At 36.6% G+C, this 144179-nt stretch overlaps 8 protein-coding genes across 13 annotated transcripts in view; 5 read left to right on the top strand and 3 right to left on the bottom strand.

Annotated features, from left to right (window-relative positions):
• LOC120281859 (probable peroxygenase 5) overlaps positions 1-1362 on the top strand; it is a 3353-nt gene extending 1991 nt beyond the window's left edge. The window contains exons 4-6 of the mRNA XM_039288553.1: positions 216-310; positions 709-834; positions 945-1362. Of these exons, the coding sequence (XP_039144487.1) occupies positions 216-310; positions 709-834; positions 945-1122 (399 nt within the window). The 3' untranslated portion in view covers positions 1123-1362. The remainder of the gene's footprint in view (positions 1-215; positions 311-708; positions 835-944) is intronic.
• Positions 1363-6653: 5291 nt separating this feature from the next.
• Positions 6654-7195, top strand: LOC120282854. Its single transcript, XM_039289691.1, has 3 exons — positions 6654-6867; positions 6916-6975; positions 7044-7195. The coding sequence occupies exons 1-3, from the start codon at positions 6654-6656 to the stop codon at positions 7193-7195; spliced, it is 426 nt and encodes a 141-aa protein (XP_039145625.1).
• Positions 7196-17884: 10689 nt separating this feature from the next.
• Positions 17885-20687, bottom strand: LOC120281668 (plasmodesmata-located protein 6-like). Of its 6 annotated transcripts, none has more exons than XM_039288363.1 (3): positions 19678-20687; positions 18386-18487; positions 17885-18296 (listed from the first exon to the last, which is right to left on the bottom strand). In XM_039288363.1, the coding sequence occupies exons 1-3, from the start codon at positions 20504-20506 to the stop codon at positions 18286-18288; spliced, it is 942 nt and encodes a 313-aa protein (XP_039144297.1). In that variant the 5' UTR covers positions 20507-20687; the 3' UTR covers positions 17885-18285. The 6 variants fall into 6 exon arrangements, with proteins under 6 accessions (XP_039144297.1, XP_039144296.1, XP_039144299.1 ...); XM_039288362.1 differs by having other exon boundaries at positions 18383-18487; positions 19678-20678; XM_039288365.1 differs by having other exon boundaries at positions 18383-18487; positions 19711-20669.
• Positions 20688-44390: 23703 nt separating this feature from the next.
• Positions 44391-45577, bottom strand: LOC120282853 (uncharacterized mitochondrial protein AtMg00810-like). The gene is made up of 3 exons (XM_039289690.1): positions 45497-45577; positions 44844-45404; positions 44391-44525 (listed from the first exon to the last, which is right to left on the bottom strand). Exons 1-3 carry the CDS (start codon positions 45575-45577, stop codon positions 44391-44393), a joined length of 777 nt encoding a protein of 258 aa, XP_039145624.1.
• A 15031-nt stretch (positions 45578-60608) lies between these two features.
• Positions 60609-61766, top strand: LOC120282852 (putative disease resistance protein RGA3). Its single transcript, XM_039289689.1, has one exon. The coding sequence runs from the start codon at positions 60609-60611 to the stop codon at positions 61764-61766; it is 1158 nt and encodes a 385-aa protein (XP_039145623.1).
• Positions 61767-76369: 14603 nt separating this feature from the next.
• LOC120282851 (fatty-acid-binding protein 1-like) lies at positions 76370-88837 on the bottom strand. The gene is given in 4 exon segments (XM_039289687.1): positions 76370-76503; positions 87698-87789; positions 87958-88226; positions 88682-88837. Coding segments are annotated over 4 exon segments (651 nt in total).
• Positions 88838-91310: 2473 nt separating this feature from the next.
• On the top strand, positions 91311-92099 carry LOC120282439 (16.0 kDa heat shock protein, peroxisomal-like). The gene is made up of 2 exons (XM_039289254.1): positions 91311-91573; positions 91665-92099. Exons 1-2 carry the CDS (start codon positions 91432-91434, stop codon positions 91952-91954), a joined length of 432 nt encoding a protein of 143 aa, XP_039145188.1. The 5' UTR covers positions 91311-91431; the 3' UTR covers positions 91955-92099.
• A 36831-nt stretch (positions 92100-128930) lies between these two features.
• On the top strand, positions 128931-129593 carry LOC120281732. The gene has a single exon (XM_039288430.1). The coding sequence runs from the start codon at positions 129000-129002 to the stop codon at positions 129393-129395; it is 396 nt and encodes a 131-aa protein (XP_039144364.1). The 5' UTR covers positions 128931-128999; the 3' UTR covers positions 129396-129593.
• The last annotated feature ends 14586 nt before the right edge of the window (positions 129594-144179 follow it).

Here is a 144179-nt window from a genome sequence, read left to right as displayed (position 1 = left end):
TTTACATCCTCTTGCCACCAATTAGATGGTTTGCTTTCATGTCAACACTGGTTATAGTATAATGGTTTTTTATATCTTGTCATTTGTTCAGTATTTTTTGGCTTAAAATAAATACAGATTATTATTATTATTATTATTATTATTATTATTATTATTATTATTATTATTATTATTAACTATATGCCATCTTTTGAATACTTTCATATATCATGCAGGGAAAATTACTATCTCCAAGGTTTCCCATTTATGTAAAAAACATCCACAAGGGAAAACATGGAAGTGACTCTGGTGTCTATGATGCCGAGGGAAGGTAATAGCTAAATTTTAACTTTTCTGTGATAATTATGTAGCAGAATAACCTCTACTATCATTTATCTTTCAATTACATTAGATTATTTTGTTTTTCCGGTCTCTTATTTATTAGCTTCAAATTATGTTACCTTATTTTGTTGTTCCAACTTTACAGTAATTGTGTTACACGACTCTACACAAGAGAGAGAGTCATTATATTAGTTTAATTCCAACTTTATTTAATTTAGCTCCAGCAGTATTCATATAATATAAAGTCTAGGTGGAATTTAAGTAACGTGAAAGTACACTTTTGATTCACTAGCTATACTTCAAAAGCCATTTTGGTTTCGAATTTAAGAATGATACATTTTGGTTTGTCAACTACACTCACGTATCCACTTTTTATGACAATCACAGGTTTGTTTCTTCAAAATTTGAAGAGATATTTCAGAAACATGCACATACCAATCCTAATGCATTAACAGCGAACGAGCTGATGGAAATGCTGAAAGCAAATCGAGCTCCCAAAGATCGTAATGGAGCGTAAGTCTTGAGAATTTATCAAATCTCTAAAGTTCATTGCCTGAAGTCATATTCTCATTTAAACTTCAAAATTGCAAGCAAGTTTGTTAATGTGAGAAATTGTTGTGTAGTTTTGCAAGCTGGACAGAGTGGAAGATCTTGTACAGCCTCTGCAAAGACAAAGATGGACTGCTTCACAAGGGTACTGTAAGAGCAGTTTATGATGGAAGCCTGTTCTTGCAAATGGAGAAGGAAAGGGCATCATCATCATCATCATCATCATCATCATCATCTGGGAAAAAGGCCTGATGACAAAACAATTGACAAAATGAATTTCATGAGCAGGAATATGTGTGTTGTTTTAATTGTGCATAAAATAAACCAAAGATACATTTTCATGTTTGTGATGAAAGCTGGCTTTCAACTGCAGATGTCTTTTGTAGTTCGGATTTATTGTGTGGGTGAACAAGTATAGGAAAAATAATTATCTGACATAGTGTTTTGTACAATCGGTATTTGTTCAATTTTTTTATTTTTGTTTTTTATTTATTATTTTTTTTAATGGACATATCAGAGTTATTTAAAACAAAAAAAGTACAAAAGACAACAAGACAATAATAGCAAGAGAAAATCAAAAAGAGCCCTACATGCTCCCAACTGGATCTCTATGCTAATTAAGCTCACGCCATGATCGCCTGCATCTGTGTGGTGCCCACGGAACATCAAGCTAAGCTTAGCTGTCACAATTAAGTCTTCAAATCTAACCTCTTGGCTTCTGGCGCTGTAGAAATCCATGATATCAGCATGTAAAAAACTTTCATAATAATGAAAGAATATTCAAAGAAATTATTATGGAAAATATGAGTATTTTTTCTGGCCAAATATTCCAAGTTATTGCCCTGGTTAGAAGATCCCCGATTTCTCTCACTAGAGAAGGGAATTGGGTCTCCAAATACCCCAAAGTTCACTCAAGGTGTTAGGAGAGAAAGGAACTTTAAACAAAAAGGAAAAAATATCAAAAATAAACAATAAAAAGACAAAACAGGAGTAAATGGTCAACAAACTCTGATGCCGCATAGCAGAGTACACACAAAGTATCTACTCAATTACCTACACCGGTTTTTTTTATTTTAAGAAAGTAAATAAAGTGTTTAAAATGTATTAGAAAAAAATAATTACAAGTACAAGTACAATGACAAAAACATGTAAAACAAATATATATATATATATAAAGAGTTAGAGTACATGGATAAATACATAATATAGTAAAAAAAAAATTGACTAACAGAAGCGAGATGAGCCTTCTTCGGGATCTCTGGGGTACTGCTGGTGGCGATGACGATGACAATGAAGGTTGTGGGCGTGATGCTTCCAATGATGGTGGTGGCGACAACGGTGGGCAGTTAGATGGTGGGCCAGCTTCTCAGATGTCTCGGAAGTTGTCTACCTATAATCTCAAAGTTTAGGAGAAGTCATTCGCTCAGGCGGTCAGCTCGACTTCATCTAGGAAGCGTCCGTCTTTGAGGCCGAGGACTAGTAAAAGCTCTAATGGCACGTCTTCTGATCTTCAGCGTAGTGGACGAAGCTTACATGCTCTAAGCGTCCTTGATCTCCTAAGGATCAAACGTGTGGGTGCTACTTCCGAGCTTCTCATAAGAAGGCAAAGTGTAGACTCCAGGTGGTGTGTCTCCACTATTCATATGTTGGCCATGTTGCTGCAAGATGCACGGTTGTTATGAGAAGCAGTCCACGAAGGAGGAAACTACACGATCGATCCAAACAGATGAGCTCGAATAAGGGATGATGGCAGAGCTGAAGTCCAGGAATCCAGTTGCGGTACCTGCACCTTCTAAGCAAGAGCATCCTTACAGGGTTGCTATCTCTCTCCTACTTTCACCGGTAATTACTGCAATGCAGAAGGAGTTGGAGAAGGCGGCAATCCTTTCCCTGATCGAGGGTTTTGTCAACAAGACAAGTGTTCTCAAGGTTGCACCCTTAGTCATTAACAAACTGCTCGCCGGTCCAATTATAACCTTGAATGAATGCACTTTCCTAGTGCCTTTGACAAGTAGAACGAACGTTATGGATGTCTACAAGCTTAGATCCTTTAAAGTAGCTAAAAAAGATGGGTCGTGCACGCTAAAGCTGTCTCCCTAGTTAGCTGAGCTTGGAGCGGAGAGGAGAGCATCCGGCAAGGGAAAATGGGTTCTTATTTGGAATCTGCCCTTACACGAGTGGTGCTATAGCATTATCACTGAGGATCTGCGACCGGTGGGAGAGCTGGTGGCTCTTTTTCAAGCGACTGCCTCAGAAACGCTTTATCTCAGCATTGGTTTATCGGCATTTCAGAGTGTCTCTTCCATTAGAATTGGACTTTAGTTTGGGGATGCAGAAATATCTGGTGCTTCTCACTGAGGACTGAGGTGTTTACCCGAGTTACAGACGAGAATGGGGATGTTATGTGCTGCTAAACATGGGGAATGAGGTGGCAGAAGTACCTTCGATGGAGTGTCGTTTCACCCATGAATTCTCGTCGGAGGAGAAAGGTAAGAAGCAACTAAATGATGTTGTGGAGAGCCGGAAAGATAAGGGGGTGGTGGAGCTCTGCTCTCGCCCCAGCGACAGAAGTGATAGGCTGGTGTGTTTTGCCGAGGACATGCATCCAACAGGTGGCGTCGCTGAGATGGTGAGACTGGCGGTGGTTGAGCTTGCCTCTCGCCCCAGCGACAAAAGTGATCGGCCGGTACGTTTTGCTGAGGGCGTGCATCGAGCTGGTAGCGTCGCTGAGGTGGTGAGATTGCCGGTGGTTGAGCTTGGCTCCCACGCTAACAAAGTGGCAGAGCCACGCCCTCGGACGGCGGTGCGCCAGACCGGTGGACACACCAATAATTTGCGTGGATCCGATGGTAGAATGGTGGCTCGGTCCTCCGAACGGGATTGTGATGTTTTGATGTCGCATGTTACGAGGAAATGACATGTTGATCATTGGCGCATTAGGCAACCGAGTGACCAAAAGTCAAAAACTGGCCCGTGTGGCAAGCTTTCATCGTCCAAAGTTCTTGTGTCTGAGGTCGACGCTGTCGGTGTTGCATCTGGGCACGTGGCAACCATGCGGATGTTTGTAACTTCGGAGGCACGTGAGGGGAAGACAAGGATGGCTAGTTCAGTTGCGGCTCCGGTGGATTTGGAAGCTGGGATGAGCTTAAGACTAGTTCAAGATAGGCCAAACCTTAATCAAGACTAAAAAATTGGTGACCCATTGCTGATTTGTGAGGTAGGCCAAGTTCCAATCCCGAAACAGGGTCCATCATCTCTTCCAGGTTCGGTGGAGCATGCTCCTGGGCCTGTTTTAGGAGCCATGATTGAAGTACATATTGGGCCTGCACATGTCTTGGGGCCTATTTATGGGCCAACTTTGTGATCAAGTAAGTGCTTGAGAAGCAACCTGCCCCTTTACCTGCTTTGTACCCAGATTTAGCGATGCCTCTACTATTCTTGGTGTGGTGCCCCCTATGGGTTTTAAATGGTAGTTTATTTCAGGAGTTTGGGCCTTGATCTGGGTGACTGTTCCCTCTCTCCTTGGGATTGATTCCAATACTTTGGAACCAAAGGAGTCTAAGAACACTGACACCCAATCAATGGGAGCCGATGCCAGACTTGTATGGCGACAGTGATTCAACGTCTTCTAAGCAGCAAAAGGGTACTAGAATGACTGAGCGACCCAAGAAACCTCCCTTGAGGTTCAATGTAGATGCGGGATTCCTAGTCGAACCGCCAAAGTCTATAAAAAAGAACATAGGATGAGGGGAACATTTGGAAGGTACGCCCTCCAAACCACTTTTGATTTCTGATTGGTCCAATGCTCAATTTTCTTACTACTGTAATGCATGTGGTATTGACTTTGGTGATTCTGCAAATGAATGTTTTAATCATATTCCTATGCTTGAAGAGACACTATCTGCCTCTGCTAAGGGGCTAGTGAAGGCCTTTTCGAGGTCTGCGAGGACTAGTTGTGCTTTATGAATATTATATCTTGGAATATTAGAGACCTAGGGAGACTTGGCAAACGATTTCTGGTTAAAGACTTTTTGCATTTACATTGTGCTAAAGTTTGTTGTTTACAAGAATCTAAGCTAGATGAGATTTCTTTGTCAACTTGGCGTAAAATTGGTGGTAATCGTCTGGACCAATTCGAATTTGTACCTGCGAGAGGGTCAGTTGGCGGTATAATTTTGGGTTGGAATAGCATACTTCTGTCCAGTAAGTTAGAAATGGTTGGTGCGTTTAGGTTGACGGTGAACTTTTGCTGCAGATAGGACAATTTTAAATGGTGATGCACTACGGTGTATGGTCCAAATACGAGGGCTCTTAAACACACTTTTTGGACGAAACTTCGAGATTGTGTGGCAGTCCCAGTGTTCTATGGGTTGTTTGTGTGACTTTAATGCAATATTTACATTGGAGGACAAAATCTCTGGCACTCCCAACCTTAAGGGCATTCATAGTATCAATGCTTTCTTGAGTGACCTTGGACTTTTTGAGCCAACTTCACTTGGTAGGCGTTTCACTTGGACAAATGGACAAGAGGATCCAATTTGGGTTAAGTTAGACTACTTTGTGGTTAATAACACCTGGGTAGCCCATTTAAATAAATTAATTCAGAACAGCCTGCCTAGACTTGGGTCTGATCATGTGCCGATTTGTATGGAAGTTGGTAATCATGGCTCCACTCCAAGACCTTTCCACTTTGAGTTAGCGTAGTCTACTTGTGAGGGATTTCAGGATCTGGTCAACCAATGGTGGATGGCCATTTCACTGGTTAGTTGCGGCACTTATGTGTTGGCCAAAAAAGTGACTAGTTTAAGGGAATATTTGCGGCGATGGGCCAAACTCAACTTCGGCTCCATCAAACTTAAGAAGCTGGCTTTGCTTCATGAGATTGAAGTGTTAGACATTGTGAAGGAGACTCGAGCCTTATCTATGTCGGAGTTGCAACAGGAACAGTCTTTATTGGAGAATTTAGTGATGATCTGCAAGCAAGAAGAGATATACTAGAGACAAAGATCAAGAATACAATGGTTAAAGGAGGATGACGAAAACACAAGGTTTTTTCATGTAGTAGTGAACTGATGAAAAATTCAGAATTTTATTCCAAATTTTCTACCTAATGGTATCCGCATTGAGGATCCTAGACATATCAGCAAAGTGTTCACGGAGCAGTTCCAGCAGCGATTTGGCCACAAGCGCAATTCAAGATTCTAGGTTGACTTTACGGAGGCTATTGGATCACAAGCACACCTCAACCTGGCACATCTAGAAAAGTCGTTATCGCTACATGAGATTAGGTCTGCGGTCTTCGACCTGGGTGGCAACAAAGCCCCAGGCCGGATGGCTTCCCTATTGAATTTTTTAAACAATTTTGGGACAAGATCAAACCTGATCTCTTGCAACTTTATGAAGATTTTTATCACAGGAGAGCCAACTTAGAAAGAATTAACAGGGCTAGCATCGCTCTCATCCCCAAAGTTGAATCTCTTCAGCCTCCAGGGGATTATTGTCCTATCAGCCTTATCAATTCCTCTTTGAAAATACTTTCGAAAATGCTTACTGACAGGCTGCACAAGGTCATGAACTCTCTTGTAGACTCGGACCAATATACTTTTTTGAAAGGAAGATGTATCCTTGATAACATAGCCATTGCTGAAGAATTGATCTTTAGATTGCATAAGCACAGAATGCCGGGACATATTCTGAAAGTTGACTTCGCAAAAGCCTTCGATTTGGTGGACTGAGATTTTCTCTTTGATCTTCTGAGGGCTAGGGGATTCGGAGAACGATTGATGGGGCGGATCCAGAACATCCTGTTCTCTTCTAAGGCTAATGTCCTTATTAATGGGTCTCTGAATGGCTACATTCGTTACCGTAGGGGACTGAGACAATGCAATCCACTATCGTCTTTATTGTTCGTCCTTATTACAGAAGTTATAAGCACAATGTTCTCACATGCTCTTAGGTCCAAAATTTTGGTTGGTGTTCGTCTTGGAGAATTTGGAAGTAAGTGCAACCTTCATTATACCGATGATCTGTTGGTTTTGACAACAGGTGGACTGGAGGTTCTTAGCATCATAAAGTTAATACTTTATCTGTTTAAAGGCATGACAGGTCTTAAAACCAATTTTGTAAAAACTTGCCTCTATTGAGTAGTATGGGGGAACATCCTTTGGCTGCAGCTGTGGAAACTTTAAACTGTGTAATCGGCCTTCTTCCTGTTACCTACCTTGGCGTTCCACTCTCTGGAAGACTTCCCCGAAGACAAGATTGGGAGGGGATGATTCTGAAAATCAAAAGGCGTCTTTCTACTTCAAAAATGCAGCACATCTAGTTAGACAGTTACCTTACCCTAGTTAATTCAGTTTTATCTGCATTACCAACGTACTGGATGTCCATTTTTAGACTGCCTTGCTAGGTCATAAAGAAAATCAACTGTATCAGGAAAGATTTTTTATAGTCAGGTCTGGATATCGATCACCCGGGTTGTCGATTGGTATGTTGGAAGAACCTTTGTCGGTCCTGTGATCAGTGGGGTTGGGGCATTTTGGAATTGCAAAGCTTTAATATGGCGCTGCTAGGAAAATGGTGGTGGAAGTTTACGAGAGATCCCAATTGGTGTGGTGTGACGGTGGTTCAATTTCATTATGGTCTCTCCCGTTCAAACGTGTTTCCTAGACTAACGGGCCGGGTCTCCTTCTTCTAGAAAGGTGATAACGGACGTATAGATGAATTAGCATATGTGTACATGGAGAAGTTAGATGCAAGAGTATTTCGGTAATTTGGTGGGCGACAGGATTTTACGATTCTACCGGGTCTATTTCATGGGAAACAGGTCAAAAAACAAAAGTCACCAATTTATGTCCCATAAACTCGTGAGTCATACCAAAATTTGGCCAAATTCCATCGTTTAGGCCTCGAAAATCCTAATTTTGCCATTTTTCGTAATAATTGATTTCGTTATATCTTAGGATAGAAATCTTTGATTTGTGAGTCGTTTGTGGCAATAGTCTTTATTTTGTTAAATCTTTTATTTCTTGCTGATATTTGAGAATTTACTATTTTTGGTAAATTTTCAAATTATCTCCTTTCTTAGTGCTATTTTCGCCTATTTAATGTAAGCCTACATGCAAGAGAAAATCAGTTTTGTGATCATCATTTTCATTGAGTAATAAGATTTTACCCTTTCCCCAATTCCTGGCTATCTTTGATCAATGGATGTTGGAAGGCTTGTTATCGGGTATTCGTGCGCGAATCAACGGTCTCAAGTATACCGCTGCATCAGTTTGGTATCAGAGGCAGGTTCGATCATGCACCGCGAAGACGAGGTGCGGGTTACCCTACACAAAGGATGGAGGAGATCTATGAATGTGATGATGATGCTAGATTTAAGCAGCGAGTTGGCCACCTCTTAGACCGTCGGGTGGAGTGAATTATAGAGGAGTTGACTGACAGTTTACCCAAATGATGGGTAACGTCAATCAAGGGCGTGTGCCCGAAAGTGGAAGCGAAGGCACCATTGAGGAAGACAATGGTTACTTTGCTGACATTGCCATGGCAGGACGACAGGGATGGCAAGAGACTCGTGGGGGTGATACTCAAAACCATTGCAATGAAGATAGGCGTTGGGAATCTGGTATACTAGTCGATTTTCCAAATTCCATGGTGGACTATAAGCGGAGGAGTTCCTTGACTGGCTGACCACTGTCGAGGAGGTCTTGGAGTTCAAAGGGGTCCCATATGATAGAAGAGTGGCGCTAGTGGTGACGCGGTTGCGTGGGCGTGAAACCGCATGGTGGCAACAACTGAAGCTCAACCATAGCAGGTTAGGGAAGGACAAGATCAATTTTTGGGAGAAGATGAAGAAACACATGCGCTCTAATTTCTTACCCCACAATTACCAGCGCATGATTTTCTGTCGATTGCATAATCTATGCCAAGGGACTCACACCATGGAGGAGTACACCACGGAGTTCTATCAGTTGCTGGCCCGGAAAAAAGTTCAAGAATCAACAAATCAATTGGTGGCAAGGTACATTGGCGGTTTGCGTACCCAGATCCAGGAGATTGTCAACCTGTTTGACCCAGTCTCTATCTCGGTAGCCCATCAGCAAGCTTTGATTATTGAGCGGCAATAGCGGCGATTAGTCCCATTAAGTTCTGGGGGAACACCTGGAGGAAGCCGTCCGATTTCCTCTACTGCGGGTGGGCCGGCTCGAGAGGGAGTTACTGCTGAGCGTTCTACCGGAACTAGCATAACCAAGGGAACCAATAGCACCATTCAATGTTTCAGTTGTGGAGAAAAGGGGCATCACCAAGCGGATTGCAGGAAGGCAAGGAAGAGAATTATGCTTGCCGAGGAAGAAGAGAATATAGGAGACATTCTTCCGCCTGTATTTGATGAAGATGTCCTTGATGAGGACATTGTTGAGGGTGATGTTGGTACGGTATTGGTTGTACGAAGGTCCTACTTGACACCTAAGGCTACTAAAGACGATTGGTGGCGATCTAACATCTTCTAGTCCACCTGTACTATCCTTGGGAAAGTATGCAAGTTTGTGATTAATGAAGGTAGCTGTGAGAACATTATCTCTGATGAAGCAGTATAGAAGCTGAATATCACCACTGAGCGACATCTGACGCCGTACAAACTAGCTTGGCTCAAGCAGGGTGGCGAGCCTATGGTTATAGCAAGCATGCCTTGATCATCTTCTCGATTGGCCCGAAGTACAGAGATGAAGTGTGGTGTGACATTGTACCTATGGATGCCTGTCATTTATTGTTGGGCAAGCCTTGGCAATACGATCAGAAGGTGATACATGATGGCCGCACTAACTCTTATAGCTTTATCTATAGCGGCATAAAGATAGTGTTGGTACCCAACAAGCCCGTGGAAGCACCAACAGCCACCAACACCAACCTATTATCCTATGCGCCATTCGGGAGGGAGTTACAGGATTCTGGCACTGCTTTTATCATACTTAGAAAGACAATCACCGAAGACTTGGAGACTTCTGAAGTTCTGGAAATCGTTCTTCCTTTACTTGACGAGTTCCAAGAAGTCTTCCCTGAATATTTACCGTGGGGGCTTCCATCCCTGCGGGATATATAGCATCAGATAGAGCTCTAGCCTGGCTCTGTCTTACCACACCAACCACACTACTGGATGAGTCCGAGGGAGCATGAAGAACTAAGGCATCAAGTAGAAGAATTATCGGCGAAAGGTCATATCCACGAGAGCATGAGCCCATGTGCGGTCCACGCCTTGTTGACACCAAAGAAAGACGTTACTTGGCGCATGTGTATGGATAGCCTGGCCATCAACAAAATTACTATCAGGTATAGATTCCCTATTCCTCGATTGGAAGATCTTTGTGACCAGATTAGCGGAGCTACGGTATTCACACGCCTAGACTTGAAGAGCGGGTATCACAAGATTCGCTTGTGGTGACAAGTGGAAGACAGCATTCAAGACACGTGAAGGGTTGTACGAGTGGATGGTGATGCCTTTCGGGCTTTCTAATGTCTCTAGCACATTCATGAGGGTCATGAACCAACTCCTGTGCCCATTCATTGGCAAATCTGTGGTCATGTATTTCAATAACATTCTCATTTATAGCCCTGACGAGAAGACGCATCTTGTACATGTTCAGGATATCCTCACCACTCTTAAAGCCCAACAGTTCTATGCGGCAATGAAAAAGTGTGTTTTCTTCACACCCAAGGGATTGTTTTTGGGTTATGTTGTTTCAGGGGAAGGTATACAAACGGATTAGGCCAAGATTAAGACGATACAAGATTGGCCGACTCCAACAACTATCACTAAGGTGCGAAGCTTCCACAGCCTTGTATCCTTCTATTGGCAGTTCATCGCTCACTTTAGCAGCATCATGGCACCGTTGACTGAGTTCATGAAGTGTAGTAAAATTTACATGAACCGCTGAAGCCGAGACTGCTCTCCGGTTGATGAAGGAACGCTTGACCACCGCCCCTGTCTTGGCACTTCCTGATTTCACCTAAACCTTTGAGCTGCACACAGATGCGTCCAAGGTGGGCATTGGGGGAGTCTTGAGCCAACAAGGGTGGCCTGTTACATTTTTCAGTGAGAAGCTGTCGGGAGCACGATTAAACTAAAGCACCTATGACGTCGAATTCTATGTTGTGGTGCATGTCATCAAGTGATGGATGCATTATTTGATTCATCAGGAATTCATCATGTACACAGATCATGCCGCCCTACGGCATATATATCAATAAGATAAGATGTCATCCCGCCATGGACGATGGGTGGACTTTCTAGATGAGTTTACCTTTATCGTGAAGCACAAAGCAGGGGTTTCTAACCGTGTGGCGGACACACTTAGTAGGCGAAGTAACCTTCTAGTCACATTGCGAGTCGAGGTACCTGGTTTTGACTCTTTTCGTGATTTGTTTGTGATTGACCCATATTTCTCGGAGATCCTCCAAGATGTACAGGCTACATAACGGACGGATTTTGTACTTCACGATGATTTCTTGTTCCGGGGAAACCAACTCTGTGTTCCAGATTGTAGTTTAAGGGTACAAATTATCAGAGAGTTGCATGGTGAGGGCCATGTGGGGAGGGACAAAATGCTCCAGTTGATTCAGTCTTCCTACTTCTGGCCGGGTGTGCGTAAGGATATTGAAAAGTTTGTTCAACGATACCGAATATGCCAGATCTCCAAAGGAGGCGCAACTAATGCTGGCCTTTATATGCCATTGCCAGTACCTTCTAAGCCATGGACGGACATCAGTATGGATTTTGTGCTAGGCCTGCCGCGTACTCAACATGGTAACAACTCTATCTTTGTGGTGGTAAACTGTTTTTCCAAGATTGTGCACTTCATTCCCTGCAAGAAGACAATGGATGCTGTTAATGTGGCCTGGCTATTCTTCCGTGATGTCTACCGTCTCCACAGCCTACCATCCTCAATTGTCTCCGATCGAGATACGCGGTTTCTTAGCCACTTTTGGCGAAGTCTGTGGAAGATGGTGAACACCCAACTCAACCTTAGCAGTGCCCATCACCCACAGACAGATGGACAAACTGAAGTCGTTAACCGCTCACTAGGTAACTTGCTTCGTTTTCTTGCTGGGAATCATCCTAAAGGGGTGGGATGTGATATTGAGTCAGGCAGAATTTGCTCACAACCATGCTACAAATAGAAGTACGGGGTTCAGTCCATTTCAGGTGGTGTACTCAGTAATTCCTCGTGGAACCCTCGACTTGATTCCCCTACCGATGAAGACACAGATCCACGAGAAGCGCGGCTGACTTTGTAATGAGCTTACAGAACATTCACAAGACCATTCTCGACAACTTGAACGCCTCCAACACACGTTATAAGCAACATGCCGACCAGCGGCGCCGCCATGTTGAGTTTGAGGTTGGAGACTTTGTGTGGGCTGTGTTGTTCAAGGAGCGTTTTCCAGCTGGAGGGTATAACAAGCTTAAAGGCAAGAAAATTGGGCCCATCGAGGTCATTGACAAGATCAATCCCAATGCATACCGACTTCGGCTCCCGAGCCACATCCGAACGGCTGATGTCTTCAATGTCAAGCACTTGATACCCTATTATGGTGACTACTCAGACGAAGACAATTCGAGGGTGAATTCTCTCCATCCTGGGGAGAATGATAACGGGCGTATAGATGAATTAGCATGTGCGTATATGGAGAAGTTCAATGCAAGGGTATTTCGGTAATTTAGTGGGTGACGGGATTTTACTGTTCTATTGGGTCTATTTGATGGGAAACAGGTTAAGAAACAAAAGTCACCAATTTGTGTCCCATAAACTGGTGAGTCATACCAAAATTTGGCCAAATTCCATCGTTTAGGCCTCGAAAACCCTAATTTTGCCATTTTTCGTAATAATTGATTTCGTTATATCTTAGGATAGAAATCTTTGATTTGTGAGCCGTTTGTGGTAATAGTCTTTATTTTGTTAAATCTTTTATTTCTTACTGATATTTGAGAATTTACTATTTTTGGTAAATTTTCAAATTGTCTCCTTTCTTAGTGCTATTTTCGTCTATTTAATATAAGCTTACAAGCAAGAGAAAGTCAGTTTTGTGATCATCATTTTCATTAAGTAATAAGATTTTACTCTTCCCCAATTCTTGGCTATCTTTGATCAACAGGTGTTGCAAGGCTTGTTATCAGGTATTCGTGCGAATCAATGGTCTCAAGTATACCGCTGCATCAAAAAGGGTGTCTAGCTGTCTTCCAGGTCTCAGGGGTTGCATCTTGCATGACATCAACTTGGGCAATATGACCCACTTTTGGAAAGATCGTTGGCTAAATAGATTTGCCCTAATGTTCTTGTGGCCTGAAGAATACGATAGTGGTCAGTTTCCAAATGGCACGGTACAAGAGCTGTTTCATCTACTTGACGAGGAGCCTTTTGCGGTAAACGTAGATATTTTATCAGTCAGGATTCATCTGCACTCCTGTTGGGGAACCGGAGGATAAAAAAGGTGGATGCTAACGGGGAATGGGATCTTCTCAGTGAAATCCTTCTACAATTTTTTTAAATGATGGCAAAGTACGCTGCACAGTGGCGAGGTTCTTCTAACACAATAGTTGCCCTAGGAAGCTCAACCTCTTTAATTAGCTTGCGTGGAAGAACAAGGTGGTATTCTTGGAAAACCTTGAGAAAAGTAGATATAATAGACTTCCGACTGCAACTTGTGTCATGTGCCACTCAGGGATTGAGTTAGTGGATCATTTGTTCCCCCAATGCTTTTTTGCTAGACAGATTTAGGACTACTTTTCTATTCTATAGCATCTACCTAATCCGCCTCCATCAATGGGTGGCATCTGGGACTCTTGGAGGTCGCACATTTGACCTTCTTTGAGAGATCTGGGTGATCTTGTCGTCAGAGCACTTATGTGGAATATTTGGCTTGCTAAGAATGATCGTATTTTTAATGATAATATCTTGCTTGTGCATGCTATCATATTGAATATTGATCGAATGGTGTTATCTTGGTTCTCAGCTCTCGTAGCGGGACCTAAAGAGAAGCTAGAAGCATCCATGGCGACCATCCATCGCAGCCTGGAGAAACTTGGACCTCGCGTCGAGGAATCTAGTGAGGTTCCGACATCCAAGGAGGCACATGACTTGGGCACATGCTAGGCTTCAACGATTTTGGTTTGGGGAAGTCTTCTCGTCTCGCTCCTGCTTTGTTCAGTATCTTTATTTTGTTTCCAGGTGTTGTAGCACATCTAGTTATGTGATATGATGCTGTTCTCTTTTATTCCCACTCTGATTGTCTAGTGGGTTGTTTGTACTATTCTTTTAGTTTAATGGAAGTGATTTATCCATTTTTTTCAAAAATTGAGCCAATACAAAGGAATTGGAGTCAAGCACAACAGAGTCATATTGTCATATTATTATTTGTGTGGACATGTTATTATATCAAGTTGGCTTCATATGTAACTTGATGTAGCTCTTGTTCTCCGTCTAATTTGTCAGGTTTCTAGTTTTTTCTTTATTGAATTTAAATATTTTAACAAATAATACCATTATATATATGAACAAAAGTTTCTAAACCATTCATTCTCTTGTATAAAATCTTTTAAATCTTACATATAAAACTCTTATTTCTCTCCAAACTTAAAATTATTGTTATTAAGAGTTCAATAGAAACCATGATTGTCAGAATGGGATTGTATCAATATATTCAATCAATTGAATAGAGAACGATCACTTGTCCGGTTTATTTAATCCCATAGATTAAATAAGGGTTGGCCAAAATTAGATCCGTTGATACTAGGACCCAGGTGATCAAATAGCTAGGGGTTGGCCAAAATTAGACCCGTTGAATTAGGACCCAGGTGACCAAGGTAAATTTGTTGATCAGGCCAAAATATATAATTTTTTTAAGAAAAATAATTTTATGCATGTTGATAAAAGACTAAAACTAAGAGCATGCTTAACTTGGGTTGGGTCAATTTTGGCCAAACTCACATGTAACATATAAGCCAAGCCCACTAATTAATAACAAGTTTGAGCTTTAGAGATGCTTTATTTAGAACACAGCAATTTCTCCACTTTCACTCAATGGCAATGTGGGAGTTTTTCCCAGTGATGTGGGAAAACTCCCAAGTTGTTTTTTTAATGAAAGTATATGAAAATTTATCAATTATAAATAAATTGCTTTTCAACTAAAATCATTTAAACTCTGCCATTTAAATTTTATATATCATATTATTTAAAAAACTGTTTTCATTGAAAATTAAAACATAAATATTACTTAAGTACATTAATTGATTCTAATTTAACTCCGGTTCAACTGTGGTTGAATTTTTGGCTCCTAAACTCTGGTCTTATCTAATTCATAGGTTGGCCCGCATCAACAACATTGATAGAAACAAGGGCTAGTAATCATGGATCAATTTATGACCTAAACATTTGATAGTGCAATTTCAAAGGTTGCACGCGGGAGTCTCTTGGCTCATAAGAAGCTATGACAAACTGATGTCCGCTTCTTTGAGGCATAAATTGACCTTCGGTCATCCTCTCATTTTCTTGGTTTGAGGATTCCCATACATAATTCTCATAATCTTACATCAAATTAAATTAAAAAGTAATGAAGCTTCACATCAATAATTTTTTTTAAATATAAAATCTAATAATAGTGGTGTTATGAAAAAACAATTTTTTTTAATTTTAAAAAGAAGAAATCCTTAAATTTTGGTGTTTTTCTTCTATATCTATCCTCCAGGTTCTCTTCTTAACTAAGTGCCTTATCAGCATCCATGATTATATTTTTATTTTATTGATCTGAAATATAAAATTATTTTTTATTTTATTATTTTTAGTTTCTTTTATTTTCCAAAATAATTTATGAAATATTAAATATGATAAAATTTGATTAATTTTTTAGCCATTCACTTCCACCATAAATTTAAATTTCACATTAATTGGGGAAAAATAAAATTAAATAGTTATACCTTGTCAAATAACACTGAGCGAGTTGCTTAAAAAACAAAACAAAAAGAAATAAAATAGATAAATCATATTAAATATTAAAATAAAAAAAAATAAATGGAGTAAAATAACTTTATTAACTATAATAATATTTTTTTAATGTAAAATTTTAATTATTATCACATAAAAAATTTAATCAAAATATATTAAAAAATTCTAAATTTAGATAGAGAAATAAAATGAAGCAAGTTTTCCTTTTCCTAGATGTTGTGGTACTCTAGATTAGAGCTAACTGTGAAAGGGTCCAAACACTTTTGACCTCCGTTAAGGGAAACTTGAAAAACAAAATTGAATATAAATTTAAATTAAGCACTTTTTTAAAATCTAAATTGAGTCTTTTTTTTTTTAATTACATAAATTTTTCTAACTTTTTTAATGGAAATCACCATTTGAAGAATTTTCTTTATTTGCAATGTCTATTTTGGAGGATTGTATTTCATAAATCATTTCTAGACCACACGTTACATCATTTGCCCTCAAATTTGACTTTGCAAATTTTACTAAAATGTAATAGCCATAAAAGAGAAAAAATAATTTATTTCACTCATGAAATTTCAAAAATAGGGTACTCTCAAAAAAAAAAAAAATTTAACTTTCATGTTTTAACCATAACAGAATGAAAAATAAAATAATAACTAGCAATTTCTTATCCTATTGGTATTTGGATCCTTGTATATAGGTGTAATCATGAATTTAACTCTCTGCTTGTGTGGAGTAAGAGTGTGTGTTCTATAATTAAAAATCTCGCACACACCCACAATATGAGTCATCCACAATTTGCAAAAAAATTAATAAATAAAATAATTGGCTGTTTGAGCAGTCTTTACGAGTATAATCCCCTCAAACTCATGTATAAATATACACCTCCATGGACAGGGTTCCCAAGGTCATATTTGTAATTATATTAATCATATAAAAATATATGAGAAAAGACCAAACATTATCTATCAAATTAATTAATGAATTATATGACCACCAAAGCAAGGACACCAAAGCCGCTTTAAGAACATCACTGCAAGCTGGTTGCATACCTTGATGTTGTGTTGGCATCCATTGATTGGATGGATCTCACAAGCTCTATGTCTCTTCCCAGTCTTAAAAAGCAAAAGATATATATTAAAAAAAATTAAAGATACAAAGCAACCTAATACTTAGTGCTCTTCACATTTCTTCTTGATTGAGGTAAATGCATCATCATTCAAATGACTTACACTTTGGTTAATTGAATAAGTTTGATAATTACTACACTGCTTGAAAAGAAGGGAATCTTGGAGATTGACAAGGACTAGAATGATAAAAAGAAAGTTTAGCAAAGTTGCTCATCAAACAGTGTCAAGAACTAGATTATAATAGCCCCACTAATCATCCAACATAAGTCTTTCTTTTTTGGCATTTTGATTCTTTTTCTTATTATATGCATGTTATCACTTGGATCCAACTTTTAATTTGTTTCTAAACCTGTGGATTGAATATACCTGCATGCAATCATATAAGTTTCATTTTTTTTAAAGAGTTCTTAGACTATGTTTAGGTATTTATTTTATTTTGTTTTTTATTAAAAAAAGTATGAACAAATCTTATTTACACTCAATTTTTTGGTTTGAAGTAGAGTTTTCTGGAGGGAGATTGATGTTGACATATAAACAAACTACTTTTCTGATGTAGTGTATGCATAAAAAATAACATCAAATTTAGGTTCAATTTTTTGTTTTCATTTATTTTATTATTTTTTTTAAAAAAATTATTAAACTATAGAAAATTATTACATGATTGAGACGAAGTGATGTATAAATGTGGTGAGTTGTCCAACATTGTCTTTAAAATTCTATCATCTTTATTATAAGATTTTTTTTTATAAACCTTAAATTTTTAAAGATATTTTTGTATTTTTCTTTAAAAGTGAAGTTACCTTTGCTACCACTGCATCATTTTCAAGTTTTTATATGAAATTATTTAATTTGGCTACTGTACCATACCCACAAAAATTAAAAAGCGGTGCTCATGAATTGATAAAAGCCACCAACCATACCCTTACACCACCAAAACAAACAGGAGAAGGAACAAGAATGCTGATGAAAAGTTGTACAAATTAGAGATAAAATACAAAAAAAAAAATTAAAAAAAATAATTTGAGGCAACAATAATTTTTATTTTTTTTTATTTTATTATACATTAATCCTCCATTATTGTCATGGACAAGGGAATCTTCTCCTTTTAGCAACCTATCATGTATATCTTTGCCACCTTGCCCTACTCATCCACATCTTTCCAGCCTCTTCCTTCTTTTCACAGAGAAAGAGAAGAGAGATCTAAAAGAGCTAAAGAGAAAACAAAAGCTTAACAAAGTTCCCCCATTCAAGTTTCTTTTCCACCATTACCTTTTAAGCTAAGTAAACAAATAAGCTCTTCACTTTTTACCTGAAATTCAAAAAGGTTAACAATTCATTAATTAAAAAAAAAGAATGAATTAAAAAGCATATTAGAGTATATTTAAGTATATTCACCACCACTTGCAGACTTTCGGATGAAGGAGAGGAAAACAATTATGAGAATAACTCCGGCAACGATTCCGATCACAATCGCCCAGTTTTTACTAGCATCATCATTCGCTGTAAATATATAAAAAAAAAAAGTTATGTAATACGATCTTAGTAATAATTTTTTTGTGATAATATATATATAAAAAAATGCATCCTGTATTAATTTTATGTTATTATTGGAGAAGGAAAGAACTTTTTGGCATATACGTTGTGGGATGAGTTACTATAATTCAAGGAATGGTGTGAGGACCTCATTCAAAGAAAGTTAAGTGAATGAGGATGACCCCAAGTTGTCCACCAATTAGTGTCCTAGGTGCTTCCAAATAGTATTTAAGAGAACCTTGTCTTTATTAGCCTGTGGGATTAGGACTTTGAACCATGCTTCTTCTAACCCAAAGATTCACATTCACCATACTCAATGAGTGGAGAATCTTTGTCACCTACTGTGGCTAATTTTATATTAATAAAATAAAAAAAATAAAATAAAATATGATTTTCTATGGAACTAAATTATAGATGATAAGTTTTAAGTAAGATTAGTGTGTTGAATGAATATATTTTTGGGTCTTAATTGATATGGAAGACTAGCTTGTACTTCGACTTCAAAACTAGTTAGGCTTAACTTGGCCCACTTATAGTAGACTTGATTAATATGAAGTTTGGACTTGGTCACTTGGCAAGCATTCAAAGCATGCAAACCGACTCCAAACTCGCTATAAATTAGTGACTAATATAAAAAATAATCATAAAATTATTTTTTAATTTCTAACTAAATTTAAGAAAATCAAGATAGCAAAGCAGCATGTGCTTTTCTTTATGTTGGTTTAAATCAAGAAAACAAATAGACTAAATTTTCTTTTAGACTTTTACTTTAATTTCATCATATTGTCTCCTTAACCTCACTTTTCTTTCTCTATCCCCCAAAAATAAATAAATAAAACCCTTACTAATCATGCACTACCCCAACCAAAACCAAAAACTCTCCAAATAATCAATCACACGTCACCCCCCAAAAATATTAATAACAACAACAACAACATAACAAATACTTTGATCATCCAAAACCAAACCCAAGCCAAACCTAAACCTTAAACAATACCATTAATCAAATCACTCACACTAATATATATATATATATATATATATCTATCTATATATGGACCCCCAACCCCACACAAGCACACAAGCACACACACATCAAAGCAAGAACAAGAACAAGAACAAAGAAAAGAAGAAGAACAACAAGAATAAACCCGGACCACAGGCGGTGGCCGGAGAAATGCTCTTACCACCACCACCACCACCACCACCACCAATACCTCCACCACCACCACCGTTAGACATACGGCCATAATCACCAGAAGACCAGAACCTGGCATAGCACTTTCCCAAGTACACATCACCACTAACAGCAAAAGAACAGCTGCTCTTCAACTGCACTATGGCAGCAGAGACACAGTCACCACACTCCTTAGCATTAATATCCCCAACACACTGTGAGATAGCTTGGAAGTTCACAGCACCTCCAGTTCTATAACTAGAACTCACCGGAAAACCTCCACCTCCACCACCTTGTTGAAGCTGGCTCAAGGCGGCTTCTCTCATGCTAAGCATGTTAGGGTCATAAACCCCATTGATGGATAAGGCTTGGCCACACTTCTTGTAGACAAGGGTGGTGTCTAGAACGCCAAGAAAGGACTCGTTTCCATAGCGGAAATAACATCCTTGGAGTTGGAGGGCGGCGCCTACTGCGGAAGGACAGAGAGCGGAGAGTTGAGAGAGGGAGGAGTGGATGCAGGATTGGCAGTCTGAGAGGGAGAGGTCACCGCGGCACTGGTAGAGGCCGTAGGCAGGGGAAGAAGGGGAGGCGTTGGAGGCAGTGAAGTTGGAGAAGGAGGTGAGAGGAGAGGAGGTAGAGATGGAGGAGAGGATGGAGTCTACGTTGAACTCGTAGGGAGAGCCTGGTGTGTATTTGAGCTGAGAACAACCGGCGTAGACGAAGGCTGTTGGGTCGTCGGAGAGGGACGGTGGTGGAAGGGCGGTGAGGAGGAGGAGGAGAAGTAGAGGGTGAAGGTGGTTAGTGGCCATTGTGTGGTGATTGAAGAGAGGTTTGTGATGGTTGTGAGGGAGTTGAGGACTAGTGTTTTATGAGAGGAGAGAGTTTCATACGGAGAGTTTGGACCATTTGTGACTTGTGGAGTGTTTTATATAATGGGCTTATTTTTTATTTTTTATTTTTTGTTGGCTTGAGTGCCCTTGTAAACATGGTTAATTGCCTAATATTACTCTTGGGGAATATATATATATATATATTTGTTTATATATATTCCTTTGGCTGAAAATTGAGTAAAGGATGATATAAAAAGAGTAATTTTTTTTTTCTTTTTATAGATTTTAATACAGTTTGTAAATTGACTTTTAATAATAGAAGAGTATATAAGTTAATAAAAATATTTTATGAAAGTATATAGGTAAATATAATTTTTTTAAGAGGGTATTAGCAATGCGAATTTTATAGGAATTGAAGCAATTTTCCCCCTTATATAACACATCATTCTTTTGAGTTTTATGATATGTGAACTAAAATAAAAAATAAAAAATTGTTTAGATTAAATTTTAAAAAATTAGGGTTATGGTTTTTTAATAGCTTAGGGAGTATTCGTGAACTATTAGTTAAAAACAGAAATATGTTTTTGTAGTTTAGGAATGAAACAAGTTTAGAACTATTTTCAAAAATTTTCTCTTAATTAGAGGAGTTAAGTACTTTCCTTTTTGTTTTTATCAAAAATACTTTCCTTTTTGGGGGCAGTGAGAGAGAAAAAGAGAGAGAGAGAGAGAGAGTGAACAAAAGTAATCATAACTTAATAAATACTTTCAATTTTCATACATAAACTCTGGAGATTTTTAAATATATAAAAAAATTATTTTTAAAAATGTTTTTTTAGTGTTTTTAATTAATAGTATTTTTTTTTAGTATTTTTTTAAAAAAATTATTTTTTTAAATACATAAACTCTGGAGATAGTGTTTTTAATTAATAGTAGTTAGTAAAAAAATTATACTAATATAAATTTGTGGTTTATCCACTTTATTCAAAAACAACTATACTAATAATTTTTATAAGAGAGTTGATAATTTATTCATTTGTAGGAGTAATATGGGATATGTAGTCTACAAGACATAGTTCAACTCATTAGTGAAGACTCTTGGAACAACAAGAGTAAGAAGTCCCTCGAGAGGTGACTAATATAAACTATAAAAAATCTATTTTGATATTTCAGAAATAACTAATTGCCTATAAAATAATTAAGACTCTAGAAGGAAAATGATTGGTAGTTTTATAGAAGACTTGATCAAAAACTTATCCAATAATTATCAACAATAGAAAATTTATAATCAATAGAGAAGAGAATTCAAAGGAAGGAAAGATGATCAAGAGTTAGCTGATGATAAATGAGAATCTTTGTAATAGAAATTGGTTTACTTGGACAATCTTTATCATTTGAGGTCGTCAAAGACAGGCAACTTAAGAAAAGCTTGAGCAGGTATTCATACATGTCATCATCTTATGAAAGGTCTATACTAGTCTTATTCATTTGCTTGATAAACAGCAACTTGCAAAATGAGTGAGTCAATGCCCATTCAAGACCGCACTTTATAATTAAGTCTTCTTTCATGTGCAAAAGAAGAAGAAGAGGTGCGTGTTTCACTCTTTTTTGACTAGCTAGCTAGTCTAATTATATATGTACTCTTTATTGCATCTATTCATGTACTAGTTTTTATTTATTTTTTTTCAATGGACACATTAATGCAATTATTGATAGAATACTTGTTCAAAGATTTGAATGCGTCAAATTAAGCTTATAAATGAGAGACAAGATGGTCAAGAGAAGTTTTAGTTTGCTTGTTTAATTTTAGTGTTAAATAACTCGTCACCCATATGAAAATGAGGGGTAAATACTAATGGTAGGACAATCTTTGCATTACTGATTGTTTTTTTTTTCTTTTAAATTTGTCACACATTTGAAATTAAAGATCCGTTTTGTTACAATTGAATTAGTTTAGGATTTTTTTTAAGAAAATACATAAGTGTAACAATGGGGGATATGCGCACAGCCAAATATAAAACATCTTGTTGTGCATCCTCATCCGACATGGAAATTGGGTTTTCATTAATTTTGTTTTTGTAAAAAATATATATTAATGTGAAATAATTTATTTTTAATATATAAATTATTTGCACTGGAGGGAGATTGTGTGAAAACTAAAGATGTAAACATATTACGAAAATGCTAAAATATATTCAAATATTTGATAAGTTTATATATTTATGTATTGAATGATTATTATTTATAAAAAAATTATAAAGTGTATCACTTAATCATTAACACAGGGAGAATAAATTTTAAAAAAAATAAGTAGGTGAATAATAATAATAATAATAATAATAATTATTATTATTATTATTATTATTGTTTCTTTTTATAAAGTAACATAGATCCTCCATTTGCACATTAATGAACAATTTCAGCAACTTTTCCGGACAGCTGTGGTATCTTTTCTTGTATCTAATGTTAAGTCTAAGTTTGGAATGAATATTTCACTTTAATTCATAGTGTCATGAAAAATGGATTACTAAAGCAAGCAACTACACCAAGGTATATATATTCTCTATTTTTGTATTTTTTTTAATGAATCAGGGACCAACTGTGCCACATTTATTAACAATTCAATAAAAATCATATGGTCCGTTCTATATATATGAATATTTCTCAAACTTGTATTATTATTATTATTATTATTGCTACGGGGAATAGTAAAACAAAAAAACTTTGAAATTTGCTTGGTCTCAGGACGTTTGTCGCCTATTTGTAAAAAAAAAAAAAAAATTCTTGGTCCTTCAATCTAGCTTTGGATTAGGAAGCATGCTCCATAATATATGCAGAAGGAAACTAGTTGATATAATCAAATATCATTAAGAAAAAAAAACTTATTAGCATGTGAAAATTGCTTGTTGGAAATTAAAAATCATGTTGCATACTTGTGAATAATCTATAAACCATTTTTCAAAGAATAGCAGAGACAATTTGTGTCTAAAACGTTTGGTTGCTTTCTTTTTTATACTGTTGATGTTCATTATTTAATCAATTCAACTTGCCGATACTTCCCTTGTCCAACTCAATGTCGATAAGCTTTAGTTAATAATATATTTGATAAAATGATAAATATAATAGAATAGCACTATTGGTGATGTTTGATATGATGAATGGATTGATGGGGAATGCTCCCTTAGATGCTTTAGGAGTTGACATTTAATTTTATGTATTTTTCACACTAAATAAATATCCATATGGAAAAGTTCAAAATCAAAACCAAATAAAATTCTTAAATTAGAACTCCAGAAATTAGAATGGTTAGAAAATTGGAAGGTTTTTTATTTTTTATTTTTATTTTTTTTTAAAAGGTAAATAAACCACTTCAATTAAAAAGAAAACTGATATAGACACCCACAAAAAGCCACACCCAAACACGAAACAGACCCAGGACTACAGATCACACCACAAGAAGTGGAAACAAAAAGAAGAGGAACAGGGGAACAGACAAACAAGAAAAGAAACAACAACAAACAGGCCGCCACAACGAGTCTGGAGAAAGACAGAAAGACTACTCCGTGATCTAAATCAGAGTCTCCTCAGAAGGAACGGCTCCTCCTGACTCGTTAGAGGGAAAGACTCCTCCAACCTCCTCCACCTGGGGGCCAGCATAATCCAGACATCGGTGGATGGCGTCACAGGGTTCCCTCAATTTCTCTCTAGGACCCTCAAAAGCTGTAGAGAATCAAGATAATAGCATACGATCAATTTTCCTTGTTAGAACATGAGCAGACAAGCAAATAGCATTAAAGATGCAATCATTTCTAGTAATCCAAATATTCCACACAATTGCTTTGACCACTAAATCCCCCATGTCTCTACAAGTCGGTCTCACAGCGGACCTCCAGGAACCCCACACCAAAGACATAGAAACGGGCGGTTCAGGGATATGTAGGATCTCCACGTAATGTCTCCACACCCGTCTCGCAAAAGAGCAATGCAGGAAAAGATGGTCCACCGACTCCGTTCCGGCATGACACAAAACACATGTAGCAGTTGGGAGCTTATTGCATCTACGTTTTTTCTAAATTCTCAAGCGAGAGGATCCTATCTTGCCAGATAAGCCAGTTGAACACATTAATCTTTTTGGGACAGATATTGCACCAAAAAAATCACGCTATGGGACACCGACGCCCCCCCTCAATCAGAAAATTATAAAAGGATTTCACTGTAAATTTACCATTCCCTGCAAGTTTCCACCATTTTCAATCTCCGGAACTAACAAAGGATCCACGAAGCCGTGTCCTAATAGCCTGGATTTCAGGATCGTTCGAGAATGGGGCAAGATCCAAGAGACTCGAGAGCTCAGAAATTGTTTCGTTGGGTACCCTGGTCCTACTGAACTCAACCGGCCAAATGTACATAGGCGCACGACCATCAACCCACCGATCTTTCCAAAAAAAGGTCTCCGTCCCTGAATTGACACCTTGCAAAACACAACCTCTCAGGGCCGGGAGACAGCTTGGTTGAAGCAGTGTAAATCTAAAATACCCCATCCTCCTAACTCTCGGGGTTGACAAAGATTCTTCCAAGCAACCAACCTGCATTTAGGGTGCTCAATGTCCGGCCCAGTCCACAAAAAATCTCTACGAATCCGATCAATCTTCTTAATAACACAATAGGGGACCCTAAACAGAGACATCCAATAAGTAGGAATTGCTGAGAGGACCGAATTAACCAAAGTAAACCGTCCCCCAAACGACAGGTGTCGCACATTCCACGAAGCAAGACATTTTCTGACCTTTGAGACGAGCTCTTCCCAATCTTGCTTCCGTGGTCTTTTTACAGAGATCGGCATACCCAGATAAATAACTGGAAGCAAACCTATGGCGCAACTCAAGGTGTCTGCCGCAGCCGTCTCAGGTAGCTGATCCCGCGACGTTGAGTACAGACAAGTTTTAGCGAAATTCATAGCCAACCCTGTCAACCCCTCAAAGACATACAACAAGAGCTTAACCACATGCAAATCCTCGAGACCACCCGTGGTTAAAACCAGGAGATCATCAGCGTAGTGAAGATTGCATTTACCGCCCAACTCCCCTAAAGGCACTCCAACAAGCACCTTGGATCTCAGTGCATGGGAGAACATTGAGCAAATGGCATCCATTACCAACACAAACAACATGGGAGATAAAGGATCCCCCTGTCTTAAACCCCTTTGGTAGCGAACATATGCATTTGGAGCACCATTCATCAAAATAGTAGCCTTAGACGAGAAAAGAATGCTTTTAATCCAACCAATCCACCGATCACCGAACCCCCTGGCTTTCAATAAGTCAAACAGAAAATTCCAGTCTACCATATCAAATGCTTTAGAAAAATTCACTTTCAGAATGTGACCTGCAATCCTACGTTTGTGTAAGCTGAAAAGCAATTCTTCCGCAGTGGCGATATTATCAAGGATGCAGCGTCCTTGCATGAAAGCCAACTGCTCCGTCTCAACCAACTCATTAAGAATCTTACTAAGCCGAGAGGCCAACAGTTTAGATAAGATTTTTAGTGACGAGTTTATCAGACTGATGGGTCTGTAATCACCGGGGGTTTCCGGGGCAACCACCTTAGGAATCAAAACAATATTGGCCAAGTTGACCTTCTCCAGATTAGCACTATAAGAATAGAAATCTTCACAAAGCCGGAGCAGATCCGAACTAACAGCATCCCAATTTTGTTTAAAGAATTGTATGGGGAAACCATCCGGTCCCTGCAGCTTTGTCCCCCCAAAAATCAAATACTGCTCTTTTGACTTCCTCCATCGTGAAAGGCCTTTCCAATCCCTCAAGATCAACTAATCTCTTATGACCAAAAAGTTTTTGCATATCAATCCGAAGTCGAGCAGATCGACTACACCCAAACTGCGTTTTAAAGTGCTCCGCGAAAATTCTTCCAATTTCATGAGGAGTCTCAACACTATCGCCATTCAATCTCATCCGAGGTATGAAATTACGGTTCTTGCGGCAATTAGCAACTGTATGGAAGAATTTTGTGTTCTCGTCACCTTCTTTCAACCATTGCATCTTAGCTCTTTGATTCTAATACATTTCTTCCTGCTTACAAATATCACTCAGGTTCGCCAAAGTGCAGTTCTCTTTCCTCTCCTCCTCCGCAGTAAGCCTTCTTGATTCCTTCACTATATCCCAGGCCTCAACATCATTCAATAAAGCAAGTTTTTTGAGCTTAATCGACCCAAAGTTAAACTTTGCTCAATGCTGCAATTTCTTCCTAACTCCAACCACTTTTTTTGAAAGGATAAAAGCCCCACAGCCCACCGGTGCGATCCCAGACCACCAGCTATGAACAAGATCTTGAAAGCCCTCAGTGGTAGTCCAAGCCAATTCAAAACGAAAAGGCCTTGGAAAGAAAGAATGCGATCCTACCTCCAGTCTAATCGGCACATGATCAGATCCAATTCTGAGGAGACAGTTCTGAATCACCCTAGGGAAGCATGCTAACCACTCATTATTCACAAGAAATCTATCTAATTTGACTCAGATCGGCTCTTCTTGGCCATTAGTCCAAGTGAATCTTCTTCCCAGCGCGGGCGGCTCCTGCAATCCCAAATCGTGCATAAACAAATTTGCACAACGTATGTCCTCCAAATTGGGACTACCCGACGATTTGTCCCCCGTATCAAAGATAGCGTTAAAGTCCCCACAAATCACCCAAGGCCGCGGAGGGACCCCAAGTCTGTTTCTCAATTCAACCCAAAATTCCTGTTTGCGAGGTCGCTCATTGGGCCCATACACCACTGACATCTCCACTGAATATTAAAATTCTTCGAGGTAAAATCAACCGTTCGACTAAACTCCCCGTGCTAGACAATTAACCCCTGTAAAATCACGCTATTCCAACCTATCGCGATGCCACCTGCCGTTCCTCTGGCGGGTAAAAATGAAAATTGATCCAGATGGCGTCCACCAATCTCCCGCTAGGTAGCTTGATTGATCTCTTCCAATTTTGTTTCTTGAAGGCAACAAACATCGGCATGATGAATTGCCAAAAAGTCCTTAACTAAATATCTCTTCGATGGCCTACCTAGCCCCCTAACATTCCAATTTAGAATATTCATGGACAACCTATTAACACCCTCGACCCTCCATAGAGGTCGACTCGAGCCCCTCAGGGCTGCACACGTGAGACTTCTAGAGCTTTATCGCCATCACCATCCACCCCTTTTTTCTTTGCCAATTTGGGTATCTCAACCACGTAACCCGCTTCCTCAGTGAATCTTGAGGAGGGTTTCTTTTGCCGCTCACTCTTCCTTGTTCTAGTAGGATGCCCCATCTTGGACGTATTACTTTCCACATGCAAGTCTGGCAAAAGTTTTTAAGTTGCTTTCAAACTCTATCAACGAATCATCAGAATTGATGTCCATATCAGTCGACACAGAATCAGAGGACCGAGACTCAGAAATATCCCCTTCTAGTTTCAAATTCGTGCCACTGATATCTCCTTTAACTCCGGACGCCGATCCCGGGACCAGGGCCCAAACTCCTGCCAAGAATTTCCACACAAATCCCACCGGTGGAGCCACAGTAGAAGCAACTGATTTATCTCTGAAGTTAACCCCTGACAGCAGCTGTTCCAGTGCACTGTCACTCCCCACCTTAGAGGCCGCTACACCTGTAAAGGCCCCCATGTCTCTCTCCTTACATCCATCAGGCCCAACAACCCAGTCGGGCCCACTATCCCTTAATTTCCCACTGTCCCGGTCCATTTGATGCTCCACCTCACATAAAAGCACTGGATCCACCGATAATCGGCCCATATCTTCAGTGGGCCCAACCAAACAATCCAAAGGATCATCCAGAAGCATGTTATTAATAAAAGTGTCCTTATCCTGTCCCAGCACCAGATCAAGAGAGCAATTGGTCATGACGCCTGGCCCACAACCATGGTCCGGCAACACATCACAATCATTGTGAACCTTAACCAGTTCCTCTCCTTCCTTAAACTGATCCGCAGCTTCCTTAACGTGCCTCTCCACGTTCTGCTTCTGCCCATGCAGCGTACGAGGGCGCCAGATTTTGACATGACGCCCCTTTGTACCCTGCAGCACCCCTCTCCCCACTTCAACGATCAAACGACGCTCGGGAGACCGAGCCAACAAGCGAATGCCCCCTCGTTCAGGATCACTGGATTGCCCATCGGTCCGACGTTCTTGCACACGCGAAAGGTGAGAAACCTCGTCGGAACCGCCGTGGGAGCGAGGCTCGACCACTCGGTGGGAGCTAGGCTCCACCACCCCCTGTGTTTCTTTCAATCTCTGGACCTCAGTCCCTAACCGATCCCGGTGGGAGCAAGGCTCCACCTCCACCATGTTCACAGAACCCGCAGAAGCACCGGAAGACGACCTCTTTTCATTCTCCTTCGTCGTCCTATCCCCCACTGACGATCCTACACCAGCCATCGCATCCCCAGTGCCAATAACATATCGGCTCAGCTCCTTGCGATAGACCGGGAAACTCAATCTCTCATCAGTGAATATCACGTTATATCTCCTCATCCCAATACTGAAGTCCAGTTCCATCGGCAAAGAAACAACTGACTGTCGCCGTACCAACACCGAAACAAAGTTTTTATGTGGATGCATGGCCTGAGAGACCGCGACCAACTCTCCCACCTGTCGAATAACTTCAGCAATGATGTGCTCACACCAGGCATGGAGCGGAAAATTCCAAATAAGGACCCAATGGCCCTCACCCGACGCCCTCCCGACCGCACCAAGCTCGGCAGACCAAGGTGAAATCAAAACTTTGCAAGGACCATCCTTTGTCATCACCTTAAACTTCCCAAGCTTGCATAGATCCTTCACCTCATCACGGCTCTTCAGTGGGAGAAGGAAGTTACAATCGTTAACAGGCGTAATGGGCCCGGCCAACTCCTTGTTGATGATCGAAGGCATGACTGCTAACGGATTTGAATCGTTGACGTAAGCTTCTTCGAGTGACAACACCGCCACCTTTGCCAGTTCTTCACGTAGCTCTGCCGCCTCGGGGTAAAGGGGGATCGAGAGCGACGCTTGATGAATCTGCTGGGTTCGCAGGACCACCAGAGACGCGCCTTGTCCCTCGGCAACAGGCCGAGCCTGCGACACCACTTGCACCCCTTCACGCTTGGTCCTAACGTGCACTTTCTTCTGATGTGGGCTCCTCCTCGGCTCCACCGGGCATCGGGTAGCCATATGGCCCACACAAGAACATCGCAAACAAACGATCTGGTGGCGGCACTCTGCCGTTTTGTGGGTGGTCCTGAAATAGCGCCCACAGGGAGTCGACACCGGAGACCTGGGTCTCTTAGCACCGACGAGCGGAGGCTGCTTGAGGGCACGCGACCCACCGCCCCGGACCTCCACACGCTTAGAAGGAAGATCCTCCTCAGACCACAACGAACTGGCCGCCTGGGCATACGACATCTCCGTCTTTTTGTTCTGAGAATCCCCCGACAGGGCCGGTCCAGGAGAACTCGACGATCCTACCATAGCCTTACTCCCACCCCTGTCACCCCCACCGGAATTCCCCCAAAGGTTCTTCGGGAGACTCATCTTTTTGAAGGTTTTGGTTTTTGTTTTAAAAAACTAAATCTCCTTTGGATTAACATCTAATGATTGTAATCCATTGAATCAAATCCATGGACCCATTTGACACATCCAAAATAACCCTAATTCTCATATATATTTGTTTGTATTTATCTTCCCTTAGATGCTTTAAGAAGTACTTGTCCAAACACACATAAAATCAAAAAATAAAAACAAAAACAAAAACAAAACATGAGAATTGTCAATTACCCATTTTTACATGAGGTGCAACATCAATTTTATAATTCTTCTGGGTGAGATTATAGTTATGGGTTTGATTTAAGGTACTTGATGCTTATTTTGCATGTATTGCCATTGACAAATAATTTTTATCTCGAATTGTTTTCTAGAACCTGGAGCATGTTTTTTGTTTTGTAGTTATGATGTTGCCCACCTAATTAGATTTGGTGGTTAAGGTGATTTTTGTATCATTTTTTGTTTTATTCTTGTTACCATTTTTTTTATGTGATTTAATTTATAATCTATTTGTTTTTTAAAAAAAAAAACATATTAGACGACTTATGTGGTGTTCATTTGAAACCTATTTCGCTATTTTAATTTTTTTTTTTTTAAATTTTTTTGGTTGCATATGTTCACATTCAAATTCCAAATTTATAATGCCAGGGAGTTGGTGACTGAATACCAAAGAAGGCGTAGTCAAGGTCTATCATTTGTTTTCAAGTCCACATGCTGAGGCTTAAAAAAGGTGACTTGCTTTGGATGGCAAGAAAGGAGTTAGCTATCCATTAATTAAAGCAGGCCTAATACGTCTAATTCATCGTTGAGCCATATCCATACATTAAAGCAGGTTTAATACAACACACACACCGACACTCCAGGGAGGAAGGGTGGACATATGTGGTTTGGAATTTTTTTTTTTTTTAATAACGATCTAGAAGAGTTTGTTTGCAGCGGAAATGATCAGGCTTCTTTTATCTTATTATTAATAGTCTCTTTGTTTGAGATATTCTATCGAAAAGTTCTGCTAAAAAAAAAATATCTTGTAGGTTATATTTTGTACCTTCATTCTACTAAGTTTTTGGTGGTGTCATCGTGGTAAGGTTAAGAAAGAAAATACGTGAGGGAATGTAGCACCACCATAGCTTCATATAACAATTTCGTGTGCCAACCATCTTATCTTTGATGGTCATTATAACTATTAGGAGTGTTTCATATGTGGTAAAGCATTAAGGGACCGTTTAGTTCACGGTAATGTAGAAAGATTACCATATAACAATGTGAAAATATTACCATGTTTGGGATTGCACCGGTGGTAATCTGGATGGTAATATCACATTACCAACTTATAAATATTACCAAGAAAATTGGTAATCCTATATCCACCAAATTTGGTGTCTATCTTTGATTATCGTGGTAATTTTATAACTTTTTATATTTTAGCAAGTTAATTACCATAACAACCAAACACGGTAAAAAACAATTTCTAGTAATAATAGTTCCCAACCAAATATGGTTATATCAAATTACCGCTATATTCCCAACCATAAAACAATCCCACTTATATTATTATGGTAATCTCATTACGTGGTAATATATCATTACCACGAACCAAACGACCCCTAACTTTCTTTAAAATTTTAAATGGGGAAGGACTTACAAACTGTATTTGATTGAGCACTTTTTATAGAATCTTATATCGTTATGGGAGACTTATTCTATTAAATTGAGGGAAAGTGCGGTGGGAAAGTGACACTAACATGAGAATGAAATGTGAAGTATAGTGTTTTGACCAAAATAACCCCAGCCTAGGGTTGTTCTCGATTTAACATTGCTTCTCACACTACTTCCTATCAAGCATCCATTGCTGTCCTTGGCACTGCCTCTGGTGACATCTCCGTTAAAAAAAATCATGATTTTTGTTCATTCTCTCCCATTTTTTTGTTTAATAGGCAATTTTTGTCCCATCTATTCTGGTTTTTCTTTATCTAGTGTTTATTCTAATTTGATTATTGAGACTTCATTTATTTATTTATTATTTATTATTTATTTTTGAGACGTTTTTTATAAAGTTCTATATATACCCCTCATCCCCATATTATTTAGTTTTTACCAATTATTAATCTTTCCCAACTCTCTTACTCTCATGCTCTCTTAATCTCATTATTTCTCAACTCTCCTACTTTCATTCTCTCTTAATCTCACTCTCTCAAGGCATATTATTTGGATTCTTGGAGTTTAATTATTTCAAATGAACATTATCAAGGCTTAATATTACAAGTTGGAGTCTTTGAGATATGGAGTGAGTGCAAATTTGGGTTATCTCTTAATTTTTTTACATTTTGAAGTCCCCAATTAACAAGGTTGGTCATGATTTATTTATTTTTTTATGTTTAGTTATAGTTTTGTAGGCTTGTCTTATTTTAATCATGCAAATATTAGTTGTATTCTTGATATATTTATTTTAATTATTAGTTTAGACTTGTGGTTTTTTTAAAAAAAATGCATGAAATTATTATTTGTAGTTTTGGTAGACTTTTTTTTATAAATATTTGGATGAAATTATTATTGTAGACATGAATAAAAGTATTAGTTGAAATTCTTGATATTTATTTTAATTATTAGTTTAGACTTGTGGTTTTTCAAAAATGTATGAAATTATTATTTGTAGTTTTCATAGAGTTGTTTTCTTTTAAATAGTTGTATGAATTTATTTTTGTAAACTTGAACAAAATTATTAGTTGTATTCTTGATATTTATTTTTATTATTAGTTTAGACATGTAGTTTTTTTAAAAAAATGCATGAAATTATTATTTCTAGTTTTTGTAGACTTTATAATATTTGCATGAAATTATTTTTTTGTAGAGTTGAATGAAATTATTTTTTTGTATTTATGATATTTATTTTTTTATTATTAGTTTAGAGTTGTGGTTTTTTTGGAAAATGCATGAAATTAGTTTTTGTGGACTTGAATAAAATTATTTTTAACTTGTGGGTTTTTAAAAAGTACATGAAATTATTATTTGTAGTTTTCATATAGTTGTTTTTCTAAAATATTTTCATGAAATTATTTTTGTAGACTTGAACAAAATTATTAGTTGTATTCTTGATATTTATTTTAATTATTAGTTTGGTCTTGTGGGTTTTTTAAAAAATGCATGAAATTATTATTTGTAGTTTTTTGTAGACTTGGTTTTGTAAATATTTGCATGAAATTATTTGTTGTAGACTTGAATGAAATTATTTGTTGTATTGTTGATATTTATTTTTCATTATTAGTTTTAGACTTGTGGTTTTTAATATTTGCATGAAATTATTATTTGTAATTTTTTTGTAGACTTGTTTTTAAATATTTGCATGAATTTTTTGGAGAGTTGAATGAAATTATTAGTTGTATTCTTTATATTTATTTTAATTATTAGTTTAAACTTGTGGTTTTTTTAAAATGCATGAAATTATTTCTTGTAGACTTTAATGAAATTAGTTGTTGTATTGTTGATATTTATTTTTAATTATTAGTTTTAGACTTGTGTTTTTTAATATTTGCATGAAACTATTATTTGTAATTTTTTTGTAGACTTGTGGTACATATTTGCATGAAATTATTTGTTGTAGACTTGAGTGAAATTATTTGTTGTATTGTTGATATTTATTTTTCATTATTAGTTTTAGACTTGTGTGTGTTTTTAATATTTGCATAAAAATTATTATTTGTAATTTTTTGTAGACTTGGTTTTGTAAATATTTGCATGAAATTATTTGTTGTAGACTTGAATGAAATTAGTTGTTGTATTGTTGATATTTATTTTAATTATTAGTTTTAGACTTGTGTTTTTTTAATATTTGCATGAAACTATTATTTATTGTTTTTGTAGACTTGGTTTTTTTAAATATTTGCATGAGTTTTGGAGAGTTGAATGAAATTATTAGTTGTATTCTTGATGTTTATTTTTTATTATTAGTTTAGACTTGTGGTTTTTTAAAAAATGCATGAAATTATTATTTGTAGTTTTTTTGTAGATTTTTGTAAATATTTGCATGAGATTATTTGTTGTAGACTTGAATGAAATTAGTTGTTGTATTGTTGATATTTATTTTTAATTATTAGTTTTTAGATTTGTGTTTTTTTAAAAATATTTGCATGAAACTATTATTTGTAATTTTTTGTAGACTTGGTTTTGTAAATATTTGCATGAAATTATTTGTTGTAGACTTGAATGAAATTATTTGTTGTATTGTTGATATTTATTTTTAATTATTAGTTTTAGACTTGTGTTTTTTTAATATTTGCATGAAACTATATTATTTGTATTTTTTTGTAGACTTGTTTTGGGTACATATTTGCATGAAATTATTTGTTGTAGACTTGAGTGAAATTATTTGTTGTATTGTTGATATTTATTTTTCATTATTAGTTTTTAGACTTGTGTGTTTTTTTAATATTTGCATAAAATTATTATTTGTAATTTTTGTAGACTTGGTTTTTTTTTTTTGTAAATATTTGCATGAAATTATTTGTTGTAGACGTGAATGAAATTAGTTGTTGTATTGTTGATATTTATTTTAATTATTAGTTTTAGAGTTGTGTTTTTTTAATATTTTGCATGAAACTATTATTTGTAGTTTTTTTGTAGACTTGGTTTTTTTAAATATTTGCATGAGTTTTTGGAGAATTGAATGAAATTATTAGTTGTATTCTTGATGTTTATTTTTATTATTAGTTTAGACTTGTGGTTTTTTTTTTAAAAAAATGCATGAAATTATTATTTGTAGTTTTTTTGTAAATATTTGCATGAGATTATTTGTTGTAGACTTGAATGAAATTAGTTGTTGTATTGTTGATATTTATTTTAATTATTAGTTTTAGATTTGTGTTTTTTTTAAAATATTTGCATGAAACTATTATTTGTAATTTTTTTGTAGACTTGGTTTTTGTAAATATTTGCATGAAATTATTTGTTGTAGATTTGAATGAAATTATTTGTTGTATTGTTGATATTTATTTTAATTATTAGTTTTAGACTTGTGTTTTTTTTAATGTTTGCATGAAACTATTATTTGTAATTTTTGTAGACTTGGTTTTTTTTTTTTGTAAATATTTGCATGAAATTATTTATTGTAGACTTGAGTGAAATTATTTGTTGTATTGTTGATATTTATTTTCATCATTAGTTTTAGACTTGTGTTATTTTTTTAATATTTGCATGAAATTATTATTTGTAATTTTTGTAGACTTGGGTTTTTTTTTTGTAAATATTTGTATGAAATTATTTGTTATAGACTTGAATGAAATTAGTTGTTGTATTCTTAGATATTACAATATGGCTTCACGTGGTGGATGCTCTAGAGGAAAAAGCGTTGTTGGATCGGCTTCCACTCCCACACCACCTACTCAAGAAAGCAATCTATTTCAGGATTTTAAAAGCCCAATGGAACAATCGGTACCGGTTGATGTACCTTCACAATCCAGACAAACAAACAACTCTATGGAAATTGCCCTCAAATCTAACATTTTTAAAACTCATTTTACAAAATTGTACAATAATGATGGCATTATAACACATGGTAAATGTAATTATTGTGGTTCGGAATTTAAGCATTGTAAGGGTGGAGGATATGGCACATCTAACAGACATTTGGAGAAGAAGCACCCGGAGCTTGGACATGCTTGATAACAGTAACAAATTAGATTCACTGTGGATGAAGGTACAGGTTCTCGATCATCTCTATTTACATTTTCGCAAGCAAAATACAGGGATAAAATTGCGGAGACAATTTTCGTCGAGCACTTACTGTTCAACTTCGCTGAACGGTGTCAAGTGCAAGAATACATCAATGACACACTGCAACCGGCGTGCAAAAAGGTTTCATGGAAGACAATTCAAAGAACAATATTCAAACAATACAAGAATGGTAGGGAACAACTTTGTGAGTATTTTGGTACTTTTAACTCTTCAGTTTTTTTATGTTCCGATGTTTGGACCGATGTTTTTCATAAAAATTCATTTATGGGTATTACGACACATTGGGTTGATGACAAGTGGAATATCCAAAAGTGTGTTCTCGCTTTTAGGGTGTTCAACGAGTCTCCTACCGCCGATAATATTTATATACTTATTCGTGGAGTTATCGAAGGATTTAGTATAATGTTTAAAAAATTTTTGAATTCTTTTGATAATGTCTCTGCTAATACGGCCTCAATTAGACCTCTAGAAGATTTTTTGAGGCCTTCATGTGGTGGCAAATATTTTTATATAAGATGTGTTTGTCATGTTTTAAGCTTATGTGTGCAAAGTGGTTTGGAAGAGCTTAAAGAATTTGTAATCCCTGTTAGGGAGGTCATAGCTTATATGGGAAAAAGCATGACCCTCATGAAACAATGAGCTCGCTATTGTAAAGCACATAACATGAGGGTCAAAAAATTCCCTAAAGATGTCAAAACAAGATGGAACTCTACTTATCGGCTTCTTAGTGCAACATTTTCCTATAGGACATTGGTGACTAATTTTGTTTATGATTCGTTGGTTGGTTTTTGTTTATATGAGTATAACTGGGTAGGTATTGCTCGTATTATTGATTTGCTTTCGGTTTTTAACACATGTACTAATTTGTTTTCGCAAGTTTATTTTCCTACTTCCCATTTATTTTTATATGGTGCTATTAACGTGGCTGAACAATTTTGGAAGTTTAGATTAGATTTACAATTGTTTAGTGCGTTGATCACTACGAAAATTAAATGGTTGTTTTATTATAGAAATATACCTCTTATTGCTTTAGTTGCATTTGTTCTTTATCCAAGGAAGAAGCTAGAAGGTTTGCAAGAATATTTGGAAGCATATTACAAATTTTTAGGATTCAATGGAGGACAAGATTCCCATCCGGTTGCCATGAGCTTGCCCATGAGTGACGTGGATACTCAAGATTCTGAACTGGACTCCGATAGCATTGTGGATGTCAATGAAATTATTGCTGATACTAAGAGTCAACTTGTTGAATTATATGATAGTTATTGTATTAGATATAGCCATATAGTTCCACAAGTTGTACGTGAGGCAGTAGGACAATCTAGCAGTAGTGGAGGAGAATTATTCCGGCAGAGGCAAGCAAAGAAGAAATCAAGAGGATCACAATATACAGAGCTTGACTTGTATTTAAACACTACCTTCCGGTTCTCAGAAGAAATCAACACAGATATGACATTCAACATCCTCAACTGGTGGCAAGGTAGCTTGCGAGCAGACTTTTAGTGCAGGTGGGAACATGTTGGATACGACACGTTCGCAGTTGACCCCACAAAATATTGAAATTCAAGTTTGCATGGATGACTGGAAACGTGCTCAAGTTTGGCAACAAGAAGCAGAATAAGAAAGTCCAGATGCTAGTGATTTCTTCTACACAGATAACATGATGAGCACACCTGGCTCCACAACAACAGTCATTGAGTCTGAGCAAAACCTAGACGTTACCGATTAGGTAAGTGGGTGACCGGTTACACAAGGTAAGAGAACTATGTGGGCTTTGATTCCTCTCACACCCAAGAGGATACGTAGGCAACTTGATTCGACACGTAAACGAATTAAGTGCAAGCCATTTATTTTCAAATTTAGTGTAATTTAATTCTATATTTTCTGAATTTTTAGTAATTAATTATCATCCTTCCCCAACTCTTTATCTTAATCTCAATATTTCCCAAGTCCTACTCTTATTCTCTTTTAATTTCATTAATTCCCAACTTCAACTTGAGACATCTCTTATTATTTGGAAACTTGGGGTCTTAATTAATTTATTTTTTCTAGAATGATTTTTTTTCTATTTTTTTTCAGAATTTTCAGAAAATTTTTAGATTTTTTTCCTATTTTTTTTCCTAAATATTCAGAATTTTTTTAGAATTTTTAATTTTTTTTTATCGGGTGGGCCAACTCAGCCTGGCCCGTTGGGCCTAACCCACTGAGTTGACCCGCCGAGCCGGCTTGGCCGGCCGAGTCAACATGGAAGCCAGGGAGGTTCCGGGTCCAGCTTCCTGTGAACCGGATCCGCCGGGTTAGACGGGCTAACCCGGCCCGGCGGGTTCTACATCCAGCCAGACCGAGTCTGGGCCGGTGGGCCGGTTAACCGACCCGTGCCCACCACTACTCAATCCTTTGTATTGGTTTTGTTGTTTATTTCATCAAAACTTAAAATTTATCATAATGACATATGAATAGAAAAGTGGGCTCTATACCTTTCTATCAAAATCTATCAAACATATCAAAATTTAATTAAAGATAATTAAAAATGGGGATGAAATTCATGGAATAATTTTTTCTGGAAAGAGTGGATAAACCACATTTAGATTAAATTGGATAAAAAACAAAAAAAACAAGGTACAAAAAACAAAGAGCATAGTGCACTAGTGGTGGATATAAGACAGAAAACAGATACAAAACATCGAGAGAGAAGATAATTAAAATGAGTTCTTTAGGATGACGTTAAGGAGCAAGTCAACCCAAAGGTAGTTAGATCACACTTCTTCACTATCGCCTTTACCTTGGTTGGTCGTTTGTTCTTCAGGATTACTCGCTTCATTTGTGTGGGTCCCCAAAAACTCTAAGATCCTCTTGACGGTTAAAAAAACATTCTCTCTTTACTTGAGGAGCTCTAGATGGCCATAAAAAGAACATATAAATAATCTTTTATAAGAGGGGCAACTATTATGGGTAAAAATGTGAGTTCCTTTCGAGCCAAGGTGGCAGAGACTGATTCGAACTAAGAAGTCCCAAATAACTCTGCGTAGGGCTTGAAGCTTAAGTCACTCTTTTCCCAGTAAGTCACTCATAGAATAATAAAAAAAACTAAAATTCACTGCAAAACCAATAATTGATAATATAATCCAACAAAATCAAAGTATGTTTTTAGTGGATTTCATGTTTAAGTAGCATTTCCGCTTGCATACATCCAAACTAACAGGACAAATAGACAAATAATTAAATAAATATTAATCCAAACATGTAATTGACTTATTTTACCCAAACAACTACTAAAGCTAAATAAAAACATCCAAACAAATATAAATTAAATACTAATTTTAAAAATGTATCCAAATAGTTCTTTAATTAAGTCAAATTCAATAACTCCAAATAAAAATTTTCATTACAACTGAAACCAATCCTTCTTTAAAAAATTTTCAAAAATCAAATTGTTTAAATGAAAATATCTTATGAAATTTTATGTATTTTATATATAACCATAAGGAAGAAAGTGACAAATTTTTTCCTTATATTTTTTTAACAATTAAGGTGGACCAAATACCATGGGTCAGGGCGCTCGGCATTGGTGTGACAGAATTTAGTCACCTCAATGCTCACTCTGCTAGTCATACTAGTGGCACACCTACTTCATGTGTCCTCACCTTGGAAAGATGTAAAATTAAATTTTCATATGCATTTCTTACTAATCAATTTTAGGTTATCTCCCACACTAGGCAACCATTGACGCCCGGCCTATATGTATTATTATCTCCCTATTATAAAGTAGTTATTTCATTTCTTCTCTGACAAATGAATTAGTTTTTCAATTATTTAACTTAAAATTATAGACCAATGTGGCATTTTTATTTAACTTAAAAACATAGACCAACATGGCATCATGTGGAAGAGGTGTTGCGATCAACTAGATCTTTTGTATTCCTTCAAAAAAAAAAAAACTCCCCATCTCCTTAACACAATCCAAACTTAATCAATGCCTATAATTCAATTTATTTATTTTTGGTAGAATATCCTATTTAATTCCTGTATTATATTTGATATGCCCTTTTAGTCATTCTATTATAATATGCCTTCAAAAGATTCCTCTATCATCAGATGGGGTAAATTAAGTCGCTCATCTGGCGTCCGTCTCTTTTTCCGTCCATCTTTAATGACATGGAATTTTTATGATTAAAATATTATTAAAAATTATTTTTTTAATGAATCAATACTTTTTTTAATGATATTGGTTTGTATCCATGTTGGATCCAAACCCGATAACAAAATTCTTTGGGCCTTCTCTCCTACCTCCTCTTTGGCGATCATCGCTGGCTGTCCATCATCGGTCCTCTACTCCATCAACCCTCTCTCCCCGATATCTAACACTAACCCTAATCCTAATCCTTGCCCTCTCCATCTTCCTGTTTGCTGTGCTATTGCCGCATCCATCGCCATCTCCAGCCCGCCGCCCTTCTCCTCCCTAAAAAATACCCCTCCTTCTCACAATTCATATCTTCGTCCATATCTCCATCCCAAGCCCACTCCGCCTCTAAATTCCAATCCATCTCCCCCTCATCAGCCTTATCCTCCCCATTCCCTTCCCCATTTAACAACATGTTATATAGGTTATCTATTTTTAAGGCATTCATGCTCAATTCCCTTCATTATTTGCATACTCATACTTTGAATCCTTCTAGCGAGGAACCTAAACATTGACAAATATTTACTATTTAAATCTGATCCATATCTAACATTCAAGACCACTCTAGTTCTAATTTAATCCAAGAAAAAGGACAAGTAAAAGCATGTATAACCATCATCAGTTGATTAAAAAAATAAAAAAAAAAAAACACAAGTTATATGCATGATCGTGGAAAAATCAAAACAATAAGAAATCATCTCTAGGAAACACATTGAATGCCCTGATTATTTTCAGGAGAAAATAAGATGAAGAATATTAGCACCAGCAAGAAAATCCAAAACACGCATCAAAACCACAAAAAAGAGAATAATAGTCCCCAAATCTCCTAAAACAAACAAAAGAAACAACTCAAAACCTAGATAGATCTCCCCTAAAGAACCACTACCAATCTTGCGACCAAGTCTGAACTTATTCCCAATCCATGACTCTATATCCACGATCCAAGAAATGAAGCCCTAGTGCAAGATTCAACCCCCAAAAAAACAAAAAAAAGGACCAAAAAGTATAATTTAACAACCTAATTGGTCCCCGATCGAAGGGAATCGATGAAAACAATCAAAGATTGATGGAAAGGCAAGGGATTTCGAAGAACTCAAGCATCTAAAAGGCTTGGATTGTGGAGAGGTTGAAGAAGAGGAGAGGACCAACAGTGGTTGGAGTAGAGGTTCGATAGTGGACGGACGACAGTGATTGCCGGAGAAGATGTCTGGAGGAAGGGTTTATTAAGAATTTTGTTATCTGGTTAAGATCCGACACATGGATCCAAACCCGTATCATTAAAAAGAATTGATTCAATAAAAAAAATATATTTTTTAATAATATTTTAATCATAAAAATACCACATCAGCAGAGATGGATGGTAAAAAGGACGAATGTCTAGATGAGGGATTTAATTTACCCCCATCTTAGAGGGATCTTTTGAGAGTAAATTTTAATAGAGGAACAAAAGGAGAATATCAAATATAATACAAGGATTAAATAGGATTTGTGGGTTAACCCTTCGATTAACCCATAAATACGCAGGTCGAGAGAGGGTTGAACCAACCCATCACAACTTGGCATTGGGCAAGCCAATTGTGGTAAAATGATGAACCATTCTCGGACAAGTTAGGCTTGGCAAGTAAAGTTAACCAGCCCATTCCCACTTTTATAAGCTAACGGCCTTGCAACTCGCACAATCTCTGAACTAGGCATTAGAGCTCACTCGGGCATGGTTGAGTTCTGCCCAGTTAGGCGACCTCCAATGTATCACATTATACCATGGAACTACAAGGAGACGGCAGCATAGCAAATAAAATCAAAAGAAATTATTGCACACTAAGGTCTAGAAAGTCAAGAGTGGGCAAATAATGACACTAATCCACAATTACCAGCATAGACCGCCATAAATTTTAATCTAGTCTAATGTGATCATGCAAGTGAATTTCAATTAACAAATCCTGACCATACCGCCACATGTGTAATTTCTCACACTGGTGACACACCTGCTACATGTGTCCTCATCTAGTAGAAACATAGAATTAATTTCTCACATATGTTCATTAGTAGCCAATTTTAGATTTCCTCCCACACTAGCCAACCATTGACGCCAAACCAATAGGTATTACTATTATCGTAATATAAAGTAGTTATTTCATTTCTTCTATGACAAATGAATTAGTCTTTTTTTTTTCTTCTTAACTTAAAAACAAAGACCAAAGTGGCACCGCGTGGAAGAGGTGTGCAGTCAACAGGGTCCTTTTTTATTCATTAAAAGAAATAAAGATAAAAGCAGTACGTACTCCCTATCTCTTTAACACAATCCAAACTTAATCAACGCCTATAATTAAATTTATTTATTCTTTTGTCCTCATCTTAGCCTTTGCACGTGGCGCGGCATTTACCTTTCTCTAGCATCTCTATTAGAGATGGTAATATGTACTCTGCCCGATGGATATACTCATATCCGTACCCGGTGAAAGAGAGTATTACCCTCTTTGACCGGGTAAAGGTATTACCTGTTATTTAATGAGCGGGTATGGGTCAGGTAAGGGTATGTCCCCACCCTACCCTCACCCTTACCCTGTATTGTATAATTTTTTATTGAGCTAAACAATTACCCAAGATACATTTTCATGGTGATTAATTTGAAATTGATACTTTAAATTTTCTCTTAATATATTATTTTGAATTTTATTTAATTTCTATATTAATATTTGAGACAACATAATATTATCAAAGTTGAATTTTGGATTTATATTAAAAATCATGATTAAATTAAAAAAATTAAACATTATAAAACAAATATAAAAAAATAATGTCATAATAATGTAAGTGTGCAACTAATATTTTTCCTTGCATTTAATGATAATTTGATCATACCACTTAATATATTATTTTATGTTTTTGTAGATACTTGCTTTCTTCGGATAGTCAATCATATTAAAGACATTCTAATGTCATTTTTATTACTTTCTTATGATATGTTATGTAATTTTCGATTTATAGGTATGCGTTTAAACATTGTATTGTAATGGATTATGAATTTATTATTATTATTATTATTATTATTATTTAATTCGGTAATTTGAACAACGGTTAAGCAGGTACCTTGCGGGTATACCCATACCCTACGGGTAAGGGTAAGGATATGATTTTTTTCTCCTAAAAGGTATGGGCAAAGGTACAGATTTAGGGTAAGGGTTACAGGTAAGGGTTTTGCTATACTCTACACATACCCTACCCGTTATCATATCTAATCTCTCTCTTAAAATTTTGTTATTTATTTTCATAAAAAGTGCTTTGTAAAATAAGGTGGTAATTGCCGCGGATGAACATTAATAAAAATCTTATAACTGAGGCAAGAAAATCATGAAATTGTAAAATTTGATTGGTGGGGTTGCATTGAACCACCAACCGCAATGCTATTTCACATTGTGAACTATTTCTTCCATTTTCTCCATAATTTTTTATCGGTTAACATGCGGGACAATAACCATAATGGCAAATCTCTCTACTATATAATTTTGAGGGGTAACAAATATGTCTTTTCCAATAGAAAACTAGTGAAAAATGAATAAATAATATTGTATAATATTTTTAAGTACTTTACAGTATTTACACAATACCATACCAAAGGATTTCAATTTTTGAGTTGCCCATTCACTATTATAAAAAAAATAACACTGAATTATTATGTGGTTCTCGTTTATAATCATTTGGTAATATATTTGGTTTATTTAGATACTTTAACACTTATAAAGAAGAGGTTTTTTTTTTTCTGGTAGGGGAACTTAGGAACTTCTGATCATTACTATATTCTAAAATATTTGGTTTTCAAAAAACAACCATATGTTTAATTATTGTTTACTCTCAACCATCTCAATTATAATGAAAATTAATCAAATATTTCTTTCTTAGATATATTTGGTTCATTCACCACTAATCCAGTTAAATCTTAACGAAGCTCTTGCTTCCCATGATGGATGATCCATCTCGTGTAATCCTTTTTTTGGTAGCATATGTTCCTCTATTTTATTGGTCATTTCGTTGGACTCTAATTATATTGCTAGTGGACACTATGAAATTCAGAGATTGGTGGAAACTTCACACCTCCGTAGAGGCCGAGGTTACGTGTTAAATAATGCTGGGAACAGCCAACGGCGTGGCTTACAAGATGGAAGTTACTTGATAATCAAGCAATATCAAACACAATACAAGGAAATCACTATTTCTATCTTTAACAGTTATATTACTTGAGAATCAAGGAATATCTATAGGATCATGCTATCTCCTAATATGGTACAAATGATAACATAATTATAATTAATTACAACTAATTGATTAATTGATATAATCATGAATTCATTCCTTAATACTCCCCCTCAAGTTAGAGCATGAAGATCTCGAATGCCCAACTTGCGGAGAAGAAAGTGGAAACGATCACGACCCAATGCCTTCGTGAAGATATCAGCGAGCCGGAACTTGGTAGGCACATAGGAAGTAATAAGCTCACCAGACTGAATACGTTCCCGAACAAAATGACAGTCAATCTCAATGTGCTTAGTCCGTTCATGGAAGACCGGATTAGCAGAAATGTGTAAAGCAGATTGATTGTCACAATATAAGCGAATAGGGCCTGAGTTGCGCACGCTGAGAGATGAAAGTAAGCTGCGGAGTCAACCGAGTTCGCTAGTGGTGACGACCATGGAACAGTACTCGGCTTCTGCAGAAGAGCGAGAAACAGTGACTTGCTTCTTTGTGCGCCAAGATATCGGACATCCTCCGAGAGTGATGAAATAGCCGGTAGTAGATCAGCGAGTGGTCGAGCAGCTAACCCAATCAGAATTGCAGTAATCGATCAACTGAAGAGAGGTTGGGCGACTGAGGAAGATGCCTTGTCCTGGACTGTGCTTGAGGTAATGAAGAACATGAATAGCAGCGTCCCAATGACTCTCACGAGGCTTGTGCATGAATTGAGCCAGTAAATAAACTGAGTAGCACAGCTCAGGACGAGTGATGGTGAGATAGAGAAGACGACCTATAAGGCGGCGGTAACAAGCAGGATCGGACAGAACTGGAGTAGTTGAGGATGCGAGTCGATGATGTTGTTTAATAGGGAAAGCGGTAAGTTTAGCAGCAGATAAACCGCAGTCTTCTAATATCTCAAGAGTATACTTCCTTTGTGAAAGAAAGAGACCAATGCGAGTGTGTGTTATCTCGATGCCCAAGAAAAACTTTAAGGGACCCAAATCTTTGATCTTGAAGGAACTGTTAAGATAGGACTTGAAGGAAGTGCATCGACTGGTATTATTCCAAGCAATAACGAGATCATCAATGTAAACAAGGACCGCCAAAAAATCAGTACCCGAATAAAATGTGAATAAAGAATAATCTGCCTGAGATTGACGAAAACCATAAACTCGTAAAGCAGTAGCAAATTTAGCAAACCAATTACGAGAGGCTTGCCGTAAACCATATAGAGACTTACGTAACCCACAAATTGTCCCAGCAGTCTACACTGAATAACCCGGAGGCAAATGCATATAAACTTCCTCATCCAAGTCGCCATGAAGGAATGCGTTATTCACATCCATCTGATGCAATTCCCAATTATTGGCGATTGTGACTGTGAGAAGGCAAAGTACTGTGGTCATCTTTGTAACCGGGGAAAATGTTTTATGGAAATCGAGCCCTTCAACTTGAGTGAAGCCCTTTGCCACAAGGTGGGCCTTAAAGCGCTCAATGCTGCCATCAGCCCGGCGCTTGATCTTATACACCCATTTGCAGCCGATGGGCCGCTTGCCCAGCGGCAGTGATTCAATTGTCCATATGCCGTTGTCCTCGAGTGCCCGTATCTCAGCGGTTATGGCATCCCGCAACGTGCATCTTGAATAGCATCCTTATATAATCTGGGCTCCACTTCAGAGTTAAGAGCAGCTAGATAGGCAATGTGAGACCGAGAAAAATTATGGTATGTGATAAATTTCTGCATCGGATAAACCTTACCTGAGGAGCGAGATGAAGTGGGTGTGTGGTAAAGGGAAGGCATTGCAGCTGTGTAGCAGATATAGTCGTTGAAATGAGTGGGGGATCGACGAGGGTGACTAGACCGGTTTGAAGTAACATTGGAAACTGAGTCAGTGATAATGCCACTCGAAGGCTGGGCCGGATGAACTAGAGTAGGTGGGTCATTGTGTGGTGTAGGTAGTTGAGATGAATTAATGACAGGACTGGGAATAGATTGAGCCAAAGATGGGTTGGTGGTAGGTGGGTTCAGTAGGGAAGATTGATCAGACGAGCAATGAGGTTGGATGATTTGTGAATTTGGCGTTGAGCTCAAGGGTGATGAGGCTAGTGGAGAGGTGATGGGCTGGGTTGAAGTCGGAATAAGGCTCAAATTGTGTGGAAAGTCTAAGTTTGTGGAAGTAAGATCTGAGGAGCTTAAAGGAGGTGGAAAATGAGTTGGAGAAGTAGTTGAGTTTTCGAATGGAAAAATGTGTTCATGAAAAGTCACATCCCGAGAGACAAAAATTTCTTTTTATTCTAAATCATAAACCTTCCACCCTTTGGTAGCAGGAGGATAACCCAAGAAAATGCATCGACAAGCACGAGGTGCAAATTTATCGTTATTACATGGAAGAACCTTGGCATAACACAAACAACCAAAAACTCTAAGATGATCATAGGAGATGGACGTGTTGTAAAGAAGTTCAAGAGGGGATTTGCCAGACAACAATGGGGTGGGGGTATGATTAATCAAATGAGCAGCTGTTAAAATACATTCACCCCAAAACTTAATAGGGAGGTGTGCTTGGAAGCGAAGAGCCCGAGCTATATTAAGAATATGACCATGCTTTCGCTTAACACGACCATTTTGTTGAGGACTATAAACACATGTTGTTTGATGAATAATGCCATGATCATGAAAAAATTTTGAATTTGCCCCGATAAAAATTCTTTGCCATTATCAGTACGAATAAATTTAATAACATGCCCAAAGTGAGTTCGAACCATTGTGCAAAAGGAAGTTAAAAAACGGAAGACCTCAAATTTTTCTTTCATCAAATATATCCATGTGGCCTGAATAAAATCATCTAGAATGGTTAGGAAATAATGTGCCCCAGAAAGAGACTTAGTATGATAGGGATCCCAAATATCAAAATGTAATAATTCAAAAATAGATTGAGCTCGTTTATTGCTTAATAGAAAAGATGAGCGTGCTTGTTTTGCACGGTGACATGCATCACAAATATTTTCATGTTTCTTATTAAAGGAAATACTTATAATCATACTTATTACTTGAAAAGACGGATGACCTAGTCTTCTATGCCATGTATCGGCGATTATCACTGTCTCAGTCGAAGCACCCGCATAAACCCCCTCCGACCCGATGCAATAGACTCCCGTTTGTAACTCACCCACTCCAATCAACCTTCTCGAGGTTAGGTCCTGTAAAAAACATCGGGAAGAGAAATATGTCACATAATAATTTAAATCAGCCGTAAGCTTGCCAATCAAAATTAGGTTGCATGAGAAATTAGGAATGTATAACACGTCACGTAAAATTAGATTTGTCCCAATTTGTACATTTCCACGTATCGTAGAATGTGAGATGCTGCCATTTGCTATAATAATAGGACAAGGTCCGTGGATTCGTGTTCGGTTGGTTAAATATGCAAGTTGCCGTGTCATATGCTCAGAGATGCCCGAATCAAGAATCCACGTACCATAATTACAACTGATAGTACCTTCTAGAGGTTCAGCTGCTTGATTTGGCTTGAACGAGCCGAGAAGTCCAAGGAGTTGCTGAATTTCTGTCTCGGTCAGTTGACGTGAGGCACCGTTGATCTAAGCCGCATTAGTAACCCCGCCTTGCGCTGCATGAGCCACTGCTCCTCTACTGAAGCTGCCTTTTAGTTATTGCTTGCCATGTCCACTGCTGCCAACATTGGCATTTTTCTTGCTCAAGCCATCACGGCGTGGCTCCTGATGATCGGGATAGCCAATGAGCTCGTAACAACGGGTCTTTGTATGCCCTACCTTGCCACAATGATCACACCTTGGCTTTCCATCTCGACCAGCCCCTCGAGCAGCATGGAATCCTGAAATTAGAAAAATTTAATGCGCGAAGTTGCCATGAACCACTAATTGGCAATTGCATTGCTTTTTTACATTGTAAAGTCGCCCGGCAAGACTCAGTAGTCAGTCCGATGACTTGTTTTGGGACCAATAATGAACCTTTGAATGACTGACACGTCCGAATATAAGTGTATGTACCGCAAGTGCACGGGAGTCAAAGTAATAATTACCCCGGTGAGTGGGTAGTCGAATCCACAGGGAACAGGGCTACTAGTACTAACTTCTTCTCTGCTTTCTAACCTAATGATAAATGGAAAGGTGTGGTGATCTAATGTGCGAAGAAGTGAATACCGGAGACGAATATGCAAGGGTTAAATGGATGGAGATCTCAATCAGTAAAAGTGGGGTATTCGGGCAATGCTCCCCCTAGGATTAAGGTATTAGGTACCGAATAAGCAAAGTGTTTCTATGATGAGTAAGTTAAGTCGTGAAAATCCAAATATAATCGGATCCAGCCTCCCGATCACCGATACTAGTCCCCTACGAGGTCCCGGTGGAGAAATCACTCAATCTCAACACCTCACACCACATATGACTACAAAGTACTCTAGGGATTCCAAGAGGTGTATCCGATTCCTAAAGATTGATCCAACCCTAATTCCCGGCTAAGGATCCTAACCCCCTACAAGGTCCCGGCGGAGAAATCTCTCAATCTCACGCCTCACACCAAATATGGTTGCATAGAGCCTAAGGAACGGAGATAGAATACACTCAATCGGAAGGGAGAGGGGACACTCCACTATCTCATGACTCACCCTCTCAACCCTCTTCAATCTTGAAGTTCTAACTCTAATGGAGACTTCTCTCACATCAAAGTAACAAATCATGCAAATCCAATCAACCACAAGGATTAATTAAACAAGCAAGCAATGAGAATACAAGATTAAAACTTAATCAAACTCGGATTAAATAGAAACACTAAGCAAATCCACAAAAGATGAGAATCCTAGGGTTCACAAGCCCAAATACCCTCTAGGGTTTTAGTTCTCCATGGAGCAACATACAAAACACACCATCAATGAATGAAAGTACATTAAAACCATAGAAATAAACCCCCTTATATATGAACTGATGGCCTTGATGGAGAGCTTCGACGTCTTGAAGGACCCACTCCGAAGCTAGGTTCACCGGTGGCTTCCTTGATGCTATGACGGAGGAGGAATCGATCAAAGTTGGTGACGAAGCGCCTCCAAAGCCGCAAAGACCTCCTCTCCAAACCCTAGCCGTCTCACCCCTCAAGAGCCGCACAAAAGATGAGAAAGAATAGGGCAAAACGGCTATTTATAGGCCTTAGATCGCGCCTGTCACGTGCCCTCACGCGCCCGTGTGGATTTTCCATGCGGCCGCGTGGGCTGCAGAAATTTTCACGCGGGCGCGTGAACAGTAATTTTAGTGCAGTATTGCTACAATAATTTTGCTACAGTACTTTTCACAAAACGCGGTCCAATCACTCTTCTCTTGAGGCCACATGTCCGGGCACATGTCCATGTGGTAGGCTATAAAACTTTTCTTCATCGATGTATCTTTGAGAGGTCTTGCAATCTTCACAAAGAGAAGAAACATGAAGATGTGGCTGCCTTTGTTCCCTTCCAACTAGTGAATTGACTTGAATCTTCTTGGAAGTTAGCAAACATCTCCACGTTTATGAACTGCTCTCTTGTCTTGGTCCTTGAATTGAACAAGAACTCCCAACATTGTGTCTTTATAGCCTATCTTTGCTTCCTTTTTACCCTTCAAGGCATTCACAACCTATATGCATAAAAGAACACCAAATACACAATATGAGACATAAACCACAGTAAAAATGATGCTCAATGCATGTAAAACATATATAAAAATATGTCTACTCAAGCACTTATCAAACTCCCCCACACTTAAGTCTTTGCTTGTCCTCAAGCAAAATTAAACATTATACCTATGGAAAGAATAGAGAAGTGCTTGGCCTTAGGTTCACCAAAAGAGTACAAGAATAAAATTCTACAGTCATGGAGAGAATCAAACACTAGACAAAACAATCAATGCTCTAGCAAACAATCCAATCAAAAATGAATGTGATAAAATCCGAATGCGTGTGTGTGTGAAAAACTCAACTCATTTCAACACTATGTCCACTACCAAATTCTTATTAACATGGGACTTATTTATAAACAGAAAAAATAGGTAGTAGCTTCACACAACCTCTAAGGTAGCCCTTTCCCAAGATGCCTCTCGAGTGGCTTTCACACTTTCGAGGTGGTAGCTCTTTCTACCAAGGATGGTAGCTTTCACACATCCCATGAGATAGCTCTTTCTCTCATTAGGGCATAACAAGTATCCGACTTATGAAAGTAGCTACATACATCATGGGTGGTAGCTCTTTCCACACCCTATGTACAAACAACAAACAATTTCCATTTTTTTTTTCAAATTTTTCTGATTTTTTCCTGATTTACCTCTGATGATTTTTTTTTTCTTTTTTCAAATAAAAACTAGCACACTAAAGTCCCAACCATAATGAACTAGAGTCTTCATAGGTCTAATGAGCGAGAAAAAGTGCGAGAAAAGAGCAATCGGTCAAAAAAATATTCAATAAAAATTAGATGAAAAACTAGAGCATGATAAAAATCCATGTTTATAACCTCCAAAAAAACTAAGAATTAAACTCTTAACCCTAAGGTAAACCTTCATTGGCAACAAGAGCATGCTCATGAAAAACACAAGTAAAAAGTCATGTATAAGGTGAACCCTCCCCCACACTTAAGATGTACATTGTCCTCAATGTACGCATGCAAGCACAATAAAAATAATAACAATGGAAGCATAATGTGTGTGGGAATGCAATTAAAATAAGACTCCCCTGAACTCCTCATTCTTCATTTGGTGAAGCCTAACTCATGGGTGTATGTGTTCATCGGGTTGTGAAGCTCACACGACCATGTAACAATATCACATGATCATGTCTATGACTAAAACACCATCAACATCACTCTCAAGGCCATCTGCACATAGATAAGGAGTTCAGTGAAGCTCAACAAAATAGAAAAGATGTACGAGTTCTTATAAGTAAACACATGAAGCACAAACTCGCACAAACAAAAACAAAAACACAAAGTTAACTAAAGTCTAAAAAGATAAAATAAAGAAAAAAACTAATGAAAATAAAAAGTAAAAGAAAACTAAAAAGAATCATGAGTGGGACGCCTCAAGCATCGACGTCATCTTCTGGTGTTGCTGGTGTGTCAAAAGAATGTTCCCATCCAAGGTTAATCATATACGATCAAAGCTTTTCGGACCTTGGTGGCATACTTGCAAGAAAAGTGCCAAAGAAATGCAAATATACATGAAATGGCAAGCTGCAGAAATCCACACGGGCCGGGGAAAATCCACGCGCCCGTGTGGCCAATTTTTGGCCTGAAAGCAGCCCACGCGGGCGCGTGAAAAATCCACGCGCCCGCGTGGGTTTCCTGGGCATTTTTTTCAGCCCACGCGGTCGTGTGGGAACCCCACGCGACCGCGTGGGAGCCAGGCTATGGCCAAAAAGGCCATGCCGACCCTCAACGGCGCTCTAAAACTCTTATAAAAGCTTTCTCAAGCATATTAAGATGATTTCCATGAGGAACAATGCATAAGAACGAAGATATCCACATAAATTTCGAAAAATGGAGGCTTGGAGAAGGTTAGAAAAATGAGAGCTCACCGGTGTGAATTGAGTAATAAAGTATGATTAAATGGCCGGCAAAACCCTTCTAAACCTTTTAATGACCAAGGAAAAATGTTTGGGAGTGTGGGTGTGTGAGAAAGATGAAGGGATGTGTGAATGAAAATCATGAATAGTGGTCCTCTTCATCAATTTACCCCACGTGGGGGTGTGAAAACTCCACATGGGGGCCTGGGTACTGTACACGGGCGCGTGGAAATTCCATGCGCCCGTGTGGGCTGCAGAATTTCTGCAGAAACACATCCATAAAGATATTTACATGAAATTAAGTCCAAATTCCCAACTAAAAACATGAATATCATCCTAAACCACGACACACACATACATTTAAACTAAACAACCAAAAATCTTCATGAAGAACTCAACACCAATAAAAATTTAACAAAGCGCACACTCATGATTTTATTACTGCAGAAATAATAATCTAAGCTAGAAAACAATTAAAAACTTAGGTTGCCTCCAAAGAAGCGCTTGTTTTACGTCACTAAGCTTGACGTACCTCTTCTTTACCTTATGGAGGCTTGAAAAGAGTGTGTTCCTCCCGACTAGACATTGCATAGCTACTTCCTTTAAACCAAGAGTCAACTTGCCGGGATGAAGTATTTGTTGGAGAGTCCAACCATCTTACTTTTGGCCTCCAAGGAAACAATTTGGGTTGGGAATTGTCCAAGATTAGCATAGGTGGATCATTGGATGGTTTCAATCTCCTACCCATATCTTCTTCCCTTCCCAAAGTCTCTTTCTTGCATTGTAAGAGTTGATCAATCCCAAAGAGAAATGCTTGTTCCATTAACTTGGGGTTTGCTTCTTCTTGTGTATTTTCAACTTGAGAGGAACATGAGACTAGCAAATCCCCTTGAAAATTTCCTCGCTCACAAGCACAATCTTCATTCACACAATCCAAAAATCTCAAAATGATATTCAACTTCTTGCTTTTTCATTTCCTGCCTCTAATGTACTCAATTTGCCCAACTTCTTCAATTGTGCTCATGGCCTCATCATGTCCCGGAGACACTTGCCTTGCTTGTTCAAATTCTTCTTTTTCCTTAGCAAGCATGTCCAAGATCTCTCCTAATTGATGCTCAATGTTTTTTTTGATGGAGACATCGTGACAACTTAATGTGGCCTCAATATTTTTGGAAACGGGCATCGGTTGCTTCAATAAACCTCGGTAACACTCTTTTCCAACCGAAGTACATCTTCTTCAACTTTCTCATCCCATTGAAGTTCTTGTTGAGGTGCTTCCCATTGTTGTCCATCAATATCCCACAAGAGGTTTGGATAGCTCCTTTGATTTGGATGATAGTTGATGCGATATGGATTGTGTTGTTGATGAACATTGATAAATTGATCAATTTTTTTCTAGTGAGAGCATCAACCCTGAAAAATATAATTCTACAACTGGATTAATCATCATTCAAGTTCCATGCAAGGAAAAAGTAAATAAGACAAAAATAAAAACAAAAATAGAACAGTGGAAGAAGATAGAGTGAAATAGATAAAAAAACAAAATAAAAAAATCGATGAGAATGATGGAAGAAAAAGAAAGTATGGAATAGACAAAATAAAGAAAAAGATAAGTGGCTAGAGAAACAAAGTCCTAGCGTTCCTAATATCCTGTTCCCCGGCAACGGCGCCAAAAACTTGACACGCGTCCGAATATGCGTGTAAACCGCAAGTGCACGGGTGTCGAACTAATAATTACCCCGGTGAGTGGGTAGTCGAATCCACAGGGAACAGGGCTACAAGTACTAACTTCTTCTCTGCTTTCTAACCTAATGATAAATGGAAAAGTGTGGTGATCTAATATGCGAAGAAATGAATACCGGAGACAAATATGCAAGGGTAAAATGGATGGAGATCTCAATCAGTAAAAGTGGGGTATTCAGGCAATGCTCCCCCTAGGATTCAGGTATTAGGTACCGAATAAGCAAAGTGTTTCTATGATGAGTAAGTTAAGTCGTGGAAATCCAAATATAATCGGATCCGGCCTCCCGATCACCGATACTAGTCCCCTACGAGGTCCCGGTGGAGAAATCGCTCAATCTCAACACCTCACACCACATATGACTGCAAAGCACTCTAGGGATTCCAAGAGTTGTATCCGATTCCTAAAGATTGATCCAACCCTAATTCCCGGCGAAGGATCCTAACCCCCTACAAGGTCCCGGCGGAGAAATCTCTCAATCTCACCCCTCAAGGGCCGCACAAAAGATGAGAAAGAATAGGGCAAACCGGCTATTTATAGGCCTTAGATCGCGTCTGTCACGTGCTCTCACGCGCCCGTGTGGATTTTCCACGCGCCCGCGTGGGCTGCAAGAATTTCCACGCGGGCGCGCGGAATTTCCACGCGGCCGCGTGAACAGTAATTTCGCTACAGCGCTGCTACAGTCAAATTGCTACATTACTTTTCACAAACCGCGATCTGAACACTCTTCTCTTAAGCCCACATGTCCGGCACACGTCCATGTGGTAGGCTATAAAACTTTTCTTCATCGACGTATCTTTGAGAGGTCTTGCAATCTTCACAAAGAGAAGGAATATGAAGATGTGGCTGCCTTTGTGCCCTTCCAAATAGTGAATTGACTTGAATCTTCTTGGAAGTTGGCACACATCTCCACGTTTATGAACTGCTCTCGTGTCTTGGTCCTTGAATTGAACAAGAATTCCCAGCATTGTGTCTTTATAGCCTATCTTTACTTCCTTTTTACTCTTCAAGGCATTCACAACCTATATGCATAAAAGAACACCAAATACACAATATGAGACATAAACCACAGTAAAAATGATGCTCAATGCATGTAAAACATATATAAAAATATGTCTACTCAAGCACTTATCAATGACCATATTTTTAACTTTCTAAGAAGAGATCATCTCGCTTCTTAAACCCACAAATTAAGAAGCAGCAGCAGTGAAGAAGCTCCAATCATCCATCCATCCATCCATCTCTCTCTCTCGGCCATGGATCCAGCCACAATCGTCTCCACAGTTGGCATCTTCGCCTCCCCAGCTCTCCAAGTTGCCCTAGAACGCCTCGTCGCTTACCTCTCCAAAGATCAACCATCGCATTCCGCCTTCGACGATGACCTCGAGCGTCTCCGCCTCTCGATGTCCAACATCCCGACCACTAGCTGCGCTACCGAGCATACCCCTTCACCGGACGCCCGGCCTTCTCGACCTTCTCTGCCCAGGCATAAGGGCGCATCCGACTCCGCCAATGACCTACTTGAGCGATATCGAGTACCACTCGATCCACCTCCAAGCCCGGTCCCTACACCCCGTCTCTACCCCATCACCACCTTCGAGTCCCACTCGCCGCTCGATCGGCGCCCGGTGGGTGATGCCGTGGGCTCGCGATTTCGATCAAGAGTCCGTCATTGCGTCTGCGGATTTGCCGTTGTCGCTGGCTCTGGATGCGATTAGGGCCTTCGATTGGGGGAAGGCGTGCGAGTTCTCTCCGGAGGGAGCTCGGCCAAGATCCCGGCTGGAGTCTCTCCGAGTCGATTGCATCGCCGCCCGATCCTAGCTCAAGCAATAGCACCTCCACCTCTTCTTCTTCCTCTTCTTCTTCTCTTTCTTCTTCCCAGGTATTGAAGTTTTCTTTTTGTTTATGCTTTTTATGTTACTTTGTTAGAAGATTCTAGAAATAGTTTTATTTTGAGAAATTTTATTTTATTATTAAATAACCTAGTTTTGCTTATTTTTAAAAGAAAATAAAGTAGAATTATAGAATAAATTCCTCGCACACTTTAAAGTGATTAATAATTGCTAATATGTATTTATAAAATTTGCGTAAAAATATATGTATATATATATTTTATATATGTATTTTATTTATTTATTTTTTTAACAAAAATGATAAGGCACAAGAGCTTGAATGACTGACCGCCCCAGTTCTGTGTGTATAAATGTTTTATAATAAATATAGAATTTTTTTTGTCTAGTTTAACTCAAGTAGGTACAGCTGAGCGAAAAAGCACATTTTTTTTTATTTAAAACAATATAAATATATATACGGTTAAAATTATAAATATATATGCAGTTCAAAAAGTGAATTTTATAATTCTATTGGCATACATATTTATATTTATTCTTGATCTTTTACAGGATAATTTGATTTTTTTAATGAAAGCATTTAGTCAGTTTTTGGTAAGAGTTATAAAATATAAAATGGATTTATTGGAATACATAGACAAATACATTAAATTGAAAGAAAAAAAACATTTTTTTAGTGGTTCTATTTTGCCGAACTGGAGTGAAATTGAAATTGGTATTTCAAAATATTTCTTGTGTTACTGTTAGCAAAGTGGACTCAGAAGATATCTGGGTTGGGTTTTGAAGTTTCAATTTGACGTGAAAAGAAAATTTTAGCTTTATCACTACTAATTAAAATGAATATTTTATAATAAAAATATTTTTTAAAAATTAATTAAATTATATATATATATACACACATAATATTAATCTTAACTAATAGTACACAAATTTCTCTCATAATACCATTTGATACTTTCTAATTGGTTTTTTTTAATTTTTTTTTTAATTGAGTGGGTCCCACACCAACACACTATCCCCTTTCATGATATCAATAATATATATATATATATATAACATTATATTATATACTTATTTTTTTGTTTTTAATTTTGTTTTAATTGTTTCTTATTGTATTTCATACATATATAAATATAGGCATGATTTTGTCTATTTTAATTTTGTTTTTATTTTTTCCTATTATTTTTCATATATATATATATAGGTATCTACATGATTTTTTATTGTGTTTTTATTTTATTTTATTTTATTGTTTTTCATATATGAATATATGATTTTTTGTTTTTATTATTTGTATATTATATATTTGTTATTATTTGATTAAATTTACCTATAATATTAGTGTTTGGTTAGTTTTTTATATTTCTCTAAAAAATGATTTTATATTTTTACAATTTATTTTTGGTTTAATTATCGTACAGGTCCCTATAATTGTGTACTTTCTGTCTTTTTAATTCTTCTAATACTTTTAGGTACAATTAAATCCTCATATTTGATAAAGTTGGGTCGTTCTAGTCCATGGTAATATTTTTAGGTACAATTAAGTCTTCGCAATTTACACTTGCCCATCTACATCAGGGACTAGAATGACCCAACTCGACTAAATATGAAGATTTAATTGTACCTAAAAATATTGCAAGGACTAAAAGGGCAGAAAGTACACAACTATAGGGACTTGTACAACAATTAAACCTTTATTTTTTTATAATTTACATCATTAGTTGAAGCCTATACTGGTATACATAATATTATACTTAGTGTTTTTTTTAATTTGTTTGGTTTTAATTGGTTTTTTTTTAATAAGTTCCACACTAACTCTTTCCCTCTCTGAATACAAATAATAGTTTTTTTCTTTTTTTTTTATAAAATATTGCTTTTAAATAGTAAAATACATATATATATATATTGTTTAATTGTCTCTCTCTATATATAATTTTATTTTTATTTTTTAATTACTGTTGATTTTTTTAATTTTTATTTGGTTTTATTATTTCTATATATATACATATATGGTGTTTGTTTGTTTTTTTTTATTTATATACATACGCACATATATAAACACATATATTATCTAAATGCCTCTTATGCTGCCATTGGCTTGATTTTGATTGACATATATTTTATTTATTTATTTTAAGTTAAATAGATCACACACCACTCACCTTCCTTTTTCTCTCAATACATACATGATGTTAATATTATATATTAATATTAATATATATTATAGTATATTATATTATATGCTTACTAATAATAATATTTTTATTTGCTTTTATTTTTTCCTTAATTTTTATTTAAAATTTTTTATTGTTTTTCAGACATATATATAGACATAAACATGATTTTTTATATTATAATTTTCTTTTTGTAAGATATATTGTCTTTATTTTAATTTTAATTTTATTTTTTTCATCTATATATATGATTTCATTATTATTATTATTATTATTATTATTATTATTATTATTATTTGTATTTATTTTATGTAATTTATCTAATAATATTGCCATTTGTTTTTTTTCTTTTGTTTGTATTTTTTGTTAAGTGTTTTTTTAAATAATTTATATTATTAGATGAAGCCTATTGCGCAAGCACGGGCATCCGTACGAGTATATATTATATTCATCTCCCCATATTATTCAAATGCCCTCTTTTGATGCATAGGTTGGAATAAATAAGATAAATTACTAGACAAATTTCTCTAGTGATTGATATCATTCAAAGTTATGTTATGATGTTGGTGATTACTAAGGAGGTAGTTAATGGTCATCACTAAGTCTATTTTGTTAATCTATTGCCCAATAACATTATGGGTTCTTTGTAGGTATTTGGACCATGGATGGCAGGGCCCTCATAGTCCTGTATGTATATAGTTCAGGCTAGCATCACAGTAAGGCTTGTTATTGTTTCACAAAATGTACTCAAACTGAAACACACTGCCACTAGCATCTGGTTATAGTATGAAAAAAAAACTACATTAATTTGTTTCATGGTTTTCTTTTTTTTAATATAATTTTCTGATTACGTGCCGCTGCTGGCTTTCATGCTTAATTTGAAGGTGACGGTGGGACTGGCAATTTAATCAGATGAATCACATATCAAGAATTACTAGAAACAAACTAATGTTTATTGATTCAAAAGAAGGGAAGACAAGAAAATATACATATCTTTACTCATGGATTGTTGCAATCCCATTTCCATGTCTGACTGGTCATACTTCAGATTGTTGATAATCTCTGTTATTTACTAATTTCAAAATATTTATACTCATCACTCCATGAACTTTTTCAGGCCACTCAACCTCCAGTTCCTCCCCGAATTCTCTTACCCAGGGAATCTGAACATCCTTCAAGTTCTTCACAGTCCAAAACAGGATTGCTCCAGAAACAAGAGATCACTTACCAGCAGACCGTAGGTGCAAGGATCATCAAAACGGCGGAGAAGCTGGAACTGATTACTTCTCGGTTGGAGAAATCGATTATCCTGGGAAAACTAACTAGTGATCTGATAGGGTGGTCTGAAGGTCAAAACCTTCACTTAAGTTCCTCTGTTGAAGTTCCTCTGTTGTCATTCAACAACAAGTGTTTGGGCGGCATTTTGAAAGAGAGATATTGGTGAGTAAGCTTTTGGAGTCTGAACATCTTGAACGCTTGTCTATTTTGCCAGTGTTTGGGATTGGTGGTGTGGGAAAGACAACGCTGGTTCAGTATATGTTCAATGATGAGAGAATTGAGGAGCATTTTGAACTAAGAGTTTGGATTTGTGTGTCTTATCATTTTGACAGGTTGATGATCATGAGGGAGCTCGTGGCATATACTTCTCCTTCTGAGGAGAAATACTTTTTTGAAGGGATTGGGTTGGATGGACTTGAGAGAAAGCTTAAGGAGAATTTGGAGGGGAAGAGGTTTCTGTTGGTTCTTGATGATTTGTGGACCGATGAATGGGTTAAGCTCCTTCCTGCTTTGCGGTCCGGTGCCTTTGGATCTAAGATCGTGATTACTGCTCGTGAGGAGACGATAGTTGCCATGAAAGTCAGGGGAAACAAATTTGTCCTCAAGGGCTTACGATCTGATGATTATTTGGCTTTCTTCAAGAAATGTGCATTTAGTAATGATGTTGCTGAATAGGGGTGGTAATGGGGCGGGGAATCCCCGATCCCCGCGGGGACTCGACCCGACGGGGATGGGGATTACCCGAATACCTCCCCCATGGGGGCGGGGACGGGGGCCAATCCGTCCCCGTTTACTAAATGGGGATGGGAACGGGAATGCCCTCCCAGCCCCGTGGGGATCCCCGACCCGATTAAAATACATATATATATATATATTGTGTGTATATGTATGTATAATTTTTCCAACATAAAAAAATTCAATGGCCTAGGTAATAATATAAAAAACTCTAATTTTAATTTAATTGCGGTAATCACATAAACTATTTATTTTAAACTAATAACAATTAAAATTAGATATAAGAGCCCCATGTTAAGTAGTTTTGATCTTATTATAATTTTATGTATATTTATGTTGAGTTGTTTTTATGTTCCAATATGTAATAATATTTTTATAACTAGAGAATCCCCGTGGGGATCCCCGCGGGGATGGGGATGGGGAAGAGAATTCCCCCCGTCAGGGAATCGGGGATGGGGAATCCCCGTCCCCTCCATTGACGGGGACGGGGACGGGGAGGAGCATCCCCGCCCCTGCCCCGCCCTGTTACCACCCCTAATGCTGAAAAACAACATCCGAAGCTACTGAGCATTGGCAAACAGATAGCTGAGAAGCTGCAGGGATCTCCATTGGCAGCTAAGACAATGGGGAGATTGTTGAGTGAGAACCTGAATGTACAGCACTGGACAAGCATCCTGAAAAGCAATGTGTGGGAATTAGGTGAAGGTGCCGGTGATATTATTCCAGTTTTGAAGTTGAGTTACATGCATTTGCCTCCACAGTTGCAGCGTTGCTTTGCATATTGCTCCATTTTCCCAAAGGATTACAGGTATGATGTCGATAAACTAGTTCAGATTTGGATTGCTCAAGGCTTGCTTCTCATGTCTACACATAGTGGTAGGAAGAGACCTGAAGATATAGGAAGAGAATACTTCGATGATTTACTTTTGAGGTCTTTCTTTGAGCAACATAGCAGTGTTTACTAGTCTAGGAAGGGCACATACTATGTTATGCACAGCTTGTTGCATGATCTTGATTCCATGGGTGAGTGCTTTGTGTATAAAGGTCGTGAGTCTGGAATGATACCAAGAACAGTGCGTCACGTGTCTATGTGTGATATTCCTGACCTGCACTTGGTTTTTGCATGCAAGAACTTGCACAGCCTCCTGCTCTTCTTACTGATACTAAAAAGTTACTTCGATGTCATGAAGAGTTTGAGAGTGTTGGATTTATTTAATGTAGCCATAGATGTGCTGCCTGATGCTGTTGGTGAGATGAAGCATTTGAGATATTTAGATCTCTCGCGCACAAAACTAAAAGTCCTGCTAGAGTCTCTTTGTCTGCTTTACCATCTGCAAACATTGATGCTACCTTATGCTTGCATGTTGCCAAGAGGGACTGCTAATCTGATCAACTTGAGGCATCTCAGTGCATCCGGTGAAGCACTTGCTATTGTCACTAATGTTGGAAGACTCACATCCCTCCAGGAGTTGAAAGAATTCCATGTGAAATTGTCAAGAGGCCATGATATAGGTCAGCTCAAGAACATGAGGGAGCTCGGCGGCCAACTACGCTTACTAAATCTCGAGAATATTAGATCGAAGAAAGAAGCACTCAAAGCCAACTTGATCGATAAAGAGAGGCTTAACAAACTTCAGTTACAATGGATTGATTTGGAGGATGGGAACAACTGGTCTACCGTGCAGGAAAGAGTCCTTGGAGGCCTTGAGCCACACTCTAATCTCAAAGTACTTGAAATTAAAGGCTACATGGGTCGTCACTCCCCACATTGGCTTACAAAATCATCACTTGAGAATTTACAATCTATTTCTCTAATTGAAAGCAGCAGCTGGCAATGTCTTCCTCCTCTCGGCCATCTTCCTTTCCTTAAAGTCTTATACATGCAAGGAATGGATGCAACTCTCGGGGGAAGCACTGAAGCATTGGAGTTCTTTCCTTCATTGAAGGAGCTATGGCTAGAGAACACATCAATCATCTTTCAATGCATGAAAATCGACTCTTGTTTTCCAAAATTAAGAAAGCTTCATATCAGATCATGTGGAAGGGTCAGCTGTTTGCCACTTGGGATGCTGACTTCACTGCAAGAGTTAAACATAAGTGGGTGCTCTGATCTTGATAGAGAATTACCAAGCTATTTGAAGGGTCTTAAATCTCTAATCACACACCATTTATCTTAACAAGCGATTAAGTACCTTCCAATAGAGGTAATGTGCACTTTGACATCACTCCAAAAGCTGCATCTCAACCATTGTCCCAATTTATCCTCAGTGGGAGGATTGCAAGGTTTGGTATCTTTGAAGCACTTGGAGATTCTCTCATGTCCTAAACTGAGTTCTTGGATGCCTAACGGAGGAGACATAATCCTGCCTGAAAGGTTACATTCATTGCAAAATAATCATCGTGGCTGTCTCGCGTCTTCCATGAATATCACTAATTGTAGCAGTCTTGAACCTTGGGATACAAAGCCTGCATAATTTCCTCATCTTGGCCAGCTTCAGGAGATTGTTATGGTGGGTTGTCCTAAATTTTCTAGACAAGCAAAGGATGGTTTAATATCTAGGACGGGATGTTTGTCAAATATCTAAGAGGGGATAATACTGTGTACAATGGTATGAATGCCTTCTAACTTTGCATATTTTGAATTGATGAATGGTATTCATGCAAGTGAGCAATAAATGGGTCCATGTTTGTGATGTTTGAAGCAACATGAAGGCAATGCTCTCTGCTAAGTACGGTCAATTTTTTTTCTTTTGCCTTTGTTTTACTGGCTGTATCTACGTAACTGCACTTTTGCAATGGTTACCTTATAACAGTTATGAAACTTCTACAATAGACTATCTATTGCAGAGGTTCTGTTGTGTTTTCATATTGTTGTAGGCAATTTTCCAAATAAATATTACAATTGACTCAATCCACTATAAAAACCGCTGCATATTAAGATATATATGCAGCGTTTTATACAATTGTTGGAAATGTTAAAAAAGCAGCAGTTATGTAAAGCAGCGGTTCGTAACTGCTATGTATGTATTGTAATCCAGTGGTTCTTAATAACCGCTGCTTATAGGCTATGATATGCAGCGGTTTTTTATAACTGCTATGTATGTGTTATGATATGCAACGGAAAACCGCTGCATATGTGAAAACAATGCATAAGTCTCATAAAATTTATACTTACAGATGACAAAATCAATAAATCTAATGAATAAGAAAAAATATCATTTGTTTAAAATAAATGATATAAATAAATAAATTAGAAAGAGTATCTTTACTTGTGCGAGTATATTCTTGAAAGTAATTTGTATTCATGTTTTGTACACGTATAATTACATAGATGTTTTTTACACTGGGGCACCTGACCAATCCCAAAGATAATAGCATCTGTGTGGCAACTCCACGTCTGTCCATTTTTTGGAGTGAGTAAAGTCAAGTGTTTTGATCTAAGATTTCAATTCTTCCATGTTTCAGCAGTAGCATATTGTTCCATAGAGCTAAGGTCCTCACAGAGAGAATCAACCCTAGTCCTCCCCACTAGAAAGACAACGGATCCTTAGCCATTTGCTAAGCGCATCTATCCAAAAGAATGCGAGTGGGTGCAGATTGCCACTCGGATGACTAGTCCTTCATCATGAGTCATTGAAAGGATTTAGCGCATTATCTTATGGCTAGGGATTTTGTAACTCAATCCTACTAGGCTTAGTAGGTATCTCCCTCTATAAAGATCCATATCCATATCTTATTAATCACCCAATCTGTTAGGTGAATATAAATGGGTTGGTATTTTAGGTGTAGTGGGGATTTTAGTATGTTGGATTGTTTTTATAATCATTGAATTGTTCCTAGTCCAAATAGATCAAAGTGGGACCATGAGTTGTTGGGAGCTTTTAGTTTTGTTTATATTTTATAGGATATGTGTCCCTCTCTCTCTCTCTCTATATATATATATATGTTAGCAACGGGACGAGCACGATTGCTGAAGCAATTGTCTTGGAATCAAACGAAAGAGAAATAAAATGCAAGAAAAGAACACACTGATTTTAACGTGGGAACCCCAAGTACCGAGAGAAAAACCCACAATGGAGAAGGCCAAGAAATTCACTAAGAAAATAAGAAAGAGTACAACAACCCTCTTAAAGAGGTATGAAAGAAGAATACTCTCTCTACAACTTTTTTGTGGAAATAGGATGGATGGATGATTTACAAATACCATGAAAGAGACTATTTATAGGAAGTGCCTTGGAGGATTGTTAACCATGAAGTTTGCTTAACAATGAAGAAATCTTCTAGACAAGGTTTGGCAAACCAATCGAGACATGCCTTAGTGATGAAGAATTCCAATTGAATGAGGATATGAGGCAACTTCAACAAACTTCGCCTTGCAACAATATCTGAATAAAGAACCTTCGCCGCATATAAGTCCTAAAGGGCAATCAGTGTTGAAGAACACCAACCAACTCCAAACAGTTGTTGAACTTGGGAATGGGAAGTGGTTTTGTCAACATATTTGCAGGATTATCATCTGTATGAATCTTCTTCACAGCAATGTTCCCAATAGATACAATATATCGAACAAAATGGTGCCTAATGGAAATGTGCTTGGTCCTATTGTGGCGACCACTATTCTTGGTCAGATGAATTGCACTCTGATTATCATAGAACACAGTGAGAATGTCCTGAGACAAACTTAGCTTATTGAACAACCCATGAAGCCATATTGCTTCGTTAACTCCTTCCGTGGCTGTAATGCACTCATCTTCAGTGCTTGATAAGGCTGTAACTGATTGAAGAGAATCACACTAACTAATGGAAGACCCGCAGAAAGAGAAAAATATAACCAAAGATAGATTTTCTTCTGTCCAAATCACCACCATAATTGGCATCAATATAACCAGCAATATAAGCTGCATTAGACATCTTCCTATCATAGATGAAACCAATATCAACAGTACTTTTCAAATAGCGAAGTATCCACTTCACCGCATTCTAGTTCTCTTTTACAGGATTGTGCATGTACTTGCTGACTAAGCTCATGGCGTATGCCAAATCAGTTCTGGTGCAAGCCTTGGCGTACATAAGAATTCCAACTGTACATGCATACGGAACATTTGCCATGCGTTCCTTGTCCTCCTCAGATTTTGGGTATTTATCAGATGACAACTTAAAATGCATAGCAATAGGAGTACTCACAGGCTTAGCATTTTTCAAATTGAATTTGTCAAGCACCTTCTGAATATAATTCTTTTGTCTGAACATCAGCTTTCCTGCTTGATGATTGACACGCCCTTTTGCGTGTGTACCGCAAGTGCACGGGTTTGTAGAAGTAATAATACCCAGGTGAGTGTGTAGTCGAATCCACAGGGAATAGTGATTAGAAACACAAAGATTGCTATTTAACTAGAACGAAAAAAAATGAATTAATAGTGATGTGAATAAGAATCAATGCAAATAGAAATAAGAAAAGTAGAAGGAGGCGCAAATAAAAGATAGGAGAGGCAATCGACGATAAATGGGGCACCCTGACATTGCTCACCCTAAGACTATTGTTTCAAGTGCAATACCAATCATTATGTTTCCTAACTAATGTATAATGAGTCGTGGAGGAGCTTAAACACACGGTCCCAAAACTTAAGGTCGACCGTGACTAACCCTATACTATGCCCCGGTGGAGAAATCTCTCAGTCTCGACACCTCACACTGTGCTAGGTTGCTTTAGGCTCTAGGGATTCCAAGTAATTAACCCTAAAATAGATCTAACCCTCTGGTCCAGGCGAAAGACCCCTAGTCATAATTAAGCCCCGAAAACTAAGGATTACTTTAACGCTTCACTCTCTTGCTTGTGCAGCTAAGCCCCAGTGGAGTTCGTCTCTTATCACTTCACTCTATTGTGACCGCAAAGAACTCTTGGAACGTGGAGGTAGGATAAATCACACCAGAGGGGAAAGGGGACGTTCCGCTACCTTTCGACTCACCCTCTCAACCCTCACCAATCTAGCATTGTCTAACCCTCATGGTGTGTCACTCATCCACAAGGATTACCAAAATGGATTCTCAACCCTAGTGTCACTCAAAGGCAAAATCAACTCAATAAGCATTCAAGATTAGAACTCAATTAAAACATCAATTAATGAAAGCATAATAAGAGGTCAAAGAAACAATATCATCCTAGGGTTTACAAGTGCAAGTACCCACTTGGGGGTTTAGCTCTCCATGGAGTAAGATACAATCAATAATAAAATCGAAAGTAAAAACATATAATCCATAAGAAAACTGTCTCGGTATTCATGTTGATGGTCTTGTGGAGTAGCCTCATCCTCTCCAAAGGTCCCATTGCCAAGCCTAGGGCACACCTCGCCGGATCAGTGCCGACGAAAGCTCACTTCATAACTATCTTCCAAGAGAAACGCGGTGTCGAAGCCGTAGAACCACTCCAAAAGCCTTGCCAAAGCCATTCTAAACCCTGGCCGCAAGTCTCTCTAAAGATGGAGAAAAGATGGAAAGAAGGATGCTGAAATCGGGCTGAATCGTGGCTTAAATAGGGCTGGAATCGGGCATCCATAGGGGCGTGGGTAATTTCCACACGCCTGTGTGGATTCTCTGGAATTCTGATTTTTCGCGGGCTATGAACAGTAATTACTACATTAAATTGTTATAAAGATTTGCTACAGTAACCTGCTACATCACTCCGTCAAAAACACTCCTGAATCTACACTTTTCATTGAGACAACATAAACGGCTACATGTCTATGCCATAGATCGCGTCGCTTCTTCAATAAAAGGCCTCATTGGTGAAGATCTTGCTATCATTGCACAAGTTGGAGTACCCAAATGTGACTACCTTTGTGCCCTCCAAATCATTGTAATTGCTTGAACGCATGGAGGTTGGCACACATTCACGTATCTTCGAGCATAACTTATGTCTTCGCATTTGTTCATTCCAAGATATCATCAAACAGTGCATTAACGATCTACTTTGGCTTCTTTCTTTCATATTTAGCTTGACAACCCTACATACATGAAAGTAACACAAATACACATGTATTAGCACTAAAATCTAATAAAAGTAATGCTCATCATAAAGAAAGAATACTTCCCATTCTTAACACACAAGCACTTATCAGTGTTCGTTCAATGTTCGTTCAGTGTTCGTGTCGATGGTCTTGTGGAGTGGTTACATCTTCTCCAAAGGTCCCCTCATCAAGCCTAGGGCACACCTCGCCAGATCAGTACTGATGAAAGCTCTCCCAATAACTCTCTTTTGAAGGAAACGCGGTGTCAAAGGCCGTAAACCTCTCCAAAAGCCTAGCCAAAGCCTCTCCAAACCCTCGCCGCAGACGCCTCCAAAGGTGAGAAAAGATAGGCCAAAGGATGGAAAGAAGGATCCCTAAATCGGGCTGAAATCGCGACTTAAATAAGGCTAAAATTTCACACGCCCGTGTGAATCTGCAGAAATTCATTTTTCAGCGGCCTATGAATAGTAACTGCTATATTACTCCGCCAAAAATACTCCCTAATCCACACTTTTCATCGAGGCAACATAAACGGGCACACGTCTATGCTGTAGATCGCGTTACATCTTCAAATAAAAACACATTTGACGACAATCTAGCTAGCATTGCACAAGTTGGAAAACATGAGTGTGACTGCCTTTGTGCCCCTCCAATTGGCGTATTCACTTGAGCACAACGGAGGTTGGTACACACTCACATGTCTTTGAGCACAACTTACGTCTTCACATTTGTTCACTTTAAGATTCCATAAACAAAGTGCAAACGCAATCTACTTTGACTTCTTTCTTCCATACTTGTCTCCACAACCCTACATGCATAAAAGAACACGAATACACATGTATTAGCGATAAAATCTGAGAAAAGTAATGCTCATCATAAGAAAAAAATACTTCGTATTACTAATACACAAGCACTTATCAACGATCTCTGTAAATCTCCATCTCGAGAATCTTCTTGGCAGCACGCAAGTATTTCATCTCGAACTCAATGCTTAACTAGACCTTTAACTCATCAATTAGAGTAATATCATGAGCTGCAATTAATATATCATCAACATAAAGCAGTAGATATATAAAAGACCCATCATAATCCTTTTTAAGATAGACGCAGTTGTCATATAAGCTCCTGGAATAGCCTTGACTCCGCATGAATGAGTCAAATTTCTTATACCACTGTCTGGGGGCTTGTTTGAGGCCATAAAGAAATTTCTTGAGACGATAAACATGGTTCTCCTTTCCAAGAACCATAAAACCTTCAGGTTGTTGAATATAAGTCTCTTCTTCCAAATCACTATGAAGAAAAGCAGTTTTCACATCAAGCTACTAAAGCTCCAAATCATAGAGAGTAACCAAGGAAATAAATATACGGATTGAGGTGTGACGAACAACAGGAGAGAAGATTTTATTAAATTCAATACTTTCTCGTTGATCAAAACCTCTGACACCATACCGTGCTTTGTATCTAGCAGCTTCAATACCTGAAATGCCATCTTTCTTCTTGTAAATCCACTTACAAGTAATAACTCGCTTACTAGTTGGTAGTTTCACCAAATCCCAAGTATCATTCTAGTGGAGACTTTCGACCTCTTCCTGCATCGCAATTAGCCACTTGGAGGAATTAGAACAAGTAATAGCTTTTGCATAACTCCTAGATTCAGTAACTTCTTCAATCTCCTGAGCAACAACAAGAGCATGGACGATAAAATGACTATCATCATCATAGCTTGTAGGTTTCTGAACATTCTTTCACCTAGGATGATTGCAAGCAATACAATAATCTTAGAGATGTGGACTACTAGCCTCAGCAGTAGTAGTTGGAACATCACCAGATTGTGTGCTAGAGGAGGGAATATCATCTGAATTGAGACCGAAAGTCACAATTTCAAAATTTTCATTACCTGCATCAGGAGAAACACCAGCATACTCCTTCCTAGAAGATAATAATGCATTTTCATTAAAAGTAACATCTCAACTACTGATAATCTTCTTGATCTCCGAACAAAATAGTCGATATCCTTTAACTCCATCAGGATAGCCAGCAGAAATGCATTTCATAGCTCTAGGGTTTAACTTCCCATGATTTACATGAGCATAAGCAAGACAATCAAACACTTTTAAATTAGAATAGTCAGGTTATTTACCTATCCAAATTTCTTTTGTAACCTTGCCTTTAAGAGAAGCATGTGGAGAGCGGTTGACAAGATAGCAGGCTGTGTGGGCTACTTCTGTCAACAAATTTTTGCTTAAGCCAGCATGAGAAAGCATCCAACATACTTTCTCTAAAATAGTACTTTTCAATGACTCCATTTTGTTGAGAAGTTTGAACAACGGTGTAATGCCTAGCGAAGCCTTCTTGTGCACAAAACTGATTAAATTCATCATTACAGAACTCAAGACCATTATTAGTAGGACGCTTCTTGGCCTTCTTACCGGTCTGATGTTTTACCAGAATTTTCCATAGCTTGAATCTGATTAAAAACTTCATTCTTATAGTGTAAGAAAAGCGCCCATACTTTTCTTGAAAAGTCATTAATAATGGTTAGCATATAAGAGTGCCCCCCAAGAGAGAGAATAGGAGAAGGACCCCATAAATCAAAATGAATATAATCCAAAATACCTTTGGATGTATGAGCACTTCTAGTGAAGCTGACCCTCTTTTGTTTTCCAAAGACACAGTGCTCACAAAATTTGAACTTGTAGCTAGCATGTCTTCCCAACAATCCTCTCTTCGAGAGCAAATTCATGCCATTTTCACTCATGTGGCATAGACACATATGCCACAACTGAGTATCATCATGAGAAAAAGCAGAAGATGAGGCAATAGAAGATGATACTACCATAGTAGCTCCTTGCAATACATATAAGCAACCAACACGGTTAGATCTTAATAAAACCAAAGAGCCACGGGAAACCTTCAACACTCCGCCTTCAGCTGAATACTAACCCCCAAGAGATTCAAGGGTGCCTTACGAAATCAAGTTTCGTCTCATCTTTAGGATGTGTCTAACACCGATCAACCATTTGACAACACCATCATGAGTTCTAATCTGGACGGTATCTTTCCCAATAATTTTACAAGAAGCATAGTTTCTAAGCAAAATAGATCCACCATCAAGAGGCTCATAAGATGAGAATAAATCTTTATGTGGACAAATATGATAGGTACAACCAGAATCAAGGATCCACTCATGTTTAATTTCATCAGTGTTAGAAGCCAAGAAAACATCAACAACAACAGCTTCGGCAAGTTTATCAAAATTACTAGTTTGTTTCCCTTTACCCTTATCATTTTTATTCTTCAGCTTATAGCATTCAGAAATAACATGCCTTGGTTTCTTGCAGTAATTGCAATTTTTTTTTGTTTCTAGACTTAGATCTTGTTTTACAAAAATTACTGCTACTACCTTTTTTAGTGCTACGCCCACTAGCAAATAAGCCTTCACCGTTTTTCTCAAAATGATTATCAACATCATAACTTTCTTTGGCAAGAAGGTTTGCCTTAACATCTTCCAAGCTCAAAGTGTCGGCATGATTACCATATAACATGACTTCTTTAAAGTGCTTGTACAAAGGGGGCAACGATATAATCAACAAAACAACTTTATCTTCCTCATCAATAACTAACATCCAAATTTTCAAGATCAACCATAATAGAAGAGAATTCACTGAGATGAGTTTGAATAGGGGTACCTTCAGCCATACGAAGAGTATAAAGTCGCTCCTTCAAACACAACTTGTTGGCAAGACTCTTTGTCATATAAAGTGATTCGAGCTTCAACCACAATTCGGCCGCAATAGATTCATGAATCACATCACGCAAGACTTCACGAGATAAGTATAGTTGGATGGCCAATAGTGCTTTCTCGTCCAACTCATCCCACTGATCACCCATCATGCCAAACGGCTTCCCAGATTTTCCATCCAAAGCTTTCTTCAAACCATTTTGGGTCAAAATGGCTCGCATCTGGATTTGCCAAATAGAGAAACTGATCTTTCCATCAAACTTCTCAATGTTGAACTTGGTGATGGTTGACATGATGATGTGATTCGAAGAATAAACCTGAATGCTCAAATACCACTTGTTAGGAACAGAATGAGCGTGATTGCGGAAGTAGTTGTCTTGGAATCAAATGAAAGAGAAATAAAATGCAAGAAAAGAATACATTGATTTTAACGTGGGAAACCCGAGTACCGGGAGAAAACCCCTACAACGGGGAAGGGTAAGAAATCCACTAAGAAAATAAGAAAGAGTACAACAACACTCTTAAAAAGGTATGAAAGAAGAATACTCTCCCTACAACTTTTTGTGGAAATAGGATGGACGGATGATTTACAAATACCATTAAAAAGGCTATTCATAGGAAGTGCCTTGGAGGATTCTTAACCATGAAGTTTGCTTAACAATGAAGAAATCTTCTAGATAAGGTTTGGCACACCAATCAAGACATGCCTTAGTAATGAAGAATTCCAATCGGATGAGGATATGAGGCAATTTCAACAATTTATTATGAATAAGGACATTAATGGGTGGATCATCAAATTAAAACTTTAAAGTATAAATTATGAAAAAAAGAACATAATGCTAATTTGTGAAATAATAACAAAAATAGGTGTTTCTTATATGTAAGTCTTATAATCATCTTTATATATATATATATATGATATATGTAAAAAAAAATAAATATAACGGACACAACCTTCAAGTTGGTGAAAAAAGTGGTATTTATTTATTTATTTATTTATCTATTTTTTTCAAGTAGTAAAAACGCTAACCACCTTCTTCTACCGTTTGTGTTGAGTTTTTAATTAAAAATAAACTTTACTTCTGAAACAAATCCTTCTTTATTATTTAAATAAACTGTTTACATAATTTTTTTGGTTCAGAAGCACCAAAGAAAACATAATCCTTTATTTATCTATTTTTTTAAGTAGTAAAAACGCTAACCACCTTCTTCGCTTGTCCGAGCCTCGTCTCTAAGCCTCATCGCTAACCCTAAAAAAATTTCTCCAAATCGAAATTAATTTATGGTCGGAATCTCTCCTTTCAGGTTAGATCATGCTTTTATATGTAGATCAATGGCAAATTTGGTCTTTGAATCTGGTTTTTTTGTGTTAGGGTTTTGGTCCTCAAATCACCTATCCGAGCTTCATCTCCTTCTTCTCCATAAATGTATATACTAACCATATATGTATATATGATTAATATATGTATGCATATACTCATCATGAGAAGCTCTAATTCATATCGAATCCAATAAATCAAACCAAAATTCGGGGTAATTTTTTTGGTGGGGTACCTTATTATGCCCGTGCTTCATTTTGAGCACCTTTTTTCAATTCATATCAAAATGAGTACTTTAATTTAATTTGCTTTCACAGGGAGGGCACTGGGACTATTCCGGTGATTAAATGCTGACGTGTCCATCGGAGATCTGACATGGAATACTAATTTTCACTTGACTTGCACAAGTGGAAAAGCCACGTGGACAACTTATCCACTCCACCAAAAGAAGGACACGTGGATGAGCCCCTTCTTCTTCTTCTTCTTCTTCTTCTTCTTCTTCTTCTTCTTCATCTTTTCCCCCAACAAGGCTGACGGTCCATTTTAGGCTAGCGAAGTTGCTCCGTGAGCAAAGAGCGCTGCTAGACTTGTGAGTCATGGAGGTCAGCTTTATTCTACTAGATCTGGCTGTGCCGACGGAGTTTCTACAGGAGAAAGGACATATATAGATGTTGAGCTCGGTGTTGACACCACTACCAAAGCTGGAGCTGGATTTTTTTGTCTTTCTTGTCATCTGGCTTCTTATCGGACACTCTGAAGATATCTTTTCAGCATTTTGAAGAAGAAGGAGAGGACGCAGAGGAGCTGGGTATGGAGAGGATGGAGGGGCATAATCAGAGGGTGGTGATAGTGGTGGGGGATGGGAGGAGAGAATGTGAAGAGGAAGAAGAACAATACTCCTTGCTTTTTCTCCATAGATGGGTTGTTTACCATCCATGGTGAAGAGGAGGAAGAAGAACAAGCTCATCCGTGGTGAGAAGGTTGGGTTCCGACATAGAAGGGTTGTTTACCATCCATAACTCAAACTCACAAGAGGAACAATACTCCTTGCTTTTCCTCCATGTGTTTTGCCTTTCTTCTTCTAAACTACATTCCATCAACAAGATGAAGATGAAAATCAATGAAGATGAGAAGATGAAGACTTGTGTGTGTGTGTGTGTGTGTGTGTGCATGTGTATGAAATAATGGAGAAGACGAAGAGGAATTAATGAAGTGTTGGAAGGATGAAATATATGGAAAATGAGGAAGTGGTTGAGAACTTGAGAATGTGGCAAGCTTTAGAAGAAAGAGAGAGACACATATGCCTCTGTAACTTGGTTTCCAGGGTAATTGTGCTTTCTTTTTGAGAATTTTGGCTGGAGTCATGGTTATGGCAAACAAGACTCAGTGGTGGAGAAAGGATATCTCTGCTTTCTCAGGGAAGAAAAAGGGGAACTCTGCTCTTTTTGCAAATGTAAAAGAAGGTGAAGAAGTACAAGGGGAGAAGAAGGGGCTAGTGTCCACGTGGCTTTCTTTTGGTGACGTGGATAAGTTGGCCACGTAGCCTTTCCACATGGGCAAGTCAAGTGGAAATTGGGATTCCACGTCATATATCCGGTGGACATGTCAGCATTTAATCACCGGAATAGCCCCAATGCCCTCCCTGTGAAAGCAAATTAAAATAAAGTACTCATTTTGATACAAATTGAAAAAAAAAATGCTCAAAATAAAGCATGAGCATAATAAGGTACCCCACCAAAAAAATTACCCCCAAAATTCGTAGTGATGTTTGGGCCATTGGGATCTCTTTGAAAAACAATGATCTGTTATCCAGATGTAGCCGTGGATCTATAAAATCCATAATCCATTATCCATGCTCAAAACCTTGTAACCACCATTGTTTTAGCTCGGTTTCCCTCTCGCTCTTTCTCTTCTTCTAACTAGAGAGCTTCCTGGTGGCTTTGTAGAGGCTTAGGAGCCGCTACTTCTCCTATCCTCTCTGTGGAGGAAGGATGTCTACCATCGAAATCGAAGCTCGGGAGTAAGCCCTTCTAAAACCCTAATCTCATTGTCGGTCCATTGTATTTTGTTCATGATGATTCCGTACCAATGGTCCTTGGTCTGGTTTAGAAGGATTTCACCTATTTCTTCATTTTGTGAATGCCATCTTGTAGCTTCAATTGATTTTTTTTGCTTATAAGAAATCGAGGACTCCAAAGCCATTTCGTCTTGGAGCGGAGGACTTGTTGTCTTGGTCTACTCTTCGATCTCTCTCTTTTTCAAGTTCGATCGAAACCTTAGCTACAATTCGTTGTTTCTTTTTTTATGATTGTCTTGGAAGGCGAAATCATCCAGATTTTTTTTTGGACTAATTTGATGTTTTTTTTTGCTATTTTTAATGTTTTTTAACATAAAATCATCTTAATTCTGGGAGAAGTTAGTATTGATGTTTGTTTTTGTATGTGAATTTACTCATTTTTTTTTTAAATGAGAAATCATGGATTTGTTGCTGGGTATGCATGGATTGATTTTAGGGGGCGTTTCTTTGACTGGATTTGAAAGCCAAAGGATTTGAGATATCCTTTGTTTGTTACAAAGAATTTATTTGAATTTACTTTATATTTCCAAATCCAAAAATCATGGGATTATGGACTTTGGCCAAAATGACCGAATTCCAAAATCCCATCCAGTGAATCCCTCACATGACTTGCATGTGAGTGATTCACGTGCAAGTATATATTAATTATATTAATTACTCATAATATTTAAAAATTAAATTCATATTAATAATATTAATTTCTCATAATATAAATTACACTATAATTATATTTTAAAATATAAAATAAAATATAATTATAGTGTAATTAATATTAGTAATATAATATAGAATAGATATATTATATTATATTAGTTATTTAATATATAATATTTTATTATAATAAATTAAGTATATATTAATTATATTAATTACTCATGATATTTGACATTTGATTTCATATAAATTATATTAATTACACTATAATTATATTTTATAAAATATTAAATAAAATATAATTATAGTGTAATTAATATTAGTAGTATAGTATATAATTGATATATTAAATTATATTAGATTATCTTAATAAATAATTAATATATTATATTTTATTATAATAAATTAAGTATATATTAATTATATTAATTACTCCTAATATTTGAAATTTGAATTCATATTTACATAAAATAAAATGTATATTTTATAATATATTTTGATTATTACATTAAATCATACACATGTTTTCCAAATCCAGATTTACAAATCCCTTCAACCAAACACAAAATTCTATAATCCGGCATTACAAATACATCCAACCAAACAATAGATTTGACTTTCCTGAATTTTCAAATACAAGGATTTGTTAATATAAATCCATTGCATTTTTAACTACATCCAACCAAACGCCCCCTAGAGTGATTTGAACCAGTCTTTGGGGTTTGTTTTTTGATATATATATATATATAGTTGTTGTTGTTGTTGATATGAAATCGTGTTATTCTGAGAGAATCGGCTGTGGTAGTGATGTTTGATTCTTTTCGAATATGAAATCGTGGAATTCTTGCTAGGGTTTCCATGGATTGGTTTTGGGATGGTTTGGAGGAGTATTTGGGGATTAATGTTCGGATTCTCGTCTATCTGTTATTTTTACTTGGAGAATAAAGCAATTCTAGGCCTTTAAACAGGCATGTCATGATCAATAATTGCTTTAATGTCTTGTATCGTTGTAGCATGTGATCTCATCTAACAATCTAAATCAACAGAGTATTTCAAGGCTGCAAAGGAGCTGTCTTTATGTTTCTATTTGTCAATATGTTGCGACTTCGTATTATATTAGGTCCCAATAAGCTAACTTTAATTCCCCAAGTGACGAATACCGATAACAAGGACTTCTCCTTCACATTTGGAATTCATAATTATATCTCTGTTTCCGATGTTAGGAATGCAAACAAGACTTCATTTTCTTTACCCAAAAAGAGGGAATAGAAATCTTTAGTTTATTGAGATCAAGATAAGGTCACAAAATTTATTTTGCTTTATAGTATCTCAAATATATATTTTTTCCCCTATTTTAAATGTGTTATTAATAGTAGTGAGATGTGTGTTGAGGGTTTGGAGACACTCGACTATCTAGATAACATAATGGGAAGGGAGAGGTTTGTAGAGCAGCCAGATGCAATCACTATTGATGGAGAGGTACTTTATATGCATTAATTACATGGTTTATCAGATCTTGTCTGTAGGAAAGGGTATGCTTTAAGATTGTCTCTTTTGGCCAGCTCCTTTCTGATTAGTTTTTTCTAGAAATCACATAAAAGGTTTTCTCTTTACATTCATTATTAGAAAACTTAATGACTAGCTACAATAATTCAATTAAGAGCAATGCTTTAGTAACTTATAGCTAACTCTCAGTTCTGTAATGCACTGATATGTATATACTCGCTTTCAACATTACTGATAGCTTGCCTAATTATAGTGGACAAACTATCTACAAACTTCGGATAGAACTATTCTTTCCTATATATATGTTCAATAATTCTATCACATTTCCTTGTATAGTTGTTGTTTGAGAGTGCTAATAGTTTTGATTCAATATTAATTTATTGGCTGCTACAAGATTTGTTATTCAAATCCATTATGATTGCAAGGTGCAAGATTTTATTTGATATCTCCCTAGATAGAGCAGCAGATGTTTGGAAACTTAAAAGAGGCTGAGCAGGGATGCTCCAAATCTCTCTTTAGCATCTTTATCGAAAGGATTATCACCTAGGTACATATGGAGGTATGCTCTGTACAGTAACTCACTCTTTACTTGGCTTATTAGCTCATCATTCATTGCATTCATTGAATTCCTATATTGAGATACTCAGTATGTTGGATATGAATATACAAGTTTTGACTTCCCATCTTATTATCTTTTGTGTTAAATAAGGTCTGTGAAATATATTTGGTTTGCATCTAGCATGAGTGTTAAAAAAATTGGAACTCGAAACTCCTCCAATGAAAAGCTAAGTTGTGTTTGGTTTACTGATGCGTTATCCGTAAGTGTACAGGTCACGCACAAGTAATACAGTGGTACCCCATGAGGGGTAGGGTTATCGAACCACAGGGATTGGACTTAAAGTACTAATTCTTCTAACAATCTCTAGTTAAATAAGAATAGGATTTGGTTAACAAAGAGAACATAAAACAAGTAGGATAAGACAAGTGGAATTATCAGGCAGATTAGGATCGAGTGTTTTAATAGCAAGAGAGCAATGCCCTGGGACGATTCCTATAAGCTATAGCATGCTAACTGACTTCTAATGCCTACTAGATACATTCTATCATTCTCATGTGTGCTCAAGAGCAAAGTTGCATCTATGGTTCTCAAATACACCAAGTTTTGCTAGGGAAACTGTGGTTTTATACACATCAAGTTTTGTAATCACCCCAGGCAACTACAACTATGGTAATCCACACACTAAGTTTTACCGAAGCAACTGTGCAAATCAAACACATCAAGTTATGCAAACACAAGATTAAACACAATAAACCAACAGAACTCTGTAGAATATTAGAAGAAAGTATTCAAATCATACAAAGCATCAAAGTTCAACATCCCGTGGCACCGTGGACGGTTAGCCCCTCATGGGTGGGTACAACATGGAAGGAACAAATAAAGATCTAAGGGAAGAAGACATGCCTCCCTCCTTCTCAAGATATTCTTCCTAGTTGAGCTCCGTATACTAGCCCCACTTCCCTTGGGCCTCCGACTCGTTCTTAATCCCCTTAGATGGTATGGTGAAGCTTGATCTTCACCCTTATCAAAGTCCTCCCGATGGAGAAGAAAATTCCCGAACAAAGATGAGCTTAAAACCCTAGAAGCTGGAGTTAAAAAGGCTGATTTCGGGCTCGACACGGTCTAAGCACGGTCATGCTTGGACCTTGCTATCTCATTGAGATTTTTGAATGAATCGGCTAAGTGCTCACCTAGGAGAATTAGGGGGAAGAGTGTGGTCGTGCTTCACTCGTGCTTCTCCAGTGCACGACCGTACCAGGAGTATCCTAATCGTGCTTCCCTAGTTTAACAGAAACTATCTTCGAACTAAAATAATTAAGGGGAAGAGCACGGTCGTGCTAAGACCGTGCTTGGCCTAAGAACACCCCCCTTGCTTAAATTATCGCTGGGTCATCCCACAGGCCGAAATAATCAGTGGGACAGAGCACGATCATGCTCTTACAGTGTTCAGCTTGAGCACTTAGCAAATATCTTTGTTCTTCTCTTGTTTCATCTCCGATTTCACTCTAAATTGCTTCGAATTTCTAAATCCTTTGCAAGGAACAAATATACCCAGAATAGCACTGAATATACACAAAATTATGCTAAAGAATGAGTAAAATAATGAATTGAGGGTAAATAAATATGATATGAAATGCACTCATCAAATACCCCACACTTGAATCGTTGCTTGTCCACAAGCAATCCCAAATCGCTCAAGAAAAGAAAAGATGAGTGCATAACTTCTGATCTCAGGGAAATGGCAAATTCTTAAGCATAGAGTGTACAATATGAGTTTGTTAAAACATGAATGCTCAATAAAAGGCTAAACTTTTACTTCAAAGAGTTTGTTTGTGTGTACAGCCCTAAATTGAGTGCCCCATAGTCTCAAGGAGTTAACATAACTCAACTTGACCTTAATTTTACTAAAAACAGTGAGTAGTAGATTCATACACCCTAGAGGTAGCCTTGTCTCCCGGTAAGGCATCAAATGTACACTTGTAATGCTCAAAATTTGACTACTCAAAAGCGGCTTTCACTCTACTAGGGTGATAGCTCTTTCTACCATCTTTTTACACAAACAGAAATGCAAAACTGGACTGGTAAGGCATTCTTATTAAGGAATTTGACTTACCAGTTTTTTTTAATACAAGAAACCTAGTCCATAGCGAAGAGTTGACATCCTTAACATATGTCTCCACAATTGGCACAAAGTGATGAGATTTTAGGTCTTTAAAGTAAAAGTAAGTCTACAATTTGGCTCCAATAGTTACTAACACACATGATCGCTTCCCCGCAAGTGTACGGGATCGCCAAGTGATACCTCGTGTGAAGACACGAGGATCGTATTCCACAGGGCTAAGGATCTCCTATTACTCCTTCTCGAGCTATTATCTAGCCTAAGAACTCAAGTGATGGGTTTTACTCTAATAGGTGCAATTAAAACTAAAACAAGATTAAAACAATATTATGAACAAATTAGAGAGAACAAGCAATAAGCAAGCAAGATAATCGATGAAATGCAAAGGCCTATGGATGTGGATCCCCTTGAGGGGTTATCATGCAACATGGATGATGATCTAAAGATGCAAGGGTAAATTGGACCATGAGATTCCAAGATTAGAACAACCCCAATTTCTCGGCGATTGAACCCTAATCCCATACTGAACATAGATAGGAATTTCTTCCAAAATCTACATTCCCTACGATTGCATTAAGTACAAGGAAATCTCGCTTAGGAATAAACCTACTCTTCTTCGGATTAAACCTACATGGAGGGCTACCAAACACCCGATTTCTCGGTGTGATGATACAAGTATCCCTTCTAATCCATTCATGACCCTAATACATGCGAGCAAGTCACATCTACATGCATCATTCATAAAAGAGCTACGGATTTCTCCTTGGTGTAACACTTAGCATGAAAACAATGGATTAGATCTCAAAAAAATACCCAAGCATAGAATTAACAAGTAATCATCCAAAATACATGATAAAACCCCCAAGGTTCACCAACACCCGGTGGCCTTGGGGGGTCTAGTGTGTCATCATCTCATAACAAAGCATACAATCAAGCAAAACATGAAACAAAGGCATAGTATGACACTCCCTAGATGAAATGGTGAAGGATGAGGCGAGAATATGCCGAATGACGCTTCCCCGCCAAAGGAATGCCGAATGACGCTTCCTCTAGCAGCGTTCTCCTTCCTTCAAATCGTGATCGATCTCCCCTTTGAATGATGTTGCCTTCTTGCCTTGAGAGCCTTGGACCTTGGGCTTGAATGATCTTCTAGCTTTCTCGCCCTTCTTCTCCTCCCCAAGGTGGCCCAAAATCTCCCAAATGATCTCCCAAAAGTCGGCCAGCAAAAAGTTCTTTAATCAGCCCCTAAAAGTGAGTATATATACCCCCGAGGCATACGGGACAGTATAGGGGTCGTATGGGGGTCGTATAGCACACGAAACCCCTAGATTCGCGTTCCGAGACGGGGTGCATACGGCCTCCATACGGCCCCGTGATACTGGGTAGTATGGAAATCGGACGAACACCAACTCAATCCAGTCACATACAGATACGGCCCCCATACTCGGGTAGTATGGGGGTAGTCCGAAAATTCGCTTTTCTTCTCTTATTGCCAAAATGATATCTTCTTGCTCTCCATGGCTTCCATATGCCCTACAAAGCAAATAATAGACGATTAAGCGTGAAACGGGCATCAAACCTCACAAAATACATGCAAAGTGCATACGATACATATATGAAAACACCTACATTTAGACACTTATCAACACACATGTCCCCCTAAATTTAAGAATTTCCAACAAAACAATCATAGATAACCATTAGTAAAGCACTCATCCATCAAAGACAAGCATGCTACCCTCCCCCACACTTGAATGTTACATTGTCCTCAATGTAAAGATGTATGACATACATCACAAAAATAGAGAACAAAAATTGAAAGAGGAGCTTCATGCGACTTTCCTGAACATGGAGAGTGATGATGCCTCTCTCAACATGTGTACTATTCATCAAAACCACAATTTCTCAAACACGGAGAGTAATGTTGCCGCTCTCAACGTGTTGCCAACTCCAAGCACCCACACAATCCCTAAGATGAACGGAGACACACAAGTAAAGCTCACGAAATAATAAAAGATAAACTGAAATAGAACAACTGAAAATAAACAAACGAAAATGTCAGTATAGCAGGGGACTCCCCTTGCTAACTAAACTACAAAGTCCACACAAAAAAAAGATAATGAAATAAAAACATAAGGCTGATGTGCGATCAAAATGGAGCGTTCTCGGGTTGAGAACTGTAGGATCCGTCCAAGACATTGAAGGCTTGGATGCTCCATTGGAAACTAGCGTACATCCACATGGGGGTTCTCGGTAGTCACGGCTGGTTGCGGAGTAATAAGACCCATCTTGTGTAAGCTGTGAAGAGAGAAAGGGCTAGACCCACCGGCGATGGACAAGTGCTCCACATTTCCTAAAAGACCCATCCCCCTAATGAGTCGGGTAATGTACAAACCAACAAAGATCGTATGCCCCCTGGTGTTAGTCGCTTGATGATGGAATGAATTGGCGATGACGAATCCCATATGGTACAGAGTCCTATCAATCACACTCAACAGGTATTGGTATTGAAATTCAAGAAGAGTGATATTGCCGGTGCAGCGATTCCAACCAGTAATAGTACTATTAAGCAAAGTATGGATAAATCTCAGTGTGGGGGACTTAAGGACTGAGGCTGTAGTGACACTCGGCTTGAAAGTTCGGCCGCAATTGCATAGTCTACTCCAATGTGCAAATTGAGTTTCCCCAAGTGGAGGTGAGGACAGAAGGTTGTGATATTCCTCGGTCAAGGTATAATCTCCCTCATAAATACCCATGAAGAGGGCGTGCTCAATGTAACTTAGATGATATTCTTGTCCCCTGAGTTGGAACCAAATGGTGTGGGTATCGTACCAAATGTCGTGGCCTCGACGCCTCTTGAAAGTGGCAAGGAACTCAAGTGTCAATTCATGATAGGATGGCTTATTGAAAGAGAGAACTTTGTGCCAGGCTCTGACATCTAACAACTATTCGACCTCTTCCCTTAACCCGGCCATGTGCAATGCCTCCCAATCGATAGCGCGTAAGGTTCCAAATAACCATGTGGAAAGACGAGAATGACGCTTATGACGAGCCTGTGATTGGAAAAGTGCCAGTATTTGACTACGATTGAACCCAGTTGGTTCCCGAGGCCCTGACATTATTTGAAAAAAGACAGCTATATCATTCCTAGAATGTGAGAATCAGGAGAGACACGGTCGTGCTAGGAGCATGCTGACCATGCTCAACATAAAAGCAGGGGCGTGCGCCTGACTAAAGAGATCGTATTCAGGGTAAGAGCATGATTGTGCTCTGAATAGGACACAATCGTTCTTCGGGTAGCCATCATCCCTAGCGGTCCAACATAGTACATGCTTAAAGAACAAAGAGATATTCGGAGAAAATAAGAACAATCGAGCATGAAATAGTAAAACCAACACAAAATGAAGAAAATGGCAAGCCAAAAAGTAAATTCGATACCAAGGCACAACCGGCGGCTTACCGGAATCGAGGGAGAGGACTGGGAAGAGAAGAAGCAGATACGACCAAATGCTGGTAAGGCACACGAGATCCTCATGGATTGGAAGCACGAGAGGAGGAGGAGGAGGAGGAGGAGGAGGAGGAAGGCTAATAGTCAAGGGTGATGGGAGAAGCCTAGCAATGAACGGGTTGAAAAAGAGAAATATGAAGAGCACGACCGTTCACATCCCAGCACAGGTGAAGCACACTCATGTGCGGGTGCGAGAATTAGGGTAAGCACTACCGAGTGAAGCACGGTCATGCTTTAAGCGTGCTTCTCCCCCTGATTTTCTTAGGAAAAGTTCCCAATATATCTGAGGGAAGGGCAAGATCATGTAAATTACTTAAGGACCGTGCTAACTGGTTTGGCATGGTTGTGCTTAGCCCGTACTCACCATGGAATACTTCATAAACTGAAAACAGAGAAAATCAGGGGCACAAGCAGGGGTGTGCTCAGCCCGTGCTCAACCTGGAAATTTCCAGGGGAAAGCCTATCCTCCTTCGTGACATATGGTAAAAATGCTAGAGGTGATAAAAAGTATTGCACACACGCCAAACAAAAATCAATACTGCCACGAGGGATCAAAATCACAAGAACACAGCAACCGCAGAAACAAACAAAAAGAAAACAACAACGATAAGAACACAAAATGCGATCGTAAGGAAAAAAACAACTTGGGTTGCCTCCCAAGAAGCGCTTATTTAACGTCACTAGCTTGACATACCTGTTCAGCCGAGGGGTTCATGAAGTAAGAATGCATTGCCAACTTTGGAAGGAGAGTACTCTTCTCTTATTGCATACTGCTTCAACCGATGCCCATTGACTTGAAAAGCCCCCTTAGTGGGGTGAGAGATTTCCACCGCACCATGAGAAAATGTCTGCGTGACCGTGTAGGGTCCCGACCAATGAGATTTAAGTTTTCTAGGGAAAAGATTCAATCTTGAGTTAAAAAGGACCAGCTCCCCGACTTAAAATTGCTTATTTTTCCGGAGATGGTCGTCATGAATCCTTCTAGTTTTCTCCTTGTAAAGTAACAAATTCTCATAATCATTCAATCTATGCTCCTGTAGCTCATTCAACTGGTACTTCCATTTTTCTACGCATCTCCCATGTTCAGGCTCAACAGTTTGATTTCCCAATATACTTGATGTTCTAGCTCATCAGGCAGATGGCACACCTTGCCATAAACTAAATGATAGGGTGTGCGCCCGGTGGAAGTTTTATATGCTGTTTGATAAGCCCAAAGAGCGTCATCTAAATGTTCTGACCAATCACGTCTGTTATGATGTATAGTTTTTTCAAGAATTCTCTTTAACTCATGATTTGTAACTTTGACCTGACCATTTGTTTAGGGGTGATATGTAGTGGCAATATGATGGTTAACACCATATTTCTTCATCACCTTTTCAACTTAAGTGTTACAGAAATGAGTTCCCCGATCAATGATAATTGCTCTAAGAGTGCCAAATTGGGTAAACAACTTCTTGAAAAACTTAACCACCGCCCGTGCATCATTTGAAGGAAGGGCCTGTGCGTCTACCCATTTGGACACATAGTCGACTGCTGGTAACACATATTTGTTTCCATTTGAATTAGGAAAAGGTCCCATGAAATCAATTCCCCAAACATCGAAAACTTCACATTGTCGGATGGGGGTCTGTCTCATTTCATCAAACTTGGACAAGTTTCCACTTCTCTGACATTGATCACAAGTCCCAACAAATTTTCGAGCATCGCCAAAAAGCTACGGCTAGAAGAAACCAGCTTCTAAAACCTTCTCAACTGTATGATTTGCACTAAAGTGACCTCCCACCATTCTAGAATGGTAGTGCTTCAAGATTTCACATCCCTCACATGTGAGACACAATGTCGCACCACCAGATCAACACAAAGTTTGTATAAAAAGGGGTCCTCCCAAAAATAATGCTTAACATCGGATAAGAACTTCTTTCGCTGTTGGTATGAGAACTGCGAGGGGATGACTTATCCCACTAAGTAGTTTGCAAAATCGGCAAACCAAGGGCAGTCATCATCTTTGGAAGGTCTCTTTTGAACCCAGTAAAGATGTTCTTCAGGGAAGACATCATTAATCCTTGGGTGCCTGCTATCGTTTGCATCAGTGTGCACAAGATGCGAAAGGTGATCCGCCACCATATTTTCTGACCCCTTCTTGTCCCGAATTTCCAAATTGAACCTTGTAATAGAAGTATCCATCTGATCAGCCAAGGTTTTGCATCTGTCTTAGCAAGGAGATATCTGGTTACTGCATAATCAGTATACACTATGACTTTAGAGAGCACCAGGTAGGATCTGAACTTATTAAAAGCGTAGAGTATAGCCAACAACTCTTTTTCTATGGTGGTGTAATTCCCTTGAGCTGGTGTCAAAGTTTTGCTTGCATAGTAAATTGGATGAAAATTCTTATTATGTTGTTGTCCCAATACCACTCTAACTGCCCAATCACTTGCATCACACATGAGTTCAAAGGGCTGATCCCATATAAGAGCCTTCACGATCGCTGCTTTGACCAACTTCTCCTTTAGTATCTAGAAAGTTGTGTGACATTCCTGATTAAAAATGAAAGGTGTGCACTTCTCAAGAAGTTTTGTCATTTGCTTGGATATTTTTGAGAAGTCTTGAATAAATCTTCTATAAAAACCAACTTGACCAAGAAAACTTTGAACATCCTTCGTGGACATGGGTGGGGGAAGCTTCGCAATCATGTCAAGTTTGGCTTTGTTGACCTCAATTCCCTCACTAGAAATTTTGTGACCCAACATGATTCCTTCTCTTACCATGAAATGACACTTTTCCCAATTCAGCACTAAATTTGTCTCCTAGCACCTTGAAAGGGCACACTTCAGATTTTCCAAGCACCCATCAAAAGAATCCCCAAAAATTGAGAAGCCATCCATTATACATCTTTGAAATGTTGTTGGGGTATTACATAGACCAAATGGCATTCTCCTGTAAGCAAAAGTACCATACGAGCACGTGAAAGTATTCTTCTTTTGATCTTCAAGAGCGATTGGGATTTGAAGGTACCCGGACATTCGATCAAGGAAGCAGTAGTATTTGTGAGTTGACAGCCGTTCCAACATTTGATCAATGAATGGTAAGGGGAAATGATCTTTACGTGTAGCATCATTCAACTTTCAGCAATCTATGCAGACACACCATCCGGTTACTGTATGGGTAGGGATCAATTCATTTTGTTCATTTGAAATCACTGTCATTCCTCCTTTTTTGGTACAACCTGGACTTGACTAACCCATGGGCTGTATAAGATTGGATAGATTATTCCGGAATCTAAAAGATTTTTCACTTCCTTCTTGACCACCTCCATCATATTTGGGTTTAATCTCCGTTGAGCTTGGACCTTGGGTCTAATGTTATCCTCCATCAAAATTTTATGCATATAAAATGATGGGTTAATTCTTTTGATATTGGAAATACTCCACACTATGGCCTTCTTATGCACTTGTAACAATTTCACCAATTTTTCCTTTTGGCACTCATCGAGTGTAGATGAAATAATGACAGGCATCTGGGGGTTTCCATACAGAAAGGCGTATTCTAAATGTGTAGGTAGTTCCTTGAGCTCCTTCTCTGAAGGGGCAAGCACTTTTGGTTCTGAATCTGCATTTTCCATATCTCCTTTATTATCATCTGTAGTTGTTGCAAAGATATCCTTCTTAAGTTTGTCAATGTGGATGAGATCTTCATCCTCGGGCCTAAAAAATCTTCGATCTCTTCAATTCGTGTATCCCTAGTGACATCAACTGAGATTGACATTGCCTGACTCACACCCATCTCTTGTTCTTGGTTCTCTTGGTGATAACCCATCTCTACACTCACAAATTGATTCCATTGCGTTGTTTGCTCACAGAAATTTGATATCAAATCCGCCAGACCCTGGTTGTCGACAGGAGAATCAGTACCCCCCATTGTAGTGATTAAGCGTATATGGGTAACTTCTCAAAGTAGCCAACAGTTCCTCCATGATGGTAAAGCTGCGTCTGAAAGAGTTCACAAAAGACCTACAGTTGTCCCTAAACGTGTTAAAAAGAGCAGTGTAAGCTCGAAAGAATTAAAAGAATGAAAACAAAAATAAGACTAAGAGGAATGATTAAAATGAAAAGAGAAAATTGATATTCACAAATATGAACAATATACACAAACTAAATCACTAGAGTCTAAATTTTCCTAAAAGTTGCTAGTCTCCGGCCACGGGCTAAAAATTTGATGCGTTTTCCACAAGTGTACAGGTCGCGCACAAGTATTATAGTGGTACCCCGTGAGGGGTAGGGTTGTTGAACCATAGGGACTGGACTTAAAGTACTAATTCTTCTTCCAATCTCTAGTTAAACAAGAATAGGATTTGGTTAACAAAGAGAAAATAAAACAAGTAAATGATAGGATAGGTGGAATTATTAGGAAGATTAGAATCGAGTGTTTCAATAGCAAGAGAGGAATGCCTCGGGATAATTCCTATGAGCTATAACATGCTGACTGACTTCTAATGCCTACCAGGTACATTCTATAGTTCTCATGTGTGCTCAAGAGCAATGTTGCATCTATGGTTCTCAAATACACCATGTTTTGCTAGGGTAACTGTGGTTTCATACACATCAAGTTTTGCAATCACCCGAGGCAACTACAACTATGGTAATCCACACACTAAGTTTTACCGAAGCAACTGTGCAAATTAAACACATAAAGTTATGCAAACACAAGATTAAACACAAAAAACCAAAAGAACTCCATAGAATATTAGAAGAAAGTATTCAAAGCATACAAAGCATCATAGTTCAACATCCTGGGGCACCGTGGATAGCTAGCCCCTCATGGATGGGTACAACATGGAAGAAACAAATAAAGATCTAAGGGAAGAAGACATGACTCCCTCCTTCTCAAGATATTCTTCCTAGTTGAGCTCCGTATGCTAGCCCCACTTCCCTTGTGCCTTTGACTCATCTTTGATCCCCTTAGACGGTGTGGTGAAGCTTGATCTTCGCCCTCATCAAAGTCCTCCCAGTGGAGAAGAAAATCCCCGAGCAAAGATGAGCTTGAAACCCTAGAAACTGGAGTTAAAAAGGTTGATTTCAGGTTTGACACAGTCTAAGCACGGTCGTGCTTGGACCGTGCTATCTCATTAAGATTTCTGAGTGAATCAGCTAAGTGCTTGCCTGGGAAAATCAAGGGAAAGAGTCTGCTCGTGCTTCACCTGTGCTTCTCCAATGCACGACCGTGCTAGGAGCATCTTGATCGTGCTTCCCCCATTTAATAGAAACTATATTTGAATTGGAATAATCAAGGGGAAGAGCACGGTCGTGTTGAGATCGTGCTTGGCCAGAGAGCAACCCCTACTTGAATTATTGTTTGGTCATCCCATAGGCCGAAATAATCAGTGGTATAGAGCACGATTGTGCTCAACCCGTGTTTAGCTTGAGCACTTAGCAAATATCTTTATTCTTCGCTCGTTTCATCCCCAATTTCACTCTAAATTGCTTCGAATCCCTAAATCTTGCGCAAGGAACAACTATACCTAGAATAGCACCGAATATACACAAATTATGCTAAAGGACAAGTAAAATAATGAATTGAGGGTAAATAAATATGATATGAAATACACTCATCATTTACTTTCCCTTTGTTTGCAGCACATTGTCTGGCATCGTGGAGATCTTAATGATGGATCTAGAGGGGAGTTTGATACTATCCTTTGCAGCTCTCATGACTCTTTGATCAATAAACATAGAGAGGTATTACCAATATTGTCCTTATATAGAATATTTATAGATAGATGAATGATATTTTAATTTCTGATCGAAGAGTTTATACATGTGAATCTCTAAAATATAAATCATACAAAGATGGGCATATAGTAAATCAGAAAATATGCTATACTTATTGACATGATCTTTATTCTTTTGACCACCATTTAGTTTCTTTAGTGAAGTCCCAAGCCCCTCATCAAAGTTGTTCCTAACCATGCTTATAGTTGGGCTGCCAAAGACAATAACAAGCCTTACAGTCATCCTGACATAAGGGTTGATCACAGCATTATATAATTCCTTGTTGGCCTTTTCTGGTGCCTTTCCAAATTTGCCTTTGAGGGCCTCCTTTAGCTTCTCATTATTAGCATATATCCCTGCATTATATTAAATTATGCGTCACTATTTAGGAGTTAGATGTGTAAGAATTCAGTTTGGAAATTAATAAACTAAACTTAATGCCACTTACAGATAGTTGGATGAAAAGATTAGTTTGAGAAAATTTTATGTGATAATAGTTATAGATCTCAAAGGGAAAAATGTTTATTATATGACATTGTTGTTTGTTGGATGGTTTAAATCAATCATATATTTATATTTGCATAAATATATTTAATGACTCATTAAAGGTTGTCTCTGGCCAGCATGTCTATTAAATAGATTAGAAAGCAAGTAGGACTATACTTTGTACCTGAGTTTTTTAAAATAAAAAAGTTTCTTTTAGTCCTTGAATACAAAAATCATTACTCTGAAACTAGGACTTAGTTTAGAAATAAAAAAAGACATGCATAAACTATAATTTAGAATCAAAAGTTATTTTGATCTAATTATATACATACCAAAAGCATAATGTTGACTCCAAGAGCTAGGATTTTCTTCTTTCTAATTCCTATATTGTTGAGTTGCTTCCCATCATTCAATTTGACGGGGAGGAAAACTCTTGTCTTGATCTCCACCTCCATCTTCACTTCTTCTATTTTGTCATTCTTTTCATCATTCTTGTTAGAATCCATGTTTTTTTCAACTCATCTAGCACCTTACAAATCATCTTTGCAATCATATGTGCAGCGACAATTTTTTTCTATGATGTCATTGCTCTAAGGCTTGGTTTCAGAAATAAATATTTTAACCAAGTTCCTGGATTTAATTTGAATTTTGGTTTCTCAGGAGATGCTAATAGTGCACCAACTCAAGCAATATGTGCACGTAATATATCATATGTTAGTAGCCATAAACCTCAGGTATTCTTTTATAATAATTTTCATTTTAGTTAATGTTATTTTGTTGGAATATAGTTTATAGTATCATTTTATTTTAATAAATTTTATTATTATGTTAAGTAATATAAATTGTATATATCGCACAAGTTTATTCTTATTATTTTTACTAACTAATTTTTTATAATTACAAGGACAATGATGTTATACTTTCAGTTGGTTTCATCCCAAAACATTGAAGATGCCTTGTTTTGTATTAACTTCAAAATTGTTTTATGTTAACTAGTTTTCTCCTTGAATTCTTATGTTACTGAATATTTTTTGCCAATTTTAATATGATGTTATTGGTTCTAAGTGTTTATTACATTTTAGGATGATGTTTGCTAATGTTATAATTTTATTAAATTGAATTATTAAAATTATTATTTGTAAAATGGTACATGATTGTAAAACCACTATAATTGATTTTATTAATTGTTGCAGCATATATTCTAAACCGTTGCAATAGTTTTTACACAACCGCTGTTATAGCTATTATACAACTGTTGTAATATATATTACCAAATTATTGCAACATATATTATCAAACCGTTAGAAAATATTTTATAAAATTACTACAATCGATATTACAAAAACGTTGTACTAGGTATTACAACACCTCTGTAGTAGATATTACAAACTGCTGTGCTAGGTATTGTGAAACAGCTGCATTATATAAAATAACTATTGCAAAATAAATAGTTATAGTATATGAAGCAACCTTTGCAAAATTAAAAACCGCTACAAAAACCAATACCAATTGGAACTGTTTAGGCAACGGTGTTAAACCGTTGCAATAGGATATATAGAATTGTTGTAATAACCTATTGCAACAGAAGCAGATGTAGCGGCTGCCAAACCGCTGCAACAGATCTTATGTAACGGTTGTAAGACCTTTTATAGCGATTCATAACCGTTGCAAATAGGCATTTATATAGTAGTGAATTTGGTTTCAAAGCTTTTGATTGTGAATTAGGGCCTGTTTGGATAGGCTAGAATTATGGCATAATCTGTATAATATGCCGTAATTTAATATTTTTTGAGAATTATGCCATATTGGCTGTTTGAGTACTTATTTTAGACTATATAATTACGGAATAATATAGGCATTATGGTATAAAAATATATTCCACTCTTAGTGGAATATTTTTTTATTGTAAAAAGTTTTGTTTTGATCCAGCAACCAGCCACCAGTCCACCGGTCCGGCCGGCGGTCCAACCGCCCTCCGGCGACCGGTCATCGGTCCACAGACGGTCCGATCATCGGTCCACCGGCCTCCGGTGACACGCCGATGATCCATCGGTAGTCCGGCAGGCTTCCGGCAACTGGTCACCGGTCCACCGGCCTCCGGTGATACACCGGTGATCCACTGGTGGTCTGCCCGAGTGGCCTCGGTGACACACCGGCGATCCACCGGTGCTCCGACCGACTTCCGACGATCGGCCACAGGTCCACCAGTGGTCTAGTTACCGACCGGTCCATCTTCGTAATTTTTTTTATTTTAATAACCAAACACTCATTCTTTAAGAATAAAATATGCTGTAATTTCTGTAATAATCACTTGCACTTCCTACATAATAAAATTATGTCATATTTTTTTATTTTACAGCCAAACAGACCCTTATTATTTGATTTGGACTAAATTATTATAAGATGTTACTGTTGGATTCTAAACTTTGGATAGAAAGATGCAATCCTCCCTCATTTTTCAAATAGACAATATTAAACAAAGTTAAATGTATGGATAAACCAAATTTAATTTTAGATCTCTTATGTTTTTGCATGCATGTATCTAAACCTTTACTACTTCACTGCGTGGTTTATATATTTATTTTTCACATGATTTGTTGCACACTTTGAGTTATAATTATCTACATATTAAATTAATTTATTTGAAATACATTTACCCATATAACTTATATTTATACATTAAAAAATATTGCAGATATTAATGGATAACTTGTGATTTACAGCCAAGTTATTAATTAAACCCACCAGTGTGTCATTAATTTTTTTTAATTAGATAAACATATTCAATTCAATTATTAAATATATATATATATATATATTTACTTCATAGGTCAGAACAACAATAATTCCTTCTTACAAAACCTTCTACAACATTCTATTTATGTATATATTCTCAATTTAAAAAAATTATTAAGTCATCATAATAAATAAATAAATAAATAAATAATTCAAGAAGCTTCCATCTCTGGAATACTCTCCATCCATCTCTCCCACTCTCCACTCACGTGACTAACCTCTCACGCATTCTATACCATCATCAACCCAATGCCCTCCTCATCGTTCGCTTCTTCAAGTTCAACAACGAGCAAAACCGTCGGCCATGGCGGACCTTCTCTTCGGATCTCCTTTCCGCCGTCTCATCTGGAGCTCTCCAATTCTCCACGACTGGTCCGGCGCCGTCCCCATTCCCATGGACTGGATCGAGACCCCATCTTCCCACATCTTCAAGTTCAACGTCCCTGGTACGCATCTCCCCCAAATCTAATTCCTTCTCCATCTCCTCTCCTCTCCGATCCCAAATAATAATCCCTGTGCCTCTTCTCGTTCTCTCAGGATTTGGGAGGGATGACATCAAGGTTCAGTTGGAAGAGGGGAACATAATCCACATTAGAGGGGAATCGCCGGCGTCGAAAGAGGAGCAGCGGCAAGGGAAGGAGGTGTTGTCGCACTTGGTTGAGAGAGTGAAGGGGGATTTCTCGCGGAGGTTTGAGCTGCCGGAGAACGTGCGTGGCGATGAGATCAAGGCACAGGTGGAGAACGGCGTGCTGGCCATCGTCGTGCCCAAAGAGCCGGTTCCGGCGAAGTTGAAACCGAGGACCATTGCCGTGACGAGCAAGCTCTAAGATTTTCTGATTTGGTAATGATGATGATGGGTTGCAGTTTGTAGCCCAAGTTTAATTATTATGGTATTTTGTGACTATATATTATTGTCGGATATGTAAATGGATACATTAGAAAAAATTTAAATATATATATATATTCGATGCATGGAGTTGTGATGTAATTATATTTATAATTAAATTGTATGAGTTATTATTTTTAAGAAAAAAAATCTATAATTAAATTGTATGAATTAATTTTGTTAAAGGGGTGATGACATGTATTATTTTTCTTTAAATAAAAGAGAAATTACTTAAAAGGTCCAAAAAAAAAAAAAATATTATCACACCGTCAAAAAATCTAGGCAAACTCTTTAAAGTCCTTTTTTCATACAATTTCTATTAAACCTAACGGATGGATAACACCGTTATCTCTCAAAGAAAATTACCTAGGCAAACTGATTTGAAAGATTTGAAAAATGATCTGAAAGATTTGAAAAATGATAAATTTCTCATTAACCGTCACATCATTTTCCACTTTTTCTTTTTTTTTTCTCCCGAGACAAGCATAGGCTTTTCATCTTCCTTCCATTTGAGTTAGAAGGTCATTTTCGCCGGAGTTGCACCCATTGCCGCCGGAGACCGAAGAAGAGAAGAAAGGCATTTGACTGGGCCATCTCGCTGTTTCTGTGCCATCGTTACAAGCAGGTATGAAAGCCCTATGATTTATATGGCCGAAATCGTTTGTGTTCTTGGGCTATGTTAGGTTAGTTATTTTTATTGTGCATTCTATGATGAATGAAGTATGGAATCATTTGGTGAATGATTTATATTTCTTCGAGAACATGTGATCTTGTAAATTCTATCTAATGGTTGGTTAGTGTAATTACTTTGTGCCCTAATTTGCGATGAAACGAACAAAATTATATACATTTGTGTAAGAGAGTTGATTCCTGTCCAAAATCCTTGCAGATTGTTTGTTATAAATCATTGAATTCCAATCTTATTATGTTGTGTGTACAGAATTTTGTCAAGATTCTGTGTTTGCAGAATTTTCTCAGTATGATCTGTATGTACATTGTTAGTTATAAATCACTGATATCAAAACCAATATACATTTGTGATATGTATCTTATTAATTTGGTTATTGGAAGTGTTTTATGTATGACAGTATTTTTAGCATTTAGTGTTTATTTTTGTTCTTTGTCGTCCATTCAAATATAATACTTAATATATGGAATGGATATGGTTGTTTTATGTATCCAGTTTTATACAAACATGTTTAGTGTCATTCGAAATAATCACCCGAATGTGTATGTATTGCTTGTGCAATCAGAAGAGTTATGGCTAGCCAGTTGGAAAATTTGGTGAATGGACGTTGCTACTTACCACCACTTATAGACAGTGTACGCCAGTTGAAAGAGAAGATGACACGAAGACACTAGGAGTTACTCCGAGGAACGCCATTTAGTCATTTGATGGATATTGAGCCAATAGCACAAGAGCGTACTGTATTGGATGCGTTGATGCAGGTTTTCAATACCCGGACCAAAACCTTCAATTTGGGAGATAGTCATTTACAATTCCGTCCTGAAGATGTTTCAATGATACTTGGACTAAAATGTGACGGTGTCGCAATAGATTTCTCAAGGAAGAAGGAACATTGTACACTCGAGAAGGAGTTCTTAACGAAAGGAGTAGACTGAACAAGGGAGTGCTTGGTGAGGACTTTAATAAGTCTGGTTGGCAAGAAAGACAGCAAGAAAGAAGAAAGTTTTATAAAGCTTTTGTTGGTATAGATCATGGGATCCTTCCTTTTCCCCACCACTTCATGTACATCTCCAGTATGGTTAGCCTACTATGTGGAATACCTATCAACGCTGGATCAATATGCATGGGCCCAAGCCACCTACAAGTGGATTATGGATGATTTGCCCAATGCAGCCACTCGTGTAAAGGACAGATGTTCCGGGAAACAAACGGGCATAGGATATTTGTGAGGATGTACAGTTGCACTGACAATTTGGTTTTATGAAGTAACTGGGACTGGGAAGAAGATCCACTTTGGAAGAACACCACGCATTCTCTGTTATGGTGAAGCCAGTATCAAGAAACAAGCAGGTGTGAGTGCCTTACTCGAGTCATTGGACGGAAAAGAGGTATGCAAATTAGAATCCATTGAGCATTTCCTTTTACTGTTCTCCTTTTGTGTCATTCTGATTGCTTTTACTCATAGGTTGTTAGTATCCATATTTACCGATCTGTATCACATTTAACTGTTTCATATTCACGGTTCTTGTTTTTTATATCAATTCCAGTTTAGTATCTTATACATGTATTCAGTTTTTTATTAGATGTTCCGTTGTGAGAATAATGTGTATACGTCATAATTAATGTTTGTTGTTGTATTTGCTAGTTTTCCCCGCTTATGCCAGAGAGGTAATCTGAAGTTGACCTCATTGGTTCGGGAAAGATTGAGCTCAACTTTGCAAGGACAAGTTTGGTTCTAACCGATGCAACGAAAGCACCAAAATTCATCAAGGCATTGAAACAAAAAGGTAAGAGGAAACAAGGGGAGAGGCATCCCGTGCAACAGATCAAGAAAGTGAGAAGTCATTAAGCCCACCAAGGGAGTCCAAAAAATCATCAGGTTCGAGTCCAGCGAGGAAACAGATGGAAGATAACAAATACGAAACATTGATGGCTGAAGTGATAGCTCTTCGTACGAAGCTTGCTATTCTTGAAGAAAAGAAGAACTCAACCAACGAGAAAGAAGATGTTGTACCACCTCAATTAACAGATGATATTGGCCGAGCTCCACCATTGAAAAGATCCAAGAGAGTGGCATCGAAGCCAAGAGGAAGTGGACAAGCAAACAACCGAGGACATCGACAATGCGATAGAATCGCTAGCACAGCTAAAATTTGGAGACTCTATATGCATACCCAAGGAAGGAGATATAGAAGGTGAAACAGAGAAATTTATAGAACAACGTGCCCCGCGAACCGATTTCAATCCAACCAATAAAAGGCCTACCAGATTTGGCCGGCTGCAAAAGATACACCAATTGTCACTAAGCATTTTCCTTAATCGAAAAATTGACGAGTAAGCGCATTGTTCAAATGTTCTATATTAGAATTTTAAATATGCAATTCGGAGTTGCAATCCACTTTTCTGCTAGTGTAATCAATATTTGAATTTACTGATGTTTATTAATACATAATATTTACTTTAAGCATTAAGCGTATAGTATTCTGAATAAATGCTTATTATTTCGCATACCACATTAGTTTTCAATCATATATGTGCACTATCATGAACATGCATCACATTGTCAGCTACCAAATTAATTGATTTTTGTATATTACATCAGCACAATGGTCTGGACCAGCAAGAAGGGTCACACATCTCATTCTCATATGTATGCATTGACTGATGGCAAACAGATGGTGCCAGACGATGTAGTTGACATCTTTGTTCTCATGTTACTTGATACTTTGAAGAAATTGCCTAATGTGTATAAGATGACCGCTACAATCACCCTCCCAATAGCCCTTGCTTTATCTAGGCAAGAATATTCGCCCAGTGGAATGGAAAGAATTATGAGCCCTGTGGTAGAAGATTTCCCCCCCATAGAATTAATCCTCATGCCAATCGTATGGAACAAACATTATCACTTACTTGTTCTTGACAAAGTTAAGAAGGAGTACTTGCACTATGACTCCATCGGTGGATATGTTCATGATCGAGATGCAGTAGCCATGGTAATAACAAGATTTGATCAATTTTGTTTTTAATTTCATTTTTAAATATGTGTGTAATATCTTTCCTTCTTACAGCGTGCACTATTTGAAGAGCATTTGCAAAAGCAGCTTGGTATTAGTGAAACTGTGGCATACACACTAACTCATGTGCAGGGATGTCCAAAACAAAGGATGGATAGTGTGGATTGCTCTATTTATTTAATGCGGTTTATGGAGCAAGTGTTGAATGATGAAGAGCTGTATCTTCCCCAATCAGATGTCTCGCATGTGCGCCTAAAGTATGCTGCACGTATCGTGGAGGATGGTATTATGCAAAACCCTCAAAAGATGGAGGTGATAGCCGAAGAGGTGCCTGAAATTGACTTAGAAGTTGTGCTTGCAAATGAGCCCGTACACAAAGATGGTAGTGCAGATATTTCAGAGATTATGATTGGAACTACGTCAACACCTAAAGATGCCAACAATAACCGAGGAGAACCCCTGCCCGAAGATACAGTCACTGCTCCACATATGCAAATAGATCCGCATAGCCAGCCGAGTGAAGAGGCACCTGCACCTATTAATTTGGCCCCAGCTTCAGACAAGTGAAAAAAGAACAATGGTGAATATAGGAAATTTTGATTTACCTTGAATATTGTATGGAACAACTTCAGATCTGACTTTTTTATTTACTGTTTTGTGCTAATTGATAGCGGATAGAGCACTTCAGTATTTAGTGGACTTACTTTACCTTTTAATCCAGATAAATGTATCCAGTTTTTAGTTGTGGTAGCCGATTTTGATACATTATGTTCACTATTCATAGATCGCCTTTAGTAAACAATTTTAATCTTCTGGTTTGATACTTTGAATTTACTATTCTTAGGAGACCTTCAAGTTTTAGTGTTACCCGTTCAGTTTTCGTACTTTGAATTTACTATTCATAGATCACATTCAGTTTTTAATTTTGTTTTTGGTTTTTTGTGTATCTTCTTATTATTTGACGAACCTGATCAAATTCATGTATTGTCAAACAAACCTCGAACTTTATATGCAATATATATAACTATCATTCATTCAACATACGATGGTAGTGGTCAAAAAACAAAAGAGATGGGTACAAAGGACACGGTTAGTCTGCGATTACTTCATTACATGTGGCCCTGTTATGCCCAACTTCGTGGCATCGACTACAATGTAAGTCACGAACACCAAATGCTTGTGATTCAATCCTCCTTTTTCTTGGTCGTCCGGGTCTCTTCTTTGAGATAGGTGGAATGTCGACCCGCTTCCATTGGTTTGTCGTGATCCAGTACAGGGAATATTGGACTCCCATATGCTTCTTTGTATAATGCGACTGTGTGGTAGCCTTCCACGAAACGATGAATGTTTACATCAGTTTGTAAGATTACGTAGCAGGCATGGTTACAAAGAAGACCGTACACCTCCCACCGACGACACGAACAAGTTCTATTACGTAAATCGACATAGTTGACCTGCTTGTCCACAACTTCAAAAATATCACCATCAGATCGGCCTATGACTACTACTGCGAATATAACAAAAAACCATGGCAAAGCCACAATATTAAACATTAGGCATAAATAAGGAACACTAAAATAACTATTGTCTGCAAGAAATACAAAAAAGGAACGACAACCTTAAAAACTATACACCAAAAGCAAATACGAAATAACAAAAGTGCAAAGTACTCATTACGGTTTAAAACCACCTAGTGAAGCCAAAACTCAAACATTTAATATAGATACTACGTACAGTATTCTAATTAAATAATTTATATGCATACCTTATCGCGTCGACCATGTTACAGACAGGTAGATGTCTTGCCTCCTTAATCCATGCATTGAAAGACTCTGCCACATTCGAATACATCTCGCCCCAACGTTGTCCTCTAAACAAGTAATTGTACCAATGCATCATGTCTGACTTTTGAAATAACCAATTATGGGTCTGCGTTGATGCTGCTGAAAACGCACCCACAGTTCCATCATACTATGAAGATATGCATGCATATGCAATCTTAACAATCAAGCTCCAGCACTCATCTTTTAATCGTTTCCATAGGTGACCATTAGCCTTCAAAAAGTTTGCTTGGAGATGTCGCAAACAGTACCCATGTGGGGCAGAGGGGAAGACTTTGGCAATAGCATTAACAAGCCCCTTAGAACGGTCTGAAATGAATGTAATGATTTTGTGGTAGTCATCTTCACCATATATTGCATCACCCAGAGTGGTAATGAACCACGTCTAGTTATCGTCAGTTTCATTATCAACAATAGCAAAAGCTAGATGAAACAGACCTTCATTACCATCCTTTGCAGTTGCGCCTAGTAGGATGCCACCATATTTACCTAGCAAATGAGTGCCATCGAGGAATAGCATGGGCCTACAACCACACTTAAAACCTTGAAGACATGCATGAAAGCAAAGAAAACCACGCTTAAAGCGTTCTCCATCCCTCTCAATGATAACGATACTATCTGGGTAGGTTTCAGAAACCTTACCTGCATACCATATCAACAGATCATAACTTGCAACATCGCTTCCATGGAGAATTCCCTTTGCCACCTCTTTATCCATCCATGCTTGTTTGTACGGTAACCGGACGCCATGGTCACTCAATATATCACATTGTATGTCTACAACCCGGTATAGATGATGATCTCATAATTTCCTCATTACTTGCCTACTAACCCATTTTTTAGAACCCTTGAATGAGATGCTGTGCCGATACCCCCACCACATGTATGACTCTTTTGGGTTGTTTTGATTCTAAATGTGGGGAGGTTGCTATCTTTTGAGGCGTGGACACACCATTGACATAACTCGGCAGCACATGTAACAGTCACTCTATCTTTATCATTTTTTATGAACCTGAAGTTGAAATTGCGGTTGATGGCTAAGTCGCACAATGCATCCTTGAATTCTTGTGCATTTTCAAAGCATTGTCCAACCATGAAAATTTCAGCTTCTGTATCTTGTGAATAATTGCTTATAGTTATGCCCCCTCCATGTGTCAGTACCAGTGTTTTTTGCGATGTTGGTACCCTTGTTATATACATTCGGTAAACTGTTAAGAAAATAAATAAACAATAACACTTTAAAACTGAATAGTTATGACAAATAAGCTTCGGTAATAACAAAAACTAATGGCTACAAAATAAAACTAATACCAAACAAATGATACTATACCCAAACATATATTAATGACCACATATGCGAAACATAATGCAAATCCTTGCCACATTATACAAAAATGAGTGCAAAACCATAAGAATAAGATATTTACAGTGACATTGGCCTCTGTTGTTTCGTTCACAGTGTCTATGATCATATTTAGCACACATTGGATCTCACCTGAATCGCCCCATCTATCCTCCTGAGGAGAAGTTTGGTTTCAAACTCCGATTCGGTCTTTTGGAATATACGATGAATATTACACATCTTCTGAAAGTCATCTTCTGAACTAATGGAGCACATTGTCTTGTGCTCATCTGGCATTATATACTTTACTCACACTGTAGGAGGTTCGAGAGCCCAATTTGTGCATATCTCCTCAAATAATGTTTGCCATCCAGTCAAGACAGTGAAATCTAACACATAACCATCCGCTTTATACTTCGCAACACCGTAAAACATGTCCATGAAGACCCTGCATTAAGAATAACCACTATAGATGAAGGACCGATGAATATGATACCAAGAACCCTTATGAAGACCAAGATATACATCTTGATGGGGATCTAAGAAATACCTTCACAAGTTCTTTGGGATAGAGCTTTGTGAAGTTAGCTCGCAGCCGAAGAACAGAGATGGTGAGTAGAAATGGGTGATAAAAGAGGAGAATCACTCCAAAACCAAGGCCAAGTAGGAAGAAAATAAAATGAAATAAAGAAGATGCAAGCTTCTCCAGCAAGACAAAAGGTAAGGAAGAAGACTTTTGAGGGATGTCAAAGTACAAGCAACATGCTGCCTTGACAAGACATGGCGCCAGATTTTCCTCCCAAAAGCAAAGGGTAAAGTGGGGTTTTTCAAAAATATAAACTGGCAAAGATGACAGTAGGGACGAAATAGAAATGATTCTAAAAAGGAGGGACTACAGCATATACTATTTGGTCAGAGGGACTTATTGGTATAAACGAAAAGTTTCAGGGACTAATAAGTAATTTTCCCAAAAAATGATAATAACCACGTTGGACTGTCTATATTTTATTTTATTTTATTTTATTTTTAATCGGATATTGAAGGTTAATTGACCTTTTTTTATGGGGCTATTGGGTTGATGGAAGGAGTTGTAATGTAAAAATCCGTCGGTGGACAAGTCTTGTTTTCTATGCCTTTGGCATTGAGTTTACTTTATTTCCATTTTATTGTAAGTGTTCATTTTAATTAATTTTATAAAAAATAATTAGAATTAAAAATTATATATATTTAATTCAGGGTGTGTTTGGATTTGGGAAGACATTGTTGTAACAGGAATAACATTCCCTCATTTGGGTAATCAAATTCCTCTCAAATTGGGGGAATGATATTCTCCCTGTAAAATGACTCAATTAATAATAATTATCATTATCATTATTTGTGAAGCATTTACCGTAAATAATTTAATTATAATAATTAAAATCAATATGGGTTTATTTAACTAAAATATTTAGGGAAAATTATTGTTCACCCCTCGTCATTTTCAAAACTTCCCAAAAACCCCCTCCAACTTTTGCACACCCCGGACAGCCCTCTGTTATATTTTACATTCCCTTTAACCCCCCCGCCGGTAAGTTGAAGTGGGTCAATGATATGAAATTCCTTTTTTGCCCTTGCAAAAGGAGGGAAAAATGGCGCCCAATCACATCATGCCTGAACTTTATGCATAGTTTTCCAATGCCTCCTGCTTGCTTTTTCTCAAACAAAGTTTAGGGTGCTCATATCTTGTTCTTCTTGTTCTTGTTCTTATTCTTGTTCTTCTTTTTTTCTTCTTCTCATTTGGTGTACTCAATTTTTAGCTCTTCCGATTAAATTATGGAGAGTTTTTGTGCTGTCGCCATTGCCACCCTTCCGGTCCGCAAGTTGTGTTGTAGCCATTACCACGCTTCCGGTCACAATCGCAGATCGTGCTAATGAATCATGCTTTCGAGTAGGCATTGTGTATATACTTGTTAGTATTGTTTAAATATTGAACTTTAGATTTACATATATCTTTTATTGTTTAAATATTGGCTTCTATGTTTAAATTTGTTCTTTTATCGTTTAAACTGTATTTTTATCCGCTTAAAATATACAACGCGATGGTGGCAGCGGTCTCCAAGCGTAATTAATGCACGCTCGGTTACCCAAGCGTTTCCACTGCCGTCGCACATAAAAATCGGAAGCCGAAGCGGCAGCAGGCTGTTGGATTTCGCAGTATAAATGGGAAGGAAGAACCATTTCGTTGAACATACTCTACTGGAGCAACCACTCCTCTTCCTCTTCCTCTTCTTCTTGTGTGATGGTCATCCTGTCGAGTCGAACATTTGGTGTTCACGACATTCGCACCATTCAAACCACATTTTTTAGATCATAGACTTTTTACAGGATGTGTCATGATTGTTTTCCTCTTGTCATCCCTAAACAGCCTGTAGGTGAAAACTTTTTTTTCTTGCCCAAGTCAAAATGCTCGCCTTCTTGCTCTACTCTACGGGTAAGCAATGATGGAAGTGCGTTTCGCCTTGGGTCAAGAAGAAAAAGTTTCACCTACAAGTTGATTGCGGATGATTACCAGAAGAAGGTTCATCACATATCCTTTAAAAAGAACTTTATCAATAAAAAAATGTGGTCTGGCTGGTGCGAGTGTTGTGGACACCGTATTCACCGATGTACTTGATCTATAAAGCAATGACTGTCCGTGATGGTTACGTCGTGCGTTAAACGCAGAGTTTGAAGCTTAAAGCGAGAATTTTTTTGTATTGTCTTACATTCTATTTTTTTATCGAGATTTGTATTTTTAAGTGATGGTCATTTGTAATTACGCTGATATTTAATAATAAAATGAATATTGTATTGTATTAAATGTATTTTTATCAGAGATTTGTATTTTAAGTACATTTCATTGTAATTACGTTGATACTTCATAAGAAAATGTTAAACTGATAAAATGAAATTTAAACAGGGCAAAATAAAGTTAATATTGAATAAGAATGTTATCGAGATTTGTATTTCAAATTTAAGCAGAGACATAACAAAAGAAACGACATTGTAAACAATACAAAAGCAGTTATACTAATAATCGATTTACTCTTTAAACAATGACAACGGTGTTTAATCACATACATAAAGATGTTTAAACGTTTTACATATTATTTACATTATATAGACTTTAGTTAAAAAGTAAACCGTTATTTTAAACACTATATGTATCTGTTTAAACATAAAAAGCTTGACGTTTAAACAGAGACTCATGTTGAGGTGAGAACTTTCATTCGAGCGATGACAATATGTCTTCCTCGTGACATTGACATATATTTCCCTTTTTGCCCTTGGGATGGAGGGAAAAATACCGCCCAATCACATCATATCACGTCTAGTCTATCCTCTATGCATACAACTGTGCACTTTTTTGTTTGCCTATCTGACTGCTGTTTGTTGTTTACATCTTCTTTTTCTTCTTCTTCGTCTTCTTTTTGTTCTTATTTCATTTGGTTCGTACGATTTGGTTTTTGGCCGGTATATTATGGAGAATTTTTGCGGTATTGCTAGATTCAACGGGGAGGGAAGAGTGCTGATGTTCACGGCTCAGACTTCTTGGGAGTTGGTGTTAACTGAGATATGTGAGCGATGGGGTCTCGAAGTTTCCCTTGTCAGGGTGAAGTTTATCACACCAGATGGATATAAAACGGTTTGTCCAATAGAAAATGATGTTGACTTCCAGCGAATGTGTCACGTGCACTCCGTCTTCAAATGCGGTGTAGTTGATCTTGTTGTCGAGAGAGACAATGTGCCATTGTGGAATCCTAATGAAAACGAGTTCTACTCGTTGTAAATTCCTTCTCTTTTATTTGATCCAGTTGTATGGGCTCATTATTGTTTAAATATGTCAGTTACTGCTTAACATATTGTACTAGTCGTTTACGTTAATTGGTAACGGTTTAAGTATTTAATTTAACGTTTAAATTTTGGCATTATCCCTTAAATATTATATTCTCAGCTTAATATATTGATCTTTTCATTTGACTGAAGTGTTGGCAGGAATTCAGATTCTGCGAGTGCTCCCGTTCAATCCCATGGTGACCCTGACGGTGTGGGATGTCTTCCATCCTCGTCAGACCATTCTGAAGTGCTATCGTTGGATATTAGACAACGTTTTGACGGTGTGGAACATTTCAGGGACATACTTCGAAATCATGCAATCAAACGGAATTGACGGAGATCGTTTTAGACGTGCGCTCTTTTCTTTCAGCGCGTGTATTGTGGGATTCAAGAGGGCTTGCAGGTCGCTGCTGTTTCTCGATGGTACCCACCTCCTTGGAAAATATCGGGGTACACTACTGGGTGCCACAGGGAAAGATGGAAACAATGGTTTTTTCCACGTCGCCTTCGGTATAGTCGACAACGAGACCGATGCCAATTGGACTTGGTTCATATCTAAGTTAGGCGATGCTTTATATGAGGAAGGAGATTATCATGAGATAATTACCTTCGTGTCAGACAGGTCGAAAGGCCTTGTAAACGCAATTGCGAGAGTTTTCCTTTCTTCGCCACATGCATACTGTCTTCGACATTTGGAGGCCAATTTTATGAAAGCCAATGTCAGACTTGGGAAGGCATTGAAGGATGAGTGCTGGTCGATATGCTTCCGCATTGCGTGGGCATCCACGGCTAAAGATTTTGATGATACCGTGAATGAACTGCAGGCCACATCACCCGAAGCTCATCACTGGTTGATTAATAAATCGGATATGGCACATTGGTCGAATTATCTGTTCAGAGGTGATCGTTGGGGTGAGATGTATTCAAATGTCTCGGAGTCGTTCAATGCTTGGATCAAAGAAGCTCGTCATTTACCGGTGACGAAAATGGTTGACTCCATAAGGTCTGCGAATTTTGATTTACACTTAACATTTCGTGTTACCCTTTAAAATGTTTTTATCTTTATTTAATTAGACTTCTCCAACATTAGATATTGATCTTATTGTTTAACCTTTTAGAATAATGTTTAAAAAGGTTCACGAATTATTTAACCATCACTATCTTTGTTTAACGTTATTTGTTGGTACAAGTTGATGCGCATATTATGTAACCGGCGTAAGCAAGCGAACAAATGGGAGACCTACTTATGCCCAGACATACATTCGAAGGTAGAGATAATTGTTGAGGATAGCCAAAATCTTCGCGTTGGTCGTTGTGTCGATGATCGTTACGAAGTGATCGACCAGTGCAGCAACTCTGTGGATCTTGCCATCAGAACTTGTTCATGTCGAAGGTTGCAAGTTTATGGTATCCCTTGCAAACACGCTTGCGCTGCAATAATGCAGACAGACACCAACGCTCATCGATTTATTAGCGGCTACTTCACCGTCGACAATTACAAACTGGCGTATAAGGAAGCTATATTCCCCATACCCGATGATGACAGGCCTTCAGACGGAAATCGTGAGCTTCGTTTGTGACCGCCTGTGACGAGAAGGCAGCCTGGGCATCCTAGAAGAAACAGGATCGAGTCGAAAGAGTTTGATGTCCGCGAGTTACATTGCAGCCGCTACCATGGATCCGGTCACAATCGTAGATCTTGTAAATAAGCTGACTTCTAAAGAGAAACAATTTGAATTGACTGCCAATTTTTCATATTTAAACTCTTATTCTTCACAGTGTTATCCGTTATTTAAACAGAGACAGTGTTATGTTAAACAGAGAACCTGTAATTTTAAATGTTTCAAACTGATATTTAAACAATATATGATAAAGTTAAATAATTAAAATGAAATGTAAACAATCACACGCCATAGATCCGGTCACAATCGTAGATCTTGTAATGAAACTGTCGCCGACTAGGCACTGTAAATAAGCTAACTTCTAAAGAGAAACAATTTGAATTGACTGCCAATTTTTCATATATTTAAACTCTTATTCTTCACAGTGTTATCAGTTATTTAAACAGAGACAGTGTTATGTTATACAGAGAACTTGTAATTTTAACTGTTTCAAACTGATATTTAAACGATATATGGTAAAGTTAAATAAGTAAACTGAAATGTAAACAATCACACTGTAGATTAAACAATGAAATGAAACTGAATGGAATTTAACATGCTTTACAATTGAAAATCAAACAAAATTTACATTGACATGTACAAGTCATGTTCAACAAAAAATGAAAACAATGAATTGAATACAAGTCCTCTTCTGAGAAAACAAAATTTAACCCGCTTCGGACGATCCCCCTTTCTCATGGACGCCGGCTGCCCTCCCCTCCTTAAGTATGCGGGTAACATACTTTAATCTCAGGTAAGGAACGTCTGTCTGCGGTAGCCGTAGCTTCTCACCCCAAAGTAATTGCTCGATAAACCGCATGACATAGACGGCGCAATCGACACTTCCTTGTTTTTGCCGTGGGGTTTCCATGTCGTACAAGAGTGGGTACTTTGCGGTCGCCGACTCGCCGAACTCCATATCGACAGCCGTGTCGAATAGATTCCGCTGTCGAGATATGCAAGTTGAGATTAACATACCGAATTAAATAACAAACAACATCAGTCGGAATAATTAAAGAACTTACCATGTCCGACGCGTCTTTTTCGTACCCCGCGCATGAAGAATAATGCATGTATTCTTGTTTGTCATTATCAAGGACGACTACATGAAAGTGGCCATTCATTATGATCAGGAGGATGACAATTTGAACTTCATGCAAGCTGCGCACAGCATCTCCAATCATAGCCATAGTTGTCTCATGTGCGTCGTCCTGCTTTGACATAAACAGCGCCAACGGTCTTATGATGGAGGCGCGCTTCTTGTAGGGATATGGCACTTTGCTCAGCGACTTTTGTATTTTGCATACAAAAGCGTCCATCACATCATCTGTGACCATCTCCTTCCCCTCAAGCACAGCGTCATTCTTCCACACGACAGTGCTGAGATTAAACGATAACAGATATAATTAGCCCATATTCTAAATAGTTAAATGATATTATCAATGTTCAAATGATATTATAAATAATTAAACGTTAACTAGAAAACTTAAATGATAACATCTAAACATTTAAACAATATCAATAGAAAGTTAAACACTATAAACAAAATTTAAACAATATCATGAAAACTTTAAACTTACCTGTCCATACAGCAATTAAGGAAGATCCTCATCAACTCCTGCTCGTACTTGTTAAGCCGAGATTGACCAACCCATTTTTTCTTCTTCGGAACGAAGACTTGCCGAGCCGTCTTGTCCCATTGTTGATTGGCCTTGATCATCTCTCGCGTTGATCGGTCGGGGTCTTCATGGAGCACTGTCGTTGTGCCTTGAAGGTGTTCAGCACCAGCCACATCTTCCTTCGATGCGGGGACACATCCTTACATGGTTGTTCTTGTTGTGGGATTGTGTCTGGCTTTGATGAAGGGACGACGGTGACAGCATCAACCGCAGACACATCCTTACATGGTTTTTGTTGTTGTGGGATTGTGTCCTGCTTTGATGTGGTACAGTCGGCCATTGCCACGGCCACGGCAACAGAATCAACTATCTTCTCAGCCGTGGCCACGGCAACAGCATCATCGGGAGACAAATCCTTAGCTTGTTCTTGTTCTTCAGGGATTGTGTCCGTCTTTGATGCCGCAATCTTGGCAGCCGGTTCCACCGGGTCGGGGATTTCGTTAACAAGAGAGTTGATGATCTTTTCCACCGCGGCGACGGCCACATCATCTACGATGTCCTCCACCGTCATGGCCATGCCATCAACGGCGACAGACTCAGTAACAGCATCAGCCGCCGATGGTTTTGCTATTGTTTTATCGTCAGCCGGCGGTGGAGACAGAGGCAGTATTGTTCTCCTCTTTTTCGCAAGTCTCTTCGAATGTGGCCGTCTTGGAATGGTCACCCCGATGATGTTGTCATCGTCAAATTCCGGCGCCTCGTTCGTCCCGGGTGCTTCAGTTGTTTGGAGGGACGGCGCAGTCGATTGTGAACGTCCTTCCAGAGTCTCAACACGAGCGACAAGCCGAGGAAACTCGGTCATCAATATCTGGCACGCCTGCATAAGAGTTGCAGTGACATCTTCGCCTAACATCGCCGGTGGGGCTGCCACGGTCGGAGGGCTGCCACAATCGGGGGAACTGTCATTGTCGTGGTAGGAGGGGCTGTTGCAATCTGGCGTGGTGGGGGAGGGCTTCTCTGGCGTCGAGGAATGCGTGCGCGTGGTGGGCTGGAAGTACGAGAACAGGGTTGAGCGCGCACGATAGAGGCTGTCCTCTCATCCTACCTTCGGGCAAGTGGTTCCGGAGCAATAGCATCCCTCCGTCGGTTGGCCCCAACATATATTTCTTCTTCAGCACTCGCCGGAACCAGCTCAGGAAACTAACATATGTAAACCAAACAATTTCAGCGAAATCATTCAGTTTAAACTATAACAACTAAAGTTAAGCATAGTTTTTATATATTAAACATTATCGAATTTATTTAAATAGAAAACACAATGTTTAAACCTTTAATAATAAATTTTACACAGTAAATAACACATTTAAACGCTAAATACAATGTTTAAACATCAAAGACTTATGTTAAACATTGTCCATGATTTATTACCTCTTTTCCTTCGAGCGATGACAAGTTGGTTTCTACCGTCGCTTGCTTCCGGTAACTACTTTCACCGTAGCACAGCATCCTTGGGATCTTGCCGAATCGGACTTTCTTTCCCATTCCGGTCAGCTCGTAAAACCATACGTTAAGCGCGACCGAGCACCCCTTAATATATCCTGTGTTGATCTTCTTCCCGGCGCATCTATCTTGCACTCGAGCGGCTGCTTGTGGAATGTCCTCCATCAGCCACTTGTGCGTCGTTTGCGCCCATGCGTATCGCCCCATGGCGGGTAGATCATCGACATAATCAACGATCCAGTTCGGAACCAAGCATGATGTATTTGGGAAGAGGACTATACCCATGAGGTACACCATCAGGAGTTTGACAAAATTTTCTTCTTCCCCCCTCTGTCGAACAAGTTGGATAAGAGCGCTCTTGATGGAGTCTCTATGTCTCTCGTAGGTTTTTGATAAATACCTACCTTCGAACCCTGATCGGATTTTATTCTTCTTAAACACAACTACGTCGCCATCACAACGCAGACCAAGAACGAGGGCCACATCTTGAGGCCTGAAACTCAGCAGGCTTTCCCCGATCCTGAATTTATTGGTGCGGCCATCGTACCTTTGCAATAGAGAATCAAGAAGGGCCCTCTCTTGGTAGATAGCTTCCAGCTCGATGAATGCCGCAAACGGTGTCCTTCGAATGATCTCCCGAGTGTCGAGGGGTCATGTTATCTTTCGGTTCGACTAAGGTCTCCACTACCCGGGTGTCAAATAGCATCGCCCATTAACTAGGTTGACCGCCATAGTCAAAAGCCTGCGACAATAAGAACACATTAAGCGGAAATATAAAATTTTAAACGGTAACATTCAGTTGATAAACGGAGATATCATTTGTTAAACAGAGACAACAATACTTAAACAGAGACAACAACATTTAAACTGTAACATCTCATTTGTTAAACATAAACCTCATTTTTAAAACTGAAACCATATCAAATGAAAGGGGAATTGTACATTATAAATATTACACAAATCATAACAATCGAAAAAACTATTCCGATAGTGTATACAGACGAAAGCGCAAAACAACACAAAACCCTAGCCGAGAAATCTCCCAGCAGAGAAATCTGACCGCAGGCTTCAATATCTTCCAACAAAAACAGGAGCACAAAACAAAACCGAAAAATCTTTCTTTGTAACAGAACAGTTAACATAAAACCATACTCAATACCTTAGTTTGCAAACTGATGAAATGCCAACTATTTGCGCGGGGGACTTCTCCTTCGAGATCTTTGGTGGAAAGGGAAAAAGTCGCAATTACGGAGGTGCGCCGTGAGAGACAACTCGGAGACGACTTGAAATGGTTTAGCGAAGACTCTAGTTGAGAAAAAAAATAACTACAAGGCTCCGATAGAATTCCTCTCTTGGGGTTACCCTACGGAAAACCCCCCACTTCCTCTCATACCGCCGAAATGGCTGCAGTCACGACTCCCCATGCAAGGGCATTTTTGTCCATAAAATTTTAAAATAACACCGTTGACATCCGTTACATGCTTTGGGGGGTTGAAAAGCATAGAAATAAAAAGGAAAGGGTTTTTGGGGAGTGCAAAACTAACGGGGTGTTTTTGGCAATAATGCAAACTTAGAGGGTGTTTTTGGCAATTTCCACAAATATTTAATTATTATCATTATTTAAATTACTTAATAAACTATTAAATTTAATGGTATGGGAAAATAATATATTATTTTATGTAAAAGCATTTATTAGACAAAGCCATTTGGTGGATAGAATAAAGACTATAAAATAGGATAAATTATTATATCATCCATTACCTTTTTACCTTTTATTTGGTGAGCCAATAGGATATAATAACCTTACTCTATTGATTCGTTTTATCTTACATAATAACTAATTATATAAAGAGAAAGCATGGAAATGCGTAGAATAAGATAAAAATTAAATTTATTTTTTTGTCATTATACTTGGTTTTTCTCTCTCATATAGGGTGTGGGCTCTTTTCTTTCTACACGGCCTTTAATTAGGATTGACCGGTTAAAAAGCATGGATCACAAATAAAATTTAAATATTTTGTAGACTTCAAGGGATTGTGGGTTCATGACTTCCATTAGGTGCAAGCCCTAATGTTAATTACCCTGAACATTATTGTAGGAACCTCCGATTAAAAAAATAAGTGTGAATAAGGAAACAAATTGTGACAAATAAATTTTATTTATTTCAATAAACATGAATCCATAGGCTTCATTGAGAGTACAAAAGGATTTGAAATTTGATCATCTTAACGCGACAATGATTGTAGCCTTTTATCTCCTTCCGACTATTTCGCCGAAAAATGCGCTTTGACTTTTGTTGACTTTTGGTCTTCGTCAACTGTTGAAATATGCATCTTGAACATTGATTGATTGCCCGCAAGTGTACGGGGTCGCCAAGTAATACCTTGAGCAAAAGCCCAAGGATCGTATTCCACGGGGTTAAGGAGCTCCTATTACTCCTCCATCACTCATTTTCTAACCTTACAATTCAAGCATGGTATACTAATCTAATACAAGCAAGATTGTAAATAAAACACAAATGTAACAACTCCAAGTCAAGCAAGAAAATCACAAGAGCAATGATGATAAGAATAGGCCTAGGGATGAGGATTCCCAAGAGGGGTCATCAAGATATAAGGATGCATGAAAATACATGGCACGGGTGATTTAGACCGACGGACCTCAACAATAGTTCAACCCCAATTTCTCCGCGGCTAAACCCTAATCCCATACAAATGATGACAAGGATCTCTCCTTAGTCATATTCCTATGATTGCATTAAGTGAATGGAGATCACGCAACGAGGACACACTTAACCTAAGTTTCTCCTCATGGTTCGGAGGGGCTACCTACACCCAATTTCTCGGCATGTTGGTCAACAAATACCCCTATTAGCTCATTAATGATCTAGTACACGCGAGTAGGTCACGTCTACATGTACAACTCAAACAAGAACTAAGGATTTCTCCACATAATAGTTCTAGGCATGAAACACAATGAGCCAAATCATAAATCACACTGCATATCAAATATAAATGTAGCATCCAAAATACAAGATGAACCCCCCAAGGTTCACCTACATCCGGCGGCCTTGGGGGTCTAGTGTGCCATCATACAAATAAGTATCTCAAACACAACAAAAGCAAGAAGTAAATGCATAAATGACACTCCCTAGTCCGAATGATGAAGAGGAGAGAGAATGCCGGCCGAATGATGTTTCTTCTAGCCCTAGAGATGCCGAATGCTTCTCCTCCTTTGATGATGAGGCTTCCCCTTTAAGTTCAAGCCCTTGATCTTCCCAAGCTTCAAGCCAAACTCTCCCAAATAATGGTGTCTTCGTTTCTCTCCTTCCTCCAAGTGATGGCTGCCAAAAACCCTTCAAAAGTTTGCCCTAGAGTCTCCAAGAAGTCCAGCCAAAAAGTCCCCCATCTTTCTCCAAAAATCCCTCTATATACCACTCATCATACCCCCTTGGGCCTCCATCCCGAGTGCTATACCACTCCCTATAGCCCCCTTGATGGCCTCCATCCCGAGTGCTATACCACTCCTTATGGCCCCCATCCCCGAGGTGCTATACCACTCGCTATGGAGCTCAACATTGACACTATTTGGGGTAGGCAAACTCTATCAAGTAAATATCTTCTATTATAGCTACGGTGATCATCCGGGCTCTATACCGGGCAAGCATTGAGGCCGTATGCCATGATCCAAATCCCGACTTGAAACTCTCCAGGTGCTATAGTGACAACTACAGTAATCTTGCTACGATGTCGATTGCTACGAGTAGCTTCCGACTACGATGACTACGCCCTGGTTTTCTTCTCTTTTTCACCCGAATCATATCCTCGTGTCATCCATGGTGTTCTCGTGCCCTGCAAAGCAAATAACACACGATTAAGCACAAAACGGGCATCAATTCTAATGAAAATACATGCTAGAGGTAACAAATACATACACTCAAATACGTACATTTAGACACTTATCAAACATGATTTAGAAACTTGTGAAGTTGCATCTTGGATATTTGGATTTGCATCTTGGACTTGGTTTGGAACTTGATTCGACCTTTCATAAGCTTCGACCTTCAGGCTTGTGAAACTTTTTGCAACTTGTGAACTCTCCAACGCTTTATCCTTGAAGTTGTTGAGCTCATTTGTTGATTTATCTGAAACTTGAAACTTGAACATTTGATCTTTTGCATCTTAGATTTTGATTTGGAACTTGATTTGATTTTTCATAAGCTTCGGCCTTCAGGCTTGTGAGGCTTTTTTACAACTTGTGAACTCTTCAACACTTTAACTTTGAGGTTGTTGAGCTCATTTGTTGATTTGTTTGAAACTTGGATCTTTGATTTTGCATTTTAGATTTAATTTGGATTTCAAGTTGTGGATTCCTTATGTTGATGAATCACAAATTTGGTTTGACCTTCCATAAGCTTCGGCTTTCATGCTTGTGAAGCTTTTTTGCAACTTGTGAACTCTTCAACACTTTAACTTTGAGGTTGTTGAGCTCATTTTTTTATTTGTTTGAAATTTGTATCTTGAACTTTGAAGCTTGCATTTGGGGCATTTGAACTTGAATCTCGGATTTGATTTGAATTTCAAGTTGTAGATTCTCTGCATTGATGTTACACAAACTTGGTTTGGCTTTTCATGAACTTCGGCTTTTATGCTTGTGAATTTTTGCAACTTGTGAACTCTTCAATGCTTTAGCTTTGAGGTTGTTGAGCTCATTTGTTGATTTGTTTGAAACTTGAGTCATGGATATTTTCAGTTTGCATCTTGAATTTGATTTGGAACTTGATTTGACTTTTCATAAGCTTCGGCCTTCAGGCTTATGAAACTTTTTGCAATTTATGAACTCTTCAACGCTTTAATCTTGAGGTTGCTGAGCTCATCTGTTGATTCATCATTTTTTTAACGCCTTGATTTTGAATTGATTTTTTTTCTTTCATTTTTTTCTCGTTTTTTTAGAATGCTTCGCTTTTGAAGGTCTTGAAATTTCTTCATCATTCTTAAGAGAATCAATGACCTCAAACATGGTCCATGAGCTCAAAAAGAGTTTTATGGATTTTGGAATTTTTCATCGCTCCTAAGAGAGTCAATGGCCTCAAAGAGGATCCATGAACTCCAATAGAGTTTTAAGGGTTTTGAAATTTTTCATCACTCTAAAGAGAGTCAATGGCTTTAAACAGGGTCCATGAGCTCAAAGAGAGTTTTAAGGGTTTTAGATTTTTTTTCATCACTCCTAAGAGAGTCAATGACCTCAAATAGGGTCCATGCACTCAAAGAGAGTTTTAAGGGTTTTGGAATTTTTTTTTCATCACTCCTAAGAGAGTCAATGACCTCAAATAGGATCCATGAGCTCAAAAAGAGTTTTAAGGGTTTTGAAATTTTCTTATCACTCCTAAGAGAGTCAATGGCCTCAAACAAGGTCCATGAGCTCAAAAAGAGTTTTAAGGGTTTTGGAATTTTCTCATCACTCCTAAGAGAGTCAATGGCCTCAAACAGGGTCCATGAGCTCAAAAAGAGTTTAAAAGGATCTTCAATAGCCCATCTGCTTCTGTAACTATCAAGAGAGCTATCGCCATGTATTAGAGCGAGCTTAAAGAGAGTTCTTCAAAAATCTTCATCAACTTTTTCGGTTTATGTGACTGTCAAGAGGCAATGGAAAGGCCCTCTTGAGTAGAGCAGTCACCATGCATTAGACATCACAGCTAGCTTCAAGAGTGTCTTTAAGAATCTTCAATAGAGTCTTTACGAGTCTTCAATAGCCCACCCACTTCCGTGACTGTTAAGAGGCAATGAAGAGACCCTCTCGAGGAGAGCAGTCGACATGCATTAGACATCACGGTAAGCTTAGGGGGGGTCTTGCGAAATTACCAAAATACCCCTTATCTTCGCTAAAAACCCCTTTCTTTCTTCTTTTCTTTTTCATTTAGATCCTCTAACTTTTCATTTTTTTCACATTTTATCAAATTTTGCAAATAAACCCCCAAACTTTCACATTTTCATATTTTTTCATATTTGTTATTTTTTGCAGTTAAACCCTCGAGCTTTCGTATTTTCACACATTTTCACATTTTTGCATATATGTCCTCAATTATTTCATTTTTTATCTCTCCATAGATTTTGCAATGAAACCCAATTTATCTACAAAATTTTTGCCGCATTTTGTAACAGAGCTCCTTCTCTCTTTATTTCCTCTTTTTTTTAATAAAGAATCCAAATATCGAACGAATAACATTCTGTCTCAGATTACATCGAAATATTAGCCAAATCTAAAGGCCAAGACATAAGATGGAGGTTTGGATTAAGAAATCATGCTGGCAAGTAATATATAAAGACATGCTATCATGGTATATAACTCATTACTCATTTAAGCAAGGAATGTATGGTTCACAAAGCAATCCACAGTGCGGGTCCCACCATGACTAATATTCACATAGGAATGAATGAACAGTGAAGCATGGGTTATGAGGATTTTTGTTTTGTAAAACTAAAATCTAGGCATTTTTTTGCAAGGATGCAACCAAAACATGTATATGTATATATATTTTTGGATGGAATTCTATAAGAGCATCTACCTCTTCGAAGTCATAAGCACTTGGTGAGCTTCTCAAGCATCCTCGAAAAATTCATGCTAGGGTTATGAACATCATCTTTCTTGCCGCAAGTCAATTTGACAAAGAACCTCATCGACGACCCGTGACGAGGGTTTCAATGAATGACAAAACATCAAATTCCGTAGAGTATTTTTCTTATCATCGAATGTTGTTTCTCGTCATTGATCTTCTCAAAGCCTTGGGATGGAGATCAAGATCTAGGATCGGAGAGGAAAACTAGCGATGAGGCTTCTTGGGTTTTGCCGGGGTGGTGAAGGCGGCAAAAGCCATATATCGTCTCCACCACGCTGCTGTCCTCTGTCTTGTCCTTGATTTTCTCGGGCAGATCTCGTGGTAGTGTTTGGGGAGAGAAAAAGAGTGTGGGAGAAGAACTAATAGAGGCGAAGGACTCCGACGATGTTTGGATTCTCAAGTTCCTCTTCACAAGAATCAGTCACTGATCTCCTCAACGCCTTGGAATGAAGATCGGAACCTGAAATAAGAGAAAAGAGATAAAGACGAGGAGGAGCAAGGTCTTTGACGATGCCACGGCCATCACCACGTCAATTCTATTCGTCTTCTTCTCTTTCTTTCTCTTATTTTTCTTTCCTTTTCTCTTCCTTCTCAGTCTCTCCTTCTTCTCTTCTTTCCTTTTCTCTGTCTCTTTCTTTTTTTTCCCTGTTCTCTCTGTTTTTTTTCTCTTCTTTTTTCACAAATCCTCAACTTCCCACAAAAATCCTCAACCCCCGGGAGACTTTTTCTTCTTCAAATTTTTTTCAAATTTCAAATTTTTATTTCAAAATCCCTTCTTATCCATTTCTTTTTATTTCTTTTTTTTTATAATCACACTCGTTTTTTTTTAAATTTTGATTTTAATTTATTTATTATTATTTTTTTCACGTGATAATTTGTGGCGCACGTTTTTTTTTAATTTTAATTTTTTTCATTTTGGCCCTCATATATCTTTTTTATTTGATTTTTTTTCTGATTTTTTTTCATCTTTTTTTTTTCTTTTTTAGAAAGTCTATATAAACATAGGGTTTCATTATATCCTTTTTTTTAATCCTGAGGAATATAATAAGAAGCTTGTTAATAATTAGATATGACACTAGTTGTACTATTTTAAGTAGGGTTTCTCACATCCAAAGTGATTGAAGAATTTCTTTGTTGATCTCCTAAATAAGTTGTTTTTCATTTGAATCTCTTCTTTGATTATGTCTTTATCTTTAGTTTCTCTAGTCAAATAAGTCGAATGATTTTTTTTTTATTGATTTTGATGTGAAAGAGACTCAGATCTATTTATTTTGCTACATGTACAGATTCTATGTTTTTTATTTGTTATAATTTTTTATACTCAAGTCTATTTATTTCGCTACATGTACAGATTCTATGTTTTTTATTTGTTGTAATTTTAAGTATATTTGTCAGCATCACATGTGGGTTATGTATTTTTTTAATAATTTAATATAAACTAATAAAGATGTAAATCATTAAAGAAAAAGTAAAAAAAACAAAAGTCTATTTAAATATATATATATATCATAAAAGGTAATTACGTCTATTTACATACAAATCAAATCATATCCTACTATTATGTGGTCCACTTCAATCATATAAATTAGAATCATAAAATGTTATCTGATAGCTTATCTGGTACGCATCAAACATAAGATAGGATATGAGATTATCATACCCATATCCACCTTTCTTACTCATATTTATTTTTCATATCCTATACGTTATATCCTATCCTACCTATCCACCAAAAGGGCCCTAAAAGATATAAAATAAATTCATCATATTTTTCTCTTCTACCTTTTCCATTCACCATTTCTATTGCTTCCAACAAAACACTATTTTTATTATTATTCTCATTTCCTTTATTTCTATTTCCCATAATCCCATTCCCTCCCATCCATTCCCTATATTGTCATTTGGCAAACCAAATATACCCTTAGTTTTTTTCATTTTACCCATTTCGCTCTCCATCCACTAAGATTGTGCATTTAACATGCACAGTAGTTGAGGATAGTGCATTTCAGAGGTTGTTAATATTAAATTTGGAATTAAACCTAAAAGTAGGTATAAGGAGCTAAGGACAGATAATTTGAGACATGAAAAGCTTTTAAAAGTAAGCACTTATAATCGGATGTAAGGAGTTCATGGAAAACAACTTAAGACTTTAAGTTTTTTTTTAAAAAAATTATTATTTCAACTTATAATTAATTTAGCTGTAAGTTGAAATCTTATAAAACTTGTTGCTTGCACTCACATTTTTTTTACACATAATTCTAACGACATGTTAGGGTAACCATTTTTATCAATTTGAATCATTTTCTCTCTCTCTCTCTCTCTCTCTATGTGTGTGTGTTATGAATTATCGGAAAAGGTTTCTACAAGTGGATTGTGGACCCGTGCCAGCACTAAAATAGGCTTAGGATGCTATGCTCTTGATTTGCCCTTAACCCCATTCCCTTAATTTGCATGTCTTTATAGCTTATCCAAATAGAGGAATTCCGTGAGTGAATTCTGGCATCCATCCCGTTTTTGCCACCTTGAAAACTCTGAGAAAACCCATCTCCTTTCTCCTTTCTTCTTCTCCTTCTCCATCTTAACATGTGGCACTTTAATTATATATTTAATATAATTTGCCTCCAAAAAACATTTAATAACATACATGTTAATGAAATTTAAATTTCTTTTCACATTTTTAATTAACTTATATATAACAATAGTAGCATATATCTAATAATAATAACATATACAATGATACTCTCATGCATATAAATGGGGAAGAAATACACAACACACCTTTTATTACATATTTAATATAATTACTCTTGTATTGAAATATTAAACACAACATTTATACTAAAGTAAAATTTATTTTAATAACTAATGAAGCTGTTTTTTTTAACATCTAAGAAAGAAATCATGTATTGAAGCAGATCTTCTTTTCTGTCAATTCAAAAATAAATTTGGATTACTTTTATATTATTCTACTTCATTCAGTCTAATCCTGGCCTTCAGCTCTTCCAACTCATTAGGAAGCATCACAAGACTTTCTGATAATATTTAGTTAACATCCTTTAGATCATGTAATCCATCTTTAACGCCAAATAGTTCCCTCTCATTTACATCTTTAATAATAATATTATAAATATTTTTAAGGTGCTTTATAGTACGTAAGGCAGCATTATTTTCAGTTGTTCTTTTAGTATATGCTTCCGATCCAAGTTGTTCATGAACTCCATAGCTATCTTCAAATATGATTTTAGATAACAAAAAAAACATAGTTTATGATTTGGTCTATGTATTTCGCATTCATAAATTGCAGGTAATAATATTAATTATTCCAAAAGTTCCTTAAATAGTATCTTAAATTGTACAGCAACAACAACATGATCGTCATATTCCATTTTTTTTTAACTTAATGTGATTTATATTAAAAATAGGTAAAAGTTTTAATCAATAAATTGACCTTAAAAACACAGGAATATATATATATATATTAAATGGGCCAAATTTTATGGGCTATTTAGTGGATGGGATAGCCTTTCATGGGCGAATTTCATATTAGCCCAATTACTTTCACAAGAGGAAAATCTATTTTGTCAGAGATTTTTACATGTATAGCATATTGTTTTATGTAAAGCATAAACATTATGACAAAATATATTAAAACCTGTATTAATTATTTTCACAATTTCTCTAACCTATACGATAAATATCCTTTTGCATATATTTTGATAATAATTTAATAAAAAAATAATAGCGTTAACTCAACAATATGAATTTTTTTCAAATGTAATGGGAAAAATTCAATATCATTCTTATAAAATAAAACACAGAACAAAATATAAATTTTGAGAATGTAATATTGCTTAACAAACTCACTCTTTTAATTTCAGTTGATGAATTCAATAGAGTTTTTTTCATATTATTATCTTTTATCTATAAATCAAATATTTTCATCATCTCCCTCTAACCTTTAACGGGTTATGTATTTTAATAGTATATTATAAGGAAAATGTATTTTGCTTTTAAAAGAAAATTAACAAAGATTGATCAAAGAAAATCTCTTAAGTCTAATAAATGTACAAACAATTCCAAAAGAGAGTGCTAAATTTTGCATGGATCCAAATGGTCAAGTTCTAACACAGCTTATTTGAGTCTTTGTCCCTGTGGTACACATTCCTAACTCCTAAGCCCTCTATATATATATATATATATATTTGATAAAAGTGGATAAATGTGGATAGATAGATATATATATATATATATATTTTAATAATATTTTCATGGATTTGAATTATAGTAAGCTGCAAATAACATTATCTTAACTTCTATAAAAAAAATAATTTTTTTTTATTATTATCCCTCTATAACCGGTTATATTATATTATATTATCTTTATTATATTACATTATCTTAACTTCTATAAAAAAAAATTATACAAGTTCTATTAAAAAAATACATATATTTTTAAAAAATTATATCAAATACATATTATATTATTATCTCTCTATAACCGGTTATATTGTATTACCTAGTATGGAAAGAGATATGGAAAGCTCTATTAAATAAATACATAATTTTAAATTTGAAAACAAACTAAATTTTTGCCATTTAAACATCGAAGAAAAATATATTTTTTAAATCCTAATTAGATTTGGTATTTTTTTTTTTTCAAAGACAGTATTTGTTTGGAGGGATTTTGAGTTATATGTAACTTGAGTTACTGGGTTTTTAAAAATCCATTGTTTTGTTCACAGGATTCTAAAATCCCATGTAACACAGATTACATCCAATGTGGGCGTAAAACCAAATCCCTTGTTAACTTGTGATTTATATGTAACAAATTAAGAAAAAGTAAGTATTGTCAAACATTCATGGATACTTTTGTTGAGTATAAAAATTATAAAATCTAATTATAAATTTAATAAGTATTTTAATAACTTATTAAATAACTAATTTAATAATAAAATTAATAGTTAAATGATCAATACCATAATTAAAAATATTAAATAACATGGTAGAAATGTATGAAAAATTCATAAATAATTTTTTTGTTGGGTCAATAATTAAATTTAAAATTTGCAAAATATAATAATAAATAATAAATATAGTAATAATTTAATAACTAATTTAATAATAAAATTAATAGTTAAACTAATTAATACAATACGTAAAATCATTAAAATAACATTAAAATATTTAGTATATAAAATATTTTTAATTCAAAATTTAAAAATTTCTCTAACCAAATACAAAATCTTATAATACAACATATGCAGTTATATCTAACCAAACACTGGATTTGACTGCACTATATTTTAAAATCAATATACTTTCAGTTACATTGTAACTAAAAATCCACTGTATTCACAATTACATTCAACCAAACACCACCTTAATGTATTTTTATCTATATTTTAAATATTTTTTAAAAAACTCCCATTATTTCTTATATTTTGTTAAAACGTTCCTAAGTCTTAAATTATGCAAAATAAAATAAAATAAATAAAATTAAAATTATTGATGAAATTAAACATTACAAACTGTTAATCTGATCCTATTTAGTCATTATTGTTAATTTCAGTTGATCATCACTGTTTTAAAAAAAAACATAATGAAATGAATATCGAGAATTTTATTTATTAACATTATCAAATTAAAAAGATCGTAAGTATAAAATTTACCTGATTTCCTAAATGAAGGATAGCCTCAATCCGTCAAGCTTAAGACAATCTTAATTTTAGTGTAAAACGTGTATGAATCAAATCTAAAAGATCCCACTTTTTATAATGCAATCACATCCTTTTATTAGCAATGAAGGATATTTTTTTTATTTATTTTGTTTCCTGTGTAAGTATGTAAAAAGTTAAAAAAAAATGATTCAATGAATGTGAAGATGTCAGCAGATTGGCAGGATCACATCAAATCTTTGCAACAAATTGGCAGGATCACATCAAACTTGAAAACAAATTATATACACATTTCAATAGAGTCAACAATTGTGGCTAATATTTATTCAAAAGTGACCTGTAAACATGAATTCAATTGGGAAAACCCACCCCAATAATTGCAATTTGATTATTCATCTTACAATTGATATCGGTGAAAGAGAAAAATAATGAGGTCAATAGATGACTTAATACCACTGATCCTCAACTAATTAAAAAGTAGGTTCATCTAACAATTGATGGTGGTGAAATAAAAAAAATAAGGTCGAGAGAGGGTTAATACCTCTCACTTTTAACTAATCATAGAGTCTAGCATTCTGCTGGAGCAAATTGGGCAGACACTATCTGGACTTGTAGGCTCCTAGACATGGACATAAATTATCAGCTTGTGGTGATAAGATGTGAAAAAATTTTGAAGCCCAGTTAAAGCATGAAATCACAAAAATTAACACATTTTACTGAAGATTAAATTTCTGACATATGATGTGTACCAATTCATCAAGCACTGTCTATGCCATAGATAATAAAAACATAAATCAAAATATAGAAAACAAAGAAGAAGAAGAAGAAGAAGAAGAAGAAGAAGAAGAAGAAGAAGAAGAAGAAGAAGGTAATCAATATATATTCTCATGAATATGAATGAAAACATGCTTACATGTTCAACAACATGAGAATGAAGACATGCAAGATCTTAGTTTAGAGAAAGTGGAGTGAAAGTTGCTCCTCACAGTCTTCATTCTCCTCCCTACCTTATTCTTAGGTTGCATAAAATGAGTCCTTTAAGAAGACTTGAAAGAAGGTGGAACTCATCTCCCCCAAAGATCAGCCCGAGAATGACAATTCCTCGGAGAAGAAAGTTGACGCCACCGCTTCCAGAGGCCACGCCAAGAAATCTGTTGATACTAAAGGCAAACATGTAATTTCATGTACCTTTATAAAGAAGACAAAAATTAATTTAAGATAAATAATAAGAAAAAAAAATGAAAGTCTCAGAAATAGTTTGAGAAACCAACCAAGCATGGGATACCACACGGCTTTATGGAGGTGAGGGAGTCATTCTTGGAGACAGCATGGCATTGACATGAGGTAGAGGAGGGGAAACCCTAAGATCCATGAAATAAAATAATTAAAATAATCAAATCATAATTAAAAAAAATAAAATAAAGCTTCAAAAAAGAAAAAGCCGATGCTGGCAAAGATCATCATCTCCGTCGTTGTGATCAAAGAGCATAAAGATAAAGAAAAAGAGCGAGGGAGAGAGAAGCCCAAATCTAGTGTTAGGGTTAGAGATTGGGATCCAATCTCTTTTGGTTCTTGGTTTCTGGAGCTAGATTAATTGTGGCAGGGGATTTGCACTACGTTGAAACATAGCAAAATGCCCGGTCGGAGTTTGTGGGGTTGACGGCGGGAGAAGGAAAGGGAAGACCAGGGATTTGGGGATTTAGAGTTAGGGTTTTGGCGAGAGGGGTGATGGAGAGCTAGAATGATGGTATACTGAGCCGTAGGAGTAGAGTAACCGGTGCTGGCCACTTCAGTAAGCGAATCATGTAATCGCAAAATGGACAACTGTGATTGGACGGATGTTCAATATGGTCTGCTTTTACTTTCTTTGCAAATCACAAAAAGATCTGGGTGGGACATATTACCGTGCGGCATAAAGACCAAGTACGCTCACTCACGGATGTTCATAAAATGTTATAGCCGGTGGCTTCTCATTGGTCCGGTGACTAATAATAGAAAATGGAAAAAGACCTCAAAGTGGGCCAGTAGAGGTATTAATGATAGAGGAGATAAATATCAGCCATTGATTGTGATGCTTTAGTTTTATTACTTTAAACTCATTTAAGTAAAAAAAAAAAACCCAACGAATAAGCAATGGACAAATGTCCTCTCACAAATCAACTTGGAATGGGAGATTTTTAAGGGATAACTTTAAGAGGAAGTATATATATATTTGTGTTATAAATTTCTTTAAATTGGCATGTTTTATTTATTTGTTTATTTATTTATTTATTTATTTATTTATCTTTTTCCATTTAACCCATTTCTTTGCAAGGAAGAAATAATTTGAAATCAATACTAATACATCTCTTCAATAAACAACAACAACATATTTTCTACAATTAATTGTAACTTTTGTTTAAAAAAAATTGTAACTAGACTATTTAAATTGGCATGTTTTATAGGAAAATTTATGCTTGCTTGTGTAACACCACCAACTTTTTCCTTGATTGAAAAACAAAAATATATCCAGTAATTATAAGCATCTCTATTTTTTTTCCAAAGGTGATGGCATTGCATATTTGCGGCTTCCAATAGACCAATTGGTGGTTAATCATATTTGCTTTGCTTTGTCCTGCCATTTGTTTTTGTGTTTGCCTTGATGCCGATTTTTGTACTTGCTTTTTATTATATGGCTTATTTACAAAAAAAATTATACTCCTTTCGGTCTCCTTTACTTGTCCATTTTAACTAAATCACACGAATTAAGAATGTTGTTAAAATTAGTTGGTAATCTAAAATTTACCAAAATTACATTAACTTTCCAACATTATCTTTTTTTAAAAAAAAAAATATGCTTCAAAAAAATGTGTAGTTGAATATGATTTATTGGAAGTTGTAGAAGTATATTAAATATGAAGGGTAAATTTGAAAAAAATAATATTTAATGCTTTACAAATTTTCAAATGGACTAGTAAAAATGACCAAAGAAAACTTCTAAAATGAGATAAGTAAAAAGGACTTGAGGGAGTATATAATTGCAATGATAATAATAAAAGTTAAGGAGTTCCTATTCTGTCAAACATATAACCCTTGATTCTCACCATTTATAACAATTAGTCATCAAGTATACATTTTTATTCAAATATATAAAGGAATCATTTACTTTAATCTAGATGTGCTTTGTTAATCAAAGGCAAACTCTTGCTTGGCATTGACTTAATTAATTATCAACTAAACAACTGATTGAAAGCTTTGGAACAAGTCCATCTTCCTAGATATCAAATACAAACAAAAAAAATATTATGTTGTTCACCATTAACAAACCTTTAGGTTGTGTTTGGTGCTTTACCATGGAAATGCTTTGATGGAATTTGATTGATGAGAAAGTAATTGATAGGAAAGTAATTCATGAGAAAATATCATTCCTTTGTTTGGTATACATTTGAAAGTTCGATTAAATTGATGGAAAAGTAATATTTCTATGTTTGATATTGGAAGATATTCTTGGGAATCTGTTGGCTTAATGAGAAAAAATGCCCTTGTGTTATTTTACTTATCCACAACTTGTTAATCAATTTTTAATATTAAAATAATAATATATTTTTAAATGTATAAAATATGTTTAATAGTAAATATTAATTTAAAAATTTTAAATAATGAATAATAATATGTTTTGAAAATTAAAATAATAAATAATATTATTAAAATAATAATAAAATGTTATTAAATGTATAAATATTTTTAATATTAAATAATATTATTATTAATTAATATTATTAATAATAAAATGTTATAAATAATAATATTATTAAAATAATAATAAATAGTATTTTATAAATAAAATGTTTTAAAATAATAATAAAATATTTTAAAAATTATTAATTATTTATATAATATTTACATGTTTGGTATGAGAAAATATTCTTGGAATTTTTTTGTCATAATAACATAAATGCCCTTGTGTTTTTATACATATAAACAACTTGTCAATCAATTTTTAATATCAAAATAATAATAAATTAACCTTGTATACACATTAGCCCACTCATTAGGATACAAAAATTTATGTTAACCATTTATGATTTAATTGTTTGAAGGTTTTGAAAGTGGTTTAAAAAAATGTTATATCCAATGAAAACTTAATATAATACGTGGATAGCAAGTTTAATAGGTGAAAGAACGCTATAATAAGTGGTTTACTATAAAAAAAATTGTAGAAATATATTATATTAAGTGAAAACTTAATATAATATGTGGATAGTTTAGTAAATGGAAATACTCTATAATAAGTGATTTACTATAAAATAAATAAATAAATAAATAAGTATAAACATGTTATATTAAGTGAAACTTTAATATAATATGTGGATAACTAGCTTAGTAAGTGAAAAAAAAACTCTATAATAAGTAGTTTATAATAAACAAATAAGTAGAAACATGTTATATTAAGTTTAAACATAACACAATATGTGGATAACTAGTTTAGTAGGTGAAAAAGCTCTATAATAAGCAGGGGCGGAACCAAGGGGGGGCTAGCAGGTACTGAAACTCCCCCTCCGCGCCGGAGAGAATACTTTTTAAGCAATATAATATTTGATTATTTTTGGCTTTCCTATACTTAAATTAATCTAAAGTACAATATTTGGACTCATAAAAGTGTACAATCTGGGTGTGCTTGAGTGGTTTGTGGGTTTATCCATTTAGTATGATCCACCCAAGTTCAAATCCTTGTTGGTGCATTTTTTTCACATTTTATTTTTTAATTTAAAAATTATTAGATTTCAAAATTTTAATAAAAAAAATCATATATACAAATTTTAGTAATTTTAAAAAATTTTAAATTGATCATGAGCCCTAACAAATATATTATAACATATATATACACATATGTTATATAATGTATCATATATGCTAGAGTGAAAGAACAAAAATTTTTTATAAACAATAGTTTGGTGGTTTGTAGTGAGAGAGAGATCAATTTTACCATATTTTAAAAAAATACAAACTTGAGTTGTATTCTTATTAGTTGAATTATTGAAAATTTTAATATATTTGCTATCGGTAATATTAAAAATTTAAATTATACTCTTTATTTTTTTTAATGTATGTATTCAAATTTTTGTTATATTAACACATTATTTTTCATTTAAAATATTTATTTTGTTGGATTATTTTTTCATTTTTTATTTTTTTTAATTTTCCTTTAGGCTTTAGCCCCCCTACCATTGAGTCCTGGTTCCACCCCTGATAATAAGTGGTTCATTATTTTTAGAGTGATGCTAACCTCGGCTCAGGGGTTAGCAACTCCAACCCCGAGGTTAGCTCTTTAATAATAATAATAATAATAATAATAATAATAATAATAATAATAATAATAATAAGTTCTTAAATGTATAAAATGTGTTTATTATTGAATATTTAAATAAAACATTTTTAACTGATAAATAATAATAAAATGTTTTTAAATGTATAAAATATATTTAATATTAAATATTTAAATAAAATATTTTTAAATCATAATAATATTATGTTTTGGATATTAAAATAATAATAAAATGCTTTTAAATGTATAAAATGGTTTAATAATAATAATATATTTTAAATAATAATATTAAAATAATAATGATGAATAGTATTTTATAATAATAATAAAATAGTATTTTATAAAGTAATTCTGCCATTTTAGAAAATAGTTGAGGGTATTTTGATCTAGAAAATATGTTAACTTTCCCTTCCAACGATAAACAAATTTTCCCACCAAAATGTGAGGGAATTACTTTCCATCAAATCGATGGTTTTAATTCCCATCATAAAGCTATTTTTCAACAAAAACACTCTACCAAACTTGGTAGAGTCATTCTCATATGTTATTTTCCCAAAAAAAAATACCCAATTTTTCTATGTACCAAACGCAACCTTAGTTTTGTCAGATTTTTCAAATATTTTCTTTTAAAAATAAGTGTATCATTAATTTCTTTCAGTGATATAATTCAATGATCAAAGCTATCAATGTCCACAAGCTTAATTAATATACGAATTGGAGTTTATGAATATAAAGAAAAAAAAAACCCACTTTTGTTACATAATTTAGAACGTATATATTTCCCAGGCTTGTCGTCTTCCATGTACATGAATATATATATACATATATTATATTTTATGGTACTGTTTCAACAATAATCTATTTTTAATTTATATTTTAATTATAATATTAGATGGTAATAGAATTATAGAGAGAAGATGTACGCTGATTTTTTATATGATGATAGTAGAAGTATCTTTGGAAAAAAATACATTGACCACTTTTATTTATATACGGAAATCCAAACATGTCAAATGAAAAAAATTAATCATGTGGAGATTGTTTGTTTTTTTTATAAAGTGAATAAATTATTAACTAAAAAATTTATAAAATAGTTAAATATTCAATTATATATGATGAAAATTAAGTGAGCAACTACAACTTTTTTTTATGCCTGTGGTCTTTTTTGTGAACATAAATGATTAATGAGCCAAACATACATTCAGTTATGGTGGCTTTGCAATTATGAATTTGGAGCATATGAAGCTCTTTGCCGAGAACAGTGTCACTATGTTAGCAGAGGTTTTTTACTTAATTGTTTAAATGATTCTTCATAATTAAGGAGGAGTATAATAATGAAACAAAAGAATTGATGGCAGGATTTACGTCTATAAGTTGAACCGTAAAGACTTTTTAGAGGGGCTTAAAGAGAACAATATACAATCGTAAGGGGGTTGAAAGCACTATTTTTGAGAATTTACTGTCCGACACTTACAATAATAAGTTGGACCGTAATATTGGGACAAAAGACCTTACAGGTGGAGCTTACACTAGTAAAATGCTCTTAAGACACATGACCCAGTATCTTCAGCTCCTTAAGACTTCATTTTAATGTTCGTAAGTGGTTAGATGTAAAAAAATTATGTTGAAGGTTTTTAGGAAATCTTTTGATGACCAAGCAAAGGGAAAAAGAGGGGAAACTCTCTAGGTTTCCTAGGGCAATCCATCAAGTCGAGGAGACTTGCCCACCATCTCCCACACCATTGGACCCATCGAGGAGCATCATTAGCGGTGTTTTGTGGAAAATAGGGGCGGAGCTCAACTGTATCTAAAGGGGCAAGAAGCATGTCTATTGTCTTTTATGGATTGTATGATTGTTTTTCTTTAGTGGAGAATTAATTTGTAGGTGTTTGGGCATAAATGAATTCTAGGTTTTATAATTTGATTGAATTTGGTTGTGGATCTCGAATGCTCTTATATTGATTTATTTATTGCAATGTTGTAGGAAATATACTATTTGTATAGCATGCAAATACTACAAACAAAGACTGTAGAAATATAAAATGCAATTAAGCACAAACTACAATAATAATTCAAAATAATAGTTAGAAATTTCTAGCCTGGGCTAGGCGTGCGTAAACACTACCCTAACGCTGAATTGGCCTCCGTCGTGCAGGATTTTCCGCCCTGACTCTAAGCACAGGATACACTAACCCAGAATGGAAAAACTCTTGTAGCCTAGCATGTCGATGTCAAGGTACACCAAGAACACCCCCAAGGTTCAGGCAAAGAACCAAAGAAAAGAATAAGATTACTTGGGTTTTCCAGGTACGCAAAAGTGCACACCTGGGAGAAAGAGAATGTGAGAGAAGGATGTAAGCAAGTGTGTGTTTAGGGTTCATGGTTGGACACATATTTATAGCCAAGAAATCTCTAAGAACTCTCTTAAATACACAATGTGGGACTAAAACATAAAAAGAAGTTTGGTTTGAGTGTACTAGTATGTGGGACTAGCTGGGACCCACAGGACTCACATCTAACAAATGTTTCATTATTGAATTCAATTGTGTATTTCTATTATATTGGATTCTATTGTAGCGAGAACCGTGAATCCATGTTTGATATGCTTGTGTGATGAGTCAAGAGACCCATCTAGTATAAGCAACCCGTAATTGAATGGAATTTCGAGTTTGCCTCGAGATAGGGTACTTTGAAGTTGAACTTTCTCCTCCAATAATCCTTCCGAGTGAATTAGCAAAGAATTTCATTCGAATTGCAAATGTAGAGAGTAGTTTCAGGAAGAGATTTTAACTCTACTTTGTATGGGATTAGGGATAATTACTTAGAGAGGAGAATTGTCTATACTTTAAATGCTTGCTTATTTTAGATAAGAATTCATAGAGTATACTACTGTCATAGAATTGACTGTAACAACACTGTATGGGATAAGTTGCTATTCACCTTGAGAAAAGGGAGTAGCATATTTTAGAAACTCTCTTGGTTCGATTAGATTGCAAGAATTTATATAATCATTGCCCAAGACCTAACAAATCCTAGGGAAAATCTATGCATGGACACCCCCTCTTCATGGTTGTTTAGCTATACTTTTTTTTTACTCTTTCGATTTTTATTTTTAGTTTGCTTTTACATTTCACCATTTTGATTAGGTTAATTGTCGGATTTAGATTCAGTAGTAGTATTCTCTAGTTCTTTGTGAGTCGATACCTTTGTTTTTTAGCACACTTTATTACTAAATCGGCATGTACAATTTATTACTCATCATGTCTCCCATATTTGGACCATAAATAATCATCATTAGATGTATAATTAAACGATTATTATTTGTAAAAGCGGTCTATAAATATTATTGCTAATTACATTATCACTAAATTACCATACACTATTAAGCACAATGGTATATTACAGACAGTGACCGGTAGATGCAAATCTAATCACTATCATATATTTTAAATTTTTAAAATTTACATGTAATAACAGCCTTCTCCATGAACCTAGAATCGACTATCGGACCCAATTTAATTCCACCGAATCGGAACACAGATCCATTCCTAGTCGGGTCGAGTCAAACCACGCTTCCTTAGTCCGCGTCAATCTTTCACACTCTTTCTTCTAGGCTAAGCAAAGCAGACTGAGAGAATCGATACCAAGCCCCAGGAAGTCCGTTGTCCGGACACGTGTCATAATCAAACCGTTATCTGACCGCCACGTGCTATCATCACACGCCTCCCCTCTCTCTCTCTCTCTCTCTCTCTCTCTCTCTCTCTCTCTCTCTCGCGTCAATAAAACCCATTAACAACTACACCTTTCTTCTTCCTCGTTTTCCACGCTCTTTCGATCGACAACCACGGAAATCCAGAAACCCTTGGATCCATGGCGCTGGAGTGGGTGGTGCTCGGCTATGCCGCGGCGGCGGAGGCGATTATGCTCCTCCTCATCACCCTCCCCATCCTCGGCGCTCTTCGCAAGGGCTTGATCGCCGTCGTCCGTTCTGCTCTCAGGCCGATGCTCTCAATCGTCCCCTTCTGCCTCTTCTTGCTCATGGATATCTACTGGAAGTACGAGACCCGGCCGACGTGCGATCAGGAGCACGCCTGCACGCCGACCGAGCACCTGCGGCACCAGAAATCGATCATGAAGAGCCAGCGCAACGCTCTTCTCATCGCCTCCGCCCTCGTCCTCTACTGGCTCCTCTTCGCCGTCACCAACCTTGTTGTCAAGGTCGAGCAGCTCAATCAGCGGATCGAGAAGCTCAAACGGGAGGACTGATCTCGTCCCCATATCAGGCTCGCCTCCTTCCTTCCTCTCTTGTTTCGATTGCTACTTTTCTGATAATGTTGCTTTAATCTATAGGGCTTTTCTTGCCCCTTTTTGTTTTAGTGTTTCTCTTGGCGTTTGATCGATGTATGGATTTTGATTTGAATACTCTTGTCACTATATGCATATTTCTTCTTCTTGTTGTTCTTAGATCTGTGGATGGATTTGCTGGTGATGTGATTTCAATCTTTTTTAACTGATAAAATTGTAGAACTTTGTGGTTCTCTTGTGTTTATCTCTATTTTTCTTTGTTTTTCTTGTTATGCTTGATCTTTCTTTGATGTTTCAATTTGGGATTTCTGGGATTATTGTATTGAGGTTCAATTTGAAGGAAATTCTATGCATTTATGAATTTGAATAAATAGCATTGCCTTTGTTTACCAAATTTCAAGGTGCAAAGTGTTTAGTTGTTATTCTATCATGCTCTATTGCTACTCAATTTTGGACTTAGTTGTTATTCAAAATGCTTACTTGGGAGAATTGTGAGGTAGATCAGAAAGTGGTAATGCAACTTTGAAACTTCATCTCTTAAACCTTCTTGAGTCATCTTCACTATTAAAAGATTGTTGAATTTAAAGAGTTCTCTAGTTTGAGGCTTTTGAATATTATAATTTTTTTTTTTTTTACTTTGATGTTGCCAAAGCTTGATTGTTGTTGGGACACTTTCTTACAAGGGTTATTGCATAGCACCAATTTATAGAAGGACATTGTTTGCAAGTAATTTTTTGTTTCTTTGTTGTAGGACCTTTTCTTTTTTTTCTTATGTGAAGGGAGGGTGTAGAAAGATATTCCTTTGCAGGTTTTTAAATAGGATTTGCATGGTTGAAGACCCAAAATTAGCAGTGGGGGTTTGTAAAAGAAAAGAAGTAAGAGAGATCTAAAGCTGGAATTGTTTCTTCATTTTTTAGTAGTTTAAACTATATTGAATTTAAACTTTTCAGCTATATAAAGAAATATGAAACAGATTGTGTTATTAGCATGACATGTCTTAGTATTTTTGACCTATTGATATTTATCTCAGTTCAGTTCATATCATGTTTAATCTACATTATTGTAGGGTGTTAGGGTTGTGGTGGCTTGTTGAATTATATGGATTGCATTGTGGTTTTACCTTTTATTTTAGATGTCTAATGTGTAAGAAAAAAAAAAGGAAAATGAGCTATTGTCCTCGGTCTTAAATTCATCAAAACTAGTTCTTTAAAATGTGATCACTACCGGTAATCAAAGTGAAAAATTTGACTTTGGATCCAATGAAATGAAGAATTTAGAGCTTTTGACTTGAAATGAAGATCTTGTAGATATATTGTATTGAAAGACATTTTGTTCAATACCATAAGGTTTTTATAAAATTTGACAATGATAATTTTTTTTTCTTGAAATTTAATTTGTCATGTTTTAATTACACCAGTTCCACACTTAAAGTGGTGCCACAGTAGAATGTTGTTCCTTACCATGAGGTGCATGCATGCACTATACAAATTGATGTCTGTCTTCTTAGTTATTTTAAAGGCCGTTTGGTTTGTGGTAATGACATATTATCATATAACAAGATTATCATGGTAATATGAGTGGGAATGTTATATGTTGGGAATACTGCGGTAATTTGATATAATCATATTTGGTTGAGAACTTTTATTATCGGGAATAGTTCATTGTCGTGTTTGGTTGTCATGTTTATCAATTTGTTAAAATATAAAAAGTTATAAGATTACTACAGTCATTCAAGATAGACACCAAATTTTGTGGTAATAGTATTATCAATTTTTTTTATAATATTTATAAGTTGATAATGTGATATTATCATTCAGATTCAGATTATCATCGGTGCAATGTCAAATGTGGTAATATTTTCAGGTAATTTTTTTACATTACCTTGAACCAAACGGGAATTTGAATGCTTGTAAATTTTTTATTTCTTAAGATCTATTATATGATAATACATTTTGAAATATGAGTAATTTTGTGCAAATTATATCTCACAATATCTAGGAAACCTATTAAAAAAATTAAGTATTTAACATGTATAATTATATAAATAAAGGAGGGAATATTTAAATATTTTCAGAAAAACTCGCCTTAACATTATTATATGATGATATATGCTCGAATCTCAATTGTTTTTAATAATAGAAACGTAATTGCGGTTTTTTTTAATCAGTGTTAAATAAAACATTAAAAGTATCCTCATATGCTTTTGGTGTTCCAGGACTCTACATCATAAATTTGTCCATTATATTTTATATATCCTTGTCCATTGTTTTTAATAATATAAATGTAACTGCATTTTTTTTTATATCAGGGTTATATGAAATATTAAAAATATCCCCTCATACTTTTGGTGATTTTAGAGTCTTCATCATAAATTTGTCCATGGTATTTTATGTATCCTTTTTCATATTTTATTTTTCTGTTTTATTTTATAAAATTTGCCTTTTGTCAGTGCCATAGTTAATATGTACCGGATCATTTTAAAATACCCAAAATTTTCTTATTTACTAAATTATTTTAACTGTTTAAATGTTAAATAAAGTAAATATTTTTAGGATAGTCATAGAATTCAACTATTTTAAGTTTAAGTTAGTGAATTTTCTTCTCTAGATTGCTTTTTAGGTTTCATGCTTAAATTCAACATCTTCTTAAATACACATCTTTAATAGTCGGTATTGCATGTATTAAATTATTATGAGGCTTAGAAATAAAATTTAAAATGAGGAACAATTTGAAGTTGCTTATGAAACATATATTTACATAAGATATTATATAAATATCTCTTTTTCTCTTCATATTTTTGTTTTAATGTAGATTAGTCACAATTCTAAACAATTGAGATGAGAGAGAGTTAAAGAGAGAAATGAGTTACCACAGAGAAATATCACTCTCATATTGATACTATAATTATTATTTAAAAATAAATAAATAAATAAATCATCATCTGTTAGAACTCGATAAAACAATGAACTACGAAAATAATATTAATTAAAAATATGAATATTATTTAGATGGATTTTTTTTATTTTAATTGTTTTTAGATTTTTGATGTACTGGGTTCTCAAGAGTTATGATTCTAAATCTATATAGAAGGCGTGAAAACTCTTCTAAAAAAGGTTTATTTTAACTAATCAAAATCTTGACTTACTTAATAGTAGTATTAATAAAAATTATATATCTTATGATTAAACTTTTAACACTTTAAATACTAATAGATGTTAATTAATAATGGTAAATTTATAAGAAAAACATCTACTAAATATATTTATTTAAATAAATAGATCTTTATAAAAGTTTTGTATAGTTCTCATCCCACCTTTGCTGTTCCCCAGACAAAGCAGAAGTCTCCATTGTGACAGGATGTAAATGTGGAAAAAAAAAAAAAGAGTAAATCCTTGAAACATTAGATTTTGCATGTGATACGGAGTGGAAAAAGTCTAATGTCAGAACTGGATTAGAAATCTTTATGTATAACTATTTTTTCAAAATTTTTCTAGATCATAATTCAGGAATTCCACACAAGCGTTGATTATAATTAATTCAAATATATTATTTATTATAGATATTTATTTTTTTCAATATATAGTAGTATTTATATGCTTATCAAGTGATATTTGGTGGAAGAGAGTGAAGAAAAATGTAATGAGCATTGTAAAACACATTTCAATATTTGGTGTCAATTCACGAGATAGAATGGCCATAATGGCCCATTTCAAGAGTGTTTGAATATAAATATAAAATCACATGTTTATTTTCTCATATTATAATTTTCAAGTAAAATATATATTTATATTTTCAAAATTATATATTACATTGTATAAAATTTTATATGCATCCATTAGTTTTAAGTTGTCATATTATCAAAGGCTATTTGGTCATTAGTCTAGTGGTTCGGTTCTACTGTTAAAAAAAAAAATATCTTATTAGGACTTTCATTGTCTAGAGTTCAAAATGTGTCAAATGTAGTGATGTCAACAAAAGTCCCCGATTGTGAGAGTGAGCTTTCAGTCCAATCTTCACATCCTCGATTGAGTGTGCATGAACTAAATGATCAATTTCTAGTGGTGCATATGCCTGTAACACATGGCTTGCCCATTTTGTCCAAAAAAAATTTGTCATATTAACTAGTTATGTGGAACTCTCCTCAATCCAATTGTTTTGAATTCTGATCATACGTTTAAGGCACAATCTGGTGTTGTCCCGATAAGGGGTTTAATCCATCATCACTTGGGTTCTTAGATTAAATGTTATGTGATTTATATTGGTCATATAGATAGTTTGAAAATCACCCGCTAAGTGAGTGGACACGAGTTGAACTAGCATAAGATGGAGAGGGAACGTTGCAGGGGATGAAGGCAGTGGAGAAGGTGGATTTGGTGGAAAGGTGAACATGCAAGTGGAGGACGACCTTGTCCTCCATGTGGTGTCTGCAAGTCCTTGAAAGAAAAATGTCAAGATAATTGTAAATTTACACTGTGCTTTGACTCAATAGAAGAAAGTGTTAAAAATTTCAAAATAATTAGCCATGTTGTTACCGTTCGCAGATAGTTTAACAATCACTTGCCGAGTGAGTGCACGTGAGGTGAACCAATAGAAGATGGGGAGGGAACGCTGCAAGGGATGGAGGCAATAAAAGAGGTGGATTTGGTGGGAAAGGTGAACACACAAGTGAAGGAGGACCTCGTCCTCCATGTGGCATCTGCAAGTCCTTAACAAAAAAATGTTAGGATGATTGCATCCTTACATTGCACTTTGACTAAATAGAAGAAAGTGTTCAAAATTTCAAAATAGTTACATGTGTGGTTACCATTCGCAGATAGTTTGACAATCACTCGCCAAGTGAGTGCCCACAAGGTGAACCGGTAGAAGATGGAGAGGGAACATTGCAGGGGGATGAAGCCATGGAGGCAATGGAGGAGGTGGATTTGGTGGAAAAGGTGAACATACAGGTGAAGGACGACCTCAACCTCCATGTGGCATCTGTAAGGCTTTGAAGTAAAAATGTCAAGATGATTACATCTCTACGCTACACTTTGACTCAATAGAAGAAAGTGTACAAAATTTCAAAATGTTCTCGAGGATTGTTTTGAGGCTGCCATAGCCACCATAGGAGATGTATGAATTCATGTAGCATATCCTATTCATGGTTGTATGGGTGAGATCAAGTCACTGTAAAGTCAAGTTAAGATTTTAGAAGAAAAGGTAAAGGAACAAGATGAATTGCTAATGTTAGATGGGAGATGAGGTTCAAGGGAACCTTCCTAAGTCCCTGACAGTCTTTAAAGGAACAAGATAAACTTGTGAAGCTATTTGGGAGTTAGGTTCATGAGAATATTCCCAAGTCCCAGAACATCTTTACTTTCGCATCATTTTTTACTTGTAATAAAAACTATTGCTATAACCTTCTAATCCAAATGTATGACAGTAATCTTTAAGGCAAAATTTTCTTTCGGTTGATCATCGTTGTGGGACATCTTCGAAGAATAAGCTTGAGCTGCTTGACGTGCTCGTTGTATTTCCATGCCAGTCTAGGATCCTCGTAAACAAGATTGACAATGCTCATACAACCCATGTAAATGTTGTCATGGTAAAGCCTCTTGTCCATGCAAAGCTTCAGAGCTCCTTTTAGTGCTAACAATTTAGTTATGGTACTCGATTTAGCCACCATTTGAAATGCACCTACAAGAACAATGACGTTGTTATTAGTAATCGAGACAAAACCACCCTCACTAATAATCATACTCTTACTCCAAGAGACATTAGTAAAGAGAGACAAAGAGCAATAAATATAAGAGGACTGTGCCAACTTCCCTATACTCAATTTAGAAGCCCTGAAGGACTCTTCCACCACTTGGATTGCCTATTGGGCATTGCGCTGAAAGTTTGGGTTTTGGTTCCTGAAGACTTTGGCACAACTAACCTTCCAAATAAGCTAGGCATCAGAAGTAACAACAGATTTGAGGTTCTTGTTCCCCACCCATGTCCTCCATTGGGTTGTTATCCAGTCACTTGGTGAAAACATCTTAATTGTGGACATATTAGTACCAGTAAAAATACTAACTCAATTCTAGCTAATTCAACTTATTTGGCACCACCAAATGACATGTTCATTACTCTCCAATTCAAATCTACAAAAGCAACAAGGTAATGGAGGTCTAAGGTTAATCTTATAAAGGTACTCAAAGGTCTGAGTTCTTTAGTGCAAGTATCTCCATAGGAAAACCTTGACCCTAGCGATAGTAAGGGGGTGTTTGTTTGGAAGGAGTGGAATGGGTTTCATTGCGTAAGTCATGTATACCCTTGTTTGGGTGTGGATCAATGGGATTGGAAAAGGCATGGGAGAATAATGAATTTGTACAGATGGATGAATGACAATCCTCCCAAATTTGGGAGGAATGTTAATTCCTTGCATATAAAATGTCCAATTTGCCCTTTGCCTTTGATGTGTATTGTTTATGACAAATTTATATAATTTTTTAAATAGAATATAATTAATTTTTTTATATGACAAACATTAAAATTAATTCCATTTATTTATTTAAATAATTAATTTATAATAATTAAAATACATAATTTTTAAAGTAAATTATGTGATTAAAGTAACTGTTATAGGTATGTTAAATTAGATAATAATTACAATTAAAATTTTATTGTAACTATTAAATTATAATAATTGAAAAAATTATGTCACAAATTTTGATTTAAATATTTAATTAAAACTTTAACTCATTAAGTCGTTATTTTATAATGATATAATTTATTTATTTATTATAATGGTATATGTAGGGTTTCGGTTTTCCTTCTGATGTAGAGTGGTGCATTTTCGTCTTTGTTTTTGTTTATCGATTCGATGTCTTAGTTGAGTTCTTCTCATTTGTAGTTTGGGGCTTCTTGCCGAGAGTTTCGGGGCGTCTTTCGAGGGTTTTAAAGGTTCTTGGGGCCTATATGGCCTCCTATGCGGTCGCACAGGGGGCCGCACAATCCATATAGAGGAGTGTGCGGCCTGGTGTGCGGACCGCACATCCCTGGCAATGGGGTGTGCGGCCACTGTGCGAGCCGCACATAAGGCCGCACACATGCGGTTTGTGCTTTTTTAAGCCCATTTTAACCCTTTTTTCCATTACTTTTTTTTCCCAGGACTCCATCATCCTCTCCTCCTCTTTTCCTCTACCTTTATCTGAAGATTAAGGGCTAGTTTTGGAGGATTACTTTTGCTTGTTTATGGATCTTAGAGTTTGATCTCCTCTTGGCTCAAGGTAAGCTTCCATCCTTCCCTTCCTTCTTTGTTCCTTGAATGAGTGAAGTTAGGGTTTGTTTGTGGGTTAAAGTGGGAGCTTGATCCTTGTTCTTCTTCTTGTTTATTTTTGGAAGAGCTTGAGAGGAGTGTTTGAATTGCGTTGTATGGCTTTGATCTATTGTAATTATTGACTCTTCTTCTCCCTTGATTTCAGAGTTACTGTAGCACTTGTGAGTTCTTGTTGTTTCTTTGGTTTCATTGGGTTGGAGTGAAACTTAAACCTTTAAAACTTCATTAGTAACATGAGGAGCTAGTTTGAGCAAACCCTAGAAGCGATTAGGGTTGCCTGGTAGAGAAACCTAAGGTTTCTTTGTTTAGCTTAGTGTGTTAATTCTTGTTTGAAGTGTATTTTCAAGGATTATTCTCCAATTGATGTTTTCTTGATGAAAAGGATTTCATTGAAGATGTTATGATCAGTTTGCTCACTCTTGAAGTGAAAGTTGTATATGTGAAAATTTGTGATCTCTTAATGAGACTTATGCTATCATGTTGATGTATACACTGAGCTTACGGGTTGGATATTGTTTATTTGTTTTAATGGTGACATTGGGGGGATCCCCAGTACTTAATGCAGTAAGAAGTAGAGTTCCACGGGCCGACCTATCAATGGTGGTGTGAATAACTCAATTGGGTATACCATCCTTTTAGGAGGCACGTAAAGAACCTAAAAAGGTGTATTGTTGGGTTCTCTGGAGTCACAACATGGGCTTCCCAGCGCTCAACGCTAAGAGATGCGTGTCTTAGCTGCTCCAGACCTAACCGAGGCCACGGTTATCAATGGATGATTTTGGAGGCTATTTACTATGTGATCGATCATGGACTTATTTATTTTCAAAACCCTGTTTTATTGAGTTATTGAAAGGAATGGATGATTTTGGAACTATAATTAGTTTTAAATCGTTTATGTTTTAAAATGGTTATTGATGGAGTACATTATTTACTCAAACTTGAATTCTTGTTACTTATAAATTCTTGGTTTTGGTTGCACTTTTGAAACATTTAACATGTTAGAATTATTAAACCTTGAGTATTGCAATTTCTTGGTTCTTTTTAAATTGTGGAAAGAAAAATGATTTTTGGTATGCTATTCATGTTTTCATAAATATTTGATTTCTTGAGTTGTTTGGTTGAATGATGTTAATTGTGTAAAAACTTGGCTTTGACCAATTGATAATGCATAAATGCTTTTACTGGTGTATGTTTTATTTGAGTGTTACTCTACGTTTGTTATTTTCTTAATTTTTAGGCATTGGTAAACTTTTAAAATATGCCATTGTAATTTTGAATATTTTTTATCTTTTTTGGAATGTATGATTTTATAGTTCCATGCTAATCTCCTCACTGAGTAACCAAGTTACTCAACCTCTCTTTCGTCTTCCATGGTGTTAGTTTAGCGTGGCAATGCTGACGTAAAGTGCTTGACAAGAGTTGGTTTCAGTGTAGTTACTTTGAGTTTATGTGTGTATGTTACCAGTACTTGGCATGTAGTGTGTGGGATCCATTAGGGTAAATTTTGTTAACTTATTTGTATTCAATTATTTTCTATAGAAGACCCTTGTATTTGGTGTGGTCTAGGGGTTGTATGAGAAAACATACTCAGAGTTGGGTTGTTATTATGATCATGTATTTTAATTTGTAAACCTTTATGTCTTTCTTATCTTCATACTGTTGTCTTGGTCTTGTTTAGAGACTCGGTTGCGTAAGTATACTGATGAGTTTCCCACAGTTGTTATAGTGATTTTGTATAGGTAACAGGTCAGTCTTACGATGATCCAAAATTGAGATAGAGTTTGACCTCCCTTGGGTTATTGTGGCGGTATGTTGCGTGTGGGACCCGCAGGTCGGGGTGTAACAGTATACATATAATTTTTATAATCTAAAAATAATTATCATTTTCTATAACATCTATTTTATATATAATATCATTTGCATAAAGGACATAATAGTCATTTTAGCATTTGTTTTTTCACTTTTCTAATTCCCAATATACTACCCCTCTAATCCTTCCAACAAAACATAATTTTCATTCTCATTCATTTAATTTCCAATCCCTCTCATTGTCATTACTCTTCCACTTCTCTCCATTCCACTCCTTGAAACCAAATGGCTCCTAAGCTTTCAAATGGCTTTCCAGCCATCCCAACCTTCCTCATGGGTCCAAACTCCCAAATTCAAATGATTATTAATTGTTTTGATGATAGAAGTGGCAAATTTAGAGGGGGATCAAACCCATGACTTGCTCTATAAATTGCCCGAGGTCTAAGTTGTCACACTCACCCCTTCTACCGAGGTAAATGTGGCACCCAGCAGTTAAAATTACATTTTAACTGGAAAACTTACACCCATGAAAAACCAAATCAAACTTACAGAACACGATTAACAACCTTTAAACAAACTACAAGTTCAAATACACGAATACAATAAACATAATTACTTGAATTTACGGGTACAACCGCTACAAAATAACGACACCAACACAGAGAAAGAAAAGGGACCCACTGAACCCTGAGAGACCCTGACTGGCTCTATACTCGCACAGGTAATCTAGTAGGGTCCTACTCCTGCAACTGTAACACATTTCAGTTGGTCTATAGTGGCTCAATAATTTTAAATAATTAAATATAGCGTATATAAAGTATATTAAGATCAATTTCTCAAATAATTTCCCAACTTTCCCAAATACAAGAATTTTAACAAAATACAACTTTAAAGAGCTTTTAAAACATAAATTCATCATGAATCATCATTAAATCAATTTTCCAAGGAAATACAATTTTGGTGAGAGACTGCCCTCCTTAGAGCGACAACTAGGTTTCGACCCCTCATCACAATCCGAAATAACATGTTTTGCACAACTGAAATGTAAAACCAATCTCAATTCATTGGCCTAAAAACAGTCCCCGATTTAGCCACCGTCGTGACTAAGTTGAAAGCCATAAAGGTATTCATAACATTGATGTTGCCCATTGAGATCCCCGTGTGGTGACCTCTTGACCAAGGGTAAACTCAGGGCTAACCACGCCGCCTCCCATCAGGCCGGACCGTGGGACCCCAACTGCAGTGTCAGACTAAAGTCCGTAATCACCATCAAAATCTGTGAAAGCTCCATAGTACAATACATGCATAATACCAGTAAAGTCCAGATCCATGATAACATTCCTATACCAGGAATGAAAACCAATTTCACAAGCATTAATGGTAAAACATTTTAATATGCACACATAGTTTCACAAATCATCTCAAAGTCAAGGTACACATAACCATTAAAATAAATACCTAAATCGAATAATTAAAACATATATACATGTATTTTCCACAGTTGAAACTACATATAATTATACAAAACCAGATGTATCAATACGATTGTCATGGCACAACAACGGCAAATAAATATAAGTATATACATTGTTAAACATAATATAATGAAATAATTGAACAATTATTTCCAAAATACTAGCTATTAAATCATTATCTCAAAATAATAACAATTAACCAATTATTCAAAATAATAGCCACTGCCAACTCACCTAGTCTCCCTAGGGTTTCTTGCTAAACCTAGAACAATCCCCCAAGCCTGAACAACCAAGCCAAACCATACTCCGCCGAGCTCCCTCTGACGATCTCCAAGTCTCTCAATTTAATTTCTCTCATCTTTTTTTCTTCTTTTTTAATTTCACATAACATTGTTACAGGCTCCATTCAAGAAGAAGATGAAAACCCATCATAAAAGTCATCCATTTCCAAACTTTTTCTCCCAACTTAAAATTCTGCAGAAATTCACTGTTAGTCCCTAAAAATAAAAGTTTTTACAAAAAGGTCCCTAAAAAGTCACCAATGATCCTTGAATTATGAAATAGTATTTCCAAAAGATTCCTGTAAACTTACCTTTCAATCCTTGGTTTCTGAAAACACTTCAAATCAAACCTTTTTATTTCTTGTGAACCCAAAATTTTCTATAAACTTCCACACTTGGGTCCTTGAGCTTTCTGCTTGGGTTTCTCAACAAAACTGCTATGCAGAAAAAATCTTACTGCAATTGTGATAATACCCTGAATATATTTATTACAAGTTTCCAAAGGTTCAAGGTCACAGCTCACCCCAAACACCATAATCCATGCACCCTTGAAAAATAGTTGGCCTCCGAAAAGCTCTGAACAGTTAAACTCTCCTACATAACATCCATATTAATAAAAGTGGATTTATAAGCAATTGTTGAGCTTTGGGGTGTCAAAGAGGGTCTTCTCCTTGCAAAACAACTTGGTATTCATGGATTAATTGTTGAGCTTGATGCCCAAGTGGTGTTGTGTTGTCTTCAAGTTGGAGTGTGCACATTACATCCTTGTAAAACTCTAGTAGATAATTGTATTGCGCTGGTGAAGGAACGTTGGGTTCATGAGGTCAAACATATTTATTGTGAAGGAAATCGTTTTGCAGATTTTCTAACGAATCTTGGTTAAATTTATTGTTGATAATTCATTATGTTTCATACTCCGTCGTCTTTTTTACAACTATTGTTAGAGCCCGATAAGATTAGATAACTTGTCTTACAGTTTCAATGACATATTTGTCAGTTTTATATAAAGAAAAGGTCGAATACCCAAATTAGTCCCTTTATTATAGTGAAAGTGCCTTTTCAGTCCCTCTATTATTTTTTGTCCTGCTGGGATCCCTTTATTATTATTTTTGGGAAAAAACAGTCCCTTACCCTAATGTTTGTGAGTTTCTCCGTCTGGTGAGCTGACGTGGCTTAAAAATGGATTAAAATATTCATAAAATAATGCCAGAAATTCTTAAACAAGTATTAGAGTCTAATTGACATTAAGTTCAATATTAGCTAATTGGATCCGCATCCAAAATTCGTATCCGATAAGATAATTAAACCCCTTCTCTTCTACCTCTTTCTCTACCACCCTGTCCACCTCCTTCTCCACCACCGAAGGACCACCAATGGTGTGAAAGCATTAAATGGCTGTGTCAACAACCAACACCAGCTAGCCTCATTGAAAGCTCCTAGATAAGGATTCTTCAAAATCGCTAGAAATCCACTATAGTGCACTGGTGCCCGGCACCATCCACCGTCGACCATGGTAAGCTTTGATCTCTGAACTCTGTCCACCATCACTCATCTACTCTAGTGCCTCGACAAGAAAGTTCAATGGCTGGGGAACGCTAAAGCTTCATCCATGAACTTGAGAATTGTCTTTGTTATTTTATTTTGGTTTTTATTTATCAATTTGAGGTTGTATTGTATTGTAAAATTTATCACAAACCTTACAATTTGCTGGAAAAACTGCAACAAATTAACATGCAATATCTGAGAATCATAGAGAAGACCAATTCATCAGCAAAAACATCTTGCACAATTAGAATTCATAAACTACGACAACCATAATTCATACTCAAATAAATCATTCTGTACCAATAATTCAAAGGCACAAATAATTCCTGGATTCACAATTAATCAAGTGGACCCAAATTAATTTCAATCTTCTGAAGACTGTTGATTAATGTTATAAAGTGGCATATACAAAATTACAACAAAGTTTCAACAGAGTTTGCTTCAATTTTTTTGCATATTACACAAATAGCAAATAAAGATATAATTACATATCAATTTTTTGAATTTCCAAAACCAGGATAGAGCCTGCTATTCAAAAGTTAGTACTGCATAAAATTGAGATAGCTTCAGGTTTGTTTATGTTGCGTGCCTGCATCAGCCGTCATACTTTCCCGTGTACCTAGCATAGTACCTGCATTATGAATTTCACTTGCTTTTTTAGCCATGATAGACCTTCTCGCTTGCACATTTAAAAAACTAAAAACATTAGAATAATCCTCATGGTTGTAATTTAACACAATCAAAAGAAAAATTACCATCAGCTCCTCTTCAGTGACAAAAGAAGAAAAATAAGGAACATCCTTTCCTATTATAAATCCCCCTGTGTCTCTCCCCTGAACCATAGAAGTGATTTCATATGAGCTATAGTGTAAAGTCAATAAAGTCATTGTTAAATTGCAGAACATAGATATTACCTTCAAAATCTAGAAACTTCCTACAATGTAGATGTTCTTTATCTTGTATGCAGCTGCATTCGCTTGTTGTTTCAACTTTGGAGTAGCTCCCATTTTATCAATTGTTTGGTCAGTTGTCACACTCTCAGAATGAGCTACAACGGTTGTAGATTTTCTGGCTGTTCTGCCTTGCCCTTCATGCCTTGTTTGCAGATTTCCTGCTAGTGCATGGATACTGTGATCTGCAGGATTCATTGGTAACTTTCTCCTTCTTCCCCTAGGTGCAGTAGTCTTTTCTTGATGACCCCTTGGTGCAGACTATCCTTCATGCCTTGTCTGGCTAGATGAAACATTAGCAGCAGGATTTATAGAAGAAATGTCACTTTCTTGTGGGTTTTCATTGTTTTCCTATAAAAGAAATTTAAATATTAGGACTGTCAAAGTTAAAATGTTCTCTAATATCAATAAAGTAGATAATCTTACCCTTGCTCTGATTTTTTGTGGGCATGTGAGTATGTTGTGTCCTTTTTTAAGGTAGACATTACACTTGGATACCCATCCCCTCCTTGAGAGTCTTGTTCTGCTCTTGTTCTTATATTCCAATGGTTTTCTTCTCCTTTTCTTAACAGGTCTTCCTGGCATCCTCTCAACCATAAGAGGCAACAGTGGTCCTTCTTCACTTGATGGCTAGAATTCTCTGTTTTTAACTGGGTTTATTAGAGATTCATAGTCCTTAAGGTAATTTTCCCGTGTGAAACACTCAGAGACAAATTCCATAGGGTCTGCACCATTGAAAGTAATGGAAGCAATATCATGTTGGCAGGGAATGCCATATTTACTCCATTTTCCACATGAGCATACATGCTGCCCTAACATGACTACAAAAGCTTCCCTAACATGTAAGGCCAAGTTGTCCCAATATACTTCATGACTCACACCCCCATTTCATTCAAGACTCCATTTACCACTCTTTTTCCTCTCTTTCTCTATCTTGGCAACTATGTTTGGTCCACAATTAAACATCCATTTCCTCACAAACTCTCTTTTAACAGCCAATCTAGTCATTACATATTGTCTAATGTCCTTTAGCATTGTCATGATAGGCTTACTCCTAGCATCTAACACAACTCCATTGAATGATTCACACATATTGTTGTCTATAACATCACACTTGACTACATCAGAGAAAAATGCAACACACCAACCAGCGATGGGCCAGTTCTCCAACAAGTCCTTCACAGCCTCATGTCCTCCATTCAACCTAGACATCAAAGCTAGGTTATTTTGCATCTCTGGTTGGCTAGTTGACCTAGCAACATTCTAGAATGCAATTTGGAGGTTATTGCCTTAGTGCTTCTTACCCCATCTTGCATAGATGTGGCGTGCACACATCCTATGCTCAATGTGAGTGAACATGTCATTAGTTTCTGCATGTTGCT

Source organism: Dioscorea cayenensis, chromosome 18 (assembly GCF_009730915.1).
Source record: "Dioscorea cayenensis subsp. rotundata cultivar TDr96_F1 chromosome 18, TDr96_F1_v2_PseudoChromosome.rev07_lg8_w22 25.fasta, whole genome shotgun sequence".
NCBI classification, from domain to species: Eukaryota; Viridiplantae; Streptophyta; class Magnoliopsida; order Dioscoreales; family Dioscoreaceae; genus Dioscorea; species Dioscorea cayenensis.
The sequence above is the reverse complement of the archived record's forward strand: the minus strand, read 5'-3'. Positions and strand labels throughout refer to the sequence as shown.

Excerpts from the sequence above, each read along its gene's own strand:
- LOC120282854 (XM_039289691.1), top strand. The coding sequence starts at position 6,654 with ATGGGGCGGATCCAGAACATCCTGTTCTCTTCTAAGGCTAATGTCCTT. Across the intron at positions 6,868-6,915 it reads TCGTCTTGGAGAATTTGGAA|GTGGACTGGAGGTTCTTAGC; the intron begins GTAAGTGCAACC and ends TTTTGACAACAG. Across the intron at positions 6,976-7,043 it reads TCTGTTTAAAGGCATGACAG|CTGTGGAAACTTTAAACTGT; the intron begins GTCTTAAAACCA and ends CTTTGGCTGCAG.
- LOC120281668 (XM_039288362.1), bottom strand. The coding sequence starts at position 20,506 with ATGGCCACTAACCACCTTCACCCTCTACTTCTCCTCCTCCTCCTCACC. Across the intron at positions 18,488-19,677 it reads TTCTCCGGCCACCGCCTGTG|CGAATGATGATGCTAGTAAA; the intron begins GTCCGGGTTTAT and ends ATATATTTACAG.
- LOC120282853 (XM_039289690.1), bottom strand. The coding sequence starts at position 45,577 with ATGGCGACTTGGATGAGGAAGTTTATATGCATTTGCCTCCGGGTTATT. Across the intron at positions 45,405-45,496 it reads TGGGACAATTTGTGGGTTAC|GCAGATTATTCTTTATTCAC; the intron begins GTAAGTCTCTAT and ends CGTCAATCTCAG. Across the intron at positions 44,526-44,843 it reads ATTACTGCAATTCTGATTGG|TCTGGTGAGCTTATTACTTC; the intron begins GTTAGCTGCTCG and ends GAACGTATTCAG.
- LOC120282852 (XM_039289689.1), top strand. The coding sequence starts at position 60,609 with ATGGGTGAGTGCTTTGTGTATAAAGGTCGTGAGTCTGGAATGATACCA.
- LOC120282439 (XM_039289254.1), top strand. The coding sequence starts at position 91,432 with ATGGCGGACCTTCTCTTCGGATCTCCTTTCCGCCGTCTCATCTGGAGC. Across the intron at positions 91,574-91,664 it reads CTTCAAGTTCAACGTCCCTG|GATTTGGGAGGGATGACATC; the intron begins GTACGCATCTCC and ends TCGTTCTCTCAG.
- LOC120281732 (XM_039288430.1), top strand. The coding sequence starts at position 129,000 with ATGGCGCTGGAGTGGGTGGTGCTCGGCTATGCCGCGGCGGCGGAGGCG.